General features: G+C 50.5%; 4 protein-coding genes and 1 long non-coding RNA gene across 8 annotated transcripts; all 5 read right to left on the bottom strand.

Moving 5' to 3' along the window:
* Positions 1-37,697: 37,697 nt before the first annotated feature.
* CHST14 (carbohydrate sulfotransferase 14) lies at positions 37,698-39,920 on the bottom strand. The gene has a single exon (XM_047739017.1). It carries the CDS (start codon positions 39,653-39,655, stop codon positions 38,525-38,527), a length of 1,131 nt encoding a protein of 376 aa, XP_047594973.1. The 5' UTR covers positions 39,656-39,920; the 3' UTR covers positions 37,698-38,524.
* Positions 39,921-42,286: 2,366 nt separating this feature from the next.
* BAHD1 (bromo adjacent homology domain containing 1) lies at positions 42,287-65,811 on the bottom strand. Of its 3 annotated transcripts, none has more exons than XM_047737559.1 (7): positions 65,479-65,811; positions 49,622-51,058; positions 47,465-47,847; positions 46,366-46,525; positions 45,881-45,957; positions 45,005-45,105; positions 42,287-44,554 (listed from the first exon to the last, which is right to left on the bottom strand). In XM_047737559.1, the coding sequence occupies exons 2-7, from the start codon at positions 51,042-51,044 to the stop codon at positions 44,365-44,367; spliced, it is 2,334 nt and encodes a 777-aa protein (XP_047593515.1). In that variant the 5' UTR covers positions 51,045-51,058; positions 65,479-65,811; the 3' UTR covers positions 42,287-44,364. The 3 variants fall into 3 exon arrangements, with proteins under 3 accessions (XP_047593515.1, XP_047593517.1, XP_047593516.1); XM_047737561.1 differs by having other exon boundaries at positions 45,005-45,096; XM_047737560.1 differs by having other exon boundaries at positions 47,465-47,844.
* A 14,179-nt stretch (positions 65,812-79,990) lies between these two features.
* Positions 79,991-81,422, bottom strand: LOC125104829 (uncharacterized). The gene is made up of 2 exons (XR_007128740.1): positions 80,800-81,422; positions 79,991-80,249 (listed from the first exon to the last, which is right to left on the bottom strand). It is a non-coding gene; the product is annotated as an uncharacterized LOC125104829 (long non-coding RNA).
* Positions 81,423-84,961: 3,539 nt separating this feature from the next.
* Positions 84,962-95,658, bottom strand: IVD (isovaleryl-CoA dehydrogenase). The gene is made up of 12 exons (XM_047737662.1): positions 95,428-95,658; positions 94,177-94,266; positions 93,871-93,922; positions 91,758-91,927; positions 91,240-91,333; positions 90,892-91,028; positions 89,304-89,400; positions 87,566-87,659; positions 86,992-87,073; positions 86,377-86,481; positions 86,227-86,299; positions 84,962-85,573 (listed from the first exon to the last, which is right to left on the bottom strand). The coding sequence occupies exons 1-12, from the start codon at positions 95,578-95,580 to the stop codon at positions 85,440-85,442; spliced, it is 1,281 nt and encodes a 426-aa protein (XP_047593618.1). The 5' UTR covers positions 95,581-95,658; the 3' UTR covers positions 84,962-85,439.
* Positions 95,659-99,526: 3,868 nt separating this feature from the next.
* On the bottom strand, positions 99,527-110,151 carry KNSTRN (kinetochore localized astrin (SPAG5) binding protein). 2 transcript variants are annotated; one of them, XM_047738796.1, is made up of 9 exons: positions 109,823-110,151; positions 109,502-109,596; positions 106,963-107,092; positions 105,994-106,041; positions 104,466-104,571; positions 104,147-104,240; positions 102,079-102,140; positions 101,051-101,125; positions 99,527-100,315 (listed from the first exon to the last, which is right to left on the bottom strand). In XM_047738796.1, the coding sequence occupies exons 1-9, from the start codon at positions 110,041-110,043 to the stop codon at positions 100,184-100,186; spliced, it is 963 nt and encodes a 320-aa protein (XP_047594752.1). In that variant the 5' UTR covers positions 110,044-110,151; the 3' UTR covers positions 99,527-100,183. The 2 variants fall into 2 exon arrangements, with proteins under 2 accessions (XP_047594752.1, XP_047594753.1); XM_047738797.1 differs by lacking the exon at positions 102,079-102,140 and having other exon boundaries at positions 100,180-100,315.
* Between the last annotated feature and the right edge of the window lie 5,596 nt (positions 110,152-115,747).

Raw genomic sequence — 115,747 nt, 5'->3', positions numbered from 1 at the left:
GTCTCCGCCTGGTCGGCTGCGGCGGCGGAACCGGCTGCGCGACAGCCGAGCTGCCGCCGTCCGCACGTTCCCGCCGGCTCAGCGCCAGCGGGCGGCGCTGCGAGCGAACGGAGCCGAGACCTTGACCCCGGCCCAGCCCCAGGGGAGTGAGCGCCGGGCCTGGGAGCAGTCCCTGCGCGCTCTCTGGCTCGCTCGGTGGGAAGTCCGGCCGGCCGGCGGGCAGCAACCCAGACTCTCCCGAGCCCAGGGCCTCAGGGAGGACAGCTCGCAGAGCACAGGGTCCCGTCACCGGCTCGGGTTGCGGGGCCCCGGGGGCCGGATCCTGGGAGGGCGGGGGCGAGAGTGGCTGCGGGGCGCGACAGCTGAGAGGCCGCTAGGTGCTCACTGAGCAGCGCCTGCGACCCGCACGAAGCTGAAGTGGAGGGTGGGAGGGAATCATTTGCGCCCTAGAGAGGGAGGTTTTGCTGGTCCCTAGGTGAGGCAAACTAGAGCCCACCCCAGCCACGTCCCTACTCCACGCGCCCATTGCCGGGCGCAGAGGCGCGGTTGTTGTCATAGAAACACTTGCTCTGGAGCTCGGAGCTCTGACCTCAGCCCACCGCTTTGCAACTCGGCAGGCTCTTCCGCCAGCCGCGTACACACGACGTAAAATGTCTGTCATTTCTTAAGCACGTACCCTGCACTCAGGACTGTGCCCGACACCCGGATAACCCAGATTGGGGTACTTGCAGTCGACCTTCCCTCCCTGTGCCACCCCTGAAGCAGGATTTAGCAATTCCTCTCACTTCTCCAAAAAATCCACTTACACGAGAGCTTGATCTTGTAGATTTTTTTTTTTAATTTTTATTTTTTGAAGGCTTATAGAGGAGACGAAGAAAAGAGGGGATTTTTATACATACAGCGGGGTGCAGTATTTCATTCCACTAGATATCTCTTGCCTTATTTGCCTTTTTGGGTATTCCTCATCCACGCTTTTTCTGAGAGGCCTCTGAATCTAGCCCGGTCCCAAGCACGCCCTCCCAGACTTTCCTCTGGGCTTTTGAATCTCTCCTCCTTTCCCACGAGGAAAACAGCAGCTGGGGCCTGTCTTCCCGTTACTGCTCTTGAGAAGTCATGCTCAATAAAAACCCTCTCATGACCAGCGTTCCCTTTCCACAGAGATCAACAATAGTTTTACTTCTGAAACACGTGGTTTCCTTCATACAATTGCCCTACAAATTCACACAGGATAGGTATTATTCCCATTTTACAGATGAGGAAACAGAGGTTTAGGGAGATTAAGTAACATCCCCAATATCACATGTGATAAGGACTGAACCAGTTTTTAAACCGAAGTGGTCAAGCTCTTTCTCCTGCCCCAAACAGCCTCACAGAGGAGGCAGTTTAAACAGCTACATCTGAAGTGATGTCTTCTGGCACATTTATGAGCATTCATCACAGAACTGTTGTGTGTGTGATGTCCCTTGCCTCATTCTGTGCTTCTTTGGTATTTGGACTCCAAGCACCATTTCTCAGATATAGAAATCATGTCAGAAAGTTAAAATGGATGACTTAGTTACCCATATTTCTGTCATTATTAGCAGATACACTTGTAGCAGAGGTACATAGTCTTGCTTAATCCTCACAACTCACTAAGAGATTAGGGCCGAGGTAAAGCAATTCCTTCTCACCCAATGTGAACTCCTCTATGGAAAATTCTGACATATGGTATTTTAAAATGTAAGGCCCTGTGTTGGGATGCTGGGGTGGCTCAGTGGGTTAAGCCACTGCCTTTGGTTTGGGTCATGATTTCGGGGTCCTGGGATCAACTCCTGCATTGGGCTCTCTGCTCAGCAGGGAGCCTCTTTTCCCTCTCTCTCTGCCTGCCTCTCTGCCTACTTGTGATCTCTCTCTATGTCAAATAAATAAATAAATAAAATCTTTAAAATATATATATATAAGTCCTGGTGTCACAGATTTCAGATTAATTACAAATACTATAGAAAACTGCTATATGAATACTACATGTTCATACTATACTATAAATACAACATACTATACTATAATACAACATAATTACATGATAAGATCTAATGTGTCAGGTGCTGCCCTAAACACTTTACATAGTCACTACATAGTCATTTGGTTATTACAACAATCTTATAAGGTACTATTATTTTTTCAAGTGTTGTTTCTTTCAAAGATATTTTAAAATTGAAGTTTTATTTATAGAAATAAAACATACAAAATTTTAAGTACAATTCTATGAGTTTTGACAAATGAAGTTACTCACATAACCTTGACTTCAAGATACAGACATTTCCATCACTCCAGAAAGTTCCCTCTGCCCTTCTCAGTCCCTACCATCCAAAGAAACCATGGTTCTGATTTCTTATGCCACAGGTTAGCTTTGCTTTTTCCAGAATTTCATATAAATGGGATAGTCTGGCTTTTTTTTTTTTTTTTTTTTTTTTTACAGATTTTATGTATTTATTTGGCAGAGAGAGAAACAGTGAGAGGGAGCACAAGTAGGGGCAGTGGGACAGGGAGAAGCAGGCTTCCCACTGAGCAGGGAACCCGATGCGGGGCTCAAACCCAGGACCCTGGAATCCTGACCTGAACCGAAGGCAGACGCTTAACGACTGACTGAGCCAGTCAGGCACCCCCATAGTCTGGCTTATTTAACATAATCTTTTTGAGATCTATTTAAGTTCATGCTTAAGCACATATGTAACATTAGTAGTTTGTTCTTTTTATTGCCCAGTAGTATTCTATTGTAGGAATACATCACAGTGTGTTTTCAGTTTACTTGTTGATGGACATTTGAGTTGTTTCTAGTCTTTGGCTATTATGAATTAAGCTGCTTATAAACATTTGTAGGCAAGTGTTTCAGTGGACAAAGATTTTAGTTTCTCTTGGGGAAATACATACACTGAGTAGTGTATATTTAACTGTATAGGACACTACCAAATAGTTTTCTAAAGGTAGTAGTATACTAAAGTAGTATACAAAAGAGGAAACTGAGGCCCAGCCAGGTTCATTTATTGCCCCCAAATAACTTGTGCAAGCATGTGTGTTCTGGAGTCTTCTCTCTCCTTGGATAGAGAGAGGTGGGAAGAAAGAGGGTGTGAAACCCACGGGGAGCTAGCCTTGAGCAGCGCCCTGTGTCCTGGAGGAGGGGCCATGTGCAGTCAGGGCCAGGCCCCTGGGCTCCAGCCTGGGGTGTAGCAGACCACACCCCCTGGCTCGCCACTGTTCCCCCAGACGCCCCCAGCAGGAAGCAGCGGGTGGGCAGGCTGGTAAGCTGTCCTTTCTACCCGGGCTCTGGTGAAACACGCGGTAGAGTAGAGCGCTTGGCCCAGGATGATTCTCTGCGGACAGGTTTCCACCTCTTGGAGGGGATCCGGGAGCCCCCTCCGGGCTTCGCGGGAGTCTTTCAGACTTAGTTGCCCCAGCCGCCGGCCGGCCGCCTGCCGAAGCCAGCAGCAAGCACAGCACATGCTGGGCTCTTAACGTCTTTTTGTCTCTTCTCCACTAAGTGATATTTCAGGAGGCAGCTCACAAGGGGAAGTGAGATCACATTTGTATCATAAAATCAAGCATCTCGGTTGAATTATCCTTTGGCTGGAAAGACACTAACTCACGGATTCTAACAATAGAGTTGTTGACATTGAAACAGGAGTGGAGGAAATGGATTTTTTATAGAGAGGAAATCGATTTTTAAATGCTGGCATTTGATACAGACAGTCATTTGAACCAGATAATACCATCCAACATACAATAGGTAATTGACTAAATAGAAAGCAAACACATTTTCATCAATGAGAGGGCAACTGTCTTTTTATTTAAAATCTGAAGATACACTCTCAGGAGGCCCAATTTCCCTGGCAGCTTTCTATCTTCCTCGTCCTTTCACACTAATATTTTGATTTCTTTGAAAGGAGGAAGCAAAAACACATAGGAAGAGCACATAGGAAGTGCTCTTGATGAGAAAAGATTAAAGTCTAAGAGGCATAATCAATCTACAAGTTGTGCTTAGACCCCCCACTGGGTACTCAGGTTAGACAATGGGGAGGCTCCAGAAGAGGTGAGGACTGGTCGTTTTGCTGGGGAGCCAAGACTTGGCCAGAAGAAGCAATCAGAGAGCCATAAAGGAAGATCTATACAATTATGGCACTCGCCATGAAAATTCACATGTCCCAAGACCATCATCATCCTACCAAAGCTGCAAAGTTCTCTGAGACTCATTACTTTTTAAAAATTTAGGGGCACTTGGGTGGCTCAGTTGGTTGAGCAACTGCCTTCAGCTCAGGTCATGATCCCAGAGTTCTGGGATCGGGTCCCACATCAGGCTCCCAGCTCCACAGGGAGTCTTCTCCCTCTGACCCTCTCCCTCTCATGCTCTCTCTCTCACTCTCATTCTCTCTCAAATAAATAAATAAAATCTTTAAAAAATAAAAAATAAAAATAAAAATTTAACTTATTGAGGGATGCCTGGGTGGCTCAGTCAGTTAAGCGGCTGCCTTCGGCTTGAGTCACCATCCCAGCACGCTGGGAGAGAGTCCCACATCGGGCCCCTTGCTTCACAGGGAGTCTGCTTCTCCCTCTGCCTCTGCCTGTACTCTCTCTATCTCTCTAACAAATAAATAAATAAAATCTTTAAAAAAATTTTTTTTTAAAGATTTTATTTATTTATTTATTTGACAGGCAGAGATCACAAGGAGGCAGAGAGGCAGGCAGAGAGAGAGAGAGAGAAGGAAGCAGGCTCCCTGCTGAGCAGAGAGCCCGATGCAGGACTCAATCCCAGGACCCCGAGATCATGACCTGAGTCGAAGGCGGCGGCTTAACCCACTGAGCCACCCAGGTGCCCTAAAAAATTTTTTTAACTTATTGACTATGCAATACATTACCAAGATTCAAACATTAGGAGATGTTAGGAACATTTTCACAAAGGTCTCCTGCCTATGTCATCTCTTAGCTACTGGTTTTCCCCCACCCCTCCTCCACTGTTATTAGTCTGATTTCAGAGTTTCTTTATGTGCTAATAAGCACATAGAAATAATCTCCCCTCTCTCGCACAAAAGGTAGCATACTGTTCACTGTTTTACATCTTGCTTTTTCCCCTAAACTTATCTTGAAGATCTTTCCATGTCAGCATTCAGAGAGCTTCCTTGTTTTAAAAAAAAAAAAAAAATGTTGTGGCGCCCGGGTAATTCAGTCAGTTGGGTGTCTGGCTGTTGGTTTTGGCTTGGGTTGTGATCTCAGGGTGGTGATCTCAGGGTTGTGGGATCGAGCCCCACGTCAGGCTCTGCTTGTCCCTCTCCCTCCCACTTTGCCCCCCTCCCAACATGTGTGCTCTCTCTCTTTCTCTAAAATAAATAAACAGATAAAATCTTAAAAAAAATTTTTTTTTTTCTTCTTTCTGATGCCTGGGTGGCTCAGTCAGTTAGTGTCTGCCTTTGACTCAGGTCATGATCCCAGGGTCCTGGGTTGAGTCCCTCATTGGGTTTCCTGCTCAGTGGGGAGTCTACATTTCCCTCTGCCTCTCCCCGAACTGGAGCTCTCTGTCTTTCTCTCTCTCTCTCTGGTAAAAATAAATAAATAAATAATCTTAAATAAAAAAATGTTTTTCTCACAGTGTGATAGTGTTTCACTGTATGAATGAGCCATAAACTAATTATCCATTCTTCTTATCTAAGGACACTTAGGTTGTTTCCAGTATTTTTGCTATCACAAACAATAATGCAATGAATGACCTGGTATATGTGTCATTTTGCCCCTAAGTTATATCTTTGAGATGAATTCCTTGAAGTGGGATCGCTGGGGGCAAAGGTAAGCGCATTTTCGATTTTGAGAGATATTGTCAAATTGCTCTCTGCAGAAATTGTCCCACATTACCCTCTGTGTTTCTCCACACCTTCACCTCCACGGTGTCCTAGCAAAGGTTTAGAGTTTTGCCAAACTCTTAACGAAAAATGTTCTCAGTGCCATTTTAACTTACACTTGTGAACAAGGTTGAGCATCTTTTCATATATAAGGACTTTTGCATTCCTTTTCTATGTATGGTCTTTTATATCCTTTGCTTATTTTTCTACTGGGTTATGAGTGGGTTTTGTTTCTTGTTTTTGTTTTCTTTCTTTTTAAAAGAATTTTTTTAAAAGGTTTTATTTATTTGACAGACTGAGATCACAAGTAGGCAGAGAGGCAGGCAGAAAGAGAAGGGAAAGCAGGCTCCCCGCTGAGCAGAGAGCTCCATGTGGGGCTCCATGCGGGGCTCCATCCCAGGATCCTGAGGTCATGACCTGAGCCAAAGGCAGAGGCTTAACCACTGAGCCACCCAGTCACCCCTAGTTTTTGTTTTATTTTTAAAAGCCCTTGGTGTAACAGGGATATTACACCCTGTTTAGTTATTCAAGTTGCAAATATTTCCCCACCTTTTGACTTTGCTTATAGTATTTTTGCTGTGCAGGAGTGTTTTCTTTCTAACCTGGTTAAATATATCAATGTGTGTGTGTGTGTGTGTGTGTGTGTGTGTGTATGCTGGTATGAAATGATCTTTCCACTTTAAGGGAGGAGCTTGTTAAAACAGCAGGACCCATTATATACATTTTTATAAGACTATTTTTCAAGTTTATTTATTTATTATTTATTTAAATAATCACTACACCTAACATGGGGCTTGAACTCATGACTCTGAGATCAAGAGTTGTATGCTCCACCCACTGAACCAGCTTTATAAGACTGTATGCAAGCATTTGTTGCTAATTTGATGCTAATCCCCTCCCTTGCCCCACATTAGTACATAAGATAAATAAGCCTAATATGATAAAAAGTGACTGTCCCTTTCAACAGAAAGCTGTCCATAGCCAGCTATTTTTAGATATTTTTACTTACTATGTACTAATCACATAAAGAGCAGAGATTTAATTCCTTGACCAGATTCAGAACTGAAGACATGGGAAAATCTCAATTTAGGATATCTTTTTATAGACTGTACCCTTTCATATCAAAGGAAGAAGTATCCATGAAGGGAACTGATGCTCTAATATATATAAGATTATTAAAATGAATATTTTAGTTTTTTAAAAGATTTTATTTATTTATTTGACAGAGATCACAATAGGCAGAGAGGCAGGTAGAGAGAGAGGGGGAAGCAAGGTCCCTGCCGAGCAGAGAGCCCGATGTGGGGCTCAATCCCAAGACCCTGAGATCATGACGTGAGCAGAAGGCAGAGGTTTTAACTCACTGAGCCACCCAGGCGCCTCTAAATGAATATTTTAGAACAGAATATTTAGGTAAGCCACAATCATAACAAACTCTAGGTCTACCTCCATCCACCAAAAATCAATACATATTTCACAGGTGCCTTGTTGTGGCAAGGCACTGCCAAGCACCATGGGGAATATAAAGAAATCGAAGGGTCATTGTTCATATTTACCCTTTGTTATTTTATGTAATTTTGCACATAATTATATGACAATTTAGGTATTAAGTCATCTTTCCAAGGTGTCTGTCTGGCAAGTCATCCAGAAACTTTGCCCAGGAGAGAACAAATATGAGTAACTCTGTGATTTTTGTTACTAAAATTAAAAAAGGGAAACAGTTGATACTTCACTTCTCTTTCACTGGTTTCAAGGGTGATAAGGAGGCCAGATGGCAGCTTCCCTCAAACTGATGTAACTTGAATTCTCTCTACATGGCCCCCTTCATGGAGCGAGTAGAGGTGTATGACATTTGTCTTACCCCTCCCTCCTTCATCCTCCCATGCCAAATTCATTACATCTTGAGGGTATACTTTTATGACCATTGCCTTTGGGGCAATAGTGTAGTGTCCCTATAAACCAGGAGTAATTAAACAATCTTTTTGTTATTCCTCTTGTTTTATGCATTTGAAGTGGTTAGTTAATGTGTTTGGGGGCAGCGACAACAGGTAATATTGAATGGGGAAGTCTCAAAATACATTGATATTTTTGCATTCATCCTTATGGAAATAATTTCCATGTATAAGGTAGTAGAGATGGAGAACTCTCTACCACCCTTCATGTTCATTTTCCATAGTACAATGGGCTTCTAGAAAGGGATTCCCATCCAGGAACTGTATTTCTAGCCCCCCTTATATCTGGGAGGGACCATGTGCTAAACTCGCATTGGTGGAATATAACAGAAGTCAACCGTGCACCACTTTCAAGCCAGGTTTAAGAAATATAGGAGCCGGGCAACCCTCTCGGGTCCCCTCCCTCCTCGGGAGCTTTGTACTATCACTTTGCTACCATTCAATAAACCCTGTTTTGCTGCCCACCAGAAAAAAAAAAAAGAAAAAGGAAAAAGAAATGTAGGTGCTTTCTCTAAGTGCTCTCTTTGCTGACTGGCTACAGAGGATAACAAAGTCCTAGGAGATGGTGGGGCAGTGCAATGGAGATGGAAGGAATGCCCTGGGCCTGAGTCACCAGAGAAAGAAAAAGATACCCACCAAGTAGAAACACCAGCATTGGACTCTTATGAGGGAGAAATGAACTTCCGTGGTGGTAGACTTCTGAAATGTTGAGGTTTGGGCATTACAGCAGCTAGCATTACCCTAAAACATAAATCCTTTCATTATAGGGGGCTTCTTCCTGGAATATTACTTTGATGTGGGATGTAGACCAGTTGTTGATCTTGGCTACATACCTTTGTCCCCTCTGTCCTTATGAAGTTATAACTACGCTGACTCTTCTGTCTTCAGCCGTGTTCTCAGTGACCTGAATGAACAATGGAAGGTCTAAAATGAAATTTGTAGGGCACCTGGGTGGCTCAGTGGGTTTAGCCTCTGCCTCCGGCTCAGGTCATGATCTCAGGGTCCTGGGATCGAGTCCTGCATCGGGCTCTCTGCTCTGCAGGGAGCCTGTTTCCTCCTCTCTTTCTCTCTCTCTGCCTGCCTCTCTGCCTACTTGTGATCTTTTCCTGTCAAATAAATAAATAAATAAATAAAATCTTTAAAAATAAAAATAAAATAAAATGAAATTTGCAGACAAACACAAAACTGAAAGGGATCGCATGATGATGCTGAGTGAGAGAAGCAGGAGTCAAAATTATCTAGACTGGAATGATGGGTTAAAAGGAACAGGACGAAACTTACGCACTTATGGAAAGGATATGCTTTCGTAGTCAGTGGTTTGGAACAACTGCAGTGATTTCTACATCATGATGAATTGGGCTTAGGCAATGTTTGATAAGCAGAGAAAGAAAAAAAAAGGGATCATTTTTACCAGGTGTCAGGGAAAAGTGATTTTTGTGCTCCATGAGATGTGGTTTACTCTCCAGCTACCTGAATAAAGAATCTGGGTCAGAATGTTTTGAATTGTCATCCATACCCACTTTGAGTGGGTTCACTTCCCTCCACCTGGAAGACCTTGTTTATTTAAAAAACAAGACACGAATCAGAAAGGCTGGATTCAGAAAGATTAAAACTTACAGCTTGTTTTTTTTAAGTGCCAACTATTTGCCAAGAAAATAAATAAATATCTAAAACCTACAGCGTTTAAAATTCATTAAAACTCACATTTAGAGAAAAATGGGGACTCATCCTGCGTCAGACTATCTGGGTGCTGACCTCCGCAGTGAAATGGAATATGGTTCTGTGTGAAATCACCATAACAAGAATCACTCATCTTTATAGCTCTGTGGAGTAGAGCAGTCCAACAGAAATATAATGCGAGTCATATATACAATTTTAATTTTCTATTAGGCACATTTAGAAAAAATAGAGAACCAGGTGAAATTAATTCTAGTACTATATGTTACTTAACCTCATAAATTATCATTGCAACATATATCCTACATGCAGAATTATTAATGAGATTCCTTGCATTCTTTTTTTTTTTCATGATAAGTATTCAAAATCCAGTGTCTGGCAGGCCATCTCAATTCAGACTCACCACACTGCAAATATTCAGGAGACACACGTGGCTAGTGGCTGGTGGACGGGCACAGTTTTAGTGAGGGACTTTGTCTCCTCTAATCCTCTGCTGTTAGGTATTATTATTCACATTTTACAGACAATAAGAAGTTTGCAGAAGTGAAGCAGTTACTCCAAGGCCCACAGCCATAACAGAAGAATCAGGGCTCGAACCCAACTCTCCCAATGGGCAGTGTATCCTGGTGTTAAGTAGGCTGGCGTGGAGTCACATGGAACCGGCTTCAAATCCTGACTCTGTCAGCTACTCAACTGTGTTACCTTTGGCACATTTTTTTTTTAAATTCTGACACGTCATTTCATTATCTGAAAAATAGTGATAATAAGAACCCTCACAGGCTATTGCGGGATTAAATGGGACAATGTGTTCAAAGCGCTCAGCACAGCGCCCAGCCGTGGCAAGTAGAGTGGTCATTACCTTAACACGATTGGTGCTCTTTCCATCTTCTCCATGTGGCTTCCCAGGAGCTGTTTCCATTCAGCAAGGCTTCATTCATTTACTAAGCAGCAGCGAACTGGATGGTGGTTCTGACTCCCAATGGGCCTCATCCCTCAACATCACAGCTGCTTTGTTGTCCGTTTTTGTTCAAAGATATCGTTGCCAACTTCCAACAGCACAGGGTGTGATGACTTGACAAACCACAAAGCAAACCAGAAATGTTTGATGCCAACTTGCGTCCCATTTTGAGACCCCCACCACCACCACCAAAGAGCAACCTCATGGCTATGGGGATCATGGGAACACCTGTCACTTGGTTCTGGGACTGTCCACCCCTTCTTCAAGCCCTCTGCAATCCACACAGCCCAATGGAGGAGGTAGAATGTTCCCAAGCAGGAGCTGGGTGTTCTCTCAGCCTCCTCCCTGCCTGGCACTGATATGCTCACTTATCTGCAGTGTCGTACATGACCCCTTCCCCCAGAGTCAGGCTTAAATGCCCGCAAGCCAGTAATAGTGTGTTTTTTACCACCCTGAATGAAATACTTTAATAAAATATGGGGTTGGAGTCTCAAACCCACAAGCAGAAATATTGTGGTGCTCACAGATGCCGTGAGTGCTGGTCTGTGACTGGCCCCCAAGCATTGGATTTGCCAACACCGAGCAATGGGTTTGCTGAAGACAGACTCTCAGGAGCTTGACACATAATGAAGGGAATCATAGTTCATTTACTCACTCAACGAATATCTATTGAGTCCCTACCGTGGACCAGGCATTGTTGGGGGTGTTGGGGAAGCCATGGTGGGCAAAAGACAAAATTACCACCTTCTGTGACCTTCTCTTCTGGAGGGAGATGTAGCTATAAATCAAATATAGGATTACAAACTCTAGTAAGAGCTGCAGAGGAGAGGGAGCAAACCTCCGAGAGATCTGATCTGGTCTGTGGGTCAGAGGAGGGTTAGACCACAGGATAGCATCCAGGGAAATGAGCTCATGTCCCACTCATAAGCCAGACAGCTCAGGATTTGGCCTGGACTCGAGAGAGCTAGGCTTGGAGATGAGGGAAGAACCCACCAGCCTCTGAACTGTTAGGGGATGGCAACTGTAGCTGACCATCACGATGGCTAGGGTAGAGGCCCTGGGCTCCTGGCATTCAATGGGTAGAGTAAGGAAATGGCAGCTACAGAGAGTGGGAGATGGGAAAGGCAAGAATAGGGAGGCTGGCTTCAGCTGAGCACAAGCAAGTGGTATTAACCCAGTGGAGAGGGCGGGCCTGGGGTGCTAGGGTCTCATCCAGTGTGTTGGGGTCTGGCTGCTAGACATCGCTGCATTTTTTATGCCCTTGACTGGCCTCCGAAGTGTCAGATTGTGAAAACACGATGATAAAGCCCCCCAAAGGTCCACAGTTGGGGGTTTGTGTGAGTAGCCCAGCTTACGGTCCCTTGAAACAAGTGGCATTCTCTCAGGGGACATTTCTAGGGGCACGAATAAGCAACAGATAAAATAACCACCTGGCATATCCAGAGTCAATATAAGACCTCGGACATCAAACACATCATTTACTGTAGGCTCTGACTCTTTGGGGACCCACTCTTCCCTCACTTTTGTAGATCTACCCACAACTGGAATGCCTACCAAAAGAAAAGAAGTAAGAGTAGGGAATCTTTATGTTTATGGTCATTTAAGCAAATGTAAATTAAAAACCATTAAATACTTTCTTAAAGCAAAATTTGAAAAGCGACTTCCATCATTAAATAGTTAACACTTTCAGTTCTTGTGTTTTATTTATTTGCCAGAGAGAGAGAGCACACAAGCAGAGGGAAAGGCTGATGGGAGAAGCAGTCTTCCTGCTGAGCAAGGAGCCCCATGGGGAACTCGATCCCAGGACTCTGGGATCATGACCTAAGCTGAAGACAGAAAATTAACTGACTGAGCCACCCTGGCATCCCCATTTTCAGAACATATAATAGCTAAGACTCCAAGGCTAAACTGAGCATAGAAAGATAAGCAAAATCAGACACAGTCCCTATCCTCATGAAACTCACTGGCTAATGGGGAAGGCAGCTATTAATTAAATAATTGCACTAACAGACGCATAATCATGCAGAGACAGGAGTACCATAAAGATGAGGTATGTCTCATTGCAGGAGCTTATAACAGCCCAACCGATCTGCTGGGGTTCAGAGAAGTTGTTTTCTTGAGGAAGTGACAATTGAGAAGATCTGAATGATAAGGAGGAATTAACCAGGCAAAGAAGGGTGGAGGCAGAAGAAGGAGAACATTTCAGACAGAGGGACTGGCATGTGCAGAGGCCCTGTGGGAGGCAGGGAAGCAGGGAGAACTAAGGAACTGGGGGAGTGCTCTGGGAAATGGAAGGCAGACAGGAGGACAAGAGCTGGACCATGCAGGGCCTACAGCTGTGTTGGGGTTGTGGGTCTTTATCTTAAGAACAGAGGGAAGCAGGGCACCTGGGTGGCTCAGTGAGTTAAGCCTCTGCCTCTGGCTCAGGTCATGATCTTAGGGTCCTGGGATTGAGCCCCACATCAGGCTCTCCACTCAGTGGGGAGCCTGCTCCCCCCCACCCTGCCTGCCTCTCTGCCTACTTGTGATCTCTATCAAATAAATAAAATCTTTTTTTCTTAAAAGATTTTATTGATTTATTTGACAGAGATCACAAGTAGGCAGAGAGGCAGGCAGAGAGAGAGAGGAGAAAGCAGGCTCCCCGCTGAGCAGAGAGCCCGACGCGGGGCTCAATCCCAGGACCCTGAGATCATGACCTGAGCCGAAGGCAGAGGCTTTAACCCACTGAGCCACCCAGGCGCCCTCAAATAAATAAAATCTTTAAAAAAAAAAAAAAAAAAAGAGGAGAGGGAAGGTACTGAAGGCTGTAACCAGAGTGGGATTAGAATGGGGCAACGGTGTTTTGGGGAGAGAAAAAGGAGGTTATTGCAATCGTCCTAGGCACAAGATAATGTTAGTTGTCCCCTCACTTTTGGCACTAGGGTGATGGACAGAGGGGGAGGCTCGGGCTAGAGATCTATCTATGTGTGAGAGCATTGGCATATAGGGTACTTATCATTGGGCTGGGGAAGAAAGCATACAGGAAGAGAGAAAGGAGCCCAGGAAAGATCTTGATGAGCCTCAACATTCCATGGCTGACTGGAGACGAGCCCACAGAGCAGCCAGGGCAGTGGGATCAGGGAGTGAGAAGGGCACCAGTAGAGGGGTTGTCCAGAAACCTAAGGGAGAAGGGTGATTCAGGAGTGGCCCACGGGATTGAACGCTGCTTAGAGGTCACTGAATGTGTTCTTGGAGGTCAAGAATGAAACTGAAGATATCCACTAGATCTAGTGAGTCAGAGGTCACTAGATCTTGACCTTGGGGAAAGATATTTCCATGGAGGGTTGGGGCTGAGGGTGAGGAATAAATAGGAAGTGAGAACATGGAGACAGCAAGTAGAAACAACTCTTTCTGGAAGCTTGATTATTCTGTTAGAACATGCAGTTGTGATGTTGAAACCCGGGCATTAGGATTCACTGAAGCAAGTACCATATTTCAATGGAAAGAGAGCGATCATTTGTCAATGGGAAATCCACATAGTAACAAAACTGGTGCTCCCCACTTAGTGAATCTGTGGAGCATTGATTCTGGTGGGATTGCTACATATATCATGGCAGGAACAAGACAAACGCTCTTCATTTGGGTATGCGTCCATAAACCTAAACAGCATGATCTGGACATGCAGATGGTTTGGTAAACAATTACCGACACGGGGGCATTTTTAGCCTGTTGATTTGGTAGAAACAGGAAGTGACAGCGAAAGAGACTGATCACAGTGATGGATGTGTGCATCAGAATCCCTGCCTCCTGGGGCGCCTGGGTGGTTCAGTCAGTTAAGCATCTGCCTTCAGCTCAGGTCATGATCCTGGGGTCCTGGAATCGAGCCCCCACATCGGGCTCCCTGCTCCCAGGGAGCCTGCTTCCCCGTCTCCCTCTGCCTGCAGCTCCCCCTGCTTGTGTGTTTTCTCTCTCTCTTTCTGTCAGATAAAAAAATAAAAACCTTAAAAAAAAAAAAAAGAATTCCTGCCTCCCTCACAGCATGTAGCAGCACCCAGATCTCCCCACCATTGCCGGGATATCTCGTCCAGCACCAAGGTCCCCTTAAAACCAAGAGGAAGGGTCTGTTCTGGAAACTCAGGTATGTGACATTCATTCAAGCTTCACAGATGGGAACCATGAGGGACCCGGGGACTCAGAGACTGCCACACACATTAACCCCCTCAGCTATGAGACCCAAAGTCAAAGATCCTTCAGTCATGTTGGATCCTAATACTTCACACATTTTGACCCATTTAAAGACTCTGACAGCACTCACTGGGTACTGAATAGGAGTAGGACTCTTTGTGCCTATGCCCCAAATTTCCTAACTAACAGCCAATAACCAGAGGCTCCGTTTCAGAGGCTGGTACCCCTCCTTCTATTTTATTCTTTGTACCTGGAAAGAAGCAGATCCTGAAAGGTTGAAATACATGTCAGGAGAATAGAGAGTGTTTGAAACCTTCAAATTGGTGTTCATTAAGGCAAGTATCTTTATGGAACATCATATCGACAGCAGAGATGGTATACACCGAGCTCTGGTTCTTTCTTAAAAATGGCTTGAAACACAACTGAAACATATTTATTCAAAGACCGTGCATATATTAAAGAGAAGAGTTCTTAGAGACAGTTATTTGACAGCCATAGTTGTCTATGTTCAGACATCCGGTCCTTGGTTCTCCTCATTCCTGAGCTCCTCCTTGGCTTTAAGAAAGACACCGAGCTGCCAAGTTCACTTGCCTGCGCCACAATGCTCTCTAATAAATGCTGATGTCCCCGTGTCTTTGGAGGAGGAGGACGAAGGTGAGCCCAGGCAGGACCCCCAACTGGACAGGACCAGAGGGCCCTGGGTCTCCCGGTGGAGGCACCCATTACCAGGGAAAGAAGGCAACCTTCTGCTTGGGTGAATAGAGAGTGCCTGGAAAAGACCTTTCAGGGCAGGGGTGGTTGGGGAATGGCCTCAGTGACAAAATTCCCCCTCTGTGCAAGTCAGGAATCCTCTAACTAGAGTTAGAGATAAAATGAAAATGCAGGGGTGCCTGAGTGGCTCAGTGGGTTAAAGCCTCTGCTTTTGGCTCGGATCGTGGTCTCAGGGTCCTGGGATCGAGCCCTGCATTGGACTATCTGCTCGGCGGGGAGCCTGCTTCTTCCTCTCTCTCTCTCTCTCTCTCTCTCTCTCTCTCTCTCTCTCGGCCTGCCTCTCTGCCTACTTGTGATGTCTGTCAAATAAATAAATAAATCTTTAAAAAAAAAAATGAAAATGCATATGGCCCCATAAGAGGGAACTAGGAGATTTAAATTCACCCTCAGGGGTAAGTGATACTTCTAGAAAATTGGTTGGGCCTGAAGGAGAATGGGACAAAGACGGAGGTGGGGGGCTTGGGGGGGGTGGAGGCACAAAAGGCAAGGGGTGCTGCAAGTGGGGGTGGGGTGGGGCTTTGTCTAAGATGAAATCCACATCTTGGCTTTAGCTCAGGGCTGGGTCTGAAGGGGGAGGGAAGGGAACCAGAGAACAGCCAGAGATGGCTTTTGGGCGCCCTGCTCTGGGTTGTTGGGATAGTGGGCGTGCCCAGTAGCTGCCACCCTCTGGCTGCCCTCTCTGCAGACATTAGGCACTTGATTGCATATGGTTGCTTCCCATGTCTTTTCATCAGTCTTGACAACTACCATATCAACACGGGACCTTAAAATGTGTTACAAGACACGTTTTTGGTTTTTTGGGTTTTTGGTTTTCTTGGAGCATATGCTGTGAGGAATCAACTCTGTCCACTGCCTTCACTTCCCGAGAAAATCAAGGTAATAGTTGGTAGGGACCAAATCAGATTCAGGGGAAGGACCCCACTGATCTTTTCTTTCCTTTTCTTGTTTTAAAAGGTTTTATTTATTTATTTATTTGCTAGATAGCATGCGAGAGCACAAGCAGGGGGAGCTGCAGGCAGAGGGAGAAGAAGGCTCCCTGACGATGCAGGACTCAATCCCAGGACCCTGCAGTCATGACCTGAGCTGAAGGCAGCCTCTTAACCGACTAAGCCACCCAGGCATCCTGCCACTAAACTTTTCTATACCTAGTTTAATATTATGGTTTTAGCACGTGCTCATGTCTTCTTAAATAACATTTAGAATCGTAAAAGTTTCCATGCGTCTGTGTATGCATGGGCTTGCCACTATCATCTTCTACTTTTATTTCTTAAGAAAAAAAACCTTATTTAATAAGAGGCAATATAACCTGGTGTTTAACGGAGTAGATGGCCAGAGTTGGAGCCAGATGGCCAGAGTTCAAATTACAGCTCATGTTTGCTAGCTGTGTGACCTTGGGCAAATTACTAAACTCCTCTGTGTCTCACTTTCCTTATCTATAAATTGAGGCATGATAAGTGTACCTGCTCCGTGCGGCTGTTATGAAGATTAAGTGAGATCCTACGTGGAAAGCCAGGGCAATGTCTGGCTTGTAATAGCAGCTAATAAATGTCAGCCACTTTTGGGGGGGGTTTAGGGCTTTGCTTCCATATCCTCCCAGTTCCCTAAGCTTCAGTTCAAGATGTTGCTCTGTATTTCCTCCAAACTGGCAGCTGGTCATCTCAGGTTTTATGATGTTAGCAGCTGTTGAGCCTCAGTGCCTAGATCTATTTTCACTGGGGGTTGCAAAATGATATTCTATCATTGGTTTTTTTTTTTAATTAATTGGCGTACTTTGTTTTTTAAAAAAATGCTTCATTTCATCTACTATTTGGTTACCAGTTGGTAAAGTTCAGTAGAAAGGCAAGATCAATGCTTGATTCTTCCCTTTTATTTACCAGTTTGGGAGATAATGGCTATCATTTTCTGAGGATGACTGACTTTTAAATAGTAGTATGAACTCATAAATTTGAACCCAGCTAATGGTTTTAATCAGTTACAATTATCTTTTTTGAAGTGAAAACTTTGTAAGTTGGCTCCTGACTCTTCTGACCTGACTGCAGTCGTCCTTGATTACTTCCTTGCTATCTAGTAAAACAAGACATCCAGGCTGATCTTGTACATTGCCTGGCCTACATCTGAAATCAGCCATTTCTTTAAGAAGCCCCTGTTCTCTGTAGAAGATGGTATTTTTTTTTAAAGATTTTATTTATTTATTTATTTATTTGTCAGAGAGAGAGAGAGAGAAAGAGAGAGCGCACAAGCAGGCAGAGGTAGAGAGAGAAGCAGGCTTCCTGCTGAGCAAGAAGCCCCTGAGCAAGAAGCGTAATGTGGGACTCGATCCCAGAACCCTGGGATCATGACCTGAGCCAAAGGCAGCAGCTTAACCCACTGAGCCACCCAGGAGTCCCAAAAATGGTATTTCAAGACTACGATCTAGATACCATAGATACTCATTGCTACTGGGTTAGTCATTATGTGTAGCCCTCTTCAGCTGACAGAGCTAGAATGGCTAGCTCCATCAATAGATCAATCAACAGATAAATATAAAATATCAAATGAATTCATAATGATACGTCCAATTCAAAATCAGGACTAAAGGGTTTTTGTTTATTTGTTTTAGTCCGAGGGAGCTTTATTAGTCATGCATACTTTAGTAAGAATTAGCCAGACTCTTCCCAAACTGACAGATGAGAACAAGTTCTCAAGCTTAAGCAGGAAAGGGAAATGTATAAGGATACACAGCACTCAGCACAGGCAGGCCTCAGGAGTGGAACTGGGGATAGAAAGTTGTCGGAGATCAGGGGTAGTCCTTCCCTATGGGGCAGCTTCTTGCTTTTCTTTCTCCAAATCTACTTTCTTTACTTCATCATATATGTGGTTAATAAAAGGTGTCCAAACACTTCCAGCCAATGGGTACTTTCATGTGTTACAAATATGGGCTATTGGGGGTGAAGACCAAGGAGGGAGAAGGAAGAGTCAAGAGGGAGCTGCGGTAAACCAGGAGTCCACGTCCTGCTGGGTGTGAGAATGTAAAGGTTATGCACAAGGGAAGGCAACTATCCTTTCTGAAAAGAAAGCAAGACTCCAGGGTTTTCACCTAACCATTTCTATATTACTCCTGTATCTCTTTTCTTCCACTCCAAGAAGCCTGGCTCTCAAAGACACAGAGCAGGACAAATTAGAATATCACATTATTAATAATCAGCTTTATTCCCCTTACACACACATACACACACACACACACACACAATAGCCTCAGAATAACATTAATACCACCACCACTGATATAATTACTGAAGAAAGTGAAAATATTTTTTGCATTTGCTATCCCCATTTCCCCCCATTTTGTAAAAAGATTTTATTTATTTATTTGACAGAGAGAGAGAGAGCAATCTCAAGTAGGCAGAGAGGGAGGCAGAGAGAGAAGGGGAAGCAGGCTCCCCGCTGATCAGAGAACCAGATGTGGGGCTCAATCCTAGGACCCTGAGACCATGACCTGAGCCGAAAGCAGAGGCTCAACCCACTGAGCCACCCAGGAGCCCCTCCCCACCATTTTTGTCATTGTGCTATAGCAACATTTAAACGAGCGTGTGATCCTTGCACTCCATGCTTTCTGTTTTAACCCTCAGAACCTTCGATCTTAGTTCTAGGAGGAACCGTATATTTAATTCTCAAACCAGTCTTTATGTTGATGTTTTCCAGTCCCTTTGATGGTCTTAATTGTGCATTTTTAAGAGTAGCAACCAAAATTTTATTAGTCACAGTTCTCCAGAGAAATAGAACGAATAAGGTGTGCGTGCATGTGTGTGTGTTTGTTAGAAGGAATTGGCTCAGGCAATTATGGAAGCTAAGAAGCCCCAAGATGTGCAGTTGGCAAGCTGGAGACCCAGAAGAGCTGATAGGTGTAGTTTCAGTTCAAAGCCAGCAGGCTCCAGACTCAGGAAGAGCCAACGTTTCAGTTCAAGTCCAAAGGCAGAAAAAGACCAATGTGTCAGGTCAAGGTAACCAGGTAGGAAAAGGTCTCCCACCCCTTACTCTCAGGAGAGTCAGCCTTTTTTTTCTATTTAGGACTTAACTGATTTGATGAGACCCCACATTAGGGAGGGGAATCTATTTTACTCTGTCTGCTGATTCAACTGTTAATCTCATCCCTGAACATTCAGAACAATGTGGGACTCAGTATCTGCATACCCTGTGGCGAAGGGTGAGATAACACATAAAATTAATCATCACAAAGGTAACTAATTCACAAGGCCAGACCCAGTCATAGTGCTGGTTTGTACTTCATATGTATGGCCACAATTTATAGAACATTACGTGCATTCTTCCACCTAAATCTTCAAGCAAATCCCATTCTACAGATCCAGAAACTGAAGCTTCTGGAAGTGACTCAATTACCCAATGTCGTAGAGATGAGTACTGAAATGGGGATTTGAATATAGATCTCCTTGATTTCCAACCCTGTGCTCTAAACCACTATCCTAGATATTTGGGAAAGAACAGGGGCTTACAACGTGAGCCTTCGTAGTGGCATTTTCTATGCTGCGGCACACAGTTCAGTGGAGTGATAGTTACAGTCATTCCAAGCCTCCCAATCCCCTTACGTGTGCTTTGAGGAAAACAGATTTAAAATAGTAGATAACTGAGAAAAGAATAAACTGATTTTTAGATTTGCTTACTATAATTTAAAACATCAAGAAGCTCATTTCCCCATTTCTAGTCAGGCTATGGTACTTAGCATGAAAAATAATTTTTGACAAAAAAATATACAAATAGTATACATAAAATATATGTATATTTCAGAGAGTAATAAAATGCTCATGTACCTACCACCCATCTTTCTACCTGAATCATACCTACTAATTTCTGCTACTTCTAGAAATTAGAAGTAGATAGGAACATTTAGTACATGTGGTTTTTTTTTAAAAAGATTTTATTAATTTGAGAGAGAGCAGAGGGAGAGGGAGAAGCAGGCTCCCCACTGAGCATGGAGCCCAGTGCAGGACTCGATCCCAGGACATTGGGACTTGAGCCAAAGGCGGACACTTAATGACTGAACGACCCAGGCGCCCCAATGCATGTGTTTATCTACAGGATAAAGTCAAAATAGCAAAACTGATTTAGGAGCTGGTTAAGCCTCCTACATATCTGTCTTTCCCAAAGTGGACTCAGATTTGTTAAAAAAAGGGATTACGGAGTCAAATGGGTTTGAAAGAACAGCTCCGCTCTCTCTACCTTCCTTTCAGATCTATAAGACACATTAAATAAATATTAATTATGAAAAATTAAGTAAAAGATCCTGCTATTTGACTTATGTTTTTAGCAGTAAGAGTTTCTGCCTTTGTCAGTGCGAGCTTCTATGATAGAAAACCATAGACTGGTGGCTTAAGCAACAAGCTTTCAATTCTTACAGTTCTGGAGTCTGGGAAGTCCAAGATCAAGGTACTGGGAGATCTACTGTCTGCTGAGAGAGTCCTTTTCCTGGTTTGCAGATGGCTGCCTTCTCACTGTGTGCTCACAAGGAGGAGAGAGCGAGCTCTGGTCTCTTCCTCCTCTTCTTCCTTTTTTTTTTTTTTTTTTTAAATATTTTATTTATTTATTTGACAGAGATCCCAAGTAGGCATAGAGTCAGGCAGGGTGGAAGGCGGGGGGGAGCAGGCTCCCTGCTGAGCAGAGCTCAATATGGGGCTCGATGTGGGGCTCGATGTGGGGCTCAATCCCATGACCCTGAGATCATGACCTGGGCCAAAGGCAGAGGCTTTAACCCACTGAGCCACCCAGGCGCCCCTCTTCCTCCTTTTATAAGATGTTAAACACCATTCTATCCTCATGATGTCATCTGAACCTAACTGCCTCCCAAAGGCCCCCCCCTTACTATTATTATTACATTGGGGATTAGAGCTTCAACAAATGAATTTTGAGAGGATACAAACATTCAGCCCATAGCAGTCTCACTAACAATGATTACATTAAGAATTATTGTGAAAAGTGTGTTGTCCCATTGTGCTTAAAAGTACAGGATGCTAGGGGGCGCCTGGCTGGCTCAGTCCTTAAGCGTCTGCCTTCGGCTCAGGTCATGATCCCAGGATCCTGGGATCACGCCCCTCATCAGGCTCCCTGCTCTAGGGGAAGCCTGCTTCTCCCTCTCCCACTCCCCCTGCTTGTGTTCCCTCTCTTGCTGTATCTCTCTCTGTCAAATAAATAAATCTTAAAAAAAAAAAAAAAAGGAAAAAGAATATAAGATGTTAGGGGCCGCCTGGCTGGCTCAGTCGGTGAAACACAGGACTCTTGATCTTGGGGTTGTGAATGGGGTCGTGAGTTTGAGCTCTGCTATGCTCTGCTGTCTCTCTTTCTCAAATAAATAAAATCTTTTTTTTTTTTTTTAAAGATTTTATTTCTTTCTTCTTCTTCTTCTTCTTCTTCTTCTTCTTCTTCTTCGAGAGAGAGAGAGAGAGACACACAGTAAGAGAGGGAACACAGGCAGGGGGAGTGGGAGAGGGAGAAGCAGGCTTCCTGCTGAACAAGGAGCCCAATGTGGGGCTTGATCCCAAGACTGTGGGATCATGACCTGAGTCACTCAGGCGCCCCTCAAATAAATCAAATCTTTTTAAAAATTTTTAAAAATAAATGTATAAAAAATTAAAAAAAAAAAAAGAATGCCAACTGCTGGACACAATGTGTCAACACATGGTACAGCTGTCCTGCAACCTGTCGGGACACCAGCAGGAACCATGCACAGTAACAACTCCATCACCTAACTCCCACAGCTAATACAATGAGGCGGGGACAATTAAAAATAACACTTGTCCTTTACGCACTGCCAGGCTTACAGTCTGAGATGACAGGTTAGCAGAGACCCAGAGAGAAAGAGAGGACCAGGTTTTGAGAAAAGCAGACATGCATTTTGGGACAAAACAATCCGACAACTATAATCAGTTAATGGAATGTCATTCTTAAGAACAAAGCCTTCAAGGTATGGATTAAGACAGTAGTTATCCTCCCCCAAGTGTCCATTGTGGTAAAAAAAAAAAATCACTAACGATATTAAGTAACAATAAGGCCAGATTTGTATTCCATGCGTTCCTTTGGATTTTACGTCTATGTGAGGCTTCTCCTAGTATCATGACAAACTGTCAGCCCATGATGATCACTCTTGACCTTTCTGGAATAAGTGATCAGAAGCCCAATCTGTAGGCTCCTGAAAACCCCCAGATGTCTGAGCAGAGACCAGATAAAAATGCTCAGAGGCAGACACACACAGTTTGAGGGAGCCCTCAGCACTCCAAGTGCCATCTGGAGATTCTGGGACCACAGGGAAATAACCTTTGTTGTACCAATGGCATTCTTTGCAGGAATAGAAAAAAAAAATAAAATCCTAAAATTGATGTGGAATCTCAAAGGACTCTAAACAGCCAAACAATCTTGAGAAAGAAGAACAAAGCTGGAGGTGTCATACTTCCTGATTTCCAAACATATTATGAAGCTACAGTAACGAAAGCAGTATGGTATGGACAAAAAGGCAGGCATATTATAGACCAATGGAGCAGAACAGAAAGCCTAGAAATAAACCCTCATATCTATGCTTAAATGATTTTTGACAAGGGTGCCAAGAGGGGCGCCTGGGTGGCTCAGTGGGTTAAAGCCTCTGCCTTCGGCTCAGGTCATGATCTCAGGGTCCTGGGATCGAGTCCCCCATCGGGCTCTCTGCTCAGCGGGGAGCCTGCTTTCTGTTTGCCTGCCTCTCTGCCTACTTGTGATCTCTATCAAATAAAAAAAAATAAAAAAAATAATAAAAAAAAAAAACAAAAACAAGGGTGCCAAGACAACACAATGGAGAAAGAACCGTCTTTCAAATGTTGGGAAAACTGGATAACCACAGGGAAAAAGAACCAGGATGGACTCCTACCTTAGACTGTCTACAAGAATGAACTCAAAACGGATTAAAGACCTCATGTAAGACCTGAAGCTATACATCTAAAAGGAAACACAGGGGGAGAACTTCATGATATTGGACAGGCCATGATTTCTTGGATACAACACCAAAGGCACAGGCAAAGCAGAATGAAACAAAACAAAAAGCGAGAATAGACAAAATGGGACTATATCAGACTTAAAAACTTCTGTGCAACAAAGGAAACGACAGGGTAAAAAGGCAGCCCTACGGAAGGGGAGAAAAATATTTGCAACGCATTTGTCTGATAAGGGGTTAATATTCAAAATACATAAGGAATTCTTACTATTCAACAACAACAAAAACCAAATAACCCAATTTTAAAACGAATAAAAGGCTTGAATAGACATTTCTGCAAAGAAGATATATAAATGGCCAAAAAGCATATGCAAAAATGCTCAACATCATTAATCATCCGAGAAATGCAAATCAAACCACAATGAGATGTCACTTTGTCCCCATTAGGATGGCCACTGTAAGAAACAAAACAAAAATGAAACAGGAAACAGCAAGTGTTGGTGAGGATGTGGAGATATCGGAGCCCTGGTGTTGGTGGGATGGTAGTGTTGGTGGGATGGTAAAATGACACAGTTGCTATCGGGAACAGTGTAGAAGTTCCTCAGGGGCGCCTGGGTGGCTCAGTCGGTTGAGCATCTGCCTTCAGCTCAGGTCGTGATCCCAGGGTCCTGGGATTGAATTCCACGTCGGGCTCCCCACTCTGGGGGGAATCTGCTTCTCCCTCTGCCTCTCCCCTGCCTTGTGTTCTCGCTCACTCACTCTTTCAAATAAATAAATAAAATCTTTAAAAAAATAAATAAAAATACAGCCATCATGTGATGTGGCAATCCTACTTCTAGGTATATATCCAAGAAGAATTTATTTGCTTATTTAAAAGACTTTATTTACTTATTTGACACAGAGAGACAGAGAGAGAGTACAAGCAGGGGGAGTGGCAGGCAGAGGGAGAAGGAGAAGCAGGGTCCCTGCAGAGCAGGAGCCCAATGGGGGATTTGAACCCAGGACCGTGGGGTCATGACCTGAGCTGAAGGCAGTCCCCTAACCAATTGATCCGCCCAGGTGCCCTATCCAAAAATAATTTTGTTTAAAAGATTTTATTTATTTATTTGACAGAGAGAGACCGCAAAAGAAGTCACACAAGCAGGGGGAGTGGTAGAAGGAGAAGCAGGCCTCTCACTGAGCAGGGAGCCTGATGAGGGGCTCAATCCCAGGATCCCGGGATCACAACCCAAGCCAAAGGCAGATGCCCAATGACTGAGCCACCCAGGTGGCCCCCCCATCCAAAAAGAATTTAAAGCAGGATCTTGAAGAGATATTTGCTTGTCGATGCCTGATGCCGGTTAGGCAGTATTCATAGTAGCCAAAATGTGAAAGCAACCACGATGCTTAACAAGAACAAAGTGTGGGATATGCATACGATGGACTATTATTCAGCTTTTAAAAAAGGAAGGAAATCCTGGCACGTGCTACAACAGGGATGAACCTTGAGAACATGATGCTGAGTAAATAAGCCAGCCGCAAAAAGACAAATGCTGCAGAACTGCATTTATATGAGGTATCAAAAGGAGTCAAACTCCTAGAAACAGAAAGTAGAATGGTGGTTGCCAGAAGCCCAGGGAAGGGAAATCAGGAGAGCTGGTTTAATGGGTTTGGTTTCAGTCACGCGAGATGAAAAAGTTCTTGAGAGCTGTTGTGCAACAAAGCGCCTATGGTTAACAGCATTGTGCCACACACTAAAAAAACTGTTCAAAGAGGATCAATTTAGGTTACGTGTGTTTTACTACAAGGACAGACACGTGAAAAGAACTTGTCTGGGGGGGCACCTGGGTGGCTCAGTGGGTTAAAGCCTCTGCCTTCGGCTCAGGTCATGATCCCAGGGTCCTGGGATCGAGCCCCGCATCGGACTCTATGCTCAGCGGGGAGCCTGCTTCCTCCTCTGTCTGTCTCTGCCTGCCTCTCTGCCTACTTGTGATCTCTGTCAAATAAATAAACAAAATCTTAAAAAAAAAAAAAAAACTTGTCTGGGAATCTCTTCTGATGCTGCTCAGACTGACAATCCTCAAGCAGGATCCTCTAGCCAGGCCCTGGGACACTTATTTTCCAAGTTCTTTCTAGAAAAGGAATGTAAACCTGAGCTTTCTGCACACTTCAAGGGCTGAATGATAGAGGAAAAATGATCCCAAACTCTAGGGGTCAGCTGTGGTGGCACAGGGAGCTGATTTGGGAGTAAGGTCACAGTGGCAATGTCCAGCGGCAGGGGTGGGGGGGCAGTGCCAAGAGGAAGCTGCCCAGAGGGCACAGCTGGGGGCAAGGGCACTGTCTAAGGCTGGCTCCCCTCCGCAGGCTGTTGAGTAGCCTGCCTGGAAACATAGAGTGAGGTCACCAGGACAACTGGAAAAGCCCCCACAGCAGCAGAGGGACAATGGAAGCAGCTGGGACCCTCAAACAGAGAAGGACCTTTAGTTCTGGGCCTGACATTGCCACATTGAATGGGGCTCCGAAGAGAGATATGCACTATTTTAAAACACCAACACTGGCAAATTGCTTGATATTTCATCCTCGAGAGGGTCAAAGTTAATCACTACTTTTCACTCTTAAAACGCTGAACCCTATGAAACTTTGTAGGTTTTCTAATTTTCAGCCCCTGCTACAGGGAAAAAAAAATACACACACACACACACACACACACACATATAATATTTAGAATATTCTTCTATCCTTCAATCAATTGATAGAACTACAGAAAACATGACTTAAATGCTTTCCAGAGTAGATTAGGAAAGGAGCAATATTTTATGTCCATCATATGTTCAGACTGGCCTCTCCCCTTGACTTCATGACAGTATGGGTCCCCCCCCACTTCATAAGTAGTGCTTACATCACAAGGAAACCCGATCTTGAGAAAGTTGAACACAGTCCAACATGCTCACGGAATAAAACTACCCATCAACTTCAGTCCTCACGATGTGGGAAAGGGACTTTGGACAAATCAAAGAATCATGCATATGCTTGACACCTGCAGAAAGTTCTACTAATTTGCTATTTCTTTCTTTTTTCTTTTTTTTTAAAGATTTTATTTATTTGACAGAGATCACAAGTAGGCAGAGAGGCAGGCAGAGAGAGAGGAGGAAGCAGGCTCCCCGCTAAGCAGAGAGCCCGATGTGGGGCTCGATTCCAGGACCCTGAGATCATGACCCGAGCCGAAGGCAGAGGCTTTAACCCACTGAGCCACCCAGGCGCCCCTAATTTGCTATTTCAACCTGTATCTGGGAAGCCTCTGAAATTGAGTCATTCCCATGGTTGAGGCCCTAATTAGTCATTCTTCAAAAGAAAAAGAGGTAGAGAAGGAAACATGAGGAGCTGCCGGTGACTACCGGAGCCCGGCATTTCTCATCCTTGAGCAATGGACCCCCATTAAAGAGAAGGAAAAAAATGCCCAGATCTCTGCCAGTAACTTACTACCCACCTAAGTACAAGACATGAAGCTAACGACACTTCTGATAATAATTATTAAATTATGAAATAGTTATTATACTGCAAAACCAAAACAAAATTACAAGTTTAAACAAAATTATTACTACAAGTGATCTAAATTGAAAGCATTAAGGTTTTAAATGATTTTATTTATTTTTTATTTGACAGAGAGCATGAGCGAGAGAGCACAAGCAGGGGGAGCGGCAGGCAGAGAAAGAGGGGGAAGCAGGCTCCCCACTGAGCAGGGAGCCAAATGCAGGGCTCCATCCCAGGACCCTGAGATCATGACCTGAGCCGAAGGCAGATGCTTAACCAACTGAGCCACCCAGGTGACCCTGAAAACATTAATTTAATGGGATAAATGATACCATGTTGCTGCGGCAGAATTCTGCCCACCTGACTTTGTTCCTGACTCCTGGGGTGGCACGTTCTTTAGGTCAGTATGCTATGTCTTACCAACTTTCTGCCACTTTTCTTTTCTTCTTTTCGGTATTGTCACCATTTCTGTATTTCATCTGTCTCTGTTTTTTTCTTTTACCTTTTTTTTTTTTTTTTTAAAAGCAGGCTCCACGGCCAGTGTGGAGCCCAATGCGGGGCTTGAACCCATGACCCCGAGATCAATACCTGAGCTGAGATCAAGAGCTGGAGGCTCAATTGACTGAGCCACCCAGGCACTCTTTTTTTAAACATTTTAAAATGTAAGCTCTACACCCATCATGGGGCTTGAACTCAACCCTGAGATCAGGAGTTGCCTGCTCCACGGACTGAGCCAGCCAGGAGCCCGTCTCTGTTCTTTTCTAATCAGAATGGAACAATTCGGGTGGAGCTGCTTGGCATCCTCTCCGCTGTAAATGCAAACTCAGAAGCTGATAGGGCTGGTGTGGCCTCAGGAATGCCATACAGTAATTTGTTTACGTTACCATCATCACTGAACATTCAAAATGAGAAGACTCCCCAGAATATTTCTTTGGGTTTTAGTCTGACAAAACCTTCATAGCCTAAACCTGAGGCTTTTAACTTTTTTTTTGTACTGCAGCTCCCTTTGGTGGTCTGGTGAAGGCTCAGAATAATGTTTTGTATTAAAAAAAAAAAAAAAAGGAAGGGATTGCAGAGGAAACCAATTACATTGACATTTAGTTATCAAAATATTAAAAAATGAAACTGTGATCGTGATTTATGCTTCTTCATGAGCACATTAAGTATCTAATGGCAGGTTTAATAATGTGTAATTTCTAAGTAGTGTTGAGTATAATCGATAGCTGGTAATATCTTCAAAAACTGTGAAGTGATAAAAACTATCTGTGATTTCTATGATAAAGTCCCCAATTTTACTATTTCGTAGAACTATGAATTTACAATATCTTATAAAACAGTTCAGACATTTTAGAAGAGGTTTGGGAAAAGAAAGATGTAACTTTTCCCCCACAGACCCCTAAGGGGTCCTGAGGACCCCAGGCAAGGACCCTTGGCTTAAATCTTACTCAAATCAAATGGTTAAAGTGATGCACACATATTAGAGATTAACTTCAGGCTTGGATGCTTAAGGAGCCGCCCAGGTAAGGGGGGCATCCATCTCTTTCCTTTCCCAGAGGCACATGGCCATGACCCTGACCCAGCACTGTTGGCCGTGGCGCTTGGAACCTCTGTGTGGCACGTACCACAGGAAGCTTCACCATCCTGGCACGGTGAGGCTCTTAACTGAATCTTTTCCTTTTACCCTTTTCCCTTCAAAGATTTGCTGCAGGGGGAGGTGTATATCCTCCTCTTAGCTTTCTGGAACCCCTCCCGGGGAGAAGCCCCATATTCTGCAGTACACCATGCACCTCTATGGCTCCCCAACCAAGAGGGAAGGCCCTAGAGAAACTCTGCTCATCCCCTATGAGGAGGAGGGGAGCTCCCCTGAGCACAAGGACCCCTTTGGTTGTTAGGCAACTAGACATAAGGAAGCAGGGCTTGAAGATCTCCAGAGTAAGAGATACCCAGCCAGTCACATGGGTGCCCTCTCTATCTACCCTCTGGCTAGGAAGGGTTGAAATGCCCTAGGGTTGCTAGGCAACAGGACAGAATCCACTGATGATGGTCTCCAGAAGATTGTTACACCCTTGGTAGTGTGTGACATGTGGCGTGTGAGAGTGTGTGTGTGTGTGTGTGTGTGTGGGTGGGTGGGTGGGTAAAGTGATGCATTACTTCCCCTGGAGGTCTAGAAGGGGGGCAGAAAAAGTCAGATTTCTAAAATGGCCTAAGGAAGAAAAAAAAAAAAAAAAACAGCCTAAAGGGACTTTTGGGGGTTCTTGCCAGGGCAGACTTAGAGATCAGGGCTCACTGTAGAGTATGTTGGAGACACCCCCTCCCCTGGGGGTACTTCTTCTCCCCTTACCAGCACCAGTCAAAATCTGCTCCCTATTCAGAGCCAATGTGCTAAAGAGGGCTGAAAACAAATCTATCCTAAGAACCCACCTGGGAAGACTTTGCAGCTACTCCTGGCAGTGTAGAGTGTGAGCCCGGACTAACCACCAAGCTGTCTGCATCCACTTTGGGTCAGCCTCTCAGCAGCTGTGTGACAGCTCTCTTGGAGCCTCAGTCTCCATTTCTGTAAAATGGAAGAGCAAAATCCATCAGAGAGCCACGAGGAGGGTCAAACATGCAGGTCAGCCTGAATCTGACCACGAGGAAACCACCAGAAAATCCAGATGGAGGGACATTATACAAACAACTGGTTTGAATGTTTCAAAATGTCAATGGCATGGAAGACCAAAGGGGGGGAAATAAAGATGGGAAACTGTTTTTGATGAAAGGAGGCTAAGGACTAAGGAGTCACGACAACCAAAGACAGTGCATGATCCTTGATTGGATTTAAAACATTAAAAGTCTGGGTGCCTGGGTGGCTGAGTCATTAAGCGTCTGCCTTCGGCTCAGGTCATGATCCCAGGGGCCTGGGATGGAGTCCTGCATTAGGCTCCTTGCTCAGCAGGAAGCCTGTTTTTCCCTTTCCCACTCCACCTGCTTGTGTTCTCTCGCTGTGTCTCTCTCCGTCAAATAAATAAGTAAATAAATAAAAATTAAAAATTAAAAATTAAAAGTCATAAGATATCATCTGAATGACTAGAAAATTTGGAGATGAAGCATATCCTACTGTTGTATTAATGTAAAACATCTTTGGTTTGATTATATATGGGGTTATATAGCAGAATGTCGTTTTCCTTGGAAGACACATGATGAAATATTTTGGGGGCAAAGCGTTGAGATGTCGGCAATCTATTCTGGAAGGGAATGGTTTAGTAAAACATACATATACAGAGGCATAAAACAAAGGTGGCAAGATGCCAACTGATGAATCTACATTTTTGGGTATTCAATATGCTATATTCACAACTTTTATGGAGGTTAGAACATTCTCAAAATAAAAAATAAGAGAAAAGGTATATAAACATCTCTTTATATATGGACTGGCCCAAAGAGCAGTTCATGAACGATAGTTTCTTATGATTTTTGGACTTTTGCATCTATGCGGGGACGGCGCCCTAAAACCAAAAAGTGGCTGGAGCACAGTGGGATGACTCCGGCACAAGATGGTGGCAGGACTCAGGGTGCGGGATCTTGTGGGAGCCTCCCCTACTCTGCCTGGCCCCTCAAGGGCTGATGACCGTGTTCCCGACGCAGAGAGGGAGCTCCTTCTCTCTCTCTCCACCCTCTGGGAGGAGGAAGTCTGGACCCATCCAGCCCCGGTCCTCAGCCATGTTCGGTGCCTGGCCTGCAGATTTCTCCTCTGTGGAATGTAAGAGATTAAAGCTGGAAATGACACTTTTAATCCCAGGCTTGCTGGAGACAGCCTTCCAGGGGCAGGCCTTGAGAAGCACACAGTATTTTTGTGAGAATGAGAAAGAAGTGCTCATTTCTCTGGGGAGACCCAGCCTACATCCGGGCCCTGGCTGCCCAGTCGTGCATGGTGGCTTGACGAATCCCTTCTATGTAATAGTATTGGCTTCCATTTATTGAGTGCTAGGTGTGTCTGTGACTAATTCTGAACCCTCACTACAACTCCTTGGGAGAGATGTTATTTTGGTCATTTCACTCGTAGAGGAACAGGCTCAGAAAGGCATAGAGACTTGTTCGATGGGCCCTCTTAAGTGTCTCAGCAAGAGAGCAAGTTTCTGAATGCAGGACCTTCTGACTCCTACGCTCTCACCCCGCGGCTGTTCTCCAGCCCTCTGTATGTGCAGTTTTATGCCATGGAAAGCTCCTTTCCTCGTGATCTGCAAGTCCTCATGGGATGGTGAAGGTGACAGGTGTTGAAACTGAGACTCAGAGAAGGGACTGAGAGAGATCATCAGAGGCTTGTGGCAGAGCCTGGACTGGAATGCAGGAATGCGGTTGTTCATTGTCCTTACCACCCCAGGGAACTCCCGTCACAATAACCACTGGTGGCTGAGACCTACTTCCTCTAGGCAGCTTGGATGGGCCAGAAACACATGAGCAGGAACACAGCCCCCTTCTACCTCCATGTTAGTAAAGGCGTTTGATTGTTGGAAGCCTTCCTTTTACGGAATTCCCATGGCCACTTCTCGCCTCCTCACTCCTCCCTTGGTTCCACGTTTCAGGACCTCTCTCTTACCTGGCTATGTTACCACCAGTCCAGGTGACACCCCTTCTCTCCTGCTTTGCGTGGGCTGCTTCCTCCACTTCCCAAACCTCTGCTATTCCTTCCTTGGTGGAACACCTCCCCTTCCTTCCAGTCTCCTCCTTCTGAGAAGCAATATGCTAGCTGCCAGGTGCCCATTGTGATTCCTGATTCCTGATTCCTTTTCCTGCAAAAGTTCCATTTCCTTTATTCTCCTTGCTGCCATTTACCCATCTACCACTTATGTACTCTCTCATCCATCCATCCATCCACCCACCCATCCATCCATCCATCCATTTATTCACCTAGTTATCCACCCTTCCATTCACACATGCACACACACTCCTACCCATCTGTCCATGCACTCACTCATCCACGAATCCACGCATCCATATGTCAGCCCATTCATCCATCCATCTATCCAAATATGTACCTCCGTATATCCTCCCATTCACACACCTACACATGCATACTCATGCACACCTATCCCTCCATCCATCCATCGACTGCTTCTGTATCTAGCCATCCATCCTTCCATTCACACAGGTGCACACATAAACACACACTCATTCACACATACACCCATCCAAGCATGTAATCATCCATCCAATCATCAGACTTTTCACTTATTTGACCCTTATGGACCACCTATTATGTACCAAATACAAAGCAAAACAAGGCTTGGCCTTTGCCTTTGGGAAACCCCCTATCTACAGGGCAGGGACAGACAACACCATGGTTTGAAAACTTTCCTAGAAGTGTACACTGGGGAGCATGGGACTTCAGAGGAGGGAGGGGCTCACTGGCCAGTAGCTGAGAAAAGCCTTCAGGAGTGCCAGGTGTCTAAGATGCGACTATGAGTCCCCTTCCTTGTGTTCCTCTTCTGTGCCCATTGCTTCCCCAGTCCCCCGTCTATTCATTTTTGTTCTCCATGGGGCTTGGGCTGAGGGTAGTCACAGGGACAAAAATCAAAGACTCCTCCCTAAAAGTTGCCCAGGGGATGGCTCTTCCCTCCTGGCTCTCCTACTTTAGTTAGACCAGCTCTATCTTTCATCTGTCAGAACAGTGCTCTTTTTATTACTGGACACTGGTACCCAGGCAGCAGGAGACCCCTCTCACAGGGGACTGGCCTGCCACTGCATCTAGCAGCTTCTGTGGAAGACGCTCGTTACAGCTTCTCATTGTGGGGTGGGGAGGCATGCCAGAATTGCCAGGGGCCAGCTGACCCCCATTCGACTTAGCTACTCAACCGGAAAGCCTTGTCCCATCTCCCCCACCCCTGCCCAGCCAAATACACCGTTCTTGAACCTGTGTCAAGCGCCTTCCTCCAGGCAGTCTGGGGCCCTTTGTAGACACTTGTTTCAGGGTCCAGCCTGATCTCTAGCTCCCATGGACTCCTCTACCCTGATGGCCCCTTTGGCCACAGTGTTGGGACTCTTGGAACTCTCTTATCCCTGGGGTCAGGATGGAAGCTGTGATTCTCTTTGTCTCCATGTGGTTGGGTCCAGAACCGGGCAGTAACAAGCTGAAGAGCTCAGGATGAGAATGCTATGGAAGACGTGGTATTCCTGGGTATGTGGGTCCCCAGAAGCTCCCTCGAGGGCAACCTCACCTCCCTCTTAGGCTGCCCCTTGCGTTTAAAGCCAGCTGCATGATCACACTGGGAGGAAGCCTAGACTACATCTGCTGGGAGGCATGGGCGCCAGCATCCAGACCCTCCCTGTGGGCGAGTCTGTTCTCAGCTGAAAGGATGGGAGCCTATGCAAGATGGAACCTAGGTGAAGGTGAGTGTCACTATCCACCCCATGAATGACAACGACACACGGACCAACAACAGTGAGAACCCGCAGCAAGCTGGGTAAACTACGAGAAAACCCCCTGAGAATGAGGGCATGGGCATTTGGGCATGCTGGTGGTATGTGTCTTCCAAAGCCCCCATGAAGGGCAGGGGGACAGTGGTCCTGCAACAAAGCCGGAAAAGGGCCACGGGCCAGAGTTTCAACTCAGGATCCCCCAGCCAATGACTGAATTGACTGACAGGCTCTTGCTCAGCCAGGTTCGATTTTCTGGTTCTTGCCAAGGTCATCACAGAATGCAAGGGGAGCAATCCCCACGGGTTAGGGCAGCCATGTTGGGGGGGGTGGCGTGTGGCAGCCATGGAGGTGGCCTGCTCACATCTCCCTTCAAGAGAACCTGCTATGAGAAGTGCAAAGCCGCCAGCTGCCGCACCTTCCCCTTCCGCACCTTCCAGGACTCCCCACTGGCCTTGCTGGGCCTTTCTTAGAGCCTCCTGGTAATCTGAGACTCTTCCCACCCAATCTTCCTTCCCTCTCTCCGTTCACAGGTGCCAGGCTCTTCCTGCCTACTCCTGCTCCTCCCGCTTTATCCTGCACAGCTGTTTGCTCCTATCCATCTCCTGCATGTCTAATTCTGTCTTGACACCTGCTGCTCACAGGACCTGAGCTGAAAGTCCAGCATATTCATGGTCTGGGTCCAACACACCACTCGAAAGCTGATTCTCAGGGTGGGCAAATTCGGAGAATTTTATAATAGCCGGAGGGGCCTGTGGACTGAATCATGCGTGGAGTGTTGGGAAAGAAGGCTGGGGAAGGGTGCAAACATCTGAGAAAATGGACACGATGCTTATCACAGATGCAATGAGCTGGAGAATTTAGGACGGACGCAAGTTGGCCCACTTTGGGAGGGGCAAGCACTACCTGGAGCTGGTTTGAATCCCAACACCGCTGTCTCTTAGTGGGAGTTTCCTTATCTATAAAATGGGAATAATTCAACTTACCTTGCTGGGTTGTAAGAATGAAGAAGGTGACAAGGCAAAGGACTTGGCAACGCCCTGGGAACAGGCTCTTGATTCAGAGTAGCTTTGTTAATTACTTGGATTTTCCTTCAGGAAGAGAGAGACGACCTCCCCTGTTGCCTGAAAGCAGGCAGGGACTGGTTCAAGGAATAAAAACAAACAAACACTGGATCCACCCTGGGAAGGGGTCTGCAGGTCTGACCGTCCTGGGACCCCTGGAAAAGGTGAGGGTTCTGTGCTCACCTGAGGGCAGGGGCGTGGGGTGGGGAGGGTGGTGGTTAGCTGTTCCGGTGGGCACCTTGTTGCTTGCCATAGAGGGTCTGTGTTGTGAGACGCTCCTGGAGGGAGGGGCCAGGTGTGACAGTGGGGCGGTGCGGTTGGGGGGAGTGGAGGGAGAGGAGAGGAAGGAAGGGGAGGGAGGGGAGTGGAAGGGAGAGGAAAAGACCTCAGAAATTAAGGTGAGGTGGTTTCTGGGCAGCAGCATCAGACAGGATGAAAAATGGACCAGAACTGGAGCCTGGGAGTGGAGTCAGGGCCCAGAGCCCGATGGCCAGCCCCTTTGGGCTCCTCTCCTTTCCTTTGCTCATGGCCCTCAGCCAAGGAGAGAAGTTAAACTGCCAGCCCCATCCACTGTACCCTGGGGAACTAGGCTGTACAGGTTGGAGCCAGTTTGAAAGGGGACCCTTGTCCTCAGAGGCGCCAGCCGATGGCTGTAGCTCTGTGTGGGGACGAGGGCCGACCTAACGCAAAGAGGGAATTCCAAGAAGACACAGTCCAGGTGTCCAGTTCTGTGGATGCCTTGGCCCTAGCCCTGGTGGCTCCGAGCTGGCCACATACCTCTAGGTCTGATCTGGGGGCCCAGTACAAGGCAGGCCCTACTGGGGCCACACACAGCTCTCTGACACCTCCTTTTAAGAGGCCCTTTTTCCTGAAAAGAAGGGTAGATGATAAATTAAGTCCCCCAGGGCTGACTCCAGGGAAAAATGGTGGTAGGTGACAATTTGTCTCAGCACAGTCTCTCCCTCTCACCTTCAGCTCTCCTGCCCGAACCACAGGTGTCTGGTTCTGGCTGTCAGAGTGCTCTGTGGCCTGGCTCTCTTTTCTGCCCGGGAGGAGAGGAACCAATAAGCTAACCACATCAAGGACTTCATTGGACCCCCACTCTTCCCAGGGCAGGGACTGGTAAGTGTCAGCCAGATTGAATTGGGATCTCTGTAAACAAAGGAATGAAAGAACTGGGGTGGATCCGTGGGTTAAAGCCTCTGCCTTCGGCTCAGGTCATGATCCCAGGGTTCTGGGATCGAGCCCCGCAGCGGGCTCTCTGCTCGGCAGGGAGCCTGCTTCCCTTCCTCTCTCTCTGCCTGCCTCTCTGCCTACTTGTGATCTCTGTCTGTCAAATAAATAAATAAAAAATCTGAAAGGACTGAGGAGAGAGAATGCGTGCCAGTGCCCCCAATACAACCTGCTCCACCCTTCATCTTCCTTCCCCTTCCTATTCCCTTTTCTTCCCACCCCACCACCCCCCGATCTCCGCCTCCTGGAATCTGGGAGGCACACAGCCCTGGGTTGGACTTTGGGCAAGATACTTACTCTCTGTGCCAGTTTCCGTGTCCGTATAACAACAGGATGCTCTTGGTCTGTGGAGAGATTTAAATGAGGCATGCAGGGTGGGGGGCGGGCATTTTCTGGGTCCCCACGCTGCAGGCCCTAGTGTGGGTGGGTGACTAAGTGGCTGCTGTAGGTCTGGAGCAGCTGTTCCAAGTCCAGGGGGGCAGCAGCTGGGGGGAGGATAGAAGAGGGGGGCCTCCTGAGGGCCGTGGAAGCTCAGGGAGGGACTGACCAGGCCTGACCAGTTGGCAGGGGAAATGAACCCACAGGTTGAAGGAGCTCTGCCCAGAGGCAGCTCCAGCGCTGGAGGGACACAGTGTCCTGGCTTCTAGCCTGTCCCCACAGGCCTCTGAGGGATCAGGTATTCAACTAGCATTCAGCCAGGTGCTAGGAGAGGTCCTTTTACTCATTCGGTCTTCATTCATCCTCCCAGGACTCTGCTATGATTTTGGTGATCCAGTGGAGGGCGGGGAGGCTCAGAAAGGTGGTCAGGCAGCTGGGGGAGAGATCCATTTGGATGACTCCAAGGACAGTGTTCTCTGTCCCGCAGCAAGAAGTAGACCCTCGTTCTGCCCGGCCGTCTGCATGCCTACTGCATGCCAGCCCCCTGGGCTAGGACCTGGGAATGTCAAAGGAACGAGACAGACATGGTCTCAAATTCACAGAATTGCATTCTCAGTCAGGGAGATGGAGAAGTCACAGGGCAGTCACAATGGAGCAGCTAAATGCTATCAGAGGTGAGCCCCTGGGATGCCTGGGTGGCTCAGTCTGTTAAGCATCTGCCTTCAGCTCATGTCATGATCCCAGGGTCCTGGGATCGAGTCCAGCATCGGGCTCTTTGCTCAGCGGGGAGCCTGCTTCTCCCTCTCCCTGGCAGTCCCCCTGCTTGTGCTCTCTCTCTCCCTCTGACAAATAAATAAATAAAATCTTAAAAAAAAAAAAAAAAAAAAAAAAAAAGAGCCAAGGGGGCCCCAAAGAGGGGCCTCTGATCCACACAGAGAATCAAGTAGAAGTCTCCTGAGGAGTTGTGGTGGAGAACCATGAGTGCCCACAGAATTGCCCTCCCCTGATTTCTCCTCTAAAGTCAGGCCAAAGCAAGGTATCTGCAAAGGGGCACTTCCCACCTCCCTCCCTCACTCCCTCTGGCGCTTCTCACCACTACCTCGGGTCCCTAAGTACAGCAGTTCCCAATGGAAGTATAGGACATAAGGCTAACAAGGGTGGGCTAGCTCTGGCCTTGCTTCTCTCCCACGGGCAGGGCGGGCCCAGCTGCCTTTTCTCCATCCCCTGGTGGTTCTGGGAACTCTGGAGAGCATTGGGGGAACAGGCACATGGAGGCCTATCCTCTAATGCTCAGACTGTATTCCTCCCACATCGCCCACAACTTCCTCTGAGCCTAAGTCAGCAAGACCCTGCTCCTCCCTCAACCTCCTTGCCTTCTTTGTAATTCTCGTTGCCAGGAATAACCTGCTGCGGCTCACAGCACAATCCCCTTTTGCGGGTGTGGCCTCCTCAGTCAAAAAGTATTCCTGCCTAGCAGGAGGAGAAGCCACTGTCTCATACCTACCCTCTTCTTCAGGGACTAATCCCTGTAGGTGTGCTCCAGACATGGGGTCATTTCTAATGGGGCTTGTCCTTGGGTGGCATCCCAGAAGATGCATTTGTGATTGGGTAAGGCCTATGGGAAGCCCCCCCCCAGAGGCTCCCTGATATGGAAACGGCCTCTTGGACTGCCCCGAGCAACTTAAACTTGGTCTCACTTTCTCTACCGGCAAGCTCCCTCTCCTGACCTGGGGGGAACAGGCATCATGGAGAGACTGCACACACAGGAGCTCCAAAGGACAATTACAATTTGTATACAAAACCACTTTTATTACAAATTCAGCAATGTGGAAAACAAAGCCTTCACAAGCATTGTATCAAAAAGTACAAATTTTAAATAAATGAGTCAGAAAGGAGACAGCCAGATACACCAGCCACAGTCACAACCCTGGGGGAAGGGAGAGGGTGCCTAGAGCCCCCCCACCAAGAAAGGCTGGGCACAGGGGATCTTTGGATGTGTGCAGGGCCAGGTCCTGGAGCTACCAGGCAAGGGCCCTGACTCAGTTTTCCTCTCCTTGGAGAAACGGAAAGAATCTGGAAAGTGCAGGAAATTCTGAGTCTGAAGCAGAAAGGCACAGAAGTCATTTATAAGGCACAAATGTTGCCTGCAGCCCCGAGGCGCAGGGAGTAGATGAATGGTGATCAGAGCCCAGTACCACCACCAACCCCCATCCCCGCCCCGTCATTCTCCTGACTGGTGTCACCTCTAGGTTTGGCCACAGGTTAAAGTAGATGAAGTGGACGGCACAGTCCCTGCAGCCAGGAGCCTGGAGCCAATCTTCAGAACAGATGCGTTGCTTTGCTGGCAAACTGGTGTCTAGCCCGGGCCAGGGCAGGAAAGGTCACTCTGCCCCTAAGAAACCCCCCCCAGCGGGGAACCCCAGGCCTCCTGTCCAACTGACCCTGAATTCTGAGCTGCTGTGGGTACCCACCCTGGACAAGGAACTTCCAAGGGCAGTCCCAGCCATCCAGGCATCTGGAGAAGCCCCAAGTTCCCAGAGCCAGGGTTTCTCTAAATGGCAGGCAGCTGGCATTGTCAACACCCATCGCCAACAGCTGCTGGCCCCTACCCACGGTCACTGGTGACAGGCCTCCCTGGTGACGTTAGGCAGCGGGTAGGCAAAGAGGGAGAAGTCTAGGATATACTTGGGTAGCACATCCTGCAGGAGGGCCCGAGGGGCGCTGCACAGGTGGTAGTGCAGGCCCTCGGGGCTGGCCGGCCGGTACCAGGCCTGGCGGGCTGGGAACCGGACATGGGGCGGTGCCCGCACCCACTCCAGCACCTGGTTGGCATCAGCCTCCAGCCTCTCATAGGAGCCTACGAAATCATAGCGCACGGCGCAAGGCTGGCACAGGTGGTACACAGGCATCCAGTGCTCATTCATGCGCTCAGGGTCCTCATCTACCAGGTATCTCAGGAATTCGGGGAAGGTGACATCGTCCCCTGCAGGGCTGGGCCCGGCGCCAGCCCTGTACCGCCTCACGATCTCCGCCCCGTATCGCTGCTGGTACTCTCGGATTTCGCCAAACTTGTTGCGGTAGGCAGACAGGAGGCGTTCCAGCGGGTCCCGCACAAACAGGAACTTGAAGTAGTGCTGTAAGCGGTAGCGGATCTCCTCCGGCCGCAGGTCGGCCAGGAACACCAGGTCATTGCGGTGGTCCATCTTGAGACGGACATCCACGTTGTCCAGGACGCCCGCCAACACCTTCAGCACCCGCTTCCAGTTAGAGCAGGCCACCTTGGGGACGTAGCAGTACAGAAAGCGGTAGCGGTCACTCACGAGGATGTGGCGCAGTAGGGTGCGCCGCTGTCCCACGGGCAAGTCCCAAGGGTCCCGGGGCATGCCTGGTTGTCCGCACACTGCCCTCAGGGTCCGGTTCCGGACGTCCTGCCTCACCTGCAAGTCCGGGTCCCCGGCCTCCAAGGACAGGCCCCCAGGCCTGAGGAGGGCCTGGCGCCAGGGCGCGCCCTCGCGGTTGGGAGGGTGCAGGGGAAGGGGTTTCATCTCGGCCAGGATGCCCCGCTCGATCATGAGGAGCAGCCCGCTGGAGGCCACGATCACCGCGAACATCAGCATGGACGGCAGCAGCAGGGGCGGCCCCCCCATCCCGGCCCGGGCCCTGCCCAGCGGGACCCGCCTCAGCGCCCGGCCCAGGGGCTCGGCGCCATTTGGGGCCGCCAGGGGGGTCAGCGGGCGGGGGAACATGGTGCTCCAGAGGTGGGGGCCTGCGCCGGCCCGGTAGGTCGGCGGGCCGCCGGGGAGGCGGGCCCGGGCTGGGGGCGGGAGCCTGGGACTTGGGCCCGCCGCTGGCGGGAGGTCTCAGGGAGGGGTGCGGCGGCGGGAGAACCCAGCGCGCGTGGGGGTGGCCGGCTCCGGGGCTGGGGCGCCGGAGCGGGCGGCGGGCGGCTGGCGGGCGCGGCGAGGGACCGTGGCCGGATGTCCCGCCCGGCAAGCTCCCCGCCCCCGGCCCCGCCGTGACACAGGCGCGGGGCGGGTCCAGGCCGGGGGCGGGGAGAGAGGCGGGCGCCCCCTGCACCGAACTGGCGAGGAGGGAGCGTGCAGACCCCCACCCGGGAGAGGGCGCCGGAGCCAGGGCCGCCCCGGAGCTCCGCGCTTCGGAGACAAAAGCTGACGAGGCCCGAAAGGCAGAAAGAAACCCAGGCCACGGCTCCCTCTCGCGCAGCGCGTGCCCTCGGGGAGCTGGACGGAGAGGACTTCCACCCCACGCCCTGCCGCACACTCTGGCCTGGCTGAGACCATCCTCCAACAGCGTGTCTGGAGGCAGAGGGCACCCGCAGCGCTGTGCGCTGAGTCCAAACTTTTGGGAAATCCTTCTTTCTCGCTGGAAGCGGAGTCCCCGGTGTGCTCCCCCTCCTCACCCTGCCCTAGCCACTCCAGTACAGAGAGCGGGACTGCCAAGGGTTGACCAGTGGCTCATCTCCATGGTGACCATTAGATTTAACAGTACCTGGTGGATGGCCATCCTGGTGGATTCATCCACTGGGTAACGATGAAATGTCTGGAAATGGAGTCTTCTTCACTCCCGTCTTTCCTCCCCGAGGGCTTGAAGGGGTGAGATAACTGGGACACTCTGGTGAGGGGCCAATGACAGGTTGGTGCCTGGTGATCACTAGTGTGATCAGCACACATCTGGAAGGGTGAGGAGCTGGGGGGGGGGGGGCACAGAGCGGCAGCCTCCCTGCCTATAAGGAAACATGTGCTCAGTGGCACCAGGCAGACCATGTGGGCTACAGGCAGCTACAGGAATGCCTAGGATAGCAGGGGTCAGCCTTTCCCCACCTGAACTGGGCACCTAGCTAAGGGTCCAGACTTCATCCTGTTAGGTACGTGTGGGGAGGCGGTGATGCTCTGATGGGAGGTAGCCGTGTGGTCAGAGTCCACATTTACCAAGGCAGGTACTACGGACCTTCCCACTGCAGGGCTGAGGAAATTGAGGGGCTCAGGGAAGCTGAGAGTATATGGGTCAGTCTGATTTTAAAACCTACGTTCCTAATCTCGATCCTTCAGAGATTAATGGACCACAAGCATGGAATTGTTGGGAGGAAGCAGCTAATCCCAGGTTATAGTACTAAAAGGGCTGAATGGAACAGGAGTAGAAGATGCCAGAAGCTTTGAGTTTGGTAGGAGAATGGAGGTACCACTGATCAGATGAATTCAGAAGCCTGAGGAGTCCTAGAGGGTGAGATGAAGCTAGAGGGCTTGCAGACAGCCCCTGGTCCCTAGTGACATGAGAGTACGCAGGGTGAGTGCAGGGAAGGAATAGGAAGCCTTGTGGCTTTCCAGCTTCACAGTGGGCACCCCACATCTCACTGCCCGATTGCTGCGGTGAATCTCAGGAAGCACCAAGGAAGCACCATCCACCAAGGAAGCACCATCCGCTGATTGAGTTTGCCTCAGGGTCAGCCTTCCCTGACTGCTCCTCACTTCCAGTAGCATTGAATGGAGATTTCTGGTGTTGGGGTTACTTTCCACCAGAAATCGGTTAAAACAATGCTGTTTATGCTGGGAGAGGGGGAAAAAGACAAAAACCTTTTTTTAATGTTTTGATGATTTGGCCAATATGTGCTTACTCCTCCGAAGAATCTTCTGTGTTAGCAGGAACAACAAAGTTAGGAGTACAGAAACAGCTGCTTCATATTGGGGAGTCCCTGGGCAAAGTACTTGTCTCCACACCATTCCTGTCTGTAAAACAATAGGACACCATCCACCTTGTGGGACTCTCGCGGGCAGCACACTGATGGCAGTGCTGTGGTATGTCTGTGGCAGAGTCTGTGCCCCTAATACCCTCTATCAAAACACACCTGCCCGATGTCCTTACCAGCATGAAGGGGCGGGGGGGGGGGGTAGCTATGCTCTGTCCCCGAGGAACTGCCATGACCACAAAGCTTGCTCCACACTGAGTATGGTCAACACTGAGGCTGGGCTGAACCAAGGGCCAGGCAGTCATAAAGCCTGGGCCTGGGATGTGACCTTCATTCCCCAATGACATGACCCTTGGTGATGAGGTGCTATCTTCACCCTATACCCACCTGGGGACCTGTTTCAGAGTCACTGGCCAGGGGAAGTCTGGCAACCCAAGCATTTCACACTGTCCAGGCAGGTAGCTCTGGCCACTGTGATCCCAAGAGGTCACCCCAAGTTCTCATTCCCTCAGTCTCCTTTCCCCCTACTTTCCTGTCCTTTTTTGTTTATTGGCCTTAGCCCCTGCACGGCAAGGGCTAAGAGGGGCCCCCCAAAATAAATAGTGAGCCCCTCTGCACACACACCCCCACGCCCCCAACAAAGATGACAGGACACAGGAAAATGATCCTTTTCTAAATCAATACAATTTTTCAAATTTATTTTTTTCTTAAAGAAGTACTTCTAATCTCTGTCAAAAGGGAGGTGAGGAAAGGTCCCCCCTCCCTTGTAAACACTGAAATACAGATCTGAGAAACCAGGATCGACACACACAAAAAGTGCATTTTACAAAATATCAACTAAAATATATTTTACATGAATTATGCTTCCATTGAAATTCTACCAGCTGCATTTTCAGGTTCGAAAAAATATTTCCACATCTAAGAGATTTCAAAAGCATTTTAAGTTCTGGGCAGCAGACCCTGCCTCCGGGGGAGGAGGGGCCTTGATCTCCTCTCCTGCTGAGTGAGGCTGAGCTCCTTGGCAGCAAGGGCCCAGCACCCTGGGAATGAGCAGGTTCCCAGGCTGTCTCTCCAGAGCCCCCACAGCCATTCTCTGCCAACCTCTTTCACTGCCCCACGCCTTCCTCTGAACAGCTTATTCAATACAAGGGCATCCTAGTCCCTTTCCCCAGGGTCTGGGATTGGGCTTTCCAGGTGTAAATTCACCTCAGAAGCCTCTAGGCCTCCCCCAAGCCCAGTGACCAATCAGGAGGATCCTGTCTTCTCAGGGATAGCACAGGGCCTGGGGTTGCTGGGAGGGCCCTCAGGATTTGCTTCCACCTCCCTCTCCAGACCCAGCCTGACTGTCCTCACCCAGTGTCACCTGCTTAGCTGGAGCTGGGTCTGTGCCTGCCCCTTCCTAGGGAAAGAGAAGGAACAGCTGCCCCCCTTGGCTCCTGCCCCCAGTGGTGTGCCCTGGGGAAGTGCTAACAGCAGGGCCCAGACCACTCCGTGCTCCTCTCCTCCTCCCCACCATGCTCTTCTTTGGTACAAATAGGATAGAACCAGACTACTCCAGCCCCCTCACAGAGAGCTCCCCAGGGGAGGTAGGAGGGGCCAGGGCCTAGTCCTGGCAAGGATAACAGGGAGTCCAGCCTCCTAACCTACCCTGGGGAACAGCGTGAGGTGAGAACAGGGCCCTTGGGCAACAGGAACAAACTAAAAATGCAGGTCCTTAGCTCCTAGAGTGAGTGGCTGCAGCTCAGCAGGTCTGTGGACTGATACAGTGTTGATTCTCGCAGGGATGTAAATTAGTGCAATCTACAAAAGACTAGGGTAAGGGGTGGCAGGGCAGGGGAGCCACAGCACTCCTTTGGTTTGATTCCAGGTAGGTGTGGCTTGAAGAGTCATGTATGAAGTTCTGCAAGAGGTTTCCTAGAACCTCCAAGTGTAAGGCAAGAGGAAAAGTCTTCAATAAATCAGGTAGCAATTTTCCTTGCCCCCTGCCCCCTAACCCCCTCCCAGCTCCCTTCTGCCCTCCCAGATGCGACAAACCCCGTGTTGACCAGTTAGCTTCTGGGAAGCCAGACCTGCTGGATGGCCCTCACCAGGAGGCAGACAGGAAGCTGACGCCCACAAGTGGGCCACACCCATGACTGTGCAGCACTGGGTCACTTGTCCCAGCACTGTGGGGTACTCCAGGGGCAAAGGAGGAAGCCAGGGACAGGCCCCGAGTCTACAAAGGGAAAGTCTACGCTCTGGAAACCAGACTCTGGCTCTCTATGCCTTAAAGGAAGGAGCTCGGAGCTGTGCTAGAATCTGGGAGAGCCTGGTCCCAGGCCAATGGGGAAGCAGCGGGTCACAGTGGGTGAGGTAAAGCTGGCTCCCACTCCCCCCTCCAAGGGCCCAGGGGAGGCTAAAGAAGAGCCTTGTTGGGCCTTATTCCTGAAGGACTCTCCCCTCCCCCTGGGGGAGGCCCCCCTCAGGCCTGGCCCAGCCTCGGGGAAGACAAGTCTCCTCCACCCAGGCAACCAGAGAGAGGTACCCAGGGTCAAGCTGAGGGCTGTGATGCTTTCCTTCTACCCTGGCCTCCCCTTCCCTCCTGAGGGGCCCAGTACCCACAGGGGTCCCTGCCCTCCCCCCCACCCAAGAGAACCACAGGCCAGCAACCTCCAGCCCCCGTGGCCCCTTAACCAAGTGCTGTGCTTCAAGCAGTGCCCCCTTCCCCGAGCCCCCCTGCCCATGGGCAGCCCCAGTGTGGGCCCAAGGAGGCTACTGAGGGTTCTTGAGGATGCGACCGTGGCGGAAATCATAGACGTGGCGGCAAAGAAAGACCAGCTCGGGGTCCGTGTCCTCGGGCACTGTGCGGTGTGGTGGGGTAGAGTAGTCTGCAGAGGGGGGCACCAGTGCTGTCTTTCGGCTGGGGAGGCCCTCGCCTCGGCGCTTGGCCATGGCACAGAATCTGCAGTGACACATGCCATTTGCTGGGTTTAGTGTGGCCACTCTGAAGGAAGATCAACCCCTTCCCCACCCTGCCCAGGGAGCTGCGGCCTCGCCTCCATCCCTGTCCCCAGGCGCTCCGGCCTCTCTGCTGACCATCACCTGTCCATCTTCTTGGGCACTGGGGGGAGCACATCTGCTGGGACCTCCCTCCCGACACCTGCCAATTCTCGACACTTCTCTGCAGACAGTTCCGTAACCACCCCCAAATGCTGCCCCAAGCGCTCTGCCTCAGAGAAGGAACGATCTTTCTCTCTTCTATAAACATCAGACAATAGAAGGCTGTGAGGTAGAACATTCTGGGAGGTCAGGCCCTGTGAAGGAGATCCTCCTGGGAATCTCAGGCAGGCCCCTAAACAGCCCTGGGGAGTCTAAGGGAGAGGCTGGCCCAAAGGGCCAGGGCGGCACCCACCTGCAGTACTCGGCAAAGGTCAGCACGTAGCATTTCTCCTCAATGCAGGCCACGCTGTTCTGGTCCTGATGTCTTGATGCAAAGACTTCATTCTGCAAAGGCTCAAGGAGAGAGAGGGGGATGTTGGTACCAGGGTTGGAAGCACATGAACGCCAGAAGCAAGGCCAACATTAACTCTTCTGTTGGGCCTCCTGACCTGAAATAACTCCAGCTGGTGCCCAGAAGGCCAAGGAGCAGCCCCCGGATTTCAGCCTCCCTGCTCCTCACCTAGCGTCTACCAGGTCCCATCAGACTCAGGAACAGCCTGCTCCAGCAAAACCCACTCCCCTACCCCCATGTCATCAGCCTCCTGACCCCCACCCCTGGCTCAGGGGAGAAGGGAAGTGGTACTCATCTCCCCCATGAAACGACAAGTCCAGCAAGGGCAACGAAGCACAAAGGAGCCTCGGCTGGGGGCCGAGTGACCATACCTGCTGGCACTCCCTCTCCTCACATGCTGCCCAGTAGAATGCCCAGGGTGTTCTAAGCCGTTTCTCTCCTCCCTCTCACGCCCCAGACAGCAGCAAAAGGGGCTAGATGTACAGCTCCACCTCCCCTTTCCTGGTGCCACAAGGACACAGCCACTTGCTCCCATTCTGGCATGCCCTTGGGGGGTCTCCCTCCCTGCTCCCCCTCTCAAGGGAAAGGCTACCATTCCTTTGAAACGTAAAGTGGGGCAGTGCTGGGAAAACAGGCTAAAACCCAGGCCCATCTGTGGTGTCCAAAGCGACAATGACTTGACTGCCCTTGACGGCCTCCCCACACCATGTTCTTTGGTGCCACAACTTCTCCCTCTGCCACCTTTCCCCTCCCTGCCATACTTGCCAGGCAACTCACCTCATGCATGCTGGGACTGCGGCCTCCCTGTAAGTGCTCTGGTCTGTAATACCACAAGAGGCTCATCATCAATTCTCCTAGGGGGGACAGAAGAAGCAGTCAGGGCTTGAGCTGGTGACCTCAGAGTCACTCAGACAGGCAGGCAGGCTGGCAACCTGCCCAGGACGATCACCCAGGTTCGACGTCTGGGCCAATCCTACAGGCTCCAGCCGCCCAGATCCCCCACCTTGGGCCAAGCCTGGTGGATCAGGGGCCTGGAGAGCTGTCAGGCATGGTGGCAGAAGGGGTTCGGGGAGGCACGGACAGGTGGGGGGGGGGACAGGTGCCCAGGTCCTGGTGGCCGGAAAGGTTAAAGAGCTGATCCGACCCAAGCCACAAGGCCATCTGCAGCCCTCCAAACAGACGGAAGCCGGCTGAGTGAAGGCAGCCTCCGTGCCAAGAACACGAGGAGATGAGTGCCAGGTGAGACTCCAGGCAGGGGGTACCTGATTCAGGGTTCTCCCAGAGGGCAGAGATCTTGGCCACATAAGGTGTGGACGTCTTCCGTGGGCCTGACTTAAGGAGGACAGTGTCCCGGACTCGGATCGTCTCTCCATGCCGCTCCACCGCCTGGTAGCTCTTTCGGATGGCTGGTTCTGGTTCATCCTGAGCAACAACCATGGACACAAACGGGCTCATGAGGAGTGGAGGAAGGAGGGGGAGAGAGGAAGACATTCTCTGTGTGCTTTCCTCTGGGCAAACCACTGAGGATGGGAAGCGACAAAAGCAGTTTGCATAGTGGCCTCTTCTCCCTAAGCCTGGCTTTCAGGGGCAGGATGGGGTGGGAGCTCCCCATGGTTGGAGAAAGGATAAAAAATAGGAACAGGGGTGGGAAAGTGGCCTAAAGCTTCTGGGGCTGCGCTGTGACCACCATACCCCAGCAGCCAATTCTCTCGCTCCAAGCCCCAGCACCGAGAAGGTCCTCAAACTTCCTATTGGGGCAGTTTGGTTTTGACCCTTAAACCACCACTGTGAAGTGGTGTGGCCCTGGGTAAATGACTTAATCTACTGCTATACCTGTTTCCTCGTCTACAAAGTGAGGACAGAAACACAGGATACGCACCTCACAGGGTGGCGGTGAGGATGAGAGCACCTTAGCTCCATCCAGTTTAGTCGATACTCTTTTCATCAACCCTCATGATCCTGGATCACTCCTTTTTCTCTATCTCAACTTTCCCTCTATATACACTTATCCAAAAAGCCCCTGGGAGAGTCCTCCATTTTATAATCCAGGACAGAAGAGGCCGCACGCTTGATCAAGGATGAGAGGTGAAGACACTTGAGATGGCTTCCCTGAGAGTCAGTGACAGAGACGGAGACCAGCAGCCTATCCTGACTGTGTACCCCCTCACCTCCCCAAGGCACGTGATCCCAGATCAGCCGGGGCTGGGGGAGCAGGCTGGGCCAGCATGATCAGCGCCCACAGTGTAAGTCAGCTAGAGTCCCTTGTCACCTCTCGGGAGAGACCAAAGCCAAGGGTTCCTAAGATCCTCTCCTAGTAGGTCCTATGTCCCCCCGCCACCCTCCTTCTCACTTGGCACTCACCAAGACATAGACAGCCTTCTCACACGCAGCCCCAACAGGAACCCAGCCATTCGTGCGGCGGCGGCGGCGGCGGCGTGGGCGTGGACGCTGGACCCGTGGCTGCTTGGGGTGGCTGGGCCTGCAGGCGGCCTTGCTTCTCGCCGTGTGCCTACAGCTGGAGCCTGTGCGCAGACCAGACTTGGAACCGCTAGGAGGCTTGGCGCTCTGAGGGCATGCGCGGGCTACTGTCTGGGGCTCCGAGGTGGGTGTCTGAAGGTGGGGGACGGGCTCTGCTGCAGGTGGCACGCTGGGCACAGGGCATCCCAGGAGGGGGTGGGCAGGTGAGGCAGGGTGGCCGGCTTCCGGGAGGGGAAATTCCAACTGGCCTAGGGACCTGCAGCCTTCTGGGAAAAAAGGAGAGGGAGGTGAAGACAGGGAAGGATGAGTAGTAACCCCACTGGTGCCCCCACTTTCAGAGCCTGCTCCTGTCTTCATTCTGAGCGTGAAGCCAGGGGTCGCTGGGGTGGCAAGTGGAGTCAGGGGCCTTGAGGTGGACCATCAGAGTGACTGGCCAAGGGTGTTTCTTGCCCCTGGAGGCTGGCCCATGGCCATCTCCATCTTCCCCAGTGGCCGGAAAGAAGTGGGGCAATGGGAACAGTGTCTCTAGCTCTGACTTAATCTTCTTTAAGGCTCCCACAGTGCTTAGGAGCAGGGGAGCTGGCGTCAGCCCAGGATATGAACCCCAGACCTGCCACTCACTGGCTGTGTGACCTCACGTAAGTCATGCTACCTCTCTGTGCCCTGCAACAGAAGGAGGGGTGGTAGCTATCATACAGGGGATCCTGGGTGCTTCTCTTATCAATGTATTAACTCATTTCATCCTCACATCAATGCTACGAGCTAAGTACCATGACCCATTCTATAAATCAAGGAAACTGAGACACAGAGCAGTTCCTGGCTTGTCCCATAGTCACGTGTCTAAAGAAGTAGGGGAGAACATTTCACTCCAGGCAGTCTGGCTCCAGGATCTGTACTCAATTACTTGCCATGTGGCCTCCCACATGTAAAGTGCTCGGAACAATACCCGGCTCATGGTGCTTCCTGGGGTTCCAGGGCAAGGGGACAGGATCCTGGGTTCCAGGATTAGGTGTCTAGATGTGGGAGAGTGGGACAAAAAAAAGAAGGCAAAGCCCAAGCAGCAGCCTGATCTCATTTCTTAGAGCTCTAACTCACGCCAAAACCTGAAACAACCAGTCTGGCCAGAGTCAACTGGTCTATAAAGTTGTTTTATAGACCCCTACAAGAAGGGGTGTGGGGTGGTGGCAGGGAGAGCCCTGGTAAGGCCCAGCCTCTCACTTCATCAGCAGCAGGGCAGACCTGCCAGACAGGATGACTCTGGTCACCTCATTTCTACCCAGGAGCCAGGGACAGAGGCTGGAGAGGCATGTGAGGACACCCCTGCCAGTCTGGGGGAAGAGAGCCCCGTGGGGGGTGTCTCAGCGGCTGCACTGCAAGCCTCTCAGGTGTCTAGGCCTCGCTAAGAAGGTAGACACTAAAGCTAAGGGCCCTGTTAGCATCCTGCCTGGGCCAGGGGACTCTGCCTGTCTGTTCCTGGAGGGTGCCCGCTCTTGTTAGCCCCCGACAAGGTGACGCTATGTCTGGGTCCCACCTCTCCTTCAAGGCCTGTCTGGCCAGGGCGAAGGAGTCCTACTGCAGCTGGCACGGGGCCTGGCACCCACCAACCTTCCCATGAACACTGAGCTAGGCCAGCAGGCAGATGGAATGGGCTGCTGCAAAGCAGAATTCTAGCCTTCGCAAAAGCCCTATTTTCAACATCCAACTTGCTACTCAAGAGTAGAAGAATGGGTGTCCTGACGGGGAGGGATGGGTGGCTCTCCCTACCCCTTCCCCTGCCACGATGCTACTACCTAAGCGCCACACTAAAATATCTCACAGACAGTGGGGACAAAACAGAGCTAAGAGCTAAGGGACATGGACCCCTTTTCTGAGACTACCCCACAGTCTGGGGTGTGAAACTGGGGGAGTCATCCCTTCCCCAAAGTCCCCTACTTCCCACGCAGTAGCTAGACCTCAAGGAGCCCCACCCCACTCCATGGCCCACCCTGTTGGGACTCCGCATCTAAGTCCTTGGGACATCCCACAGCCAGGAAGGCTTACCTGCCGGAAAAGGCATTTTGTAGGGGCAGCCACCGCAGGTAGTGCCAATATGGGTAAGAGATGGCGGCAACACTTCACAGATGCTGTAGCCACTCACTCCAGTGTCCTCGCTAGAGCAGTAGCGAGAGCCCCAGGGAGGGTGCTGGAAAGGGGTGCCAGCGGGGACTGAGCTCGGTGCCAAGAGGATCCCCTCGTTAGGCGCAGCCACTGGGGACAACTTGCCCTCGGGAAGCATGGGGCAGGGGGAGTAGCCTCCACATTGCAGCCCGTCTTGGCTGCAGTACAGGTAGAAGCTGCCTAGTGCGCTGAGCTCGGGCCGGCCGCACAGGCCACTGTAGTGGGCAGGGTTGCCGGGCAGTGGCAGGGGGGACAGCTGAGGTGCAGGGAAGGAAGGCTGGTGCAGTTCCTGCTTGGGGGCAGGGGACTCCTCGCCTGGGCGCCCAGGCTCCGGCTTCAAGGCTGCCTGCCCACCCATCAGCAGGGGCAGGTGGGGTCGTAGCCCCAAGGGGCTCTCCAGAGCCTGGCGCAGGGGCCGGTAAGGCGGCGGGCTGGCTGGCCCACGAGGGGTGGCAGACGGCCACGGCTCCTCAGGGTGCCTCTGCCAGCCAAGTGGGCCTACAGCCTCCCCAGAGCCAGGGCCCTGCCGGGTCTTGGGATAGTTCTTGCTGTTGACCTTATTAGCCCACTTTGGCCTAGGAGCCCTCAACGCTGGTGGCTCTGCGGCACGCCCATCTACTTCTGGATGGGCACGAGGTGGCCTCAAGGGCAGCTCCCGCTCCTGGCTCAGCTTCAGGAAGGCAGCCGCATTCAGGCTGGCCAGTCTCTTGGGCGCTGGGTCACCATCTCGACGGGCACCTTCATCTGGCGCTGGCTCTGGGGATAGGTCCCGACTTCCTCCTCCAAGGTCCCCGAGCCGGGGCCGCTTCTTGGAGGAGGCCCAGCCCCCAGCGGCCCGGTCCCGGCTGCGGTGAGGGTCACCCCCTCGGCTGCGACGGGTGCCTGCCAGGCTGCCAGCATCCTCCCGCTCCAGCAGCAGGTTGTTGAGGGCCTCTGCATTGAGGGAGGCCAGGCGCCTCTTGCGGGGCTGGGTGAGGCTGGTGTCCTCACTAGATGGGGCTGGGCTCGGGGGCTTGGGCAGGTCGGGGGGCAGCTCGTCGGCCTCATCTGCGCTCCGTGGACCAGCCACATTCTCCAGGCGGGTCAGCAGCACTTTGCAGGCCTTGGGCTTCTCAGGGACCAGCGGGCGCTTGCGCAGCGGGTAGTTCTTGCGGCGCCCCGTGAGGTGCCCTGGGCTCTCAGGCACGCCTGCCTCCACACTCTCTGCCCCCTGCTCCGTGCTGCCGCCTTCCATCTGTAGGGACTCCCGGTGGCCAGCGGGGCCCGAACTCAGCATGGGAAGGGACTTCCTCCGTGTGTGTGTCATGGAGTACTCCCAATCTGCAGGGCAGAAGGCGGGCAATGAGACGAGCCCATCCTGAGCTGCCCAGCCTGTCTTCTCCTCTGCAGCAGCCCGTCCAGTGTCACCCCCCTGCCGCCCGCTTCGGTAACTCCAGCCTACCCTCACCCCACCCATCTACAGCCTGGATTTTCCCAAGACCTCTCTTCCAGAGTGCAAAGGTCCAGTGGGGTCAGGCTACCAACAGCTGTGCATGGGCTAGCTGCCCCACTCTTCTTTTAGCCTAGGGTCCTTTGAACTAAGCCCTTCAAGGGCCTATGGAAGGATGCAGACCCCGGGGTCAGAAGACAGAAGGCGCTGGGGGCAAAGTGCTCAGTTCTCACTACCTGTCCTTCTCCCACTAGATACTTATCACAGGTCAGGAAGAGGCTCTGAAGACACCAGGCCAGGATGTGGCTGGGGTGGTGGGAGCCCATCTGTTCCTTTGACAACATTACCAACCCTTCCCCCATCTTGGGGCTTCTGAGATTGGCCACAGGAAGATAATGACAGGGACAGCGAGGAACTAAGGTGAAGAACCTGCCTGGTTGGCTGCGGAGGAAAGCAAAGTCCAGCCTGTGGGGACACCCTGCCTGGCACATACAGCAGGGCAGCCATAACCTGGGCCTTGCTGGAAAAACCCCTGAAGGGAAAGGCCTGGCTTTGAGGAGTGGACAGGGGAGGTCTCAGCCAGCCCCAGGGGCCAGCCCCACCTTGGTTCAGACGCTGGGGAAGGGCAGCCCAAACAGTGCCTGGGTCTAGAGAAGGGATGCTATAAGGCGAGGGCCAGCATTCCTGGGTAGGAACACATATAAGACCGCCACCAGCCTCTAATAGTTAGGGATATAAAGCATCAAAGAGAAGAACTAACCGGAGACAAACCGATAAACCAGCCCAGGGCTGCCTTGCTGTCCTGTCCTACTTCTCAGGTCTCCCTCCTGGTAGGCAAGATGCCAGGCAGAGAAGAGGACTGGGGAGAGGGTGGTGGGAGGCTGTGGGGATGCATGGCAGGAAGCCCAAAACCCTGGGCAGAAAATGCCCATGACCAGGCAGCATCCCCTAACTTTGCTCAGCAAATACCCCGCAACATACCTGGGGCAGCCTGGGCCCCCGTCCTGAATGAGAGGCCAGAGCTGGGCTATATCCTGGAAGCCGGCAAGGCCAAGGCAATGCAGAACTGGCGGGCGGGGGGGGGGGGGGGGGGGGGGGGGGGCGTCAGTGTCCGTGGTCAGAGCCGACTGAGCTGTTCACTCCCTACCTACTCCCCAATCCAAAGCAAGGTGCTGCCAAATAAGGTGCCAGACAAGGCTCAGCCCTCCCAGGCACCGGCTACCCGCTTCCCACCCAGCAGGCCCAGGCTTTCCAGTTCGATTTCCCCACTGCTATTGTTATTCATACTCCCTCTCCCCAAGAGGCTGGGAGCAGTCCCTGCCAGGCCAGGATTTAACCCTGAAAGCCCCAAGCCTGAGGGCTCCCAGGGATTCCTGTGGCCTTGGGCCAATGGCTGGGGTCACTGGGTACCTTCTTTCCCCACACACACTGTACTAGTTGAGAAGGAGTGCTTGGAAAACCAGGCTGAGAGCATCGTGGGTGTCAGGCTCAGAAAGGAGTCGGAAAACTGGAAAAGGGAGGCACTGTGCCAGGCACTGCTCTGGCCACGTGCGGGGCCCTGCCACTGCCCAGAGACCAGGTTGGGGCAAGACAGAGGTAGAGGGGGCAAACCCATTCCTCCCGTGAAGCACAGACAGAGAGCTCCTAAAAAATCCCAGGTGTCTGCCAGGCTCCCTAAGGGCCCCCCAACTTCCATGCAGGGTGGCCCCCCCATCCCTGTTTGCTCAGCAGGCTTATTAGCAATGCCTCCTTTCACTCTGAAAAGCATCCTAGCCCTTTATAATCCACAGGCCCTTTTCGCAAATGCGGGGCACCCCTATGCTGGAGAAGGAGCCCCAACAAGAAGCACATCTGTATTTCCTAGGAAAGCCTAGGCCCAGCCCTTCCCCACCCCCAAAGGGCCTGGGGACAAGGGGATTCAGGAACAGACCGCACAGCTGAGCAAGGGCTGAGCAAGAGCCGCACAGCTGAGCAAGAGCCGAAGCCCCTCAACAGGCCCCAAGTTACCAGAAGAGTCAGACTGGGAATGGCTGGGGGCCAAGGCTGAGGTCACCTGGGCTTGTGGCCTTTAAGGACACCGACACAAAGTACAGAGCAAGGAGGAGCCAGATGGGAAAGACAGTGAGCTCAGGGAGGTGCCTGCAAGCCTGAGAAGCAAAAGAGCTCTTAGAGAGGGGACTGGCCTGCCCCACTCCCCCCTACCCCCCCAGTTTGCTAGTGGACCAGCTGCAAGGGAGGACTCTGGGATACCGGCCCCACCCCCCCAGCCTCTCCCTCTCAACATGCAAAAGGTCTCAGCAGGGAGAGGCTGGGAGAGGAGCCTGTCCCTAGAACTTGGATGTGTTCTCCTCAGTGTCTTACTCTCTCACCTCCCATTCAGCTCCCCAGTTCCTCAGGGACACCCACTGTCCCAGGATCCCAGGAAGCCTCTAAACCACAGGGCGCATGTCCCCTTTCCAAATCAAGCCTGAAAGCCTGAGAACCTCCTGCTGGCTTCCCCTGAACCCACCGAATCCCTTGTTACCAGCAAAAGAACTCCTGGCTTTCACGTGGTGTCTAAGGCAGCAGTGTCAAACACCGTCCTGAGGAGAGGCTGGGGACTCAGCTGCCAGCCTCCCGCACCCCAATCTGAGGAGAGCGAGTGTGAGTCATGCTCTGAAGCTGGGCTTGTGAGAACTTCAGCTGCAGTTTTTCCCCGGGGTGGGGCTGGGCAGAGGGGGCTCCCAGACTGCCAGGCCCCTCTAACCTGCAGGGGTGGCCCAGCCCCACAGGGGAAGAAAACCCTGGGAAAGCAGGAGGCATGGTTCCCATTCCAGCTCTGCCAATCCTCCTGCTGCCCTGTCCCCACGAGAGCCCAACCAGGAACTTCCCACCACTGCCAAGAGAGAAGGGGGTGTGGACTCCCTTCTCTGGGGAAGCCCTGTCCTCCCAGGCATGGGGAGTCTGGGTCCCCCAGAGAGAAGGTTCCAAAGATGGACTCCCCAGGGCCTATGACTACTCTCTTAGACTGTGTCAAGCTAGCCCGCACTGAAGAAAACCAGTCTGACTGTCCCCAGCTCCGATGAGCACAGAGCCAGCTGCCATGAAGGACAGTGACCAGCCAGTGTCCTTCGTGCCAAAGACCGAGCAAACAACAGGCTGAATCCCAAATCACAAGTGTACCCTAAAGATGGCAAACAGGCCATCACAGGCCCAGGCACTGTGGGTCATGCAATTGAGGGGGAGAGCAAGCCCAACATGCCCAGCTGAAGCGTCACTATCCTGCATCCCATGTCTGTCCAGGGCTAGCAGGAGTCCTCCCCACAGGAGCAGAAAGGGAGGGAGGACTTGCCTTTTGCCCTCAACCTGCAACAGCATCAGGTACCACACCCACTCCCACTCCCACAGGCAGAGCACACCCAAGGGGCTGTGGGCAAGGGAGGGTCAAAGGCCTGCAGGCACCATTGAAGGGAATACCAGTGGGTCAAGCTGAGATACTCCTGTAAGCAGGGGCTGCCCTGCGGCAGGAAGAGGTTGGCTACTGCTCTCTTTCTCCCCTGTATTTACTCAGCTCTAGACTCTATACCCACCTGCATTCTTAGTGGTTTAGGACCCAGGGCTCTGCTCCACTACCCTTCCTGAAACCTTGATTACCCACTGCACTTCAAATTCTGCTTTCCTGGCTTTTTGGTTTATTTTTCATAGGAGGAAAGTATGGGGGGGGGGAGGGAGTCCTAGGCAAAGGCAGACCAGGTGGTCATCTGGATAAGGGTCAGGAAGGGCCCTGACCCAAGCCACCTCCCTCCAATGATACCCAAAGTCACACAACTGATACTGAGTTAAGCACTGCCTTCCTTTGCATGCTCTCTTGGCATAACTTCCCCCAAAGGGATAAGAGATTTTCATGAGCACTGGGTTTCTTCAATCTCCTATCAGAAGAAATGCAGCAAGAGCACAAAGGCAGGCTCCTGTTCATTTAAATATAGCTAGTGCTACTACATGGAGAAACAGGTGAAGCTGCTGAAATGTCTTATGCTAAAGGCAGGTTCAGTCACGGCTGGCCTCTCTTGAATCACCCACCGCTGGTAAACTGGAAGGCAGCAAACCTTCGAGGGAGGCAGTCCCGGGTTTGCATGCCAGCTCTGCCCCTGCTAAACAACTTAATTAGCTTCCCTGAACTTCAGATTCCTCATCTCAAACGTGTACATCAGAAGAACCTTCTGATGGTGAGGATGACACGAGTCTCTGGGCGGTGGGCCAGCATACGCCCCCACCCGGCCTTCCAGACCCACAGACAGAGGAGGGCAATCTGCCCTTGGCTTGGCCCCGGGGGTTCCCCACATCAGGGCCCGGAGCTGTGTGGGCTGTGACAAACCCGAAAACCCAGCTTGCACCTGAACTCTGCTCAACTTTTAGTCTACCATGCAAGTGTCAACACTGGGGACAGATGGAGACACTGGGGGGGCTCGTGGGGGGGGCTCTGTTTACAACACAAGTGGACAGGGGCAGAAACTATACCCCACCAAACCCCGACCAACTGCTCTATGCCTCTGGGAAACACTCAACTGGATGGTGAAAGGCCCAGGGGATGGGCTCAGGAGGCGTGAGTTCGCCAGCTCCCGCCATCAGACTGTTGTTTCAGCATGAGCATCCACAGAGAGCAGAAGCACCCGAGCCCCCGGGGGCCTGCCCTCAAAGAGAAAGCAGTGGCCTTGGCCACCGGCCTCGCCTCCCCGGCTGTGGGCACCCAATTGTGAGGCTGGGGTCCTACAACACTTGGCAGGAAGCACCCACCCACCAGAAGGAACTGGCCCAACCCGTCTGGAAACAGCTTGTTTTATAGACTGCCTTCGGGTCATCTGAGGAGCTGGGCCCGCCCTTAGCAGCACCCAGCCTATCCACAGCCCATCAGACCACCTACTCCTCACACTTCACACCAGAGGCTCCAAGGAGCCCAGAAAGGTGGCAGCAGCCCAGCAGCAAAGGTCATCCCCCTCCCCTGCATCTGGTACCTCCGCCAATCCAGCCGAGCCCCCGGCCCCCATCTTGGCTACTCCTATGTGCTGTGACCATCCCAGCAGGAGGGATCCCCACAGATCCCCCCCACAACTGTACCCAAGTACCCGGGACCCCCACTTACTTCTGGCTCAGACACAAAGCCAAACAGCCTGCCTCTTGTTACTGTAAAGGAACACAAATCTCAGTGGGGAGGAAGGGGATGACGAGTCAAACTACAAAGGGACCCTCCAATTTTATCTGAGGACTGCAATTAAGTACAGGAATATAGTAACAGTAGAGCTGAAGAATCTCTTCACTAGAAATTGCCAGCGCCCTGGTTGCAGGGTGAGCCCTTCCTTCAGGTAGGGGCTGACAGTGAAAGAGGCAGTGTACCACTAGGACCTGGAAGTCAACAGACACACATGGACCACAGAACGGGGACACTGGGCAGAGAGCACTGTATTTCAGTCACACTTCGGTGCTCTGCTTTAAGAAACCCTGACCTGGCAAATCAGAAGGTCATCACATGCGATGCAAAAGTGTGGTTTTTTAGAGGGTTTCCTTAAAGGCACAGGTACCCACTCAAGGCGATGTGCCTGCCCCAGCCTCTTCCCGGGCCATGCCCCCCACACACACACAGTGGTCCCGAATCTGCAGGTGCCAGTCCAGCTAAGCCAGGGCCCCTACTGCTCATTCCCAGGCACACGGCATCTCTTGGGACCTTCCCTCCTCACGTAGCCAGTGCCGGCCAGGCTCTCACTGGGGCTCCACAGAACTCGTGGTTCTTCATGCTGCGGCCAGAAGCCACTCTGTGCTGCTGCTAACCCTGAGTGGGGCTGGTTAACAACCTGAGCTTCCCTGAGCCCTGGTATCCTTGTCTACACAACAAAGCCATCAGGAGGATCAAGTTAAATGAGAAGTGTGCCCAGCAGAATGCCCGGGATACACCAGGTGCTCCTACCAGCTTATTCCTTTCCGCTGTATCAAGTATTCAGCTAAATGCAGAAGAAAAACACCAAAGAGATGAAGAAATTGGGGCTTGGACTGGTAGGAAAAAAGAGGACAAGGCAGTGTGACAAGGACTGTAACAGGGTGCGTGGAGCTTGGAGTGGGGAGCTCTGGCTCACAGCGACTTCATGGAGGGCAAATTGGAGCTTAGCCTGAGAACTTTGCTTCAGAAATGTCTGGATGTAGGAAGCAGCAACAGACCAAAGCTGAAGTCTCGAGTCAGGAGACAAATGCAACTGTTCCCAGACTCACCTTAAGGAGCTCCCTGTAGGATTCCTCCAGTCTGGGGAAAAGAGAATCCCAGGCTAAGGCTCCCTCACATGTTCCCACGCAGACCCCACAGTGGCCAGGCTCGGCCAGGAGCACAGCTGCTCCTGGAGCGGGACCCGTTTGCTCCGGGCTGTGAACAGTGGGGGAGAAATCAAATAGGAATGGAGACAGGGCCCCCCAGAGCTCACCAACAGGCCCTCTGCAAAACCAACAGGAAATGTCACGCTACTGATACACAATTCTTCAAAAAATACACAACTAGAGCTCACCAGCCTGCTCTGGGCACCTGCCCAGGAGGGCAAAGGATATGTGTTGATTCCACCACCAGGACACTCCAGGAACCAACAACTTAGATTGCTAAGATGGTCTGCCAAGCCTGGAAGTGCTGTCTCTCGTCCTGAACAGAAGAAACGGGCTGGCCAGGCCAAGCTGGGGGCTCTGCCCTCAGACTCTCCAGTGGGGTGCTCAGCCCCAAAGAACAAGACCCAAAACAGGGCCTTCCCAATGCTCCACTAGCATGGTGAGAACCATGAGGCCAACCCTACTAGACCCAACACGAAAAACTCACAGGTAACTAATTAACTAAGTGATTAGTGACACCCTCATTAGGATGCAAGGTCCATGGGGACAGGTGGGCTCTGCCTGCCTTAGCACTAAATCTCACCCCCAGAGCTTAATAAGAGGTCGTCGAATGAACCGAGGTCTGGCTGCCCACCTGCTCCACCCTGTTCAATACTTCTATTCTAGACTGATGGCATCACTTGGGAATTCTGACCCCCCCCCCCAAAAAAAAACCTCTCCCCCATTCCCTGGAGTCCGGAGCACTGTGCCTCTTCACTGTGATCAACAGTTCAATAGGGCTACTTCAGGGAAACCTCTATTTACAGAGCACCACCCTCTTCCACTACCATCCTCTTCCTTCTCTCCCCCAGCTTGCCCAGCTCTATCTCAGGAAGATATTCTTCTCATTCCACTTCTTACTCCAAAGCATTAAGCAGGTGAGGCAGTATTAGAGGCACACTTGTATCAAGACAAAGAGCATCACAGACATGCAGGTGAACTCAGCAGCAGAGAACCAGCATTATCAGGCCTCAAATCTCCTAAGTGTGCAGAGTAGGGAATTGATTCACGGCCGAAGCTTCTAGTCTAACAGGATGGCTAATGTTTGTTAAGCGCTCACTACTTGCCCAGCACCACCCTAAACGTGTAACGTTCACTCTCATTTATCCTCAAAATTGCCTCACGAGGGGGTTGTTACTATCTCATCCAAACGAGGAGAAAACAGGTACAAAGGGGTAAAAGAACTTGCCCACACTCCCCAGGGTGTGGATTGTGGGGGCGGGGCACCTGGTGTCTGTCCCAGAGCCCACACCCCCCTGCTGCCACCCAGGACAGCTTGCTGGCTCACAGACCAACATTCGAGATAAACCTGCACAATCAATTTCACATTCTCTGTGTTGTTTTAATTGCTGGTATTAACACCTTAGTCATTTTCCCTGACTTTTCACCACAAAGGAACCAAAGATGTACTCCAGTGAAATGGCAGCAGCCGGCCGGCCAGGGAACATCCCCATACTTTTACAGATTTGTTTCTACAGCAAAGTCTGCTCAAAGTCCCCAGTCAACTCTGGGAAGAAATCCATTTCATATCCTAGGAAGGGGAAAAGGGCTTCGAAAAGGTGTTGCCTTCATTTTACTGTAAATCCAAAAGAGAGGGCTCCAGGCATCCCCCACACATCTCACCACATCTCCTGAACCAGATGCAATCTCCCTCCCGCCCGCACTGCAATGCGGACTGAAGTCTGCTCATCGCACGCGGACCGAACAGCCATCTTAATAGTCAAAGATGTATTAACTGTCCCATGGCTAGCTCTTTTTGGGCTGATAAATCTAAGTCCTTCCAATTTTTTCTGAAGATCATGTCTTATAGTCATTTAATCCACTTTATAATTCCTCTCTGTTCTGTGGAATCTGCGTGAACCCCTCTCCAGGCACGTGGCAAGAGGGCCTGCCAACTCTGATTCTAGTAGGAATGGGACTCCATCTTCCCCTCTGGCATGCCTGTCAGGGTATCCTGGCATCAAACAGCACCCTAACACCTTTCCCATGATTTCTACAAAGATCCTCTCAACGCTAATAATTCACCTCTAAACCACCTGGCCAGATGAGAATGTGATTAACAAACTGAATCGCCCTCCCTCCTCCGCCCCATTTTAGACAGAGAGGCTTAAGCTGGGGGGAGTGGGGTGCCGGGGGCCCAAGGGTGGGCCACCCCTCTCCTCTGCAGGCAGGAAACTGAAAGAGCCACATTGGGGGTTGGGGATGGGGGTGGGGGAAGCGTCAAACTGGGGCCAGAGATGGAAAGGAAGGAGCAGCAGCCAACACCACTCCCGGTGAGGTCCTCAGGTCCCAAAAGGCAGAAGCATACCCTAGGGTCCTACCTCCTCAACCAAGGGCAGGGGGATCAAAGCACCTTGCCCCCCCGCCAGAAAAGAAACGGATGTGAGAAAAAAAGATGGAGACACCAAATTCCTGCCTGGCACTGATCCCTTTAACTAAGAGAAGTCACTTATCATTTTCTCCCATTCAGGTAAATTGGTCACCGGGCCTTGGAAAAAAATTCCCATTTCAAATCTCAGGAAGGCTCAGAGACAAACCCATTCGTTTATTCCTGGTGGATCAGGCATGCGGAGGCTCTCAAGGACACTGTTTTTTGGTTTTTTGTAGGACACTGAGTCAGGTGAATACCCAACCATCCTCTGCAGGTGTCTCCCACCAGGAAAAATGGAATCTGGATGAAAAATCTTCCTTGGGACACAATACAAAGTCCTGGACATGACTTTGCCCTGAGGCGAGCTCAGCAAACCCATAGTCCTCTGGTCCTGAGCGGCTCAGCACATCACCTTGGGCAGGGTACCAATTCCACCACTGGAAGTCCAGGGCTGGCTGCCACTGCTCAGCTGGGCAAAGTCAAGGGGGAGACCGGAGCTCAGTGGAGCTGAGGGGGCCTGTCCAGCCAGCCGTCTGGCCCAGAGCAGGCCTCTGAGGCTGCTGCCGCCAGGGCTCTTCCTCCTCCTCCCTGTTAGCAGGTTTACTGCTCATTAGTGGTAGTACCAGGAGGTGGGCAGGGGAAACATAAAGGAGCTGAAATTCAAACCGGCCCATTTTATTCCGGTGAGGTGCCTCCCATAAAACCAGGCAGGATTTCATCCACCAAGATTTCCCTGGCCCCCTGACCTGGGGAGGTCAAAGCAGCCCAGAGTGTGAGGCGCTGCAGAATCTCAGGGCCTAGGCCATCAGGAGCCTCAGGTTCTCATCTTCACGGACTCTTGAATACTCTCCGTATTTTCTGTCTTTTCAAAGTTAACAGGCATTCTAGCCATGAGCTGGCCCATCGGGTCAAGGCCATGGACCCACAGAGCAGGAGCGCTGGGGCAGCCCTTGGTGTCAAACCGTGCACTCTCCTTGTCTTCCGAAGTCCCCCACACAATGGCAAGTTCACAAAGGAAGTGAGTCTTGCCAGACTGAGCTAGCAAATTCCCATAAATACTTGGGCCAGGGTAGTACTGCTTATGTAAAATGCTTCCCCATTGAGAGATGCTGCTTTATTTACATTCTTCGCAACCCATTCATAAAAAGGAGGCCCTTTAATGTTGGGGCTGTTCATATAATGCTCCATAAACCCAGCAGCTTCAGCTGGCAGCCTCAGTTCAACACAGGCTACTTCTCAACTCGAGACTTTTTCCCTTAAGATTTTTTTTTTTTCCTTTCATGACTCACCTTGCGACAGGGCACTGAGGCCAGATGTTGCCAAAGCAAGGCCAAAAGGAGTAAGGACAGATAAAATGAAAACACAAGTTCTCCCGAATGCTGGGATAGAGAGGTGGGAAGAGACAAAAATCAATAAACTGAAAATCCCCCTACGACTTCAATATGAAGTATGTATGTTGGAAGGCTGAATTCCTTCCAGGTTTACTGAAACTTCCTTTATGGATGTCAAAACCATCCCCAACTTATACCTCTACCCAGCAGAGAGAAGGTACGGAAGGAATTTTTTTTAACCCCAAAAGAAAAGAAAGCTGCAGGCTCACTGTGGTCTTTAATTCGCATTGCAGATAAAGTCATTTTCTCTGCTTCCTCACAGACGTGTTCCAGGGACTGCTGGATCTAAGAAGGGCACGACTGGCTCAGGGTAATAAAACTCAGGCAGACCCCAGAAAGTGAGGAAGGACTGCGTTCTAGGACGCACAGCCAAACAGCCTGAGCAGCTGAGGAGAGAGCCCAGGAGATGCATTCTGAGGTAGCCTGTCTCCTGCCATAGGAGAAGCAAGGAGGAGAGAAGTAGTAGGGATTTTTTTTTTTAATTGACGGGAGCGGTCTGCATTGCCATAGCAACTGTGAGGGGTGGCCTTCCCGCTTGGAAGGGAAATGCTGGCCCATTAATCATCAAACTGGGGCACAAAAGGGAGGTTTGGGGGAAAGGGGATGGATGCAGAATTTATTTTTTCACTGTCTAGACTCAAACCAGTCATCAGCTCTTGTTCCCATTTCCCCATGGTTCAAGGTTTGATGGTAAACAAGAACGGAAGTTCCAAGAAAGCTGGGATCATAGCTTTCCTTTCGATGGGACGGGTCTGATATGAGGCTGATCAGGCCTCCGATGTCAGTGATAAACACCTTCTCCCATGCCAGTCCCAAAAGTCCTGTCCAGTGGCCGGACCTAGGAATCTTATTCTTTTCTGTTCTCAAAACTGTATTCTCCCTCATTTACACCCAGGATTGAGAAGAGATAAAACATATGGATTCATTTAGCATGGACAACAAGGAAAATTGCATAAGAGCAGCAAAGCCGGGTGGAGAGAATGGCCTGGTGGGATAGGAGGAAAACAGGATTACAGCTCTTTTCCAATTCATGTCTATATGGTGTCATGTGAGCAATCCACAGGACAGAACTCTCCACCAGCCAGAGTATCAGAAACAACAGCTAAGTTTCAATTGTTTCCCAAGCAAAAGCATCCCAAACATGTCCTATCTATGTGCCTTTGACAGAAAAGGTTGGAAACCACCAAGGACTCCATACTGAGCATTTCTTTGGAAGAAGGGAAGGTTTCCCCTGTTCCCAATCAACTAAGTAGCCAACTGCATTATTTCATTCAACATAACAGCATGCAGAACAGTGTATCAGAAATCCCATAATATTCTCTCTCTCCCTCTCTCTCTCTCACACACACACCGCTTTAACACTTAAACTATCCCTTCTTTAAGAAACTATCAACCTACAAAACCACTCGAGAAGATATCATGTTATAAAACCCAGGGTCACAATCTCAGAGGCAAGCAATGCTGGCCTGGAGGGCCCTGAGTGACAGCAAAACAAAGATGAGTAGGGTTCAGAAGGAGAGAAAGGCAAGAGGCTCCTCACTGGGGACAACTAGAGAAAGCAGCAGAAGCAATGATGCAGGGGGATCACTGCACCCAGCCAGGAGAGAGCTGAGGGGATCCGTCTAGGGTCAGGCTGCAGGAAAAGAAGAACCACTGGAAGTGTGTGGACAGGGGAATGACATGGGAGAAGGAGTGCTCTGGGAAGAATCGTCTAGCAGCTACGTACAGACCGATCAGAAGGGCCAGAGGAAGCAGGAGAGAAAAGGCGGCCAGATCAGGACAACACAGGCCTGCCATGGGGACAGCAGAGCAACAGAAAGGAAGGGAAGGAAAGAGATACGAAAAACAGAGAAACTCTTCACTGGAGCAAACTCTCCAGAGCAAACCGTCCTGAACACCTGACCGGACAGGTAAGAGCCTGTCAAAGCGGGAAACACTGTTCGGCAATTTCCCTTTATAGTCTAGTGGCCAGACCAGGTCACCCCCTTCTGACTGCCACCAAAAGAAATCATATACTGTGTAGCCCTAAAGGAGACAAGGCCTTGAAATTCTTAATAGTTCTCCGAATTTTAGACATACAATTAAATCCTCCCAGAACAAACCTGAATCTCCTGCATGAGATAATACCTCCCTTTCCCACAAGCCTCAACTCCACCCAGGCTGGGTTCTAGACCCTTCTGAGGAGGGATTCGGAGGGTGGCTGTGAATTAATTCCATGTCCACATTAAGCAGGAGTGACATGCAACTCTCCCGGATGGGATTACAGCTAACCTCAGCTGGGAGAAACTCCTAACCCAACAGCTACCTGAGGTGGGACCTGAACCCAGAATCTCAGCAAAAGTGGACAATCAGAACAGCTTCAATCTCCCTGTCTTTGTGATCCCAACTCTTCACAGAGGTATACGATCCCATGAGGAGCCCCGAGTTCTGGGTGGGTTTTCACAAGTGGAAAACAGCATCCAGCTTAGAAATGATCACTGGTGGGGATACTGGCACTCAAGAGCTTAAGCCACTGGTTCCCAAGTGTCCTCTAGCCAGCCAAGGACAGTGGTATCCCTCCAGGACAGGATATGTGCTGGGCCCTTTTCTCCTTTTTTCAGAAGACATGGGAGTGGAGAGGGCCCTTTTCTCCTTTTCTTTCAGAAGACATGGGAGTGGAGAGGCTGGTGGGATAGTCTCTCGGGTGGCACAAAGGAGAAAGACTGGAAACCTTTTCATTTAATCATTAAATTCCAGCTTCTCATTACCCTTTGTGGGTACCTTCTTGGCTAAAGAAAAGTGCTGAAAACAGTTGTGGATGGGCTGCTGCAGCACATTTGTGGGGTATCTCCTAGTCTCCAATCCAACTGGTCTTCTATCCTCTTAAGACTGTCGACAATGGGCGACTAGATGTCCCAGGTGGGACTAAACCTCTCCTCATGGGCAGACTCTGCTTGCTGAAACCCCTCATTCCTAGCAGGCTCTAGAGTGGCTAACCAAACTGTCGCCACCGGCCAGGCCCACTGTGTGCACAACCCCACCTCTGGCTCTCCACTCCAGCCGTGTGGACCCCACTCTTCCCAGAACCGGGAGGTGATCTGCGGCTGGAGCAGTGAGCCACTGTCGCAGCTTCTCCCGGCGGGCACCCTGGCCCCCCGCAGTCCCTGGGGCAGAGTCCGGGCCCTGCCGCCCGCCCCTCGGGGTGGGTGGCTCGGACCTGCTCCCCTCCCCGACGCCACCACCTGCGCCCGCTCAGGCGCCGCCTTTGTCCGGCGCTTCACCGCGGAGCGGGCCCCTCGGGCCCGACCTGACCTAGTCCCCGGCCCCGAAGAAGAGACGGAGAGGCGGGCTGGGCCAGACCAGGCCGGGCCGCGAGCATGGGGTCCCGCTGTCACTTGGAGGCGGTCTGACAACTTCGATTCCCCCCGCCCCACCTCGGACTCGGCCGCCGCTCCGCACGGTCTCCGCCCGGCCTCCCGCGGCCCACACTCGCTTCTCGAACCGGTTCCCTTCCGTCTTCGGCGCCTCCCTTCCTTCCAGCCCGATAGGGTAGGGTCTACACTACCCCCGGCTCCGGTGTGGCCCCCAGCCCCAGCCCCCCACCCAGCAATAACTGGTCAGCTCCCAGCGCAGGAGGGCGCCCCCCACCCTGAGCGGGCGATCCCGCGGCACCGCCCCCGGCCGCGGCCCCTTGCCTCCGGGACCGCGATGGGGGGGGGGGGGCCCTCGGCGGGGGGGGGGGGGGACTTGCCCGTGCACTCGGAGGCGAGCCCGCTCCACCGCGGCGAGGAAACGACCGGCGTCCTCCCGCCCTCCGCGGCCCGGGACGCCCGCGCCGCCGCCGCCCGGCCAAGCTGCCACCCTGCGGCCGCCACCCACCCCGCCCCCAGCCTGAGAGGCGGGCGGCCCCCGGGGGCTGTCACCTCGAGGCGCGCTGCGCTCCCCGATGGCGGGACCGCGGCGCCGGACCCGGAGGGAGGGAGGCAGCGCGAGCAAGCGAGCGGCCGCACCTGCTTCGCGTCGTCCGTCCGTCCGTCCCTTCCCGGGCTGGCGGGGGCGGCGGCGCGGCGCGCTCGGTGGGGCGCGCTGACGGGCGGCCGGTTCTCTCTCCTCCACTTGTCTACCTCCCTTGCTCGCTCCCTCTCGCCTGTTCGTGCCTTTACCCCCACCTCCTCGACCCCGGCCCCTAGCTCACCCGGACAGCGGCGCGGACGGCGCGGCTCAGGGCGCCCGCAGGCCCCAGCCGGGCTGGAATCCGGCGGCTGGAACCCCCCGGGGGCGCTCAATTCCCGGGCTCCACGCTGCTGCGTCAGCGCCTCCTCCTGGGGGCCGGGGCCGGGCGGGCGGAGCGGGGGCCGCGGCCGGGCGGGGCCGTCGGGGGGGCGGGAGCGCCTGGCCGGGGCGGGCGGACCGCGGGGGCCGGACGGGCGGGGCAGGCAGCCGGACGGGCGGGCGGCGGGGGCCGGGCTCCGGGATCCGCTACGCCGCTCGCGGTTCCCCCACAAACTCCCCAAGAGCGGAGCCTCCGCCGCCCTCCTTCCTGCTTCCTCGTCCCCAGCCAATCAGCAGCGCGCCCCTCGGCCAGCTCCGCCAATCAGCCGCCCCGCCCTGCGCTGGCCCCGCCAGCCAATCCGGCCCTCGGCTCCCCCTCCCGGTCTCCGACCAATCAGAACCGTGGGTCGGTCGTCCCAACGCAGGGGGCAGCACGAGGCGGCCGGGGGAGGCGGTGCGGGGAGTGGTGGGGCCTGGGGGGAGGGGTACGGTGCCAAGGGTGGTGGCGGGGGGTGGTTTTCTTTGCCGGCTTCTTGGATTTTCTCTTCGGCTGCAGAGCCGGAGCCGGTATCCCATGGTGACCCGACCCTGGAGCCCCAATCCCCCAGCTGCTACCCCACCCCCCGAGAAATCTCATCTCGCCCCCGCCCTGGCCATCACCCCTCTACATCCCCTTTCCCCCCTTCTCCTCCTTAGCACCCACTGTAGAAAACTGCGGGCGGAGAAACACCCCACCCTCGCCAGCGGCTGCTGCCCCCAGGGCAAAGCCTCGGGAAGACCAGCCGAAAAATCAAGCGAGAACAACCCCCCTTTCCTGCAGAAAGGGCCCCAGACTCCAGCGAAAGGGCCCCGACTGCTGAAAAGCCCCTCCCGCCCTTGCCTCATCTTTCCGACTTCCCTGCCTGCCACGTCTCCTTTCCTTTCAAGCAAGGTCGGTCCTAGCTCGGTAACCCCTCACCCGCATCTCTTTTTCCTCTTTCTCCCCTTCACCTACCGCCCCCCACTCCAGCTCCTAATTCACCTTTCTCAGAAGCAGTGTGTGGAACCCTCATCCATTCCCAGCTGACAGCAGAGCCTGGTCTGTGAGTCCTTGACACCCACACACCCTCTTCCACCACCGCGGGCAACATCTGAGCTCTCCAGGGGAGGGGGGGGAGGGGGCGGGCAGCCTGACAGCCCCGGCTGGACTCCCTCCCCGGCGTCCCCAAGCCAGGATGGGACCAAGCGTGGTCACTTACCTGGCTCCCCCCTAGTCCCCGAACGCTGTGGCTCCGTCTCACACCCACAGACGTGCCTTTCCAAGCCCAAGCACGCTCGCGGGGTCAGCGGGGTGGGTGGGCACAGCAGGCTGAGGTCACACGGAGGTGTGGGAGGTCCCTGGGAGATGCAGGAAGGGGCTGTGTCTTGGGCAGCTAGTGTCGCCTGAGTCCGCACAGGGCTTCACTTCAGTGAGCGCTGCCTGGGCACATAGTAGGTTCTTGAGAAATGCTGAGTCCACCCCAGAACAAAGCCTCATTCCCAATTCAGGCGGGGGAGGGGAGGTTTGGGAGGTAAAAGGAGCAGCAGCAAAAACGGTAGTGTCAAGTCTCCAGAGTGCTGGGAGCAGCCCAGGGAGGGGCTGGGCCGAGCACCACTTCTGGCTGAGAGAAGCACCCCGAGTGCTGGGGCAGCCTAGGCGTGCAGAGAAAGCCAGCCTCAGAGTGTGGCTGAGGGTCTCTTCCTGCACCACACATGCTGCCTAGCCTTTCCTAGACCTTGAGACTCCGGCACTCAGAAAGGCAGCCTTTAAGACAATCAGGGCTGTTAGCCTCTATGGCGGGGAGAGAGAACTCTAGAAGATGTTTTCCCCATCTGCCTCCAGAGCTGTCAAGGGGGCCCAGCCAGTCAAAGCTTTGTTGGGAAACACGTTTAAAGGACATGGTCACCCAGCAGGGGAAGTGTGTGAATGAGAGCTGAAAGCTAAGACCATGGCACAGAAACTTCTCAAAGGGCCAGGTTCTCCTAGGACAAGTCTCTCTACTTCTCCTACCTCCCACCCTAAGGGAAAGCTGATTCCCCAAACCTATTTAAAAAAAAAAAAAAGTAGGGCACTAAAGGATTTCTCCCCTCCCTGAGCCTCCCAGGACAAAGATTCCTAGCAGTTCCCCCCACCACCACTAGGCCAGCCCTATCCCCCCACCTCCCCAAATGCCCCTTCATCCTGTCCTAGTTCCCCTCCGGGGCTGATGTTCCCCACCCTTCGCCAGAGAGGGTAACAGCAGCAGTGGCCGATGGAGCTGAGCCATGCCATTCTGGCAGCCTAGAGCCAGAGCAGAAGAAGGGACCGGGCTTCTGTCAGCAGCCCAGCCTGTGCTGACCTTGGCTTCGTGCCCACTCATGGACAGGGATGGAGGCCAAAAGGGTCAGAAGAGAAACGTACCTAGTCAGAGGGAAGGAGACCCAAGTGGCAGGAAGCCCATGCTTGGCCTAGGAAGTGGTTGCAGGGTGAGGTTGGAGGACTGGACTTTCCCCCCCAATATCCAGGAGTGAAGATCCACTGGCTCTGGGAAGGAGTGTGTGTGTCAGGGGGAAGAGTTGTCTTTATTTGGGGTCCTGGTGGGAGGGAGAGAAGGGAACATTGACTCGGGAGGGGGCTGAGTGGTCATGAGAGCCCATGTGCTCCTGCCCAGCCTGTCCAGCAGCTGGAGGAATTCTACTCAGAGTGTCCCCCTTGTGGGTGGCTGTCTCCTTTGCCCCAGGAGGCTCTGACTGAGTGGGCTACAATCACAGGCTGGCTAAAGGCACTTGGTGTTCCTCCTGTGCCCGCCCACTGATCTACCGCAGTTCCCTGCCTCCTTTGTTAAATCTGGTCAGCAAACCCCGCAAAGAAGAGGCCAAGGGCTGCACACCCCTGTCTGTCCCCCAAGGGACCTTTTGGCCTCTCCTCTCTCCACCCCACTTTGCCAGGACCTCTTCACCTCGGCCTCCTTCCTTCCCAGTCCAGAGCCCTTCTACACCTGGAAAGGCCTCCACCTCTTCCTCTTCTAAGCTTCCTTCAGCTCCCCTAACCCTTCCTGAGTGAGTGCTGCTCCCACCCCACCCCACCAAGGTGGTGGTGCCAACACCTGGGCCCCATCACCTCTCCTCACTTCAGCACACGCCCAGCAGCCCAGCCGTCCTCCATTGCAAAGGACTTGCCTCTTGGTCTGGGGACAGGAATGGATCCATCAGATCTCCTGGACCACCTCTCCGTACTTCCAGGCAGGGGGCTCTCCCTCCCTAGATGCCTTCAGACCTATCCGGAAGGGTTAACTGCCTCTGAGAGAGCAGAGAGAGGGAGATGCAGAGAGGAAAACATCTAGGGCTGAGAGAAAACACGATGCACACCCCTCCCCCACCGTGCACGACCAGACTGACAGCCGGGACAGACTGGCTGCTCCGTCATCTCCAGTCCAGCCGCCGGGCACCTCCCCCACCGCTCGCCGCAGTCCCTGCAGAACGCCTGCCCTCGGTTCCAGCTACCTGGCACCGGGCAGGGCACCTCAGCAGGGCAGCTAAGTCCTTGCAGTGATGGTAGTACCCACTTTCCCCTTCCTCTATTCCATGCCCGGGTCCCCTCTCCCCTGGGAGTGGGGTGGCTGCTCCCTTGGCCCCCTGAAGTGCCTGAACTTTAGGTCCCAGGAACAGTTACTGAGCCACCTGGCCCCTCAGCCCCAACAGACTAATTGGAGGGCACAGCTCCCGGGGGGAGGGACACCGGGGCACCAATTAAATGTGGCTGCAGCACTTGCCCCTCCCCCATCATAGGGACCCCCCCAAGGGTGGGGGAATAAAGAAAGCTGGACTTTTATAGTCCTTTTATCTGACCCACTCCCTCTTAAAGGGATCGGAACCCTCTCCTTAAAGGGATCTCCTGAAATTATTTGCCCCCAAGCAAATCCAAGTGCAAGCCTCTGTTTGGTCTTTACCTGCTGGGGCCCCTTTCCCTAGAGATGGGGGAGGCAGAAGTGTTCTCCCTGTGACTCTGAACTGGAGGGGCAAGACCCCATTCTGCCACCAAGGAGCCAGCTGTTGAGTGCCCGGCAGAGAACAGGACCCCACTCTCCTCTAATGGCACTCACTGCCACAGCATAAGGCTAGGGTTAAAGTCAAGGTGAGGTGGGGTCCTGTGTGGGCCCAGTCTCTGCTAAGATGGGATAAGGGGGGCTATGTGCACTCAGACTTTGGGGAACACATGTCCATGGTGCTGTGTCCAAAACCCCCATCTGTCCAGTACAAGCCTCCAGATTGCTGACAGGAGAAGTCTTAGCAGGCAGCCTCTCCCCGAAAAGCTGCATTCTCCTTTCCTCTCTCCCAACTCCTGACTCTTACTCTCTTTGGGGCCCCTGGCTTTCCCCTTGGGGTGCCCTCTCTGCCCCTTATACAAGTTGCCTCTACCGCAGCCCCAACAACTGTTTCTGGCTCTCTCCTGCTCAAGGGCTCATCCCTGGGGTATGCCTCACCCCTGCGCCCTCCCCCCGCCCCAACAACCAAGGAGGTGGGGGATGGGCACACCTCGGCTCCCGGGAGCCCAGCAGAGCTGCATCCTCTCCCTCCAGCTTACTCGCACCAAGTCTCACCCAGCCCTTGGGGTTCAGGGTTCCAGGGAGGGTGAGTGTGAATGGGGTGCAGAAGGGTCCGAGGGCACTCCAGACCGACAGAGGGACAGAGTCGGAAGCAGACGCTCACTGAAGCCACCCCTTCTTCCCCTCCTCCCTTCGCCCGTGGAGGGTCGACGCTGCCAAGGGAGGGCTTCCCCAGGCGCTTGGGAACTCGCCAAGTCCCCCACGGCTGCCACTCCCTGAAGGAGAGGCTCCCCCCAAGGGCTGGAGCTTGGAGGCCTTCCCACCCCCCCACCCCTCCCTCCCCCCCTCCGGCAGCTGCTGCAGCCTCCGGCTGAGGTCAGGCTCCACCTCCTTTCTCCGGAGGGAAAGCGCGAGGGTTGTTTGTTGTAGGGGTGTGTGAGGGAGAAGGTTTGAGATCACCTGGCTGGGTGGGCACGGGCTCTGAGGGCGGGAGCGAGGCTGGGTGGGCTGGCTTCGGCAGGAGCCTCCTGCGGTGGGTGAAATGCTAACCTCACCCTACCCACCCCCCGGCGGGTTTTGAAAACCAAGCCCCGTCTTCTGAGCTAGTTCTTCCATCTAGCCGCTCACTGGCCCGTGCCCCGCCCTGCTATCCGTCCCTTCCGGAGTGGCCAGATCCCCCCCCCCCCCCCCCCCCCGCCCTCCGCCGCAGAAGGGCAAGCCCTGGGGTTACCGCGAGGAACAAGACTGTTCCTGCTCTCAAGAAGCTTCTAGTCGGGGGCTGGAATGTGTTAGGGATAGAGGGACCAGTAGACATAAGACAGCTCGATAAACATAACTTCGTGACAGCAACGGGTAATGGCTGCTGAGGAAGCAAAGGGAAGGGTGCCAAGGTTTGCCCCTGGTGTGGGGCTGGGTGGGGTGAGGTGAGAGAATGTTCGATGAATGGCTAAGCTGTGCCGAGGCTTTCTGAAGGAGCAGGCATTCTTCCCGTCAGACCTACCCTTGGTAGGAGGGGAAGTTGAAGAAGTCTCCCCCGGGGGTGCTGACGTTAAGGAAGGCAGAAGAGCTGTGAAATAGGGGGTGAGGCTGGATATGAGACTGGAGAGTGGCGGGGACCACCCAGGCTTCATAAGCCTTGTCAGGGAGCCTCGTTTCAAAGGCACTGGAATGTCCTGGAGGACTTTAAGGGAAGGAAGGTCCTGGTCAGATCTATGTCTGACAGGGATCTGGGGAGGTGGGTTGGGGGGAGCAGAAGAATATGGCTCATGGGGGGAGAATGTTGCACCTCCGTTTCCACCCAGCAGACTGGCAGGCATCCCAAAAGGATGTGTCTCTATCCTCCCTCTCAGGTCCTAGATGGGCGGTAAAGGGTCCATCTTTGGGAAAGAATCCTCTCTCAGCACCGCTCTCACTGCCATGCAGAGTCTCTAACTTCTCTCTCTCCCCCTGGGAAGGGATAGGTGGCTCCAGTATCTGCATCTCTCTCCTTCTAGAGAGTTCTGCCCTTCCAGAATCATTGCTATTTCCTAGAATAGCGACAGGAAAGAAGTCGGCAAACAGCGGGATCAACTTTCCCTCCAGGTGCTCTTTCTGCACCTCACTTGGGACTAGAACCCTCAGGTAGTGGACATTAGTGATAAAAACCATATAGAGTCCCAAGCAAATGCCCCTCAGTGGGGCCCTTGGGCTGTCATCAGACTGAGCATTTGACTTCCGGGAGCTGGTGCTGCCCTCACCCCAGTCCCAGAAGGTAGGCATGATTACTGTCACCATTTCACAGATTTGAAAACCGAGGCTTAGAGCAGTTAATGTCTGACCCAGGTCACACAGGCAGGCAGACTTAAACCCCAGCCTGCCTGATTCAGGTCAGGGTCAGATTTCCTGGTCCCACTACACAGCATTGCCTTCTATGAGCCTGGAGAACACTGCCCTGCGGGCTTACCTGTTTCCCTTTGACCACAACCACATTTGGGATTGCCAGGGGAGTAGGACGGGGTGTGGATATGTCAGTGAAATCTCATACTTTATTTTTGTTTTTAAAGATTTTATTTATTGGGGTGCCTGGGTGGCTCAGTGGGTTAAGCCTCTACCTTCAGCTCAGGTCATGATCTCAGGGTCTTGGGATTGAGCCCAACATCAGGCTCTGCTCAGCGGGGAGCCTGCTTCCCCCCCCCCCCCTCTCTGCCTTCTTCTCTGCCTACTTGTTCTCTCTCTCTCATCACAGTATGAGACTATAGACCTCTGATGGACACCACTACGGTTTTGTCTCCTTCTTTACGGCTTCCTATGTGTCTAGCACCTCCCTGGACCCAAGGAAGGTTGGCATTCTAGATCCCTCAGAACCTAGTCTCAGGATATACAACCCTCTGCCTCTCTCCTTCCACAGATCAACTCAGGAATCCCAAACTAGCAATCGTCAAACACAATTCAGCAGGCAGACAAGTTCTGTTTGACAAGTTCCTTCTTTTTTTTTTTTTAATTATTCATTATTTTAAGTAATCTCTATACCCAATGTGGGGCTCAAACTCATAACCCCGAGATCAAGAGTCTCACACTCCTCTGTCTGAAACAGCCGGGCACCCCGGTTTGACAACTTCTTATCCACAGGGATTTCAAGAAGATTAAAATTAGGAACCAAAAAAAAAAAAAAATTAGGAACCAATGCTGAAGTTTCTGGAGATTGAAAATAAAAATTTGGATTTCCAGTTTCTCTTGAAAAAATCAGAAAGTCTGGCTCCCTTTGGTCCTCATCTCCACTTACAACAGCACCCTGCTGCCAAGTAGCAAACATTGCCCTTACAGGAGGCGCGCTTCGGTTTGCAATGGTTCTGCCTGGCCCTGTTCAGGCACTTGTAAGACGTGCCTGATCCCTGAAGGTTTTCAGTCTTGTGATCCTTGTGCTGTGGCCACAGAAACACAGACGGATGTTACGGTACATGTCTTTGGAGTGTCTGCCTTCCTTGGACCTACTTGGAGTACCTTGTTCTATTCTCACGGGCCATCTCATAGCATTTTTATTATTGCCCCATGTACAGAAGCCACAGACCCAGGCTGAAGATGAAAAGGGATGTTCAGGGTCTTTCGGTAAGAGCATGGCTTAATGTCTTGCAAATAGTAGGTGCCTAATAATGTTTGATGAACTGAACAGTAAGTGATCAGTAAGTAGTAACTAAATGAATACATTGATGGAAAAGGAAAGACCATTCCAAGGAGCACAACGTCTGAGATGTTCTGGGTGTGGGATGTTGCTTGGGACCTCGGCTTCCTCGGGGTCACTGCTCTCATGAGGCTTGTCTGCTGATATCAAATGGGATTATTTTAAGGGAGATCCCTCCCTTGAGGAACCCCATGGGCTGTGGACTAGAAGTTTGTGGGGGGTGGTGCACCCACTGTGGTTCCTTCAACCCAGACCTGCAGACGCCTGGGATGAGGAGGAAACTCGTATCTGGAATGGGCTGGGGTCTCCAGACCCTCCAAAGCCAGGGGTCTTAAACAGAACGCACGGGCAGCCGCTCAACACCTGTTTCTTTCTTTAATCCTCAACAATGCTATTAGGAAAATATTCTCAAATTTACAAATGAACGAGGAAACTGAGACCTGGAGCCTCTAAGTAACTTCTCAAGATCACACAGATATGGAGTGACTCCAAACCTCGGCCTTTTTTTTTTTTAAGATTTTATTTATTTGACAGAGAGAGATCACAAGCGGGCAGAGAGGCAAGCAGAGAGAGAGAGAGGAAGAAGCAGGCTCCCTGCAGAGGGGAAAGCCCGATGCGGGACTCGATCCCAGGACCCCGAGATCATGACCTGAGCCGAAAGCAGAGGCTTAACCACTGAGCCACCCAGGTGCCCCCAAACCTCTGCCTTTACCCTACCCTTGGTAGGTTTAAAACATTTACTCTTTCTACATTTCACCAAGCCTACTGTTTAAGAATAAAACTCTTTAGCCAGGCTTCCCGAGTAGAAGTCCTCTACAGCTTCCTAAAACATGCAAAGTCCTTGCAACAGCACCCAAACCATAGCAACTGTCCCCAAAGCATTAGCAATTATGAACCTACTTCATTACGCTTCCGTCGGGCCATTCCTGCCGCCTGCCCTGTTACTGTATTTGAATCTGGTCCTGCAACCCCGTTTGGCCCCTGTCTCCCAGATGGAGTCCCTACTATGTTGTGCCCATGCTGTATTCTGTCCACCCAGCTGCAGCATGTCCCATTCTGGCTTCAGCCAGGCTGAATGTCTTCCTTTGCTGAGTCTAAAGGAGGGACCAGCCTCTCTACCCAGGGCTTATCCACTACACCATCCTAACACCAGGACTATCTCTGTGACCCCAGCCAGCCTCCTCTGCATTTGGAAAGATCTCCCCTGGCATCCCTAATCCCATTCCCCAAGGTGTGGGTGACTCCATCTCCTCCAGGTTCCCAGCCACAGCCACTGACTTCTCTAGTCTTCCAAAACCAAGAGCAGAGGGAGAGCCAGTTGTGGCCAGGACAACTCCTCCACAACCCCCCAGCAGAGACATTCCCTGGAGAGGTCCCCAAACTACAGTCTGGGCCACAAGTATTGTGTACCAACCACAGAGAGCTCTACTCAAGCTCAGCACCATTCAGGCACCAGTGGGACCTAGAAGGTGATGCCAATCACATGGCTTCTGACTTTGGAAAGCTTCCACTCCACTGGGCAGAGGACCCTCTGAAACTGAAGAACCTGGCCAAGAGTCTATGACTCAAGCATGAGTCAAGGGTTAGATGATAAATGGGTGGGCAGGTGACACCAAGACTCAGGCACTAGATCTGACAAATATTGCTCCCGATTCATGAATATTGCTGTATTTAAAAAAATCTTATAAGGGGATTTATGAAATTCATACCTAGCTGTATGGGCAACTCTGCTCTATTCAGACGCATATAGGGAAGTCAGCAACTGCCCTTTTCATCGGTTTCCCTCTGTTGGACTGTGTTCTGTGGCCATAGGTAACATTCCTAGAGAGACTTCGTGAGCCAGGTGCTGTGCTAAATTCTTTTTTTTTTTTTTAAACACAGTTTTATTACTTTTAACTGGTCTTTTTTTTTTTTTAAGATTTTATTTATTTATTTGACAGACAGATCACAAGTAGGCAGAGAGGCAGGCAGAGAGAGAGGGGGAAGCAGACTCCCTGCTGAGTAGAGAGCCCAATGTGGTGCTCGATCCCAGGACCCTGGGATCATGACTTGAGCCGAAGGCAGAGGCTTTAACCCACTGAGCCACCCAGGCGTCCTTGTGCTAAATTCTTTATATGCTCTCATTTAATCCTCAACCTGTCTTATGAAACAGTTTCTGTTATTGTTCCCATTTTACTGATGAGAAAATGGAGGCACAGAGAAGTTCAATAACTTGTCCAGAATCACACAGTTAATAAGTAGGGAGCCAGGCTTCAGATCCCAACCTTGTCACTTCTAATTGTTCCTCTATCACTCGTTCCTAAACGAGCTTCCCTAAACAATTCTCTATTATGTTTTCCAAACGTCTGTTGGCAACTCATTTGGATTTTACACATGAAGTTGCTGTGAGTAACGTTCATCTCAGTATTAGATTGGGGGCAAAATATTGCAGGCGTATTGTCATATTTCTTTATAAAAAGAATATTCCTTTTGCAAAGCTTCATCAAAAGTACCCTTTCCCTGCCCTCTGCACTTATTTTGACACCGAAATAACAATGTGGTCTTTCAGGAACATCAGATACGCTACAACCAACTTCCAGCTATACGCGAACTCAGTGCTCTCCCAGGGCTTTGATTTTGGGGTAAACGCACCACCTCCCACCCAGTCTCCAAAGTCAGGAATATTCTAATATTCCTTGGTGCCTCCCTTTCCCTTGCCAGCCACCACCCATAGCTAATCCATCACCACAACCTGACTGTCATTTACCAGCACTTCGACCACCCCCTTCCTCCCCACCCCAGGAACCATAGCCCAGTCATGCACCCCACACCACCGCCCCATGTCTGTTTTCTACACAACAACCAGAGGAGTTTTCCAGAACAGAACTGCATCATATCATTCTACTAGAGCCCTTCTGAGGCTCCTGCTGGCTGTCAGGATAAAGACCCAAACCTGGAACCCGGGATGACCGGAGGATGCCCCAACGGGGAGGCTCCCTGATCCCAACCCCTCCTCCCCAAAATCACACTCCTGGACCGGAGATGCCCCCTCTCTCCCAAGCCCGGCTGAGCAAGTCAGTGGTTCCTTGGTGAGGCTTGTCTCCCCAGCTAGGCGAGGCGGAGGACCACATCTGCTTTGGGTCCCACTGGTTCCCCACAGCCTGGCGGGGTAAGTGCACATGTTGGATTCTCAGTAACAATTACTGAATGGTGAATGAATAAATAACAGGCAGAGGATTGAAGCTTCAGCTGCTTTGCCAGGTGGCTGCAGCAGGGGACTTCTCTATCAACTTAGCAGACTACATCCTGTAGGCACAGTGTGTGCTGGGCCCTGCCTGCTGCCCCAAGACTCACTCCGCCCAGTCCAGTTTGCCTGGTTTCAGGACTAATTATGATGTCACCTTGGCCTGTGAGTCCCCACCGTTGGGGGAGGTTTGTAATTTGTGTACATTCTTACTATAAAACTTACTGACTTGATTAATTCAGTGACTGGATTATAATAGTTACTGTTCCGATTGGGCAGACTCTGAAACACAGTAATAAAGTCATGGTTCTGGCTTTGGCAGTCCAGATGGCTTCTCCAAGAAGTGAGGGTCTGTGGCCCCAGAACCCTGTTCTTTCCGTTGCTACTGAGAAGAATGGGAGAATTTAGTTCAAGGCAAAGCCTTGGGATTTCCCCTGCCCCCTTCTATCCCTCCCCCTGTAAGTCTGCCCTTTAGGTTTCAGTTAAATCTGATCTCATTTAGATAAGCTCAGTGGAGGGCGACAGGAAAAGAGGGGGTCCGCTCCTGCAGCCCCCAGGGCAGGCATTCATTATGCAAGTATTCATTGGATGGGCACCTCTACTTAGCCAGGTTTCATGCTGGGGATAGAGTGCAGAGCTAGGGACAGCGCCAGTGTTTGGGTGAGCAGTGCTCAGTGCTGGGGCTTAAATAGAAAACCTTAAAAGTGGCTGGAGTGATGGAAACAATTGGGTTTATGTCTATTTCCTCAACTGAATTGTAATCTCCTTTGGCTCCACAATTCTTATACCCCTGGCACACAGTAAAGACAGGTTATTCTTAACTGGGGATTGGCAGGTGAAGGGGCAGCTCACTCAAGTGGGCTGAGCCTGGGGTGTACTGGCTGGGGGGCAGGCAGGAGGTTGGAGGGCAGAAGGTCCATCTGTTGACTGAGGGCTGGGTGGTGGGCCCCAGGTAACCCGCAGACTCTGAGGAGCAGAGAGATGAAGTTTCAGGAGGCAGCTTGGAAATGAATTGGGTGATTGTTCCTGGTGAGAGGAGCAGGCTAGGGGTAGTGTGGGGTAGGGTGAGTGGCAGGAAGGGGCTTATCAGGGGACCTTGTGGGGAAGCCTAAGATGCTTAAGTCCCCAGGAGTGGCCCCTTGGGGCTTCCAGCCTTGGAGCAGAGGGGACATAGAAGTTTGAGGAATATGGGACAGGAAGTGTACCCTTTAGTGAGAAGGGGCCCCAGAGCTAACACTGAGAAGCCAGTGTGTCCCTGTCTGACCCTTCCTCGGGGAGGGCTAACAGCCTCACTTACAGATTGTCTTGTTGCCCTACTGACAACGGGCCCCACACTCCAGAGGCTCTTGGCAACCTACGCCCCCCCCCACACACACACCATGGGTCACTCCAGGGCTCAGGAGTCCTGGACAAGAAGCTCCAGCCCCTTGGAGGTGTGGGTGATCAGGTGAAGACAGCAGAAAAACTGCAGCCCGAAGCTCTCCAACAGGCTCCTAGGGGTCAGGGAATGGGGCACAGGGGTGTGTGTGTGGCAGGGTTCCAAGCACCCAGAGGCTCCCACAGAAGGAGAAGACTAAGGAAGGTCTTTCCAGGGAGACTTCCCCTCCCTTCACTCTGGAGCCAGGCAGCCTCCCCGGGAGCTGAGATACCCTGAGTACCCCAGGAGATAGAGAATCCAAAGGGCAATCTATTTCCCATCCCCTCCTTCCCAGCTTTGCAGGACTGCAGAGTATACCCTGCCCAGGTACACCTGGGAGGTGGGAGCAGGGAGACAGTTGGGGAGTGGGGAGAGAGGCTGGATCTGAGTAGCTGGGTGGGGATTCTTTAGTCTGAACAGTCCTCAGCTCTGGTGGTCTCAGCCTAGGGAGCAGTTCCCCGTTCCCCCAGGCAAAAGCGGTTACAGAAAATTCACATACCTTCAGCCTTAATTGGCAATCTTGCAGTGGCCCCAACCTCCCCCCACCCTTCCACTCTGGGCCAACGATAGGGAATCTGGACAGCAAGGAAGGACTTGGCAGGCTGAAGGAGAAGGACAGCAAGTCTCACCTTCATACAGCATGTTCTCCTTTCAGATTCTTCCTTCCCCTATTTTATTTCATTTATTTGTTTTTCTTTAAGATTTTAATTTTAAAGTAAGCTCTACACCCAACGTGGGGCTTGAACACACAGTCCCGAGATCAAGAGTTGCATGCTCTATGGAATGAGCCAGACAGGCACCTCTGTTCTAAATCTTGATTCACCCCACAATAAATTTAATTAAACACTTTTACTTCCATGAGTAAAGGGACCTACCGCATAGCCAACCCTGCCCAGCCTGGCAGCATCAGATGGGGCTCGAGTAGGGCTTAAGACTGCTAGCCCATTCCCATAAACAGAGCAAGCACCTGGGGCCCCCAGGTGGTCCTGAAAGCGAAAGCCCACTCTTTTTGCCGAACCTGCCTGTCAGGGAGCCCAGGCCCATGTGCCTCCACAGGGACACTGCAGGTGGCTCCCGGTGCTGGGGCTTATCTCCTGAGGGCAGCTGCAAGCTGACCGTCCTTGCCTCTGTTTCTGCGGCGTGTCTAACAGCCCCGTCTCTCGGTGCATGGGATCGTGTGCACAGCTTTGTGGTGTGTGCGCATGCGTGGTTGGCCCCGGAAGGGCACGAGGGCACAGGTGTGTTTGGATGGAGCAGTGTCCATCCCTGAGGTTCCAGGCACAGTCCTGGTCTTCCTTCTTTCTTCCCTCCCTCTGCAGCTGGTGACGGAAGCCCTCTGTACTCCTTCCACTGATCCACTGCCCTCTTCGTTGGAGGGAAGATACTGCCTGTGCTGTAGGGCCCGAGATACTCCTGGGCCCCGAATACTGTTCCTCTCTTCCAGAAAACTCCTACCTGCCTGTCTGGCCCTCACTCTCCCATGTCTTTTGGGGCAAAGTTGTGTCAGATGGCTTGGCAGAGTAAATAGAAACATAACTGTCTCTGAGGCTGATCTGTGCTAACTCAGTGACGTCTCCCAGGTCCTGGCAGGTGCTCGGCTCAGAGGTTGTCTTTAAAGGTTTGTTGACCATGTGGTTTATGGGCCTGGGCAGGAAAGCAGGGATGGACACTTTTTCGCCAACTTCTTCCCCTTGTTGAAAATAAGCTCATACAGTTGGCTGGCCCTGGGGCTGGACATGCTGCCTCTGTCCCAGGTCACCCCTGGTGGCACCAATCTAAAAAATATAGGCACACAATGACTTTGGAAAACAGTTGGAATTACCTAGTAAAGTTGATCACATGCATACCTGACAAGAGAGAAATGATATTCCTGGGAACACACGTAGAGGGATTCCTGCACACAGAAACCAGAAGATGCAACCAGAATGCCCCAAACTGGAAACAGCCCAAATGCCCATCCACACTAGCACAGATAATTAACTTGTAGTATTTTCACACAATGGAATACTATACAAGAAAAAAAAAACTGGACCAATTACAGCTCCACCCCTTAACATGAACAAATCTTTAAAAACCACACAATAAGCCAAAGAAGCAAGATACAGAGTATATTTAGAATGAATCTAACTGCAGAAAGTAAAAAAAAAAAAAAAAAAAAAGAACAGAAAACAGAGAAAAACAGGCAATCCAAACAATATTGTTTAGGGATATACACAGAGGTAGGAAACTGTAAAAAAAGGGGGGATATTGGGGAGAAGATTGTCATTAAGTCGAGGATGGTGGCTCCTCTGGGAAGAATGGGTCAAGGCCTCACATGCAGGCTTCTAAGGTACTTGGATTACTGACCTGGGGGCTGGGTACACAGGCGTTTATTATTGTTTACACTGCATTTATGCATGTTACATACTTTTCTGTATATATCATACATTTTACACAAGAAAAAGAAAAAGGATGGTATGTGCTCAACTCTGCCCCTTTTCTCCGTCCAATCCCCATTCATGTCCTCTGCTGCCAGAGGCAGGGCCAGGGTCCTCCATCCACATTTCTCCTCTGTTTTTGAGTGGGTCGGAGGAATATGGGGGTGAGGGCCTCCCCTCTGCAGCTGGGCCCTGGCTACTCCAGGATGAGGAGGCCTAGGGAAAGCGGGGCCAGGAGAGGCTGGCTGGCTCCACTCTTTCTGCCAGCTCTGGGGATTAGGCCAAGGCTCTGGCCCACCTGTTGTTTCACTCATTCAGTGTGCACAGAGCCATGGAGGGGTTGCTGTGAGCACTGGGTGCTGTGGGGAGGGTTAAGCTAGAAATGGTCTTTGACCTCAAAGATCTTACAATATACTCAGAGGGAACCATATACACAAATAATACAGTACCAGAAAAATGTGAGCTAAGTGTTACAGGACTACTTACCTACTCTTTCAATAAACATTTGTTGAGCACCTGTTACATGCCAGGAACTGTGCTGGATGGTGAGCATATAAGGGCCGTCGAATCACAATCCCAGCCCTTAAGTTCTTAGCCTAATTCGGAGGAAACACACATACAAGATAAATACAACAGGGGAGCAAGCCCACTGAGGCAGACAGGCTCAGGGAGAAGCAGAAGGCCACTCCCCCAACCCCTGCCTGCTTAGGATAGGTGAGATGGAGTGGGGAGGGCTGGAGTAGGGAGGTCTTCCTAAACATTCAGACCTTGAATTGAGACTTTCAGGATGAGGAAAACAAGAGCTAGGCGAAGGGCCAGAAGGTCATCTTTTGCAGAGGGGCCAGTTGGGCAAAGGTCAGGGGTAAGGAAGAGCACCTGAGGACTATTTGCTACCAAAACACAAGTACTCAGCAGGGATGGGGAGAGTAGCAGCTGGAGAGGACAGCCGAGGGGGATCAGAGTCATATTTGCCTTGTAAAACCTTGGATTATATGGGTACTGGGATCTACTGAAAGATTTAGGGGGAGCTGGATAGTCCACTCCCACTCAGAATAGAGGAAGGGTTGAGGGACACGGATTGGAGGAAGGCAGACAAGTTGTCAGGTTGTTGTGGATCCAAAAAATATTTAGATAGGCCAGTTAAGATAGGCTAGATGGGTGATGGGTGTGGGAGACACCAGCTCCCTGCCCACCCCCCAGCAGGGCTCCAAGCCAGAACTAGTGTGGCTCTGGGCTCTGGGTACCAAAGAGCACTAAGTGTGGGCAGGAGGAATGCGAACAGGATTCTGTACCATTTGGCCCCAGGGTTCCCGAAGGCTGGCTTGTGGGACAGGACCAGGCTGAGGAAGCAAGGAAAATACAGCATGTCATGAGCTGTTTGTAAGTGCAGTGTAGGCACAGTGAAGAACTCTCCTTGGAAGTGTTTGCAAGCCAATCAGTAAAGAAGCACATCACTTAGAGGCATCAAGTACATTACCAGAAGAAATCGCTTAAACATTCAAGGGTGGTTTTGTCCTGGGGTGGAGGGATTGGAGATAGGGGTGATTTTTTAAAAAACGTTAACATGTTAAACTATCATATTTTAAAACTCACGGACATAAAACATACGAAATTTAAAAAAAAAGATTTTATTTATACATTTGACAGACAGAGATCACAAGTAGGCAGAGAGGCAGGCAAGAGAGAGAGGAAGGGAAGCATGCTCCTGAGATCATGACCTGAGCCAAAGCAGAGGCTTTAACCCATCGAGCCACCCAGGCGCCCCCAAAACATACGAAATTTTAAAAATAAAAAAGCTCTGGCTTTGTTCTGAGTTTACATCACATACTTTTTTTAATTGCTAAAAGTGACATTTTTTTTCTTTTGGTATTAAACGATACAAGATAGAGGATAGCCAGCGTCTCCCCCGCTCCCCTCACGTTCTCATTAGGCAAAACAAAACAAAACAAAACAAAACAAAAGACCTTGAGCCCTGTGCATCCCGAAATCAGAGACTAGGAGCCAATAGTCCGGAGCACCGAGCTTAAGGCCGGAGAGCGGCGACTCTGTGCGTCTGCAACCCCGCGGGCGGCCGGCAGAGGTCAGGCGAGTTCTACGGAGGCCCCGCGGAACCGCGCCCGAGTTCGGAGTCCCAGCGCGCTCCGCGGGGCGCGCCCCCTCGGCGGCTGGGCGGGGTACAGGGAGGACACGCGGCCCGCCGTAACCCAGGGGTCACGACTAATGGTCACCTGGGACCTGGGTCCCGGCTCTGCCGGGCAGACGTAGGCTGGGCGCCAGCTGCCGAATTAAAGAGGATTCCCCCCACCCAAAACCACGCCGCGCGGACACTAGCTCTGGCTCCACCTCGCGTCTGGGCGTGGCTGGGCGCCTGGTTCCCTGCCGAGTTCCATGCCCCTGGGCCGCTCACCTAATGCGTCTTCTGGAAGGACGCCCTGCACAATAATGTCTCCCACGGGGTTGTGAAGACCAGGGAGCTACTCTTACCAAATCCAGACTGGCCAGTGCCACATAGGCAAGGCTGTTTTTACTAGAATTAGGATTCAAGCCTCTGGGGAGGTGTCCTCTAGGTCCTAAAAGGTTGCCCTACCTCAGAACTATTCCCCCCCCCCCCCCCGCCTTTTTTTTTTTTTTAAGATTTTCTTTCTATGTATTTGACAGAGAGAGATCACAAGTAGGCAGAAAGGCAGGCAGAGAGAGAGGGGAGGAAGCAGGCACAGAGAGCCCTATCCGGGGCTCTATCCCAGGACCCTGGGATCATGACCTGAGCTGAAGGCAGAGGCTTTAACCCACTGAGCCACCCAGGTGCCCCCGCTCAGAACTGTTCTTGAAGGTATGATTAGGTCTGCGGTTGATCAAGGAATCTGCATTTTACAGACCACACCTGGAGAACCCCTCTCAGCTTCTGTTGCCATCCCCCAGGGTAAACAATGAATGGGACACTAGTCAATAGCAGGTCTGGGCTGATAGTGTGACCTGCCTAAAATTGGAGTGGATGGAATTAGAAGCAGCCCCAGGACTGATTAGTGCTGGGAGCTGGTGGCTGTAGTTACCAAACGCATGGAAACCAAAAACCCCAAAACAACCAAAATGAAGGGTCCCTTGTTCTTCCATTCATGACTCAGGCTACACTATTTTCAGCTTTACTTTAAAATATGACTTTTCATATATAGCATCAGGAAAAGTCACATTCTCCCCAAGTTGGTGGCAGGGCTCCGTAATGTACACAGACTGGAGGTAACACTCTATCCTGTCACATTCTGAACGTCTCCAGGCTGCACGTGAGCAAGACCACTATTTTGGCCACATTCATCTCCAACATAGCAGGGGGCAGGCTGGAGGAGAGTAAAGGGACAGTGCCGCAAGTCCTGGGTTTCCCCTTCAGGATAGAACTGGGGTAGGATTGGTAAGGAGCTAACTGCACTTGTCTCAGACATCAGGCTGGAACAGCGCTTGGCCACAGGCCAGGACCTTAAGTCAGAAAGGCACCCCTGGGCCGAGAGCCAAGCAAACCAGTTCTTAGGGAATTTAGATACAGTGGAACAACCCAAACCCATTCCACTGGACTGTGCAGTGGGGCTGCAGGCTAGCATTTTCATTTCTGTTGATCTGCATTCTGGCTCCAGTTCTGACCTTGGGAAAACCAAATTGTCTTAATCTTTAAAGATTTGATTTATTTTTTTGAGAGTATGTGTGTGAGAAGGTGGATGAGCAGAGGGGAGGGAGGTGGTGGGGGAAGATTCCTGAGCATATTCGTGCTGAGCATGGAGCCTGATGTGGGGCTCCATCACATGACCCTGAGATCATGACCTGAGCCAAAACCAAGAATCAGAAGCTTAACCAACTGAACCACCCAGGCGATGCCCCTGTCTTAGTCTTCTAAAACCATGGGGATGGTGTCCAGAAATGTATAAGCTTCCTTCTACCTCTAAGACTCTTACCTTTCTGGACTCCCTTCTTCCTTTAAAAACCACTGGGAGATCTGGGGAAGGGAGGCTGAAACCTCTTCTGTCCTCAAGGCAGATACCATCTCTTTGTCACGCATCACCAATGAGTAGGTGAGATGGCAGAGTAGGACCTGGACTAGTTATCCTCCAAGGCCACAGGGCTAACGCCGGACAGGAGGCAGTAGCAATAGATTGCTCCCCACCCCCTGCCAGAAACACCAGTTTAGGAGCAGATGGGTTTGCTTCCTAACGCTTAATACAAAATGGCAGCAGCCGCGGAGCTGTTGTAACAAAACTAGCCATAGGGCATCCAGAGAAATATACACAGGTGGCCTTGGCTGGAGTTGTGCTGCCAGCCAGGCCTGCTGCCTGGTCAGCTATAGGCTGTCATCCGGCCAGGACTGGATGGTGGTGGCGGCCAGGCAGGGCTGAAGGGCTCAGAGGTGCTGCCGTGGAGGCTGGCGCGGAGCTGATCCCTCACAAGCACGCTGATCTCTGCCACATCGTGGAGTCTGGGTGGCCCAGGTGCTCTGAGCTGCCTCTTCCTGGAGCTCCACCCCAACACCTCGGGGTTTTAGCCCTAACGAATAAAGCCCTGGAGGGGCCCGGAGGAACTGCTAGCGGTGGCTGAGAGGGTGCCTGCTCACCAGCTATCGGGAGCTGATGCCTCTAGAAATCAGCAGAAACAAAGGCTAGGTTTGGGTTTTGTTTTTTTCCCTAGAAAGACGAGGCTGCCGTGTTCAAATACATGTAGAGGGGCAATGCCTCTAGGGTACTGTTCTCCCTGCCAGAGGCATAGCCCGCCTCCTCCTCCAAAAAAAGGGATGGCTTCTTGCCTTCCCAGAAGCCCCAGAACAGCCAGTATGCTTCCTGCTGAGTCCATTTTAAGCCACTTTCCAGGAAGGCCCTCCACCCACGACAACCCTCATTAACGTCCTCCAGCTTCTTCAGACCGGAAGGTGTAACTAGAAATGCTGCTCCCCACCCCGCCATGTCTGCCTTCAACTTGTGGCATCCTGGGGGCCAGGCTCTGAGGCCCACAGCACTTGTCAGCCACGGTAGAGACCTCACGCAGAGGCCAAGGGCTGATGTGAGTGCTGCCAAGCAGCAGGAGAGCTGCCATATCTCTATGCCCAAAGAAAGGCCTCTTGGTGCTGAGAAAGGGGGTGAAGGGTCTTGGGCTTAGTGGAAGTCTGCATTGAAGGCTCTGCCGATGATCATCCGTCTCACCTCACTGGTCCCAGCCCCAATCTCATACAGCTTGGCATCTCGCAGAAAGCGGCCCATGGGAAAGTCGTTGATGTAGCCGTTGGCACCTGTGGCCAGGTTCGGGCAGAGAGGAAAGGACAACAGGAGGTGAGGGGCAGTGAGGAAAGCAAACAGAGCCAAGTATATCGAAAGAGGCCAGAGGAGAGGCTGATTTAAAGACAAGCAGCAAATGGAGCTGAGAGGGGAGGCTGTGGGAAACACCTAGCTGTGGGAGTGGGGACAAGGGGCTGGAATGGAAGGCCACCCAGATTGCTGAGGACACCAGGCAAAGAAGGCGACTGCCACTGGTAGACCTGGGAAGGCGGACAGGAAGGTACTGCACAGCGCTTACTGGGGACCAGGCCCAGGGGAGGGTAAGTCATTTGCATGGGTCATAAAGCCAGCCGGTGGCAGGGTTAGGGTTCAAACCCAGGCCTTCTGGCTCAATTCTGGGCTCTTAAGGCCATCAGCCTCTGAGGCATCCCTCCCTCCCCATTTCCCAGCGTTCACAGGACCAGGCAGGGAGTGTGAGAGAGAGGCATTGCTGATGGGATGAGCCGCTTGTGGCCTCTGGCAGTTTTCTCATTTGCTTTAACACGTATTCCTAGTAACTGGGGTTAGAAGGAGCTTAAAGGTGGCAGCTCATCAGCAGCTGAAGCACAGCGTAAGGAGTGAAGAGGAAACTTTCTGGAACCAGGAGTGGGAAGTGGGGGCCACTCACCGAAGCACTGAATGCCGTCCAGGGCAACCTGGGTGGCGCACTCAGCTGAGTAAAGAATCACCCCTGCGCAGTCCTGTGGGAGGGGGCTCGGGGTCAGCAGGGCCCTGCCGGGGGCCACACAGGGAGGGAGTCCCCACAGCCCGCCCTTACCTTGGCAGTGCAGTGGCCCTGATCACAGGCCTTGGCGACATTGTAGACATACTGCCTACAGGCCATGAGGCGGGTGTACATGTCGGCCATTTTCCCCTGCATCAGCTGGGCACAAGGAGGGGGTCAACAGGTCAGCACGCCGGAGCCATGTTCCTCTCAGACACTCCCCCTAGTCACCCAAAGCAGGTCAGCAGTGGCCATCTGAGAGCCAGGCCCGAGGACTCGAGGGCACAGCTAGGAGGCTGACTTGCCTTAGATGACAGAGCTGCCCAGGGAGCGGCCGCTGCACCGTGAACCCCGTACGCTGAGAGGTGACTTCACACCAAGACACATGACCAGAAACGCTGCTCCCTTCCCTGGGCCTGCCTACAGCCTGCACACTTCCCCCACCAGCCGTACAAGGTCTAGTTCATTCATCTCAAGTAGGAAGTGAATGGACACGAGGGCCACTTCCTGACAAGGTCCCAACCCAGGCAGCATGCCAAAGGAGCCTGCGTTTCAAGCCTCCAGGCTCGTTTTGGTGGCAAAAAATATGGAATGCCCTGTTCGCTCATTTGATAAAGACAATCTGGACCCTGCCAAGAAAGCACATTTCAGCAGAAGCATTCCACTCACCTGGAAGTGCCCAATCTTCTGGCCAAAGGCCTCCCTTGTGTGTAGGTAGGGAATGGTGTGGTCGAGGACAGCCTGCATGAGCCTGCCGGGAAAGAGGACGACACTGGCGAGGCGCCTCGCTGTACCCCCACTGCCAGTGTGGGGAGCTTGCGGGGAGATGGCTTGGCAAGATAAGGAACTGGAGTCCCAGGGAGGAGACAAGGAGCATGAGGGTTCTGATCACCCCTGCTCAGTCACTGCACCGACTGCCCAGGACGTGTGCCCCTTTCCTGGACACCAGATGGAGGAGCGGGACCCCTGTGCAGAGAGGGCTTAGTGCCTGAGTATGTCCTGTTTCATCCTGAATAATTAAGTAGAACTGCAACTCAGGCCTTATATCTGTCATCTGATAATATCTCCCTCCATTGTGAAGAAAAGTACATGGGGAAGGAGGAGGTCTGTTCATTTTGTTTCCAAGAGAAAAGGTGCATCTTCCGGGAGGCAGGTCCTGTTGGCCCCCACCAAGGTGAAGGCTGTGATGTCACAACTTGCCAAGGAGGCCAAAGGCCCAGCTCCTCTGGAGCCTCACACTCACCCAAGGGGCCCACCAGCCAGCACCAGCCGCTCCAGGTCCAGCCCACTCATCAGCACGTAGATGCCCTTACTTAGATGGCCCAGGATGTTGGCAGCTGCCGGGAAAAAGTGCCAGTCAGAGGGAAGCCTCCTCACTTGTATAAAAGCTGCTAGGTTTGATATCGTGGCTTTCACACAGGCCCTAAAATGTCACCTGACCTCTGACCGCCGACTAGGGTTCCAAGTGAGAGACAAACATGGAGTTTACGACTTCCAGCTGGATGTAGGGCTTGCTACAGGGCGCCTGGGTGGCTCAGTGGGTTAAGCATCTGCCTTTGGTTTGGGTCATGAACCTGGGGTCCTGAAATTGAGTCCTGCATCCAGCTTCCTGCTTAGCGGGGAGTCTGGCTTCTCCCTCTCCCTCTCCACACCCTGCTCATGCTTTCTCTCTCAAATAAATAAATAAAATCTTAAAAAAAAAAAGATTTTATTTATTTATTTGACAGACAGAAATCACAAGTAGGCAGAGAGGCAGGCAGAGAGAGAGAGGGGGAAGCAGGCTCCCTGTGGAGCAGAGAGCCTGATGTGGGGCTCGATCCCAGGACCCTGGGATCATGACCTGAGCTGAAGGCAGAGGCTTTAACCCACTGAGCCACCCAGGTGCCCCAAATAAATAAAATCTTAAAAAAAAAAAAAAAAAAGTAGACCTTGCTAGAGGGACTCCCCAACCACCACACTGTGCCACACACACACACACACACACACACACACCCCCACTCATAAGACAAGACAAAAAGGACCCATCTTTAGACTTTCCCTTTCTCTTCCTCGACTGCTTTGAATGGCAAAGAAAAGCTAATTTGGTCTAGAAGCCATCCAACCCCTCCCTAGTTCTTTTTACCCATGCCCATAAAGGAAACTGAGAATTACTCTGTCCCCCAGGTTGAGTCTGCTCCCTGCTCCAGTATCACCAGCCCCCACCCACAACAAAAGTAGTCTCTGGAAGAGTCTTTGTCTAAGAGATGGGTCATTCAGTGCCAGTTATGCAATCTGCTGACTATCTCCCTAGCCTGGAAGCCAAGGCACTGGATGACCTTGGGAGGTGTGGGTAGGACACTCAGTACAGCGTAGACCACTGACTTAATAATGGCCGTTGTTTCCTGCTGACCAAAAAGGATCCACACTGATCTGGCCTCCCTAGATGCTCCTTGTAACCAAAGCCTACTGTTCTGGGGTCCTGGGTCATGGGGGAGAGGGAATGGTCTATGGCTGAGGTACAGAGCAAACCTGGCTGGTCCTCAAAGCAAAAATACTCCAAATGAATTCTCTTGTCTTCACTGAGCCTGGCTTCCATCAGTTTATCTGAATTTTTTTTTTTTCTGCACCATTAATGAATCTCTCACGTGGGCTATTCAGGGACACGCACAAACAGGGCAGTCTGGAGGACAGGAGAGGGTGAGGGCACCTCCTACCTGTCTATTCCGGGTACTGGCATACCACCCCAGGCCCAGTGTATTAGTAACATAAGAAACAGCAGCCTTCATGGTGGCCACAGGCAGACATGCAGCTCTGGCCAGAAGGACAGCTGCCTGGCAGCCTGAGGCCCACATGTAAGGGCCCGTGGGCAAGCACAATAGACGGAGGCACATCATCTAGACGTGTCATCGTAAGCTGACGATGGTGAGCTTCTCTTACCCGAGATGGACTTTCTCAACTTATGAAAGGGTCACACAGGCACTTGCCCATTCACAGGGACTCACCAGGAACCTCGCAGTCTTCAAAGATTAGCTCACAGGTGTTGGATCCCCTCATCCCCAGCTTGTCCAGCTTCTTGGAGGTGCTGAAGCCAGGCATACCCTTTAAGGGGGGAAAAAAAGGTGGCCCCGATTACAGACTAGTCCTCAAGCAGGGCGGCTAGTAAAAGGCAGACCCTTGAGAAATGCCCACCCTCCCATCTGGTCCTGAATTTGCACAACACACTGCTTCCTCCTCCCAGGGCACCCACTCTGTAGGACTGCCCCACTCCTATAAGCTCCAGCTAATGACCCACCCTCCTCTGCTTCTAGGTGCACTCTCCCCACTTCTCATGGGAGCAGTGCTTTCTCAAGGAAATACCCACACCCTGGGCAGCCCCTGACCCCTGGCTTTGTTTCCTCTTCTCAGGGGAAAGCACTTCCGGGACACTCTCTCCAGGTAACTCCATTCCTTTCCCTCTGTACCTCTGCCATCTGTATCTGAGTCCCACCCAGGATCAAATTCAGCCATCTATGTACTTTGGCCTGAGGCTAACCAGATGCAGTCAGCATTGCCAAGTGACTGGCAGAGTATGTGGCTGGGCGGGCTAATGCGGGTCGTACCACATGACCATGAAATTTCCAATCTCTGCCAGGCTCTTTGGGCTACCCTCTTTTCTTTCCTCTGGTCTTAGTTCCCTCTTTCTATAGAGGGTATTGCAAACCTTCAGGACACTTAATTCCTGGAATTCTCTCTCAACCCCCCAACCTCCATGGTTCCCAGCCCTCATGCTGCACAGTCATGACTCAGGCGGCTTCTCCACCATCACCTGTAATCCAGCCCTACCTTTCCCATGGCTCACTGTTGGGTTTGGCTCACTTGTTCCCACACACCTCAATTTCTCCCTCTCCTATATTCCTTTCTCTCTACCAAATAATTTGCTCAGTTTTCTCCCATTCTTTTTTTTTTAAGATTTTATTTATTCGACAGACAGAGATCGCAAGTAGACAGAGAGGCAGGCAGAGAGAGAGGGGAAGGCAGGCTCCCCGCTGAGCAAAGCTCAATTCGGGGCTCGAACCCAGGACCCTGGGATTAGGACCTGAGCTGAAGGCAGAGGCTTTAACCCACTGAGCCACCCAGGTGCCCCAGTTTTCTCCCATTCTTGAAAACAAACTCAAATGTCCGCCTTTTCATTCCAACTCCTGCTCCATCTCCCCCTTGCTTCGCTGCAGCCTTCATCCACCACCTGGACACCCCTGAAGCCCCCACACCCCGGCCTTGATGTTCACATGTTCAGAACTTGCTGTTCTCCGCAGCTACTCTCCCCAAGGCTGGCAGGGACACTGTGGTCGTCAGATCCAGTTGCTTCCCTCTAGTCCTCATCTTCCTGGACCTTTCTGTGTGGCTCAACCATGCTCAGACCTGACTCATCCTTCTTGGGCTCCAATGTGGCCCCTCTCCTTGCAGTCAGCAGTTCTATCTCCACCCTCCCCGCCCTCTCCAGAGCCTTGGCCTAGCACACACTGGTTGTGTCTATGACCAGCAGGAGAGAGCCTTTTGTAGTACTGACTTCAGGAGACAACAGCCTCCTGGCATGCACTGCCCTCCACTCACCTTTTCCACAATAAAGGCTGTGATGCCCCGAGAGGCTGGCACAGCAGTGGGATCTGTCTTGGCGTAGATAATGAGGATGTCAGCATCAGGGCCATTGGTGATCCAGAACTTGTTCCCATTCAGGATGTAGTGATCACCTAATGACAAGAAGTTGGCTACTTGCTCAAGCCATGTTGGCCCATCCCAACCAGTCACTTCATGGACCTACTGCTGGGCAGGAAGGTGCCCCCTTTGGGAATTAGTTCTGGAAAGCCAGAAGAGGCCACCCCCTCCCTCACCCTGAGAAGGGCTGTCCCTCTGTGCATTTCAGCTCCCTTTCCAGAAGCTCCCAAGTCAAGAGAGCCTCACCTTTCTTTTCTGCTTTTAGCTTCATGGAGACAACATCAGAGCCAGCATTGGGCTCACTCATGGCCAAGGCTCCAATGTATTCACCGCTGATCAGCTGCAAGGGAAACCACAAAGGCTGGTTATGACTTCAGAAGTCCCCTATGGGAGCTCACGACACTGCTTCTCACCCGCTCATGTGACACTCCTTCAGACTTCTCTCAGACCAGGTACTGGTAAAGTCCTGGTAGAGAAGTGTACTACCTATACGACTGAAAATCTCTCTCCTTTCCCATTCCCTCTGCAAAGGAAGGGAGTCCCAGTTTTCCATTTCTTCAAATGTTCCACAAATGACATCCAGTGAGTGACTCAGGAGTTCTGGTCCTATTTTTAATTCTTCTGAATTATTCTAAAGCAAGTCCGTGACCCTTTGCGGGTCTAGATGCTCCTGCTTGAGGGCAGCATGTTGTAGACAGCAAGTCTGACTGACCCTTGCCAACCCGGGAGGATGCCTCAGGGTTTCTCCCTCCTCATCTCCTCACCTTGGGGAGGTACTTCTCCTTCTGGGCCTCATTTCCATTGCGCACAATTTGGTTGAGGCACAGGTTGGAGTGGGCCCCGTAACTGAGCCCCACTGCTCCAGACGCTCGGGATATCTCTTCCATCACCAGCACTTGTTCCAGGTAGCCCAGGCCAGAGCCGCCATACTGAACTGGGAATTGGGACAGGGCAGTGGAATGGAAAAGGCAGCCCAGATTACATTGGGGCAGTCACAGGAATGTTTACCAGCAGCAAAGAAACACCCTTGTAGCTCCTACTCCAAGTTACCCTCTAGCAAGGTCGGTAGGCTGACACCATGGGCCCTGCTTTACCAGCTCATGGAACTGGCTTTGCCTGCTGCCTCTGGTCAGCTGAGGTGGTTCAGAAAACAGTCGTTACAAATGCCTGGGTTATTCTGGAAAGACCTCTTACGTAAGAAAAGAGACCCTGAGCACCCACTGTTCAGAAAGCCACAGAAGCGCATGGGCAGATGAATAAATGAAGGGCGACCTGGATTAACCAAGAAACACAAAGAAGGAGGGTCAGAGCACTAAGAAAGGACATTAAACAAAGGACGCCATGTGTGAAAGGCCTGAGTAAGGGGACATTTTCATAGCATAGGTGTTTGGACTAGAACAGCATAGGTGATTTGACTATCAAATCAACATGTTGTTTGATACAATATTATATGTCAATTACGTCTTAAAAAAAAAAAGGCAAGACTAGTAATGGGGGACTGGAGTGCCACAAATGGTGAATTTCAGAGCTCCTTGCCAATTTTTCCTTGGCAACAGATCCAAAATCAAAGTGCCTGGCTCATTTGGTATTAGGACCTCCCACCCCTAGGCTTGCTCTTTGGGAAAACCCTGGTAAGACTCTCTGCACAAGGGGTTGTCTAGATGGCTCAGTCGGTAGAACATGCAACTCTTGATCTTGAGGTTAAGAGTTCAAGCCCCACGAAAGGTAAAGAGATCATTTAAAAAAATAGTAACAAAATCTTAAATCAAGGCTCTAAACACCTTTACTCTGACCAAAAAGTCAGGCTCATCTTAGGCTCTAGGGAAAGGAGAGCCCAACCCCTGCAACTCTAGGAAGGTAAGCCCACAGGCGGGTGGCACCGGAAAGAGCCACCAGGACAACCCTGGAGGAAACTAGAACTTACCAGAACTGGCTTTCTTTGAGGGCTCATAAACCCCAAAACACAGTCTGGTTTGGGAGTTCCCAGTGGCATTCCCTCTACCACTTTACTTAAGGTGGTCTACATTTTTAAGTCTTTTCATTTTATGACTCTGGAATCAGCTCAAATCCCTGCAACCATCTCCAAGTGGTGAGGGAAGATGTAAGAACACTGTGTTCCACCTCTGTTCTAACACTACAAGCTGAGGCAGTGTGGACTGTCCAGGCTTTGGCAGGTGAGGCCACAGGCTTGTTTCTTTACTGGGCACTGCAAGTCAGCTGTGGGAAGAGGATGTAGGCAGTCCCCACAGGAACATACCTATCCTGAGCAGACCTGCCTAGAGGGCTACTAGTAAGGCAGAGTTTAGGAATTAGGGAGATGGTTTAGACTGAAGTGCAGGGCACCTGGGTGGCTCAGTGGGTTAAGCCTCTGTCTTTACCTCAAGTCATAATCCCAGAATTTATAGCAAACACAAACTTGAGCCCCACATCAGGCTCTCTGCTCAGCAGGGAGCCTGCTTCCCCCTCTCTCTCTGCCTGCCTCTCTGCCTACTTGTGATCTCTCTCTGTCAAATAAGTAAATAAAATCTTAAAAAAAAAAAAAAAAGACTGAAGTACAAGACAGTTGCATGATAATGGAGTTTTCTAAACTCAAATCACCTGGGGGAGCTGGGGGAATTTATTAAACATGCAGAGTTCAAGAGTCTAAGTGATTCTCAGTCAGTGAACCACACAGGCCTCATCCCTTTGCCTTCTGGATGTTACTGCTTAACCAGTATACTCCTCCTTGGGCTGACAGTCAATGGATGCATTCTCAGGTCCAAGAGAAATTGCTGGGTTCTCTGAGCACAAACTTTCCTCTCCTTTCCTGTTTCTTTTGGAAATGGTGTTAAAGGCCATGCAAGAAAAGTTCTCATTAGGGAAGGAAACTATACTCACCAGGGGCGGTGATACCCAAGACCCCCAGGTTTCCCAGCTGCTTCCAAAACTCCTGCCAACAGAAAAAAAGTGAAGTGCAGTGAGCTCTGAGAAGGCAGCCAGTCACAGGCATCTGGCACATCTGGAACAAGACTCAGATGCTTCACACGAAGGGGCTGCACTGTTAGGGAGGTTTTATTTACCAGAAGACTATGAGCTCTTCCAGGAAGCAGTATAATTCCCGACCCAGCCCAGCCCCTAAACTGCCCCCTTGCTGCTTGGCCCCACTCCCAGCCAACTCCCCCCAGCACAGGCATCATGACTCACTCGAAGGTTCTTGAACTCATTGATATGATCAATCTCCTGGGCCTGGGGGGCTAGATGCTCCTGAAGAAACTTAGCCATGGTCTGACGAAGCTAGAGGGAGAGAGGTGGACAGATGCCACTGAGACAGTCCCTTGCTGCCACTAAGAACAGCATCTCCACTACTGAGGACACATTGGGGAAAACAGGCCACAAGTAACCCCACCAACTGGCATCAGATTGAAACTTAGAGACTGTAACAGTTTATACTTCCTCAGAGATGATCTTCATCTCTTTTAAGGTCCTCAGCCTAGACAGCTTGAGTATTTTTAAAATGTCACTCCTGTACATAAAATCCTTTCATGGCTTTTCATTGTACCTAGAAGGTAAGCTCCTTACTCACGTCTCTAAGGCCCTGCATGAGGGACCCCTACTGACTCTTCGAGTCTTCTTCAGTATCCTTCTCAGCCCATTCACTGTTCCAGCCATACCCTCTTCAGTTTTTGGCACGTGCCAGGCTTTCTCTCCCCCTAGACTTTGATAACAAAGGATTACTGAAAGAGATTAGAAACTCTTGGCTGACAAGTTTGAGAGCAAGGGCTGAACCCTTTCTGTGGAAGGGGATTCAAACCTCTATTTGCTGACTGCAAAAGCAAATGGATTTTGTAATTCCTGGAGCCTTGGACATTTGCTTAATAGCCAGGAGACTCCGGTTCCTGGGGAATTCTGTGCCAACATCCCAAAGGGAACAGTCATCTTCTAGGAAGGCTCTGGTTCAGGCTCACCTGAAATGCAATTTCGTGTTTTGTTCAACTTTGTGCTTTGGACGCAACTGTGTTGAAGAACTTATAGCAGATTAGACAGTGCACTTCAAAGCCCCCGGAGGTGAATATTCGAAAAAGATTCCCGGGTGATTCTTATTAAGCAGGCTTGAGAACCATAGTCTTAAGACAGTGTTCAGGTGTAACTGGACCTCAGAAAGAGGGCTTTTTACTACATGCCAGTGGCCCGGCCAAAGCACCATCAAACCTCCACCAGAATACCATCAGCCTTCCAGGAGCCTTCCGGTCTCCGACTCCTTATCTAAATCAGCAGCCAGGCTTTGCTGTTTCCACAGCGGGGAGGCTGCGAACCCGCGCCCGTCCCCCCGCCCCCGCGCTTCGACTGCCGCGGCTGAGTGGGCGCCGGGCAGAGGAGCTTCTGGGCGACCTCTGAGCAGGGTGATGCAGCCTGGCCAGCAGGCCTTGAGGCCTGGAGGAGGATGAGGTTCCCTACCTGCTTCTGCTCCTCGCTAAGCCCGTTGATCGCATCGTCCACGGGCAAGAGGGAGTGGGCCCGCTGGGACACGAGGCTAGCGAGCTGCGCCCGCGGCGACCGCAGCCTCCAACTCGCCGCACGCCGTCCCAGAAGCCAAGCCGAAGTCGCCATCTCGGCCTTGCACGCGAATAGGAAGAAGAAACCGGAATCCGAGCCGCAGCTGCAGCGCCAGCTCCAGCGCCAGCAGCGGTGACCCGCCCCTGGGCTCCACCAATCCCGGGCTTTGTTACCCCCACCCAATCGGCGAGGGGGTGGATCTCCAGCAGCCTATCACCCTCCGCGGGAGGCTGAAGGCCGCGCTGCCTTTGGTCACCACATCAGCCAATCAGCGGTGAAGAGTTGATCCCAGGTCCTCACCGCGGGGCTGGGTTGGCGCTGTTGGAGACTGCGGGAGTCATCTCTAGGTGGAGACCTTACTACGTAGAAGAGCGAGAAAGGTGTCTTGAGAGTCTAGGAGTTGTATCCCCACTGCTTTGAAGTAGCACTCCCTAACTACAGAGGTCTATATATGTTAAAACAGCCTGGGAAAACTCTCCAGATGTCCAGTGCTTGGAAATAAATTGTTAAAGCCTATCTGGGATGTCTAAGATTGGGTAGGGAGCGCTGGCTCTGTTGTGCACACTGTTAGAAGCCATTAAAACTTGCTTTATTATGTAACAGGGTTGATTGATTTTGGAGTTTTATGCGAACGAGTTACTGTCTTGCAAATTATTCAATGTACAAGAAGAGTATCAGGGCTTTTTAAAAAACAGGGTTGGGGGAGAGGAATGAAGGTGCAGAAAAGCAAGAGTAGTGTGTTACGAGTATTAACACAGAGCCGCAGTGGAACCACTTAAGGCTGTGAATCAGTAAACTGAGACAACTACCTTACTGTAGTTTCACTCCCCCACCGCCCCGCCCCAGGAATGTAACCTCTAACCACTCAACATGGGAGTTGCCTGTCAGCACTGGGAAATTTATTGATGGACACCCCTTCCTTGTGTACCTCTTAGGATGGATCTTGCCTGAAACAATCAATTCTTTGCTCATAATTTCCCTTTTCGGTTCCTTTGCTACCTTTAAAAACCTTTCCTTTAGAATGCCGGGGTAGCTCAGTCGGTTAAAGCATCTGCTTTTAGCTCAGGTCATGATCCCAGAGTCCTGGGATGGAGTCCCACATCCGGTTCCTTGTTAGGCGGGGAGCCTGCTTCTCTCTCCCCCTTTGCCTGCCTGTGCGCTCTCTCTCTCTCTCTGACAGATAAATAAATAGTTTAAAAAAAAAAAAAACTTTCCTTTTCTGAGCCTCCTTGGAGTTACTTTCTGTTTGCAAGATGGGATGCTGCCAGAGTCACGAATTGTTTAATAAAGCCAATTAGATCTTTAAAATGGACTCAGTTGAATTTTTGTTACTTAACAGGGGAAGAGGAGAGCTGATGGAATTAAGCCTCTAACCCCCTTCGCTATTTTCCCCCTCTAATGTGGTGGGCTAATGCCCTGGTCTTTTCAGGTAGTTGAGTGCCCTGAGTCCTGGGATGAAAGGCTGAAATGAAATGAATACCACCCACAGCAAGGCTGTTAGGAGTGCTAAAAAGGAAGCCTTAGGCCCAAGGTGGAGTCACTTGCCCCCAGGGCAGCAAATCAAAACCTATTTGCAGTTTCAATTTCTCTGAGAATAGAATTTTAAACCAGTCAATTTGGAGTTCTCTGGGTGCCTGGGTGGCTCAGCCAGTTAAGCAACTGTCTTCAGATCAGGTCTCTCCTTAGTTTTACTTTTTAGTGGAGCTGATGGGGGTGGGGTGGAGGTGGGGGCGTAGATGGGGAGGGAGAGGGATGAGCAGATTGCACTGAGCACAGAGCATAAGGACTTGATCCTACAATCCTGAGAATTGGCGGCTTAACCTACTGAGCCACCCAGGCGCCCCTCCTCACTTTTAGAGATTCTAAAGAGTTTATTCATTTTGTGTTGACAATTCCATTAGGGAATAATTGTAGTTACTTAAAAATGAAATAAGAACACTTTTTCAAGTACATACACTAAGTTGTTGGATCTGACCACTCAAAATGGAATCACGGATACTTCTTTGGGTGTCATAAATATTAGTAAGACACTACCTAGGAGCATCATGAACTTGAGAGTTTGGAAACCTCTGGCCAAATGATAAAAATGTCATTTCAAGACTTCTACTAACACCAAGTACCTCCCACCCCCAATATTCCCTGGCTCAAATCTTTGTCCAATATTTGCTTGTTGTTTGACCCTGGGTAAATTAACCTAACATCTGTGAGTCTCTTTCCCCGGCTGCATAAAGATGTAATAGTGCTTACTTTGTGATGGTAATGAGGATTACCTGAGAAATACAGCAAGGAATCATGGGTATAGGCCCCATGGATGGCAGAGTACAAATGGTCAGTTAAGTGACAGACATCTCCTCTTACCTTGAACCTCTGCATAAGCCCAGTTCCCTAACTCACTTCCCCAAGACTCATCTGGATATCCCCTCAGCTCTTTATTTGTTCCTTCAGCATTTCATGCTTTGATTTTCTCCCTGGAGTTTCCAGTGACAGCCCCCTGCTTGGGTTTATAATTGGCTGGCGCAGTTTACAGACTGAGAGAAACATTTTATTTACTGCACAGGCTGCAACTCAGGAATAGCCAGGTGGAAGATATGCAGAGGGTGAGGTGGGGGGAAAGGAAGCTGAGCTGCCTGTGACCTGACCTTGCTTCTCTCCCTGAACCTCCACACGTTCACTGATCTGGAATGTCCTCCACTTTCTAGCTAGCCTCTCCAGATGTTACCCTTCCTTCAGTCTCCGGTCTGCCTCCTCCTCAAGCCCTCCCCAACCAAACTACCCCATAGTGAACTACTAGAGTACACACCTATGCCACACAACCCAGTTAGTAAAGTGTTGCTGTTTGTTATTTCACTTACATGTCACCTGCACATACAAGTTTTCCCAAATAGATGGCAAGCATCTTTGAGGTTAAGAATGCCATTCTCCATTAAAGTTTCCTAGAACACACAGCAGAGTGGAGAGTATGGGTCACCGTCTGCTGAGTTTCTCCTAACATGAGTTCATCTAGCCTACAGAACAGATGAATCACCCCAAACACCTCCACGAGTACGAGAGGCAGATGGAGCAACAGAGGTAGGAGGAAACAACAGAAAAGGCAAAGGAGCACAGTGGGGAGCTGGTGAGACAAAGGCCCCTTGGCCGGCCACCAGCGAACAGGGTTTTGGCGCTGGGTTAGAGTCGTCATGGGCATTGAGGAAGTTACGTTCCTAGGTGTTAACTAGGGCGGCCTGACAAGGAGGTGAGGATCCCACAGCTGAGTTCTCCCGCTCTCTTTCCAAGAAGGAAGTAGAACTTGGGGGGGGGGGGGCAGAAATGCCAATTACACATTCATTTGGGTAAATAATCTTTTAAACTATAAACATGCTGAAAATGGGTGGAAGAAAATATTCAGCCCTTTTGACTGGTGAGTTATGTAACTACGTATGTCTGATTTTGGGGACATAACCAACTGTGTGAATGTCTGTGTGTGAAGGCAAAGAAATTTAGCCCTAAAGTCAGGGTGGGGGTATACCTTGGCCTGGTTGGGTGGTAGTCCCAATGCTCAAGAGTGGAGGGGGGTGGGGTTAGTGTAGAAATTGGGAGATGCAGAAAAACACGGAAGATAGCCAAAGTCTGCCTAGATCAACTAAGAAATGAAATAGAGCTCTGCCTTTGGTAAACCAGGTGGAAGCCTACCATGGACTTTAGCTAACTAGGGATCCATGGGGCCAGGCCCAGGATTGGCTGTGCAAAGAGCAGAAGATAACCAGGCTCAGGAATATAGAGAGGGCACAGGCAGCTAGTAACACACTGGAGGATGGAGTCGGGCACCCACTGCCACAAACAGCAGATACCCTCAGAAGACCAGCTCTACTCCTGGAAGATAGCAGGGCTAGCCACAGAGCACTGAAGTGGAAGAAAAATATTGTGGGTTACACTGGAGTCTTGAACTTGTTCCCTGCATTAGGCCAAGAGTATTCGGTAGACATGGGTCAGTTAAATGGCTTATTTTCATTTCTCAGAGTTGCAGTCTGGATAGTCACAGAAATGTTTATTTTAAAAGTAGCACTTAATAAAAAATAAAAGCAGAAGTGATTTAGATTAAAAGCTCCAAGTTGTATTATTTCAGGTAGGTGTTACTGCTATCTAAACCTTCACCCTCATTTATTAAGCCATTTCCAGTAACTTCACGTTCATTCATTTAACAATGAGGTCTAGAGCCCAACCAGGATTAGACAGAGTGTGTTCCAAGTTAGAAGTTAGCATCGCTTCTCAGTGATGTCTCCCATGGAGTCTCTGTATTCCACGGTACAATTAAGGTTTTCTTCCTATGCATCTGAATGTGACCTTTGGGATTGTCTGGCTGTGGCTAGTTTAGTCTCCTGATTCTAATGGCCTGCCGTTCACTTTGTTGGCTAGAAGGTCAATCCAAGCTTCCGGGGACAGAGGGGACCTCTTGTTGGCCTCCATTCCGTGTGTGTGAGGTTCAGGAGGGCCCATCAGTCTGAGCGGAGTGCACATTTGCCTAAAGGAGGAACCGCCATTCCAGCATAGACTGTCCTTAATCCTACTGCAGAAAATGTTTCCATTCTGGGGATAGTGAGTCCTAGAAGGTCATGGCCGAGAAGCAGATGTCCTAAGTGGCTTCCTCTGTGGGAGCCATCTGGTCACTTGCTTTTTATCACATTTCTAATAGCTGTTCCATTTCCTCAAGGGCTGCTGTAAAGTCATTTACTTGACTGTTACATAATGTCTGCTGTTCTAGGAACTGGGCTCTCTCTTCTTCTTTCATCTTCAACTTTACTTTTAAGGCCTGCATGGAAAGACATTCAGAAAGGAAGGAAGAAACAAACGAACACCCACAGGACTTTGAGTCACACGAAAGGCAATACCATTTAAGGACACTATGCTTCTCTTCCCTTGAGAAAGACGATGCGAATATTGACATGAGATTTTTCAGTCTTAGATCTGTATATCTGGGCTGGTTTTAGGAACGGTCTCTCTCTACTACAGACTCCTATATCTAAACTGGAGCCATGAAATCCTCTAGGATTCAGTGTACTGGCCCATGATTCTTCCAAGCAGTCCAAAGCAGTCTAGACTCAATCCGGGTTTCCTATTACAGATTTCCTTGATATACTAAGTTTCCAAAGCAGAGCTGTCACACAAGTCCACCTCATACACTGAGCAACCTAGTGTTTTGTACGTTGCCTTAAGCCCTGTAGATGTGAACATTTCTGAGTGTTTGGAATAGAAAATCAGTTGTTGAAAAAAAATGGTGAAATCAAGTGAAGTCTTGGAATTTAGTGAATAGTAATGCATCAATGTTGGTTTTTAAATTATGACAAATATACTATGATAATGTGTGATGTTAATATTAAGGGCAGTGAATTCTCTGTATTTATCTTCGCAACTTTCTTATAAATCTATGATTACAAAGCAGTTTATTAAAAAGAAAGAAATGTATGAATAAGGAAGAATCCTCCAGAGCCCTGCCCACCCAGGCAGGAAATGGTAATCCTGCCTCAAGGTGATGTCTGCCTCTCACCTGTAACTCCTCCATCTGCTTTTTGGCTGTTTCGTTAAAAAACTTCAGCTCATCTTGCAAAGTTTCTAGCAGCAACTAAGAGGAAAGTACAATGTAGTAACAAATCGTTACTGATACGTGAAAACTTTCTTCATATAAACTAATCTCTTCATATGAAATGAGAGTTGATTAGATGATTGCTAACAATCCTTCCGTTCTTTCAGGCATTTACTGAGCATCCCCCATGTGCCGGGCTCTTTTCTGGGGCACCCCTGGAGGAACTCAGTCCAAGCGATGGACATATCACCCTACTTCCCCGTGCTCTATGTTACACAAAACAGAGTAGCCATTGAAGAGGTGACTACTGGCCTAGGGGGTGGAGGAAGCCTTCCATAGCTAGAATTCTATGATTCTAAGAGGATAACCGATCTTCCTGGGGAAGAGGGCATAGAATCTCAAAGACTTAAGCCCAAACAACCACCTTCCTACTTTGGGGAGGGAACCAAAGAAGCCGATTTTACTCCAGGCTGGACCTTTCCATCCTACAGTTCTCAATAAATGGCCAAGAAATTTGGTAAAGCGGAGAAGAGAGAAACCAGAAAGTTCTCTATACATGTCCATGTTAACATGTGAATTAAAGGGGTGCCTGGGTGGCTCAGTGGGTTAAGCCTCTGCCTTCAGCTATGGTCATGATCTCTTGGTCCTGAGCCCAACATCGGGCTCTCTGCTCAGCAGGGAGCCTGCTTCCCCCTCTCTCTCTGCCTGCCTCTCTGCCTACTTGTGATCTCTCTGTCAAATAAATAAATAAAATCTTAAAAAAAAAGTCTTAAAGTAGCACATTTTCAACTCAGACTCGCTCACATCTGTAAGCACAAAGTCGCCTTCCAAGTGAAATACGCTATTTTGAGTACACATCCACTGCTGTCTTCCACTATCATGGAAAATAAATGCAGCTTCCTGGGGTTTGCTGAGCACGTGGCAGAGCCCTTCTTGGCCGGCCAGAGCCCCACGATCACTTGGCCCCCGCCCACTCACACCCATGCCCTCACCATAGAGTCCGTGTGATCGGTGGTGGATCCTTGCTGTGATGCCAGGGCCTCACTGCCTAAAACTGATGCAAACGACAAAGTCAGCCTTGCTTAGGGAACCGCACCTAAAACAAAAACTAAAAACCCCTCCATGGACAAGTACAGGAGTATTCATGAGGGAAACTTCTCGAAGAGTCTGATAGTTTTCCCCTTGGCAGGGTCACCTACACCTACCCTCAGAGCTTTATTTTACCTCCCTCCTCTCTAGCTTTGGATATGGTTAAAAGTTCATTCTGCTTTCTCTTCAGCTTAGCAGAAAATTTGTCCAAAGAAAATGTGTTGGTTGAGTTTGTTTATAATACAAAAACCCATTTTTATTTAAAAATTTTTTTCTAGGGGCGCCTGGGTGGCTCAGATGGTTGAGAGTCTGCCTTGGGCTCAGATCATGATCTCGAGGTCCTGGGATTGAGCCCCACATCAGGCTCCCAGCTCAGCAGGGAGTCTGCTTCTTCCTCTCCCTCTCCCCCTGCTTGTGCTCTCTCTCTGTATCTCTCTCAAATTAATAAATAAAATCTTAAAAAAAATTTTTTTTCTAAAGATTTATTTATTTTATAGAGGAGAGAGAGTACACTTGAGTGTGGAGTGAGGTGAGGAGAAGAAGGAGAGAGAGAATCTCAAGCAGGCTCCCTGAGAGCCTGACAGAGGGCCAGATCCCACCACCCTGAGATCATGACCTGAGCTGAAATGAAGAGTCCCACACTTAACCAACTGAGCCACACATGCGCCCCACAAAAAAAACTATTTTTTAAAGCTTTTGGGGCTTGGGGCGCCTGGGTGGCTCAGTTGTTAAATGTCTGCCTTCGGCTCAGGTCACAGTCCCAGGGTCCTGGGATTGAGCCCTGCATCAGGATCCCTATTCAGCGGGAAGCCTCCTTCTCCCTCTCCCACTCACTTGTGTTCCCCCTCTTGCTCTCTGTCAAATAAATAAATAAAATCTTAAAAAAAAATAAAGCATTTGGGCTTAAAAATTATTATTTTTGGTCAAAAATATGCATTATACATATATATATGCATATTCTACATATGCATTATAAATTAAAATAATATAAAAACGTATGGTAACTATAAAGAATATATCCTAAAATGCACACATGAATCAGCAGCATTCAAACTCAGTGTTCCTGAATTCAGAGAAGCCTAGGCCCCTTCACTGGGTATTCTCAGGCTCCTCAACTCAGTCTGAAGCTCTTGTACAGTCTTTGGGCAATTCCTGCTTCCACTCCCCTTCTTGCTGCAGACTCTACTCTCTAGGGACAGGGTCAGAACTGAAATCACATTTAACCATTGCGATTCTGCTGATGAGCCAGGTTTAGGAGCCCTTGATAGAGTATCACCTCTGTCTTTTCCCACCTGGGAAAGTTACTTTGCTATCTACCTTGAAAAAAAGAAAATACTTCTGGTCTATTTGCAAGGTCACACTTGTTGGCAACAAATGAATGGCATGAATGAAGTGTTCAGATAGGAGATAGTCCTCGTCCACAAGCACAAGAGAACAAAGAAAAGCTCCTCAGGGCATCTGGCTGGCTCAGGCTGCAGAGCCTGTGACTCTTGATCTCGGGCTTGTGACTTCAAACCCCACGTTGGGTGTAGAGATTACTTAAAAATAAAGAAAATCTTGGGACGCCTGGGTGGCTCAGTTGGTTGGACGACTGCCTTCGGCTCAGTTCATGATCCCGGAGTCCCGGGATCGAGTCCTGCATCAGGCTCCCAGCTCCATGGGGAGTCTGCTTCTCGCTCTGACCTTCTCGCTCATGCTCTCTCTCACTGTCTCTCTCTCAAATAAATAAATAAAATCTTTAAAAAAAAAAAAAAAAGAAAGAAAGAAAATCTTAAAAAAAAAAAAAAAGGAAAGAAAAGAAAAGATCCTCCCAATCTTTCTTGCTTTGCTAAGCACCCTGCACTGAATGGCCCAGCTGGTGCTATGCTGGGACTCTTGACAGACAGTCCACAACCACTCCCCACCCCGCCCCACCTCAGGAAGGGGCACATGCACTGACTCCTCCGAAGGCAAACGTGCACTGTCTCTTACCTGGGTTGAGGCCCTTGCTCTCCAAAATTGCCAAACAGTTGTCCTGAAACTTCTCCAGCAGCTCCACCTTTTGGGTCAGGTCCTTTAGTTCTCCCTATGGAGGTGCAATACAGACAGAACAGACCTGTTCCCCTTACAGGGTGGGCGGGGGTTTCTCTCCTGCCCCTGCTCTGATACCTGCACAGCAAAAGCCTGGCCTCTTTCTTCCTCTGCTCGGGCCCCCGGAGCAAGACAAGCTTCTCCTGTCCCTGGACCATCCCACCAGAGGCCACCTATTGCCTAGTGCGGTGATGACAGAGGTCCAGTGGGGGTCTCTTACCTGAGTTTCAGTCAATTTCTGATGCAGCTGCTTGTTGACGGCCTCTAAGAGCTGGTTCTTATCCTTGAGCTCTTCCTCTGATTTCTGCTTACTCAGTGGTTTGTAGCTGTAATGATAATTTGTGCTTAGGTGAAGAAGTGGAGGTATAAGAAAATGGGCTACAGAACCTCCAAACAGGGGTTCAACTCTTAGCTTCATTATACAGTGGCTTATGACCCTCAGTAAGTTACATAACCTCTCTTGAGACTTTGTTTCCTCATTTCTAGAATTAGGATAATACCCACAACTCATAATTCTATTACTGTGAAAAATAAGAGAGAGAATACATGTAGAATTCTTAGCACAGGTAACACAGTAAATAATAGTAAACAATAAATAATAGCCGACACATAGTAAACAATAAATAGCCATCATCATCATTACTTCTTTTCAGTGCCCTCAGAGTCCTTCTTTTTTTTTTTTTAATTTTTTTAAGATTTTATTTACTTATTTTTAATTTATTTTTATTTATTTTTTTTTTTTTATTTTATAAACATATATTTTTATCCCCAGGGGTACAGGTCTGCAAATCGCCAGGTTTACACACTTCACAGCACTCACCATAGCACATACCCTCCCCAATATCCATAACCCCACCCCCCCCTTTCCCAGCCCCCCTCCCCCCTGGAGTCCTTCTTGAGTAGTATTTTATCTCCAGAACTTAAAAAAAAATTATTTTTTAAGTCATCTCTACACCCAAAGTGGGTCTCGAACTTACAGCCCCGAGATCAAGAGCTGCATGCTTGGGACATCTGAATGGCTCAGTCATTTGAGTGCCTGACTCTTGATGTCGGCTCAGGGTCATTAGATCGAGCCCCATGTCAGGGCTCCACGCTCAGTGGGGAGTCAAACATGCTTGAGATTCTCTCTCCCTCTCCCTGTGCCCCTATCTTGCTTGTGCGTACTCTCTAAAATAAATAAATCTTTAAAAAAATTAAAAAGAAAGAGTTACACGCTCTACCAACTGGGCCGGCCAGGGCCCCTATCTTCAGAACTTTCAAGACATGCACAAATAATAGATTTGGAATTAGAACCTACTTCTATAAATTTTCCAGCTTGTATTATTTCTATCTTCAGAAGCAAAATAGATAAGCTAACCTCAAACAGAGATGGATTCTCCCCCAGGATTTCTACCACCACCATCTTAAAGTCACTAACCACATGCAGTGCCTCATATCCCGAAGGCTCACCCTCCTATCCACCTATCCACGGGCTATAGGTGGCTCTGAAGTCCAATCAGCAGTGAACCTGGCATGGAACCCAGAAAGCTCTTGCCTGGTTCTCAAGATGGGAGCCTCGAAGATCCTAGCCCTGTCAGTGGTTCTCAAACCGGGCTGTGCCTCCCCCCTGAAAATTCTACTCAGATTTTTGGCGTGGCACCCAGGCTGTCACACACTAAACAAACTTATGAGTGATTTCTGAGGCACAACCAGGACTGAGAGCCTCCACCTTAAAATGATGGCCAACTTTTGCTTACCCTGCTGCTCACCTCTTTCTGAGGTGCTTCCTCGTGGCAGGGTCTGCAGCTTTTACCTGCCTAGAGAAGCAAAAACAAAGAAATCAGGATGTTCACTCCTCTTACTGTGGTGATCATTTTGCAATATATACAAATAGCTAACCATTATGTGGTGCACCTGAAGCTAATACAATGTTGTGCGTAAGTAGACCTCAATTAAAAAAGTAACAAAGAAGGCATCTGGGTGGCTCAGTCGGTTAAGCCTCAGGTCATGATCCCAGGGTCCTAGGATGGAGCCCTGCCTCCGGCTCCCTATTTCTCCCTCTCCCTCTGCCTGTTGCTTCCCCTGCTTGTGCTCTCTTTCTATCAAATAAATTTTTAAAAAAGTAATAAAGAAATCAGAGAATGGTAGCACTGCTGTTCTGTGTGTTGTGAACAAGGCAGAACAAAAAGCCTGGATTTCTGAGGAAAAAACCAGAGACCACATACAATGCCAACAGCTTGAGAAGCTCAGAGGGCCCATGTGCTGTCGTTTGAGCCTAGACTATTGGAAAAGGCTTATGAATAGGGAATGGGCTCCTCTCCTGGCCCACCTCAATGGCCTGAGCGACCTGCTCCTGCTCAGAGTGGTATGGCTACGTCCTGTCAAGCTGGCTGATGTGGGAACTAAGTATAGGGAAACAAGCACGCTACCCGGGGCAGGACGACGCTCAGACCAGCAACCTGGGTTAACAAGCAGCCCCACACACCCCGACCACCACTAAGGCCTGGTGTTTGGCCAGGGTCCGGCTATTTGCACACTCAGAGCAAACAAAGTACCTCTTATCCTAACCCTTGCTGGGCCTCCTCAGAACTGTTTGACACAGACGGTTCTGACACACCGCCTTTTGGGGCCACGGACTCCAATTGCCTGGTGCTCTCAAAACCCCTCTTTTCTAAATCTTGATACCGAGCAACCTCTAGCAAGATGTTCTCATCGGGTACCAATAATCCAACTCTCACCCGTTCTCTCGTCTTGGTTTAGTGACTTTTATAACATCGTTCTCTGAACCTCCTGAATGAAGTCTGGAAACATCCACTTCCTTGGACTTAACAGGTAGCAGGCTCTTAGACGTGGCTCGAGTTTGTGTGTCTGCAAAGGAAGACAAGCTGCTGAGACCTCAAGCGTCATGACCCAACTGAAGAAACGCTAGGTCAGCCCGTTCCAGGCTGTCAGCACCCTGTATTTTCTGGCTCGTCTCAATTTGCAAGGACTAATTCAAAAGAATACACTTCTAGACTAACTGGGGATGGAAACCAAAATCCTTGGAAGGTGATACTGCAGTATACTTGAGGATAGCCAAAAGCCTGATGATCTGGCAAACTGAACGGCCAAAGTGTACAGGCATGAAAGTGGACATTGATACAAGCGAAGAATGAAAAGAGGGGTCGTGTGGCTGTCAGCAGGGCTGACGCACAGCTGGAGCCTTCCTCCAGGACCAGTGGAACCAAAACACCTTGCAAAACTCCTCCGTCCTCTGCCTACTCTCCTGAGGCTACACTCAAGCTGCTGCGAAGTTCTCCTTTAACTGTTGCGTAGTTGTTTTTATTTTTTTGTTCATTTTTACTTATTTTTTAAAGTAGGCTCCATGCCCTATGTGGGGCTTGAACTCACAACCCCGAGCTCAAGAGTCATATGCTTTATCAAGTGAACCAGCCAGGCACCCCAGGTCTCTGTTTTCAAGTAAAAGGTAACCTTAAGGGAACCTATTTACCTCCTCTTCTGAGTATTAGTAAGTTATACACAGTAACGCATCTACCCCCAGGTGGAAGGGTGTTAATAAATTGATCAAAATGACCATTCTTCGCTGACTGGAATCAATTCTAATAATCTGTACTTGCTAAAGCCTAAGGACTGCACTGTAGAAAAAATTTAGCAGGACTTAACAAAGACTATCTTCTTGAAATGAGAGATGTGGGGCACCTGGGTGGCTTAATGAGCGACGTGGGGCACCTGGTGGCTCAGTTGGCTAAGTGCTTGCCTTTGGCTCAGGTCAAGATCTCAGGGTTACCAGATTGAGCCCCGCAGCAGGCTCTCCAGCTCAGCAAGGAGTCTGCTTCTCCCTCCCCGCCCTGTCTCAAATAAAATCTTTTTTAAAAAATGAGAGTCGCTAAGGAGGGGAATTGGATGGCTGGTCAAGGAAGGGAAAGAGACTTGTTCTTCATGGCATAATATTTTCTAACTTTGGATTCTTTTTTACATGTGTATATTAGGTAGGCAAAAAACGTAGGAGATAGCCTTAAAATGTTAAACTGTTGAGGTTATATATGATCATAAAACTGGGACAGGGATAGAAAGCTGAGATTAAAAACTTCCAACTGGGCTGGGGAAAGCCAGTCTCCACTCAAGGAGAGGGCACTGCTCTCCAAGGCAAAGGCTGTTGCAGGGGCATGCTCCCCGCTACCTCCCAATAACTCCTAGGTGCTGCTGATGCCAGATTACCATTTAGGTGTTCTAAGGTCAGAACAAACAAACAAACAAACAAACAAACCTTTAAGCCTTTTGAGGAAACCCTTTTTATTTATAGATCAATCCTCTACTGCTCATCTACCAGCGGCACAGAGTCCCCTGGGAAGAGTCCTAAATAGCTACTTCCAAATCTGCCCCCACAGGTTCTGATGCTTGAAGCTTATTTTGTGCCCTGCTCTTGAGATTAAGGAGCTCAAGAGCCTACATGACTTTCAACCACAAGCCCAGCAACACAAAGCAAGATGGCAAAGCAATAAAAAATTGTTTTTAATCCTATTTCTTCTCCCAAGGTTATGGAAAACTCTGGCTAGGTTTGGCCCCTCTCTCTCACTTCACCTAACAATTGATTGACAATTTACTGTATAAGTGACACAGTGCAGAAGCAAATGTGAACGAGACAAGGTGCGAACCCTGGCGCCTCCAACAATCACGCTTCTCAAAGGACTCTCTTCCCTTCTCCCTGACAACAAATCCAGTCCCTCCAGGTAGCCCAGATCTGAAAATCAAACTGGCAACTGTTTAAAAAGGGATTCCTGGGGCGCTGGGATGGCTCAGTTGGTTAAGTGTCTACCTTCAGCTCAGGTCACAATCCCAGGGTGCTGGGATTGAGCCTTGCATCCGGCTCCCTGCTCAGTGGAGAGCCTGCTTCTCCCTCTCCCCTAGCTCGTGCGCGCTCGATCTCTCTCTCTGTCAAATAAATAAATAAAATCTTTTAAGAAAGGGGGCGATTTCTAGCTTGAGGAAATAATACTGTGAAACAATCAGCAACTTAAATCTAATTAGTAAATGCAGCACGATTAGGTTTGGGAAGTGGAATGTGGGAGGTGGGCACGTCTGAATCCTACAACAGGGCCCTTGCCCCAACTCCCGTCATAAACCTAGACAGCCCAGTTCTAGCGGAGGTAGCAGGTTGTCAGAGCTGATGAACTGCCCTTTCCCTAGCCGCGCCCGCTTTTTCTGGCCTCCGGTCTGTTCCCTTGTACTCTTCCGCCGAACCACCCCGCTGGGCCGCAGGGCTGTGTGGATACCCACCTGCCGGCAGGCCGCCGCTCTGCACAGCGGGGGGCTGCAGAGTGTATACTGTCTTAACCACGCTGGTCATCCTAACGAGGCGGCGCAGCTGAGGTCTGAAAGGTGCAAGGTGAACGTTAACCTGTGATGGGTTTGGGGGCCGGAGTAGGTGGAGGGGGGCCGGAGTAGGTGGAGGGCCCCCGGAGAGCGCGACCTGGCCTCTCTCGGCCGGGGGAAGAAGGAAGAAAGAAAATTCTCCATTCCCAGACCATTCCGCCCGCTCCACATCTAACCCCATCCCTCCCACATCTAGCCCCATGCCTCGCCCCGGGAGAGTCGAACCCAGGCTCCTGCAGCTCCTGCCCGCAGCCCTCGTTGCCCTGGTTCAAAGGATGCTCCTTGGTAACTGCCGCACCAGCGACCCGGTCTGCCGCCGGGCTTTCAAATGGAAACTTCCGGTGATTGGGCGGGAGGGGGCACGGTTCGCGCTCTGTAGGCGGCCATGTTGTACGGCTAGCCGTGCTGGGGGCCACCACTTTAGAAGCTGCCATGCTGTACGGCATGTCAGAACTGAGGCAACAGCAGGAGCTTGTAGGCTTTGGGTGTCAAGAGGCCCCAGGTCTGGGCGGGGGAGGAGAGTGGTGCACTTTGCCTGCCTGAAAGGAGCTATGAGCCGCCACCGTCATATTCCGGGCTTGAGACACAAACGCCATCACTGTTAGAGTCTATGTCACAATCCTCTTTATTTGGTCCATAATAGGGATTTTGCATGGTGCTTGATTGGCAAGAGCGTAGGGCTGTTTGGTTGCGCAGAGTGGAGAGTAGCCGGTGAGGTTTAAAAAGGGTCTGTGGGCGGAAATCCCCACCTCACCTACCCTCAGTCCTAACTTTAAAGATTATTTATTTGAGAGAGAGAGCATGTGATCGGGGAAGAAGGAGAGGGACAGGGAATCTCCAGTGGACTCCTCGCTGGTGGGAACCCCAGGCGGTACTTGACGCCACAACCCTGAGATCATGACCTGGGCCAAACCCCAGAGTTGGGGGCTTAAGTGACTGAGCCACCCAGGCACCCCAGTTCTTACTTTAATAACACTTACCCAGACTTTTTTTTTTTTTTTTAATGTAAGCTCTATGACCAACAAGGAGCTGGGACTCACAACCGGGAGATCAAGAGTCCCAGGCTCTACCAACTGAACAAGCCACGTGTCCGAAAACTTACCCAGATTTTAAGCAGAGATTCATAGCTACTGGTAGAGAACAGATCAGGGTTTTCAAGCACTTAAGGCACTCATTCATTTCACTCAGTAAGTATTTAATGAGCACCGGCTGTGTGCCAGACCATTCTTCTAAGAGGACAGATGGGGGAGGAGTAACAAATATCCAGACTGACTTTGGCTTTGCCCTCCTTGAGTTTACAATCTAGAAAATGGAAACAAAAAACCACACAAACTGGGGAACCTGGGTGGCTCAGTGGGTTAAAGCCTCTGCCTTTGGCTCTGGTCACGATCCCAGGGTCCTGGGATTGAGCCCTGCATCAGGCTCTCTGCTCTTCTTTTAAAATTCTTAAAACAGGGCGCCTGGGTGGCTCAGTTGGTTGAGCGACTGCCTTCGGCTGGGGTCATGATCCTGGAGTCCCGGGATCGAGTCCCGCATCAGGCTCCCAGCTCCATGGGGAGTCTGCTTCTCCCTCTGACCTTCTCCTCGCTCATGCTCTCTCTCACTGTCTCTCTCTCAAATAAATAAATAAAATGTTTTAAAAAAATAATAAAATTCTTAAAACAAAGCGTGAGTGGAGTTAATCAGATGAACAGTGTGGGAGGGAGGAAAAATGTGAAGTCGCAAAGCAGGAATGACTAGTTGGGAATGAAAGATGGGAGGAAAGCAGTACAGATAAAGCTGGAGAAATAAGAGGTCAAATGGCAAGCTTTGTAGACCAAAGGTGAAGAGATTAGATTTTACCTTTTTTTTAAAGATTTTATTTATTTATTTATTTGACAGAGACAACAAGAGAGAGAGAGAGAACACACAAGAAGGGGGAGTGGGAAAGAGAGAAGCAGGCTTCCCGTTGAGCAGGGAGCCCAATGAGGGGCTCGTTCCCAGGACCCTGGGATCATGACCTGAGCTGAAGGCAGACGCCCAACAACTGAGCCACCCAGGCGCCCCAAGATTAGATTTTTATCTTTTTTTTTTTTTTTTTTTTTTTTTTTTAAAGATTTATTTATTTGACAGAGAGAGATCACAAGCAGGCAGAGAGGCAGGCAGAGAGAGAGGAGGAAGCAGGCTCCCCGCCGAGCAGAGAGCCCGATGCGGGGCTCGATCCCAGGACCCTGAGATCATGACCTGAGCCGAAGGCAGCAGCTTAACCCACTGAGCCACCCAGGCGCCCTAGATTTTTATCTTAAGAGTAATAGAAAGTCATTGAAATACTAGAGCAGGAGAATGTTATTCAATTTATTTTTTAAAAGCTCATTGTGATCACTTCATGGAGAAAGGACTGAAGGGGATAAGGGCAAAACTATAGAGATAGTCGGGAGGCTGCTGCAATCATTCCCATGAGAGATGATGGTGGCTTGGCCATGAGGGTGCTGGTAATAGTGAGAGTGCAGAGGCCGCTTTGAGGCAAACAGGCTGGAGCGATGGAATGCAGGAAGAGCCCACAGCAACACCTGGTTGAATACAGATGGGCCCATCAGGCGACCCACCATAAAACTTCCATAGGTCCTAACTGACCAATGGGCTACTACAGCTAGGCACAGTTACCAAAAAAGGGAAGATTCCATAGTCTCAAACTGTCCTCACCTTCCTTCTTTAAAAACAGCTCCCACCCACTCTCTCCTGGCAGACAACCTCTCTTCTGTTGTCCTCCCCATGGCTCCCTTGTGGCATATTCAATAAATGTCTATCCCTTTTGTTTTGCCTCAGGCGAATCCTTTCATCGCCCATGCCACCGACTTCCACCTGATCATTGCCCTACATTCTGTAGGCCCTGTTCCGATTGGACAGACACCCCATTTAGACACCACAAGGATGGAAGAGAAGCAGACACATTTAAGACAGCTTTTGGACATAGAATCTCAGGACTCGGTGTTGGACTGCATGTGGGAAGAAGGGAAAGGGCTTTTTTCAAAAGATTATTTAAGGTTTATTTCTTTATTTGCTTACTTGAAAGAGTGAGCATAAGCAAGCACAAGCAAGCACGAGCAAGCACAAGTGAGCACAAGAAAGGCGAGGGGTAGAAGGAGAGGGAGAAGCAGGCTCCCTGCTGAATAGGAAGCCTGATGTGGGACTCTATCCCAGGACCCCAGGAGCTGAAGGCAGACACTTAATTGACCGAGCCACCCAGCTGCCCCTCAAAGATTATTTATTTTAGAGAAAGAGAGAGCACAAATGAGGGGAGGGGCAAAGGAAGATATTCTCTGAAAAGACTCCCACCGAGCATGGAGCCCAAAGCCAAAGTGGGACTCGATCCCACAACTGGGACCCCAGTCGAAACCCAGAGTTGAACGCTGAGCCCCCCAGGTGCCCCGAGAAGGAAGTCTTAAGGAGAATTCTCAGGCTTGAATAACTGTGTGGAAAGAGTCACTATTTTATGTTGCTGGGAGATTGAGAGCTTAGTTTTGAATTTAACTTGAAATGCCTCTCAGACATTCAAGTGGAGGTGTCAAGTAGACAGTTTGAAATACAGGCTTCAAGCCCAGAGGGGAGTCTGGGTTAGAGTTCTACTCTTGAGATCTGGGTGTATGTGGGTGTATTTAAAAAAAAAAAAAAAAAAAAAAAAAGCTGAGATATTGGATGAGATCACCAGGGGAAGAAGTGTACAGAGTCTACAGAGAGCCAAGGATAGGGATAGTAACATTTAGGAGTTGCAGTAAAAGGCTACCAGCCAAAAAAACCTGATAAAGAGGTGCCAGGGAGGTAAGAAGACAACAAAAAAGCGTGGTGTTTTAGAAGCCAAGGAGCAGGAAGTGGTAAACTGCCAAAGGAGGGAGTGGTAAACTATAGAGAATAACTGGTAAAGAAGTCATTGGCAAATACAGCAAAAAGAATTCTGGTGGAGAGGTGGGTCTGAGTGGAAGCCACATTGGAGTAGGTTAAAGAGTACAGTGAGAGATAAGGAAGTTGGGATGGCAGATGAAGACATTAGAAACTTTGTGAATGGAGTAGAGCAACTGGGCAGTCACTGTGGTGCTGGGTTGTGGGGGTCAAGGAAGGGTTTTCCCCAAGTTGCAGCTACTAGTGGATACATGTACTAAGGGGAATGAGCTAGCAGAGAGGAGGAAAGGATGCTTCAGGGGAAGAGGGGATGATCATAGGAGCAAAGTCATATGCAAACGGGGAAGGAAGATGGAATCTGGAGTAGCATTTTCAAGATCATCTCTTTTTTTGTTCACATACCTTCACAAATAAACAAAAACAATATGCCCTCTCACCCATTTTTAGTTGATGCCTGCATTTTTCCCAATTTTAAATATTTTAAAAAACCAACTTTCTACCTATTATGTATTATATACTTTTTTATTCATTTCTAAAATTCTTTTCTTTTGGTGTTTCATTTTAGACAATTTCTAGTCTCATGTCTTCAAGTTCACTAATCTTTTTTTCTGCAGTGTCTAAACTGTTAATTCCATCATCTCATTGGCTTTTCATCAAGCCATCATCTCATGGCTTTTCATCTCATTCATTTGTTTCCATCTCTGGAAGTTCAACTTGCGTATTTTTTAAAATATCTTCCAAGTCTCTACTTAGCTATATGAACATATGGAATACAGCTATAATAATCTCTTTGCTAATTCTCACATTAGTGTCAATTCTGGGTTGGTGTCAATTGGTTTTCCTCCTCACTATGGTTCATATTTTTCTGCTTATTTGTACGACTGCTAATGTTTTATTAGACCTCAGGCACTGTAAATTTTGTGTTTTCGCATGCTGGTTATTTTTGTATTTTTGTAAACATTTTTAAAAAAAGATTTTATTTATTTATTTAACAGACAGAGATCACAAGTAGGCAGAAAGGCAGACAGAGAGAGAGGAGGAAGCAGGCTCCCCGAGGAGCAGAGAGCCTAATGCAGGGCTCCATCCCAGGACCCTGGGATCACGACCAGAGCCGAAGGCAGAGGCTTTAACCCACTGAACCACCCAGGCACCCCTTCTGTAAACATTCTTGAGGTTTGTTCTGAGATGCAGTTACATTACCTAGAAATAGTTTGATTCCTTCAGGTGTTGCTTTTAAAATTTATTAAATGGGATGAACAACTAGGGTTAATAAAAAATAAATAAATAAACTGGGGCTAATGTGTCCCCACTGCTAAGGCAGGACCCTTCTAAGAACTCCAACCAATGCTTCATAAAATTATGAGGTTTTCCAGTCTGATTGATGGGAACGAACAGTCACTGTTCCAGTCCTCTATGAATATTGGCTACTGTTCCCTCTAATTATTTCAGATGATTCTTTCCTTAGTCTCAAGTAATTTCCTAACATTTCCATGATGAGTAGTGCTCTGCTGAATACTCGAGGGGGGCCCTTTCCAGAATTCTCTCTCTATGCACTTTTTTTTCTCACCAGCACTCTGTTGTGAGCACAGAGTTTGGATTGCCACAAACTCTGAGCTATCTCCTCAGTTCAGGAAGCCTGCATGGCCCTGCCTGTGTTCTCCCTCCCTGCAATTCATCCTGGAAACTCTCTTCAGCAATAAGCTAAGGCAATCATAGGGCTCATCTCATCTGTTTCTTGTCTTTCAGGGATCACTGTCTTTGTTGTCTGGTGTCCACCATCTTGAAAACTGTTGTTTCATAGTTTTTATGTTTAGTTGATTGTTTCTGGAAGGAGGGCAAATCTAGTCTCTGCTACTCCATCTTGTCTGAAATGGGAAGTTGTAATATGTACTCTAAATGTATTTTTGTTCAAGTCATGGAACTGCAGATTTAAATCATTTAATTTTTGGAAAATGCCCACTTTATATCCTATGTGCAAAGCCAAACCTCTGTGCCCATCAGCCAAATCAGATTGGCCATCTTTTCTTTTTTTTTAAAGATTTTATTTATTTGACACAGAGAGAGAGAGATCACAAGTAGGCAGAGAGGCAGGCAGAGAGAGAGGGGGAAGCAAGCTCCCTGCTGAGCAGAGAGCCCGATGTGGGGCTCCATCCCAGGACCCTGAGATTATGACCTGAGCCGAAGGTAGAGGCTTAATCCACTGAGCCACCCAGGCGCCCCTTGGCTATCTTTTTTTTTAAAGATTTATTTATGGGGCACCTGGGTGGCTCAGTG

The sequence above is a fragment of the Lutra lutra genome, chromosome 7, assembly GCF_902655055.1.
Source record: "Lutra lutra chromosome 7, mLutLut1.2, whole genome shotgun sequence".
NCBI classification, from domain to species: domain Eukaryota; kingdom Metazoa; phylum Chordata; class Mammalia; order Carnivora; family Mustelidae; genus Lutra; species Lutra lutra.
Note: the sequence above shows the minus strand (reverse complement) of the source record. Positions and strands in the feature narration are given on the sequence as shown.

Excerpts from the sequence above, each read along its gene's own strand:
- KNSTRN (XM_047738796.1), bottom strand. The coding sequence starts at position 110,043 with ATGCCGTACAGCATGGCAGCTTCTAAAGTGGTGGCCCCCAGCACGGCT. Across the intron at positions 102,141-104,146 it reads GAGCAAGGGCCTCAACCCAG|TTTTAGGCAGTGAGGCCCTG; the intron begins GTAAGAGACAGT and ends CGTTTGCATCAG. Across the intron at positions 100,316-101,050 it reads AGCAGATGGAGGAGTTACAG|GCCTTAAAAGTAAAGTTGAA; the intron begins GTGAGAGGCAGA and ends CTTTCCATGCAG.
- CHST14 (XM_047739017.1), bottom strand. The coding sequence starts at position 39,655 with ATGTTCCCCCGCCCGCTGACCCCCCTGGCGGCCCCAAATGGCGCCGAG.
- IVD (XM_047737662.1), bottom strand. The coding sequence starts at position 95,580 with ATGGCGACTTCGGCTTGGCTTCTGGGACGGCGTGCGGCGAGTTGGAGG. Across the intron at positions 91,029-91,239 it reads GCTAAAAGCAGAAAAGAAAG|GTGATCACTACATCCTGAAT; the intron begins GTGAGGCTCTCT and ends TCTTGTCATTAG. Across the intron at positions 86,300-86,376 it reads AGGGCCACTGCACTGCCAAG|GACTGCGCAGGGGTGATTCT; the intron begins GTAAGGGCGGGC and ends CCCCTCCCACAG.
- BAHD1 (XM_047737559.1), bottom strand. The coding sequence starts at position 51,044 with ATGACACACACACGGAGGAAGTCCCTTCCCATGCTGAGTTCGGGCCCC. Across the intron at positions 47,848-49,621 it reads CAAAATGCCTTTTCCGGCAG|AAGGCTGCAGGTCCCTAGGC; the intron begins GTAAGCCTTCCT and ends CTTTTTTCCCAG. Across the intron at positions 46,526-47,464 it reads AGAAGGCTGTCTATGTCTTG|GATGAACCAGAACCAGCCAT; the intron begins GTGAGTGCCAAG and ends GTTGTTGCTCAG.